This window comes from Anas platyrhynchos, chromosome 1 (genome assembly GCF_047663525.1).
Source record: "Anas platyrhynchos isolate ZD024472 breed Pekin duck chromosome 1, IASCAAS_PekinDuck_T2T, whole genome shotgun sequence".
NCBI lineage: Eukaryota > Metazoa > Chordata > Aves > Anseriformes > Anatidae > Anas > Anas platyrhynchos.
The window spans coordinates 178790186-178934364 of NC_092587.1; the positions used below are offsets into that span (position 1 = coordinate 178790186).

The 144179-nt window shown below is 43.5% G+C and overlaps 4 long non-coding RNA genes across 22 annotated transcripts; 1 reads left to right on the forward strand and 3 right to left on the reverse strand.

Annotated features, from left to right (window-relative positions):
* Nucleotides 1-5384: 5384 nt before the first annotated feature.
* On the reverse strand, nucleotides 5385-20891 carry LOC106015625 (uncharacterized). The gene is made up of 3 exons (XR_011806440.1): nucleotides 20617-20891; nucleotides 14912-15004; nucleotides 5385-8224 (listed from the first exon to the last, which is right to left on the reverse strand). It is a non-coding gene; the product is annotated as an uncharacterized lncRNA (long non-coding RNA).
* Nucleotides 20892-21107: 216 nt separating this feature from the next.
* Nucleotides 21108-101647, forward strand: LOC101802544 (uncharacterized). Of its 19 annotated transcripts, none has more exons than XR_005263070.2 (14): nucleotides 21108-21257; nucleotides 22048-22627; nucleotides 25905-25979; nucleotides 28572-28642; nucleotides 31058-31482; nucleotides 53687-53804; nucleotides 64680-64751; nucleotides 74940-75015; nucleotides 81587-81644; nucleotides 85335-85505; nucleotides 93832-93991; nucleotides 95150-95300; nucleotides 98760-98919; nucleotides 99515-101647. It is a non-coding gene; the product is annotated as an uncharacterized lncRNA (long non-coding RNA). The 19 variants fall into 19 exon arrangements; XR_005263071.2 differs by lacking the exon at nucleotides 93832-93991 and adding an exon at nucleotides 98046-98162; XR_005263073.2 differs by lacking the exon at nucleotides 93832-93991 and adding an exon at nucleotides 98046-98162 and having other exon boundaries at nucleotides 98760-98849.
* On the reverse strand, nucleotides 22881-69593 carry LOC140001320 (uncharacterized). Its single transcript, XR_011806441.1, has 3 exons — nucleotides 69370-69593; nucleotides 42796-42845; nucleotides 22881-23732 (listed from the first exon to the last, which is right to left on the reverse strand). It is a non-coding gene; the product is annotated as an uncharacterized lncRNA (long non-coding RNA).
* LOC140001321 (uncharacterized) lies at nucleotides 82107-88730 on the reverse strand. The gene is made up of 3 exons (XR_011806442.1): nucleotides 87087-88730; nucleotides 85367-85484; nucleotides 82107-82175 (listed from the first exon to the last, which is right to left on the reverse strand). It is a non-coding gene; the product is annotated as an uncharacterized lncRNA (long non-coding RNA).
* Nucleotides 101648-144179: the final 42532 nt, after the last annotated feature.

The window sequence follows — 144179 nt, forward strand, 5'->3', positions numbered from 1 at the left end:
TAAAGAAGTGTCAACTAAAACAAGATTTAAAACAAGATTTGCCAGTGTAAATATACAGGAACCTGCAGCAACACAAGTTTTTATACAGCTATCTAGCTACTGATATTTTAGAGACCACATAAGAGTCACTTCCAGTATATTTTATATGTATACAACTATATTCACACTTATTTTCTCCTCTTAATACTTAACTTTTTGGTTTTGTTTTTAAATTAGACAGCTATAACAGGCAAACTAGATTATATAGGCCCAATTTACCCAGTAGCTTGTTGAAGTGAAATCTGAATATAAAGGCAAAACAAACTTAAGTGCAAAGGTATGCCGTGACAGTCTCCCCTCTAAAGAAACTATGCTGGACATAATCCAAGAGAAGGGGTGAAGAAAAACATCCCAAGTTTGTCTGTGTACACACACACGGTATGGAAGATGAAGATAAGGAAAGCATGGATGCAAGCGAAGATGCTAGTCAGCAATAAGATTTGTTTACAGTTCTCTGGAAAAAGATTATGAAAGATGTTCAACAAGAGCGAGTGCTGCCTCTTACTTGTAGATTTACCTGAAAATATCAAAGAGAAATGATTTAAATAAAACAGCTGCAACATTTAATACCTTTGGAAGAATTCTCACTTACATGTCCAGGCCAAGTTCTTAATTTGTGAACTACGTGTGCTTAACTAGATACTGTTGTTTCAATTGCCTAGTTGTTTTTAGTTTTCTAGCTTAAGCATAGAGGTGTTTTTTTTTGTTTTTTGTTTTTCCCCCTGCTCTATAAGCAAATCCCTCTAAAATTAAACTATACACACCATGAAACAAAGACTTGGCAGAGCTATTAATGCTATCTTCACCGTAAGTGCATTAGTAGGAGAACTTGCAGGTAATTTCCCTTCCTCCCCAGACATGAATACAAAAACTCACATGCATTACAGGACTGTATTTTTTTTTTAAACTTATACGAGCAAAAGTACCTCCAAACAAGAAGTAAATTTAAAAACAAACAAAAAATTGGGAGTATTTTCTACTTTCCTATTAAAAATATGCTTCTGCTCTCCTTACAGAGAAAATAAATTAAAGTTGAAGACCTCATATGTGAGAGAAAGGGTTGAGGAACAGGAAAAGGATAAAAGGAGGAAAACTAAGATAAAACACATACAGATAACTAAGCCAGATAGCTAGTGAAATACGGGAGTGTCTGCACAAAGCTTTGAACCTCTGTGCTTTTGGTCATAAAGCTTACACAGCCATGCCATCAAGTGCTTCTCCTACCTCTGTCTTTACATCCTAAATTGTTGTTGGGGGTGGCAGGAAAATTACTGGGGAGACCCCAATAAAAGCTGGGAAACTTGAATACAGCCAGCTCCATTCGATCCCAAGTCCATCAACGTAAGAGCTCTGCTGAAGAAGATGGAAGAGCTCTGAAGCAGCAGAAGTTCAGTTCCACAGAAGCAAGCTCTCTACACTGCATATACACAGAAGTCAGGAATGCTGATAGAAAAGCAATTAAACAGCTTCAAAATAAATAAAAAGGGGTGCGGGGGAAGGAGCTTTTCCTTGGTTTCACTGTTTCTTAGTTGATTTATTGAACAGCCTAATATAAAATACCATGTTCAGCTTCTATTAGTTTAACATTAGGAGTTTATGACAATACCAAGCCCAACTCATTTTCTTTCCGATCCCATGAAAAACAGTTACAGGTGAACCTCCAGCTACTGTAACTACTAATACGCCCCTTTAGTTCTATATAACATTATATTCACGGAGTTACTACTAACCAGCAATCTGACAGTTTGGTGATTTGGAATAAAACAAATCAAGGCCTTTCTATTAAATAGAAAGTATCATCTCACACGTCCAGGACTGTGACACAAGCTTAAACATTTACTTAGGGCATTGTGCTCGTATACCATCACCACTCTCCTGATGTTTCTTGGCCAACACACCTTCCACTTGGGCAGTGTTATACACCACTTACACCCAACCATTCTCCTTTGTTTGTGTTACTTGCTCATGAAAGCAAAGCAACACACATCCACTCTGAAAGCGCAGCTATTGCCTCACTGTGACCCTTTCCCAACCCCATTTCAGTTTAAATCTGGAAATCTGACGCTGAAAGACACTGAAAGGCTCTTAAGAGTTCCTCAGCCTAAAGCATGACAGTTTTTCCACCAGTGCTACCCCCTCTGCACAGTGATCACAACGTACACCTCCGTATCTGAGTTTTCTCCAGTTTAACCTCTTTAGCTGAAACTGCAGTAAGGCAGGGTTTGCACTGGGAGGCAGGGACGGCACAGTGTGAAGTGGGGCAGTGCTGACGAGCATCCTGTGCAACTTACTCTTAAGGACAGACAAGGCATTTTGCAGTCATAACCTTTTTTCTCCTGCAAACCGCAGGTAAATTTGCAAATTTCTCCTTTCAGGGCTCACAATTCAGTGTCACGAATACAGCATTCTGTACAAACACTGACAGTTACTGTTTGCTGCAAATACAGATTTTTACTGAACTAAATCTGGGCTACCAGTGCTCCTACCTCTTTCACCACCTCTGTGAAAAAGACAAAATTCAGGAGATACTCTGACCACCCTATTAAGAAACCTAAATATATTTATTCTTAAGCATCAAAACTGTAAAGACCTTAAAGTGTACGTAGCTGAGCCTTGATAATACACTGTTTACTTTTCTCCCCACCAGCTTAAACAATAGTAGTTTCACTTTTTGTCATATGCTTACTCAATGCTGTAATGTTTGTGCTGCAAACACACAGCATTTTCTAACTTTTGCTCATTCTTCAAACTTGCATTTTAAAGGAAATGCGTGTTAAGTATTCTATTATCCTTTTGGTTGCTATTGCTAACGAGCCCTCTTTACCTCTAATTATTAATGTCAGCATCCCTTAAGTGACATACATACTATAAAAAGGAAAGATTCAATAGAAATACAGCTTCGAAGTTGTAGCTTAAAGATAAGTGTACTTTTGGCTATTACTGTGTTATTATTTGGTTCAGGTACAACATGATGTCACATCAGTACACTCAGCTTAATTGAGGCTACTTCGTGCTCACATTAAAAAAAGAATGAAGAGAATGAGCTCTACAAGCTCTATACCTTTTCTCCTGAAATAACAGTAAGGTTTTGAACTCAAATTTAAGCACTGACCTAGCATTTTTCGTAAGGATTATTATTAAATGACTGTAATCAAGCAATAAATTAGCACCACTTCACCCCACAGAGGGGCAAGTCAGTCAGGATCAAGCTTACACACTCTCCGTGTATAAATCTTCCCCTACCTTCTACCAAGCAGCTGAATATTTAAGACTACAATAAATTTGTATTGAAGAGTCACAACGCTTTGAGTAATCCTCTGAACAAAAGGCTGAATACTTGAACAGAGATAACAAGCACTGCTCCACAGTTTTGTTTGTAAATTACGGGTAAAGCCAAGCACACAAACTTTGACAAAAAAAGGGGATTATCTGTTAACTGTTTCATGGCCATGTCAACAATTTTCCTCCACAAAATCACAGTAAAAAACAAACAACACAGAAACCTTTGCAGTGTAAAATATTACTAGTGCAATTTAAGCAGATAACTGCTGATTACAGAAATTTACTGCTACTAAATTTGGAGAATCTACATCATGTGTCCAGCCATCTCTCCAAGGACCATGAACAAACATATTTAGACTATCTGGAGAACTACTGCATAAGATAAACATAAAATAACAAAGCCAGCTAAAAATAAAAACCAGTATCTACAGCATTAAGAAAGTCTGAAGTTTAAAAACACACGGAAATTTGGAAATGCAGTTATGGCCTGTCAGCATCAAATTCAGTTCTATATCCTTTCTCCTTTATCTCAGTACTCCAAGCACAGCTTATACTAGCCTGACTCACATGTCCTGTTGTATGAGGTGCACTCTTTCTTCATTGCAGTCATGAAAACAAAAGGAAATAAAAACAGTTATTTGGTAGTGCAATATTAAGGCTTCTGTAGAAACGATGGATAGCAACCAAAATGCTGTGGACTTACATGGAAGGCAAGAAACCAAAAGTTAGTTAAATAACCTGCTAGCAAAAAAAGGGAAGCTGACAGAAATATTATGAAAAACATGCATTGACAACATACAGAAATATATTTTAGTATTGAGTAGCTTAAAACCAAAATTGAGTAAGACTAACTCCTCACACTTCTTTTCCCAGCTTCTAAAAAGTGTTTTGTCAGATGTTGATGCATTAAATATACTACTATATGAAACATTTTAAAGCAAACTGGTAAAGTCTGACAAGCTTTGGGTCCAAGAGTTTGTAAGAGTTGTATTTCAGAAAAGCTTTCCAGATCCCTCTTTATTGCACTAGTATAGCTTGCACTCAACTTTTAAAAATCTGTCTTCCCTGCACCTTTGGCATGCACACAAGAAGAAAACTGTGAGAACACTTCCAATCTGTACCAGCACTCTTTCTGCTTCAAAGGACACATACAAAATTAAGACAATATTTTCTATGTTCTAGGAAGTGACTTTTATATTTTATTATAGCAGTTTTTAAAACAGCCCTTTCCCCCCCCCCCCCCAGTTTTAATCACAAAAATATCAATACTTAGTCTGGTGCATCTACCAAAAAAGAAAGGGGCTATCTTGAAATACAACTTCAATTCCTGTAGGTCTTTTAAAAAGGTTTCATAACATCTTTTCAGATGAAAAAATAAAATCAACATACTTATTTTTCTTCAAGTTCTCCAATAAACATGTACTGTTAAATTATTGCTTAGGTCTTTGTAGTGTTACCTCCAGAAAAGATTATCCTACTGTTACAGTTCAAGTTTATAAAACCTACTATTTGGAATTATTGCTGGTGGAGGAGAAAATGGGTGAATCCCTCCCTAAATAACAAAACCCACCCAGCATAAATGCACCGTTGTAGTGGAAAGTTATTAAAGACAGGGAAACAGATTCTCTTAAGTATATTACATTCCTCCTAGCTCTTCCTAAAAAAAAAAAAAAAAAAAAAAAAAAAAAAAAATAGGCTAAAAGGATAAAAATTCAGAACATCTAAGCAAGCTCTAAGGTTTCTGGTACTTTTCATTCATTTCTAGCCTTCTTAAAGAATTAAGAAAATTAACCTTTCCTTTCTTCCTCCCAAATTCACAGAAAACTTGCTCTTTTAGCCCAAGAAAGCAGTCACAGGCCTAGAGTAAAATTTTATGCTCTTCTAAGCTGGCACCGAGTCTTTTATGAAAGAAAGGCAGGCGAGTATTGCTGCTTAAGTATTCTAACTCCAGAATGTACATCAAAGCTCTTCTTGTCCTCAACAGAATGCTTAACGCTCAAGTAGCATTTTGCAGGAACCCTGGTGGTAAGTGCACAGGATCAGTTTCCAAAGTACTGCTGGGAAAGTGGAAAATGCATTAGTCAGTTTTAGCCAGGCTGCCCTCCTACTTGCTATCCTATCTGAAATTGGTAAATACTAATAAATCATGAGATGGCAATATAGCATTATGCACACAAATGAATATATTTTAAAAATGCCTTGATATGTAAGTTAATACTACTTGCAGTAGACAGAATTATACATATTTTTAATTCTGTTGCATCTTAGGATTGCATGGAACTATAATAATACAACTGAAGACCAAAAAGAGGCCTATAGCTCCGAATGCAGCCCCACTTGTAGAGGGCTAAATTTGCTGTACGTCTGCTTCAGAAGATTTAGGGTCAGAGTGACAATGCTGTAAAATAAGGGTCAAAGCACAAAAAAAACCCAAGGCCACAGAACAAAGAGCTTTTCGTGTCCTGAAAGAAGTTGCTTTTTGTGCGCCTGCCTTTTGGCTCCGACAGTAAATTTGTCTTTTCTTCTGAATCTTGACATCATCACTACATGACTTCTATGAAATGCCAGACAACTGTATGACTTATGAAAGGTAACACCAAACTGTTAGAAGAAATTGACTCAACAGTTAATGGAATCCTTGAGTTAACAGCAGAGGAACACCTCCTGCTAACTGCTGTAATTTTTCCAATCTTTAGCTCTACTTCTACAACTTCATTATTTAAGCAGTTAATTGATAACAAGTTTTAGGGGGTTCTTAATGCCTTTGGGGTGCAGACTCCTGATCATACTATCTACTTAGATTGTTTAGTCAATGGTAGCTGAAGAAACAGGCAGGAGCAGCAGCTCAGAGAGAAGGCTGTTTTATTCCCCGCTCCCTCAGCCCTCTTCATGCACAAGATATCCATCTACACACACACACGTGTACATACTCCCATCTAAAAAACATTTAGAGGTTACCCACTCCCCCACTAGGGAGACAACCCACAGAACTGAGCTAATGCACAGGAAGATGGTGCTTTCCTGAGGCTGACACAAATTGTTAAACATGAAATCAATTTTTCCAGGTAGGAAAATGAGATTCACTTAGGATATACCTTTTCAAAATGACAACGGTTTTTGCTAAATAAAAGGAACTTTATCCACTACAAAAAAAAAAAGAGGATGCTGGGTGCCTCTTAAGGCTTTATATTAAGCTAGATTTTCAATATTTCACTAACAAGCTTAAAGTAAAACCATGCTGAATTAACCAGAAGTTAATATATCAAGAAAAAAAATGTAAAATCCAATGCCTAAAAGCACAGTAGCAGTGATCAAGAAATCTTAATTGTATTATCAATCCTATCAAAATGCCCAATCAATTTTCCATAAAAAGACATGAATATCTTAATTAGTATTTGACCCCCCCCCCATTTTTTTAAATAAAAGGCTAGTTGATAGTATATTCTTTGAGGAAATACCAGTATTGAGAGAACTCTCCCTCATATCCCAAACCCTATATGAAACAATCTGAATTATCACAAAATTGTCTTGTTTTTTTTTAGCAGGTCTAAAGCACAACATTTTGAAAATCAGATCTTCCTTATTTCATGTTAAGTATTTTCCCCTTCAAAAGTGAAGCCTTTTGCTCTCAATTTCACTATACTTACATATTTTTTAGTCCTACTAGCTTACTTAAAAGCTGGAACTGGAGATTGAGATATATGGGATTGAATTAAAGAAAATCACACAGAAATAACTTACCTTTTGACTGTGGAAATCTATTATGGTTTCTGTTTGAAATCCAGCAAGAGAGAATATTTTGAGAAGGAAGCAGATTCCTTTGCTTTTATTCTGCATTAAGCTATAAGATACCTGATCCCTATTTTAAAAAGAGCATTTCAGAACATTATTTGTTTCCCTTTCTTCCTAGAAAATTAGGACAGTTGAAAAATACCTTATAGGAAAAGCCTAGTGTCACATACGAAAGGCCTACTCCAATCATCCTACACTTTCTGAAGGAAATGATTACTCTTCATCTCTCAAGAAGCACTGGTGCGAGTATACCAATTTTCCTTGTGGTGAATAGCAACCCACAAGTTGAGGAACTGATGCAAACTGGCAGATTTCCCCTTCTAATTCTGAGTCATATGCGTCATCTTTTTGTCAAAAGCTGGGAAGAAAAAGAATCTCTCCTCCAGCCTGCCACATGAAACCACCTGCTTAAAGACAGAACAGAACAATATTGCAATATTGGTCTGCACATTGCTTATACTTCCACATTTGTTCTTGCTTTGCTCAAATAAATAAAATTGCGAAGACAGCCTTAAACGTTCACTTATCAGCAGAACTTATCCCTTTGATTTAGGGCCAAAAAAAAAAAAAATCAAACTAGTAAAAGGAAAAAAAATATATAAAAACCAGCCATGTTGACACAGATTGGTAGTGTCTTACCTTCACAAGACTAAGAATTCAGTTCCTTAAAAGCTTACATGTATGCTTGGTTTAATCATTTGAATACTCTGCCAGATTTTGTATAAAAATTCATACTCTCAAAAATCAAGAGTTCATACGTAGGGTTGGGATATCTTCTATCACTGAACCTGATTATCACAACTAATTCCTTACTGCTCCCCCCCCACTAAAACAAAAGCCTCCTCTAAGACCCAGAGAAGCTAACCACAGAAGTGTTCAGCTGTCTTCCTTTTTTCTGTTTGTTGCATTTTGCAAGTTATAAAGCAGAAAAGCAAAACAAAGCGAAACCTGTTTTCTTCTGTCACAGTTTCATCAAGGTCAGTCACTGTGGGACTATACATCCTGCGATGACACAAGCTCTCTTCCAAAGGCTCCAGCTCTGATTAAGGTTGGGTACATCACTGCCAGCAGATTACATATTTTCAAATTGCACTGGAGTTGCTGACCAGACCTGCAGAGACAGGGGCAAATTACTGTAACAATGCACTGCAGTATTTCTATCCATTTGTGGCACTGCCAAAATGTTTTGTATATAATAATAAAAGCAGTAAAAGCAAGAATAAGTTTTAGATATCTACAGTAAACTGTAGAAAGAAAGCAAAGATGGTAATTTTTGAAAACTGGTGCAGAATGGAGGAGTAACCGTGCCATTTTAACCTCAGATCAGTGTTTTTATATGTAAGTGTATGTAAAATAAGAAGTGTAACTATATAGGAAGACAAACACACAAGCTGATAAAATACCCTTGGTGTAGAAATCTGTACCATGGCACTTGCAAGCATTCACATGGCTGGATGCATACATCTCAGTATAACGAGGGAGTCTGCATTGCTAAAATAAGAATTCTTGAGTGCATTTCAAGCCCCATGACATCACCCCTTGCACTACAGGTTACTATTTACAAGCGTTTGAGCCGTTCCGTGGATCTGTAACGAACGTCGCAAGCCGTGAAAACGAGAATTTATTATGTAATGCACTGTTATGTAAATTGTTTAAATCATGCACAATATACACAGATGATCACTCCTCCACAGTTAAATACTAAATACAGCACTTGATTGCTCATCTTACTTCAGCCGAGTTTCTGCATTTGATAGGTTTTGCTTGATAAAACTACACACACAAAGTACCTGTCTGATGCCTTATGTTGTTTTTAAAATGGAAATCAATTTATACTTTCGTTTTAATTCAAATAACTCAGCAGTATTTTATAAGGGCTCTCCTGGCTATTGGTATTATTGCACATTTGTTAATATTTGTTAAAAAGAACATGGTTTCTCAGCTACTAACATATTTCAGCAAATCCAGAATATTTTCTTTGATACTTGAAAATAAAAGGCATTTAAGTTTCAGTGCAATATTACTTTACCTCCCCAAACCCAGCATCTTTCACATAAGATCTAAAGGGTTTAGCGTAGCACATTTAAAAGAAACAAAAAAGACCACAAATTATGCCTTTTAACAGTGGCAAGAGCGAACGAGATGAGAAACTGTCAAACAGGCTTCTTAACTTTTAATTCAGCAAAGCAGTAGGAACTGGTTTAAGTTCCTTCTCATTCAGTGGAGCGCTCCAAGAGACCTAAGTTTTATTTAACCTGCTTTTCATATCCAGTAAAGAAGATTTGGGAGGGTAATCGCCAAGGCCAGCTTCTGCCTGGAGAGGGGACCCACAGAAAGTCCCCCCCAGGTTCCCTCTTTTTCAGTACGGGGCCACAAGCAGGCCTGAACTGCTCTGGGGTGGACTCTTGCTTTGAATTGCCCTCTAGTGTTAGCCTATATGAATTCCTACCTCAGTGACAAGTTCTGTTCAGGTTTTTACATAATGGAAAGTGGGTCACCAACTTAAGTTATATTAATCTAAAAATAAAACTTTAAGACAATTTGAACAGCATTTTGGAGGATCGTTTGCATGTCAGAAGACCGTGAGGTTGACAAACAGAGTATTACACACCAAAAATGCAAGAGGAAGTCTGTATTCCTAAACAGAAGAAAAAAAAAATCAAGGACAATAAGTTTAAGAGAACTTCAGAACATTCTTGTATTTTACATTTCCAATAATTTCTTATGCAGTTTCACAAAATATCGATTTCTGAAACAAACACGCTGTATTCACAGCCAGCTTCACTGTGATTACAGTGACATAGCTGGAATCAAAACTTTCATGAAAATTGAAGAGTTACTGGTGTAAAAACAGAACCCAGCCTACGAGCACTGATATTCAGGAGGAATTACTCTCACTGCCGATTCCAGGATCTCCTAGTTACACTCTAAACCTGGATGCAAAACAGGCGCTGTGCAAATGAAAATCCAGATTTTAAACCTTGTAATTCCAGAAAGAAAAGTCCAAGCATTTTCTTTGCTGTTTCAAACCATGTTTTATCTCCTCTTGTACTCAGATGCAATGAATTTAGGACAAAGTATAGAAAATGTATTCTTGGTAACCCTTGCATTATCAGCTAGAGAGAGAGAGAAATTAAGATCAACAGAAGATCCTTTGCTTAAAAAAAATAAATACTGTCATACAGAAGTACAGCCATGCTGCCTGAGAACTGAAACACAGTCAGGTTATAAAACAGATGAAGGAAAATACACCTTTCCCTGCTGCTTGTGTAACTGCTGTGCTTGTCACTGAAAGCATCATTCTCCCTTCTCCTGAGAACTCGAGGAAAATCTTCGAGATGTGGGGAGCCTGAGGGCAGCAGGGCAAGTACCTAAGCAGAAGCCCATTGTTTTTGAGAAGGGGTTTGTCTGCTTGTGCAAGATACTGGTGGTACTGTCAGACACGTCAGGGAACCCTGCTTTGCAACAGACTTTTCAGTGTATTTATAGACAGGCTTTCTCCTAAGAGCAGTTACAATGTTTCACAACAGAATCCTCCTTTTCAAATTCCTCATCCCAATTAAAATATGTTATAGCTTCTCGCAGGGGGAAGCAAAGTGTTTGCAGAATAACTCAAGTGATAACACCCTTAGGACCACAGGATCTGCACATTCTACCAAGGGAAAAAAAAAAAGTGCTCTGAAAGAACACAGAAATTCTAAATCCAAGGTTTTTATTTCTCAGATTCACTGAAATTCCTGTCTTCCCCTAAATTTTCAATAAATCTAAGTGACTTAGAGCTATTTTGATGTAGGGAATTATCAGTTGGAGTTGGGGAGATCATATATATTTTTTAAAAATATTATAATATGAAAGTAAACCTACTGATGTTGAAAATTAACACTTAAATCCATATTTTACTAGAAAAAAATACACCCCATGTCAACTTTTAAGTGGATAGATAAAATTATGAATTTTTTTTTGCTCAAAGGCATCAAAAAATACACAAAAAAAAGAGGACAAGGGAAATAAAAAGCAAACTCTTAGAATTTAGTGGATTAATGGGAAGGTGTAAATATTCTGGAGATATTTGCACACTACCAAGATTTTTAGATATTGCACAAATTAAAAAATAGAGGCACAATTATCTCCTGATTTAAACTCATCTTAGCAGCATATTTTACTAAAAGCAATAATTTTCCTCAAAATATTGCTGTAAAAATTGTGAATAATATTACCAAAAAAATCCCCCCCCAGCAAGAAAAAGAAAAAAAATCTCCCCCCAACAGGCTTGCAAATAAAAATCTACTGTGAATATCCATCTATTTAAAATAAATTCAAAATTGACAAAGCTAGAAGCAGTGGGTTATACAGAAACACTACTGAATTAGCAATCACCTCTTCATATATGCTCTTTTTTCATGTTAGTTCATGTTAGTTTGTGAGCAGCAGCCCAAAACAAGGTGGATTAACAACCATCTAGGCAGTAGCTGCACATTTCTGAAAACTGGGATTAGGTTTTTCTCTCTCCCCCCTACCCACAGCTTAAATGCGTGGGTTTACACAAACCTCTGCTTTGCTTCTGTTGAAATAAATAAATAAATAAGAAGGGGCAATACCCTACTTTTGTGCCTTTGGCTTGGAGGGAGAAGCACGAGCATTTAAATATGCCAGTTAGCACGTTTTAACTATTTTTCCTGACGAATTTGTATATCATTTGTTATTCTTTTTCAATTGCTTTGCAGGATCGCTTCACCAACAGACAAGGAAAAATGAGGTGTAAGTACACCACTCTTAAATCCTTGCTGTACAGCTGTTTCATTAAATGTCTAGTCTAATAATAAAAAATTAATGCTTATTTCAATCTAATAGTACACGAAACTCCACTTTAAAATAACGTTAGGACTGGATCTAGTTAAAACTAACAAAATCCAGAAAATTCAGTTCTTTCAGATTTCAAAATCTAAACCAGCCATGCCTAAGATAGCACAGGGTTTGCAAACAATGCCTGATTTTACATGTGCTGTAACAACTGGGCATGGGCTGCATTTATAGCTACATCTCTCTTTCAGGAATATTATTTAAGCTGCCTCTGAAAAGCACCAGAAGTCCTTAAGGCAAGCACAGATGAGCTGACAGCTATCTGCAACAAGTCTTTCAGAGGAGCAGTGAGTGTGCTTTGTGAGCTATCAAATCATGATTTAGGCAACGAGGTCTGCAGAGCCTCGAGTGTGCACCTACATTACGGACAGTAAAAGTGGCCATGAAAAAGTTACCCCTGAGAAGCACTCCAGCAGAGAAGCCTGTACATTTTTATCTTTTCAGCCTCATTACAATTAGATATTGCAAAACAGTTGACGAAGTCAAGCATACAATTTGCAATAGCCACACCAACAATTTTTTTTAAGGGGCCAGCACTGCAGCCCTTGTTTCAGGCTCAACTTCCAACAAAATCGCTAGTTTTGGTAAATAAAAACTGCAACAGCAGGAGCCAGGGGTAAGAAATTAAAACACACCCCACAAGCCTTCAAAGTTTCACCTCCTCTGTGGGGCATGAAACAGCCAGGCTGCCCAGTTCTAGAACAAACAGGCTGCCCAGCTCTAGAATAAAATTAATTAGGCCAAATTTCAGCCTAAAAGTGCTCTAGAGCCAATCAACACTTGAAAAGTGGCTTCTTATGGTAACTGACAACTGCAGCACTCTTGAGAGGGATTTCAGCCTGTAAATGAGGAAGATAATAATTGCATTACTGCAAAACTCTCCTCTTTGGTCTTTTTAAAAGTGATTTAACTTGTCTCAAAAGCTCTGAATAGTTTTATATATTTTATTAATTAAAAAAATAAAAAAAGTTTGGATCTAAGGACAAACATGGTTCTGCAAATCCTTATTTGTGGAAGTGAGGCACTAGGACTACTTGTGTATTTAAAAGTTTTCAGAATTAGGCCCTAAATTTAAAAATCCTTTGATATACAGTTGTGAACCAGGCATTATATTTTTTTTTTTTGCTGAATAAGAACCTATGAGAAATACTCTGAACTTGTGTCAGCCCAAGGAACACTCCATCAAACTTTCACCTTTTAAATATGTCACAAGGGAGCCTTAGATACCTTTGCCTTGCAATATAATCCTGATTTTCATTAACAAGAATGTAATTGCTTTTGTACAGGAAAAAAAAAAAGGAACAAAAAGAATGAACAAATTCAAAGAGGTGTTTTGTGAAATCCTTATATTCTTAAGAGAACCAGAAAAAAAACAACCAGACCCACATGCAGTACATTCAGAGCAGAGTTTCTGGACAGACTGTAAAATATTTATTTATTTGGGAGCATATTAGACATGTTACCCAAACACTAACAGCATTAATAAAAATAGTTTTATTGCGACTGTTAAGCACAGAAAAGGAAAAAAATTTTAAAAAATACCTATTCACTAATCACGAATTGCAAAGTTTACATAAACTTCTGTTTCACTTGTTTTCCTCTAGATCCCTACACTTTCTGTATTCAAAGTTTTGTTTCTAAACTGATAATTTTCTGTAGGTGGTCTGAACTACCCATAAAATCATACTATATTTTTCATATAGTGAAAACTAGACTCAGAACATGTCTGCCTCGATTACTTCTATGACAGGAGGTGTATAAATGGTAAAAGCCAGCAGTTCCTAGGTTATATTAGACATTAGTTACAACACTGAGGAAAGATGAAATTTACACTTCACTCGATCTGCTTGGTAAAAATTAGCAGTTACTAGGATAATCTCAAATTTTGCTTTTTAAAACTTCTCCTATTTTATGGCACAATTACTTCCTGAAAAAAAAAGTGTTCTTAAAGACAGACAGATTTGATTAAGGATAAAAACTGGATTCCAGCTGAAAGCTGGAATTGCTAAAGTCACGACATGTTCATAAAATTTGTTGTACTGTAATATATTTTGCTGAAGATAAAGTTTTACAGTTTTTACTGCTCCATTTAATATTTAAACAAATTTACTCAATCCAAGAACAGTTACTATTTTAATTTCAATTGTTTATATAAATGGTTAGTTAAGATTATTCATATACAAATAGATAGGTTATGATTACTCTGAATGGATTTCTCAGTTTCAGCCAAATTAGTACCTTTAGTGCAAAGCAGGACTTGCAGTATGAGTGTCGCCAGTCTGTATTTATTATTCTTAAATATTCAGTGTTTTACTACATAAAAATCCATTTACTGACAAATACATACATTAAATTAATTTTCTGACTATGCTGACACAGGTAGAGGCCTCTGAAGACCACTTTTTCTTGTTCCCTACTTTTTAGCTTGTCAAGTAGCTAGGTTTTTTAATATATGTAAAAATAAATTTTGTACACCACATTTGAAATGCAGTCAGCTAGCTCTCTGTTATTTTCTACAGCACACCCTCTCAACAAAAAAAATTAAGTTACTTAAAAACAAACACTTATATGCCCTATACTTTGTTTTCAGATTAACAACATTTTAGTTGGAGTAATTCCCAATACAAGAATTTGAGGGCAATATTATATAGGGAATTTATATAACTTCTATGATCAAGGCTGTTGTGAACTCAGCTTTTTGTACATATTTTGGCCACTTCATTTCCTCCCGAGGACAGCTTGTGTGAATACTTTTCCTTAGTCTCTTAAAATTTTACAGAAGGAGTGTAACTAAGAATTATTTTACCAAACAAAAAAAATCTTGAATAAACCCAGAAGAACTGGCCTATTTTGAATAATCCAAAAAAGTTACATTTACTATATGCATTTTTTAAATAAAGAACACATGTAATAAGAGAAATGTTAATATAATATATACCATGCTCATGCTCCATCAACCTTCCAGAAAGAGTTTTTCAATCACAGGACTAAGCCGTTCTCCAAAATCAGCTCTCTATTGAAAGGTCGAAACCTGCAATAAAAATGTCATGTATTATAACATATTTCCAACACCCACAGTTTCATGGTTGATCCCCAAACATAGATGTAGGTCATCAGGTTGACCCTCGCATTGTCTATGTTACAGGAAATCCTAATTTTAAAAATACTCTTTTTTTTTTTCTAAAACCAAACTGACTTGATTAGGAACACCTGTGATATGCCTCTTTATTATCAGAAGCCTCTTGAAACAAATCAGATTAGCATGCTCTGCTTTCATTCTTCCTGCAGCATTTTAAGATGAAAGTAAGAGGAAGAAAAAAAAAAAGGGGGGGGGGGTGGAGGGGGAGAACCCCTCCTAATCTCTCCCTCCACCCTCAAACGAGCAAACAGGTAAGTACAAACTACTTAAAGGATGTGTGATTACTGCTGTCACGCTTCCCAAAATATTCTACAGACTATTAAGTATTTAACTTAGAGTGTTTTCTTTAAGGAGCTTTAATTTCTGCTCTTCAAGGCAACCCCCATTACTACCTTTATTAAAATGTAGCTGAACAAATATTGGTTTCTTTATAACACATGGTGGAAATAGTGGAGACATAAAATACACTCAGAGTAAAAATTAAAAATAAAATTACAGTTTACACCACCCCCCTTCAAAAAAAAAAAAAAATCCTGAGAGTAATCAGGTAAGAACAAAGTAAAATTTGATATAGGCAGCAACTATATCCAAATATCTACTGGAGAAAACTGCACACTCACACAGCCAATTTCTTAAATTTATTTGGACTTTTTTTCACTGTAGATACCATGACAAGACACATCCAGTGCCTAATAAATGAGCAGCAGATGCCTAGATCAGGTCACCTGCTTCCAAATATTTCGATAATTTTGCTCTTTGCTGCTTAATCATATTCTAAAAAATAGTAAAAAAAATCTCCACTGCTGTGGAGCTCAAACAAGCACCCTACTTTAATAAGAAAAAGGAATTTTCTTTATTTTCATGTATATCACACCTCATCTGCTGCACCTCTTGTTTTTTTTAGAAAAATAAGTTTGTGCCTTTAAGCCAGAAAGACAAAAATGCTTCTCAAAAGTTCCCCCCACGCTTATATTGAGATTTAACAATCTGAAAGATAATATTGAAACCAAACTTAGAGAAAATCGTCTAATATGAAAATATAAGGTTCAGCTCTAATCCTTGTGTAATTCTCTTTTTCTCAGTCGAGACTTCAAAGTGAGTTTTAGCTCACTCGAAATAAAATAATTAATTGCAACTAGATTTGATGTTGAAAAGTTTATTAATAATCTATTTACTGTTGATACACTCATTGCAGTTTCTGAAAACAAACTAAATAGGGGAAAAAAAACCCCGTGCCTATTTCTAACAGTGGTTTCCTTTAGACATTAATAACGATCACTGAAAGTCACTGCTATTTTTCAGTTTTGAGCAATATAACAGCATCATCTTCAGTTTTAGGAGACATCCCGGGAAGCTTTTAACAAAATAAAAGCTAAATGTACACGCTTTACATTTTCTCCTGTTCTGTATGTGGCAATAAACGTGTGTCTGCGTGTGTGCGAGGTCATCCCTACACACTGGCAACTGCTCCCTGCCGAGATATGAAGAAGTGTTCAGAATTATACAAAGTAATGAAACTTTGGGCTCTCTGGAAAGATAACCTTTTCCTCTCTTTTTAAATGATATGCTAAAATATTGTTAGATGTTAATATTCAAGGAGAAAACTGTCAAACTGAGAATTAGCTGCATTAGAGCTCAAGTTCTGCTCTCCCCTCGAATGTTCAGGCAAGCCTGCTGGAAGTTCTCACCCAGCAGCAAGCACACGAACCTAAGATCAAACCTATTGCACTGTTAGGGTGCCACCGACAGATACATCCCAGAGGTTCTCACACCACAATTCAAGTGCTTTGAAAGCTCACAGCGAAGGGTTAAAAAAAATTCAGCACAGACGTTGCCTGACACCCTATTAAACATGGGCAGAGGTTTTTCTACCTAGCTCCATCTAACCATTTCTGAAATCGCCCAACCTCCAAAATTCAGATGTTTTTCACCATCTAGATCCCTTTTTAAGCCTATCTAGCTTGCTGTGTATTAACGCATCAGTTACCTAAAAATTCTACAGGGCTCCTGCCAATAATTCACAAAATAAATAAATAAAATCGCAAAGCAACAATTTCACTGAGTTAAAAAGTTATTGGAAATCCCTGCCTACACATCTCCACCCTGTGTGATGCCCCCTTCATATTTATGGGGCACATCATAATTATCCCTGCCTTAAAAGTACATTACTAGTTCTATTAAAAAATCAGATGTCTGTGTGAGAAGAGTCACAGAAGACTATGTACAAAAGTAATTTGGGCAGCCTGTTCAAACAGCATTTCCCCAAGTATTCCTGATAACAGAAATAGCATAATTTTTGCTATCAGGTCCCAGTGTTGGATGTTGAGTGGCCAGAATCTGTAATAATACACACACACACACAGCATCTGTGGAAAAGTCGGGTGTGTGTACACCAAGTTATTTTTCTTGGTAAAAAATATCAAGAAAATATATTTCTGCTTCCACACAGAAGCCTCCAATTTCGTTCCCCATTTCTTTCGGGGACAGAAAAAGCAAGCCCAAGATGCATTTTACTTGTGACAATTTGTACTAAATGAGGATTACTGGAATGCCTAGCACCGGGCCTTAGGTATGGGTGGATGAGTAAACCTCCGACCCAGAGGATCTGCAGCATACTTGGAGAACAGAGTGCTAACCTCCCCTGTTGTCCTTCACACATTCAGTGGTTCACTGCTTCCCAATGCAAATAAAAATCCCTAAGTTCCTGCAACAGAAATGCTGTTATGGGACAACTTTTGGGGAAGGAAAAGGTAGCCTGCTTGTAGGTAGATAAAAGTGCCACAGGAAAGCGGTGATACACCTGTTAGGGTGGCTTCTGACACTGGGGATGGATGAGATGTGCACCTTCCCTGCAGTGCTCAACAGGCAGGGGGTATGGGGACAGGTAGTGTGCTTGCAGCTCCACTTGTACTTTGCTGCAGAATTGGACTCATTACTGCGAGGATAATTAAGGAAATAAAGGCTACAATTGAGGAGCAAATCCCCTCCCATGGCATTACATTTTGGATGGAGGAGTAAGAAGTCCAGAATTCCAGAAGCTAAAATGGAAAAAAAATCCAAAAAAAATAGAAAAAAATCCCCCGTACACCTTGTAAGCGCATAGTGTGCCTTTAAAATGTTACTACAATAGGATTCCTACGAAATTCTACCCCCAAGACACACCACAGTCAGATACAACTCATACTTTCAAATTACCAACATATCTGAAAACTAAAAATCTCAGAGTTATTCCAAGCTTCGGGAGATCTGTACCTATAAACACAAAGGGTAGCTCTTGGAAACTTTCAGTACAACTTGGTGTGTTTTTTTTTTTTTGTTCCGGGGCGATTTTTTTCCTTTAAAAAATATTGAAAAAATTAGAAAAAAATATAAAAAAATAAGAGAACAAATGGGGCTTATTTGGAGGTTTTTTTCTTGAGAATCCAGATAAAGGGTCCCACAAAAAAAAATAAAAAAAAATTTAAAAAAATAATGTATAGGTAGTACATGGTATACACCGAAGAAATATTCTATTAGGCACAGACCTCTAACTTTCACTTAGCGATATAATGCAAATACATACGTTGAGATCTTTAAGTTAATTTGATATTTCCTCCGAATGTAACTTTTGCAGGGCCAAGTAATCCCTGTTAATGTTTGACATTTTAACTAAGGTGAAAAATGCAAGCAGCTCTACAAGGGTCTATTCAGCCTACGTGATTTTTCCCCCCAAATATCTCAAAAGAAGGAGTACATCAAATATAAGAAAGGAAAAGCTACTCCACATACCCTATAGATTGATACTAGATTGCTTGCTGCTTTCATTTTAGCCACACCCACCTTTATGTAATTATAAAATGTGGGAATGGTGCAGCTGAGAAATAAAAAAGCTAAAAAGAGCAATTGTTTGATCCGGCCAAGTACGTATCAAGCAGAGATTTTAATTAAAATGAAAATAGGTACAAACTGCACGCTAGCGAACACGGCTGTCAGACGGCGGGGGGAAAAAAGCATACGCACCTGTACGACACCGAATTAGAGCTTTTTCTCTAAATAAGCCATGAGGCAAGACAGTTATTTCCTTGAAAGTGAAAGTCAGTGCTTGGGAGTGTGCTTGCACCGCTGAATAGTGCAAATCTCCTCCAGCCCTGCTCCTTTCCAAGTGTCCAGAGGCAGAATGAAACAGCTCTGCGCACATTCCCATGCTAACTGCTCGAACCGTTTCTCGAAGCACTCTGAAAGTAGCGCCGCGAGCCTCCCGAAATAAGTGCTAAATTTCCAGGGGCTCTTACTAGTATCGCGATTTCGGAGGTTACGCCGCGTTTCCCTAGCTATCGGCGCACGGAGCTACAAATTGTAGGGAGCGAGCGGCGCAGCTATTCCTAGGGAAATTAAAGAAGGAAAAAAAAAAAAAAAAGAAAAAAAAAAGGGGCTGGAAAAGCGCAATTTGTGTACTGGATTCAAAAAAAACCCAAGGCACGGCAACTCGGCGGAGCCTCCTCCTCCGACTATTGTATTTCTGCGTGACACGGAGGGAAGGGGAGGTGTGGGGGGGGGGGGGGGGAGGGAAAAATAATAAAAAAAATACCTTGAATCGCGATCCAGTTGCCGTGTTGGAAAGGCTAAAAAAAAAAAGGGGGAAAAAAACATACAAAAAAAACTTCTGCATTTCGCTTTAAGGCTCCGGGCGAGCACACACAGCGGGCTTTTGTACGGCCCCGCTGCACCCCGGCTCCCCTCCTACGCCCCGCCGTTAACTCGTTGCTCCCGGCTGAGGGGGGGGGGGAAGGAGCCGAAAGGCGGGGGGGGGGGGAACACGCACAGGGAGCCGAGCATCCTGCGCTGGAGGATGAGGAGAAAAAAATAAAATAAAGAAAATAAAGGGGGAAGGTATCGCCCAGGGGTGGCCCCAAAACGGAGGGGGAAAGGGGGAAGGGAGGGGGGGGGAGAGGTGGTCCTGAGGGGGTTAAGCGGCTCCCGAGGGATGGGGACAGGCAGGGTGACAAGGCCGGGGGTGGCTGTGCTGTGTCGCCCCCCCTCAGCCTCCCAGGGAGGGTTGGGAAGGCGGCGCGACAGGCGCTCATGTCGCGACACGGGGTTCAAGGAGGTGGGGGGGGTGGAGGGGGGGCGGAGGGGTTAAGCCGCTGGCACGGAAACGGGCGGAGGGAAGGCGAAGCACGGCGAAGGTTGTCCCTTTTTTTTTTTTTTAATATATATTATATATTTTAAGAGAGAGAGAGCGCGGAGGGGCATTAATCCGGGTTACGAAAACACAAGGGGGGGGGGGGGAGAAAGGCGAGGCGGGGATGCCCCGAAATAATTTCCACAGAGGGAAAGGAAGGCGGGTGGAGGGGGGGGGGGTAAAAGAGAGAGCCTGTCACCTCCTGTCACGACACGGCGGGGCCGGCCCCGCAGCCCTCACCTCACAGCCCCGTCCCCCAGGGCTGAGGGAGCCGACCCGTGAGGGGGCTGAGGGGGGGCTCCCTCAGCCCCCAAACCGCGCCCGCTCCCCCCGCGGCTCTTACCGCCCGCAGCCGAGGCTCCGAATCCCCGAATCGGCGGCGAAGGAGGAGAAGGTGAAGGAGGAGAAGGGGACGTTGGAAGAGGAAGAAGGAGAAGAAGGAGGAGGGAGGGGATGGGAGAGAGAGGGAGGCGGCGGCAGCGAGCGGCCCCGCGGCAGCGCCGCGCTGGGGCACCACTCGAAAATGGCGCCGAAAGAGCTGAGCTCTTCATTCAAATTCGTTAGGGCCAGCCCCGCCGCCCCGGGGCATGCCGGGAACGGGGGGGGGTGCTCGGGGGCGGGCGGAGTGTGGTGGTGCTGATGGTGGGGGGGGGGGGGGCTGAGGCAGCGCCGCGGACACGGCGCTCGCTGTCAGTGCCGCCCTTCCCCCCCCCCCCCTTTTCCTCCTCCTTCTTCTTCTTCTTTTTTTTCTTTTTTTTTTTTTTTGCTCCCCCCCCGCCCCGCTCGCAGCCCGCCCTCTCTCCCTCCCTCCCCGCCCGCGCGCGCTCCCGACCCAACCGCCGCTGATATGGTGGTTGGTTATGGGGGGGGGGGGGGGGGAAAGAGAGGGGGGAGGAGGGAAATGTCACCCGAGGTGGGTGAGGGACGGGACGGACAGACAGGCGGACAGCACGGAGAGACGGAGCGGCCCGCCGGCTTGTCAAGGTACAAGGGGTGTGGGGGGGGCAGCGCTTTTTGGGGGGAGATAAGGGGAGGGAATAGGGAGCCCCCCCCCCGCCCTGCCCCGGCTCCTCAGGGGGAGCCCCCCCCCCCTCAGGGCTCCCCTCAGGGCTCCGAGCGCCCGCGCGGCGCGGGTTCGATCCCGCGTCCCACCCCCACGGGGGGAAAAAAATCACTAAAACCCAACAAACCACCCCAAAATAAAACCCCAAACCTCCCCTCAGCTCCCCTCAACCACCTCAGCTCCTCATCACCCCATTACCCCCTCATCACCCCCTCAGCCCCCTCAGCCCATCCCGGCTGAGGGCGGGTGGGCTCCCCGCAGCCGCAGCGCGCCGGGCGCCCCAAAAACCGAGGGGAAACACCCCAAAAACGCGCATTTACACCGGGGAAACACAACGGAGCGGCACTTCTCCCCCCCCCTTCCCCCCCCCCCCCTCCCTCCCTCCACACCACCTCCCAGCCGCCGGCCGTTTCGCAGCGCCGGGAGGACGAGCGGCAAACTTTCATTTTCGGGGCGGCGGGAGGTACCTGCTGCTCGGCAGCCGCCTCAGCCCCCTGCCCCTCACGGCGACAGCGGCCCCGGGGAGAGCTCAGCCCCCTTCTTGCACTTGACTTGGGGCTGAGGAGCTGAGGAAGGAGCCTCCCCCCCCCCCCCTTATAGCTCCCCTCAGGCCGCAGTGAGCCCGAGCGCATCGCGGCGAGCGGCTTCTCGCTGCTCCTAACGCCGTTTGGGGTTGTGTTTTGGTTTATTTTTTTTTTTCTTCCCTCGCAGGCTCGCTGGAAAAGGATGGAAAAATAATAAAAAAGCAGAGCTTCCCCCCTATAAGACGCACACACAGCCCGGACCCGCACGCTGTTGTTGTTGCCGCTGCCGCCGCGGCTCGGGGAGGATTTTCGAAAGTGCCTGACGCGAGCTGAGGAGCTGAGGAGCTGCTGCCTTCCCTCCCCACCGGCTCTGCAAAGCTTCCCCTCACGGATCCTGGTCCTGCACAGCCCAGCTGGACTCCTCGCAGCCGAGTGTCAGCAGGCCCGAGCTTCCCCGGGAGCCCACCGCCCGCTTCCAGAGCTGCATCCACCAAAATAATCCACGAAAATATCAGCAGATTCCGTAGGGAGAGCCAATCTCTCTCTCTCTCTCTCTCGCTCTCTCTCTCTCTCTCTCTTCCCCCTCTTTTTTTTTTTTTTTTTTTAACCAACTGACACAGTTGGAGAGAACAGCAAGCTTTTGGGCTCACAGAGCTTAGACCATCATGGCTACGAAAACTGTGCTGCTAGTCAGAAAAAAAAAAAAACAAAACACAAAAACACGTAATTCTGGAGCTCCTTAGTGAAAAAGCAGTGCAAAACAACGTGTAAGTAATCACACAGCGAGTATTATGCATTTATGTCGGATATTTTCCTTGCTTTTCAAGCCCGGGATCATTCAAGAAACTAATTCCTATTTTTTTTTAAGCGAGTTCTCAGGGAAAATGAGCCAGATGCAAAACTCGAAATTCATAAAACCTTTTTCTTTGAAAGGGAGAAAATATAAGCGGTTTGCAGTATTTTTCAATTTCACTCTTATTTTATTAAAATTCTCGTGAGTGAAATTTTCAGAAAGTGTGCTTTTGGATGGAAGACAATGATAGCAAATGTCTCATATTTTTTTCAAATTTTTTTCTTTTTTTTTCTGGAGGGTATGTGCCTGTGAAATTAGAATTTTGTAGTAGAAATAGCAATGAAAGCAATAAAGAAAAATATAAAATTATGATGTTGCTTACAACCACTCCTCTGTACTTAGATTATGTATAGTTTTGCCCTAAAGTAATTCTGGCTATTATTTTTCACCCATTTTTTTTCCAACCATAATATAGAAATAAGATACAGCAGATAGTGTGTCATTCTGTTTAACGGGACAGGGTATTCTCTTAAATGAATCACACTATTGTCCTTTCGGATGGCTTTTCTGAGGTCTCCTTCCGATTTTTAATGAAAGTGAGATTTTTACATCCCCTAATATCTAATCCTCGCTCTCGGATTCCACACGTAACGCGCACAGGCCCCGATCCTGTACAGGCTGAGAAGCATTTCGTTCTGTGTAAGCACACCGAGTGGCTCTGTTCCTTCTTGTGCTCTTGTGTTTCAGACTTAAGCTGATAGTTGTATTACACAATCCTTATTCTCAGTATTACTTAGGACTGCACAAAACATAAACCGAATGCAACGGGCTCGATTTACATCTTCCATTTTTATCTCTGGGACGTGAGTTAAATCCTGCACAATTATAATAATTTGAGGGTCGGGACAGTGAAGTATTTAACTGAGTATCAGGAGGAGTAAGAAAGGCAGTCGCTCTAGTCTAATAATCCATGCAGTACGAGGTGGGTATTGCATTCTCTGGCTGTAGCATCTGGGAGAGGATCAGCAGTGTGTTTCCTCAGTGACTAGCGAAGCCAAAAAGTCACAGCAGGAACACAGCTGAGGACAGAAGGGAGAGGAAAGGGATTTTGAGCCTCACCAAAATGATGTCAATTCTTTAGGTCAGATTTCCATTCCAGATAACTTGGGCTCATCAGAAGGGTGGAAGTCTGATCGGCTGTGGTAGGGGATACGAGGTAAAGCTGCAGCCTCTCTCTTGGACTCCTTTCCTTATACAGTTCTCGTCACAGCACTACCTGCACACCTTGTAGTGGTGCCAGGCCCCTGTGAGAGATGCCTGTCCTCAGAGAGCGTCATTATATTCTCGGAGAATCTCCCACTACTGTAACATGTGACGTTAGCAGCGTTTGTCATATTATCTGGGCTCTTGTTGCCAGGGGAAGGAGCATGTGCAGCTGAATGTTTTGAGTTTATTTCATCTGTCTTTTTTTTCCGTATACGTGTTGTGCATTTATGTTAGTGAGGCAAGGTCAGAGTAATGTGTTTTGTTCTTCAAGCCAAAATGTGGTGGGGGTTCTGATGGCCCTTAGCTCCCAGGCGTATTCATTCCCTACACTTGCACCAGCCCCTGAGAATGTTCTGTCTCTAAAAATGTTAGCTTTTCTCCCCTAGTAGTGCAAGTTGTCTTGTGTCAGGAGAGGAACTGTTGACAACTGGATGCGGTCTAGAGGCCTTGGCATTCATTTGGGAGCCCTGGATTTAGGCCCTGGAGGATCTGGGGACCCTGAATCTGTAATTTAAAATTCTAAAGCAAATGAGTATTGAGTGGAAGAGAAGGACTTGTAATAACCTCCACTGCTGAGATGACATCCCCTCCGGCTTCCTGAGTTTCCTCTCTGCAGCCGACTTGGTGTTTGGGTAAACCCAATTGCCTAGGTCCAGTTGGGAGGTGGCAAAACCCAAGCGAGATACACATCTCCCCAAATGGCACAGAAGCTCCCAGCTAGCCGGGGGTGATTAGAAAGCTGGAGGCTGTCTTCTGACTCAGGCACGCATTACTTTACAAATTACCTCGCTGTGTGTTTTTAAGATTTATTTTACAACCGCGAGGATTAGAGGAATTTGTTGTAATGAAAACTGGCGTTGGGTCATTACCGGGCAACTTTTTAGCTAGGTGCTTTGGTCTGCCTGGGTGCTCGCCTGTTACTGCCCCTGGTCCAGTTCCTACGTGAGCAGGACCGAAAGGAGGGCGCCAAGATACACCCACACGTAGCAATTATAACAATGTTCTCAAGAATTGCACATCTACGGCTTATTTTGGGCTTGGGATGGCATATGTGCATGCAGCCAGTGGGAATTCCAACATTTTTTTATATTTGTTTCTCTAATTTAAGCCCTGCCTTGCTCTTGGTGCTTATCCAGGCTTCTTTGCTAGATCCCTGGTAGGGATTCAGCTAGGCCTCCCTTCAGACCTCTTCTGAAAATTTGACAGCAGTTGAAGTTTAAGGTTTCGGTTTAATAATCTAGTGACTGTAGTTGAACATCCTCTTTCATTTATGAGTTTTTTGCTTCCTTCTGTAGTCATTCGGCCTCTGATTTGCCCTGACAAACACTGGATTTGGAATTCATTACTTTTGCCATTGCAGTCTGCGAGCAATGATGGAGGTTGTAATTTAGCAAGGACCAAAGTGTGCACCATTTATGATCGCATGGGCGCTAGGCTGCAGTGGCAGTGAAAAAAATTCTAAACTCACCAATTCAGGCCTGATCTAGGGATACTTTTCTTGGCAATATGGACTGCAAAAAGTATGTACTGGATTAGGACATGCATCTGCTTTATTGATTTTCCTATAAATAGATAGATGAGAAAGGAAACCCTATTATTTTTTTAAATTACTATTATTTTTTACTGTAGATTACCTGATTTTTCAATAGCCAACTTTCAATCTATTTTTTTTTTCAGTGTCTGAAATGCTCAGCATAACATAAGACTAACGGTACAGCCAAAAAGTTGGATTGACCATATTTTCATTCAGACCTGATACTGACTCTGACACAGCTGTAGGCCTAACTCATGATGATGAACACGCCCCGAGGATTTAAGAGAGATTTGTTATTAAACTTGGGTTCAGTGGCGAAGTTTTGCTAAAATGTTTTGCCTAACTAACTTCTAAATATTGTACATTTGCAATGGATTTGCATGGTTGGGAAGAGTGCTGGGTTGTAACCTGTGAAAAAAACTGAAGCCCATTCTTTATGGATTAATTACAGCGGAGCAGTTGCAAAGTGATCTTCTCTGCAGCACCCACAAACTTCAGCCTTGAACTGAAGAGGACTCATCAAATGGTGAGAAAATAGTGTGGTTATCGTGACTATGAAGTTATTGAGGGGATGCTCTATTGTTTTCTTCTCCCTAGCATCTATTCTGTTATTTAACTGGCATTAAAGTTAGATATTTTTGTAGAGTAATTGCTGGGACCATAATTTAATTTCTCATCTTCCCCCCAGTACATCAGTTGTTGCTTTCTCAAGCTTTATTATCTTCTTGCCTGTCCTTGCCTTTTCAAAATTTAAGAATTTATTAGCTAATTTCTTTATTACTTGCTTTAGCCTTAGTCCTGTGCATGTGCTGAACTCTGTCCACATGAGTATTTTTATCAGCAGCACTAGACGGTCGGGTAAAACTCAGATAAAGAGGAATTGTTGGAAAGATTGAAGCTTAAACTTTATGGATATGTATGCCTGCATTTAAACAAAGTGCTATTGAAATTAATACAGGAGTGAGGGATCTGGAAATGCTTTAGCTAGCACTAATTTGTTTGCTTTTATGCTGTTCGATTCACTTCTTTTAAGATGGCTTGATGTAAGTTGTTCATTTGCTTCCCTAGCTTCCTAATTTCTGGGAAATTTTGAAATCTGAGCTTCAAAACATTTATTAAATTTTAGTAATGCTCGCGATTCTCATAAAAAGAGCAGCACATTATTTAACCATTTTATGAAATGGGTGATGAATCTGTCGAGGAACTAATTCTATCTCCAACTCGCTGCCTTAGTCAGGTCTGTAATCTTACTCTAGCTCCCTACCTACATTAAGTCGTGATTCTTAGATGTATGGATTTATTAAACATGCATCTTACAAACAGGGAGTTCCCTTTTTTACAGCTGTAGGTGGAAGATGGAGTATTAGTGGCAGGAGCGTATGGGAGAGTATAATTGCTGAGTGTTGGTGCTGGCTTCATGGTCAGAGAGATGACAGCTTAAAGTAACGCTGTACAGATCGATCCGTAGCTTAGCAGATGGATCACAATGACCAGAAGTTCACAGGATGCTGAGAGATGTCCCAGAACTTTGTTGGCTCACTGTGTTGAACCGAGTGGCTCGGTTTCTGTTTTCCTTTAGTAACTGTGTTGTAGAGGAAGGAGTAAAAGAGACAGAACCCTAGTAGCGGCTTATGATTTCCACATTTCCTCCTACATTTATGGGCGTTACCATAGAGATTGGAGTACTGGGTCTTAATCCTCTCCCAGTTATTTACCAAAGTGGGTTTGGAAGTGCAAGTGTGTTTAGTAGGCAGAAGAGATAGATGGTGAGCCTTGTGTGCCTATAGCTGAATGACACCCTGCGTTAAGGATTACTTTAGTACTGTCATCAACCGCTGACCGAATTTAACCTTTGCCAGAGTTATTTACCATCTCATGTATTAAAAATAAGATTTAATACTTCAGCCAAAAAGAAGCAGTAGTTTTCAGGCAGAGTGCATTGAGATATAACCCAGAGGTCATTTATTTTTAATACAGATTCAACAGTCTGCTGCTTTTTTCTTCCTCAGCTACTTTCCCTTTAGTTTTCTTTTTGAGGCCTGCTTCTCAAATTAACCTTAAGCACTTAATTATTTACACTCTGCCTCATGAAACAATTAATCTCGTACTTCAGTCACGATACTCGCATGAGTGTAGCTGGTGAGAGAATCCACATTAGTCCCTTGCGTCTTGTACTTGAGTTTTGCCTATCTGATAACCAATAGGCTGGAGCCAGGCGAGCGCCAAAGTGTGAGTCAGCATGCAAGCAGGGTAAGGAGTTGGGGCTCAGATCTGAATGCATGCTTGATACTACAGACGTAGGGAATGATTACAAGATGATTTATTCATATATATCTTTTTTAATTTAAGCACTTCTTTAGTTGTTTAGCTGAGCAGAGTTTAGATCCTCCATATGCTTAAAGTTAAACGGTTAAAGTTAAGTCTATTGAAGATTTTCTTAAAGCATATTTGGAGTTGATGTAATTCTCTGCCTTCAATAGAAGTCACATGGTTTTGAAAACCCCATTCTCATTGCTCTGCTAAGATGATAATTTTGTTTCTTTTATTCCACCCTTTTTTGTTAAAGTACTTTCATTTCCCTGGCTATTCCTATTCACCTTGTCTCCTTCTAACCTTTCCTCCAATGTCCAGTTTTCTGTTAACTTTTCTGCACTGATTATTCTTTGTCTCTCTTCCTTTTATTGGAGTTTTGGAGAGGTCATTACACTCTTTCAGTTTCTTTCCTTCTTTCATCAGTTCCTGGAATCCATCAGCAAATAAAACCCTCTGATTTCAACTATGTCTTTTTGCTGAGAAACACACGAGTCAAAATTCAATGCTAGGGCAATAGAAAGGCTACGAGGAGCACAGTGGATGCCATTTTTAGAGAAGGAAACTGGGACCCGCTTATTATTAAAAATAATTCTCTAAATTCGGATAATTATGATCTAAATCCAGGTGGTGGCATCGGGATGTTAGGGTGATTCTTTAAATAACCTTTATGCTTATTCTATATATATATTAAAAATAAAAAAAGTAGGTACATTGTACACAAGGTACACTGAATAGATCCATTGATTCTTTAAACTTAATGTCACCATTCAGTTACTGAGCTATGTATCCCTGAACTTTTCTTAAGCCTTGGGAGATACAGAAAGAAACTGGAAGAGAAGCAGGGGTCTACATGAAGGGCAGTCCACTGGAGTCTTGGTGAGTTCAAAAAATATGTATAAAGTTTTATTCCTGTTAAATTTTCACCTTTATGAAGTGACATATACTTAGGGTCCTGTGTACAGTGGCAAAACAAAGCCGGTTTTATTGAAACAGTCTCTACATTCTCTGGATTCGTTTATACTATCATCGTGTAAAAATCTGGGTTCAGTTATAGCTGAGTTTGTGGTGTGACTCCTGAATGAAAACAGTAAAGACATAAAATTCATTAGTTATTTTCACAATGATTATGCTACAGTGTTTACATGCCCAGTTTCTGAACAAAACAAGCTATATAGGATTGTGTTTTCTCCTCATAATTTTTGAATCCAGCGCTTAATTTCAGCTGCATTTGATCCAGGGATAGAGGTTACAAAGTCAAGTTTCTGCAGTTTAAGTTACAGTTCTTAGCAGATGGGATTAGAGAAAGGACTCAAATTTGTGCCCCCAGGACAGAAAAAGCTGCAGCTTGGACTTAGAAATTTTCTGTTCTGTTCAACTCGTTAACTTTGTAGAATCACAGAACGGTTTGGCTTGGAAGGGACCTTAAAGATCACCTCATTCCAGCCCCCCTGCCATAGGCAGGGACACCTCCCACTCGACCAGGTTGTCCAAAGCCCCATCCAGCCTGGCCTGGAACTTGCCACTTATTGCCACTTATTACTTCCTTCATTATTTGGTCTGACAGTCAGGGTGTGTGTTTCTTAAACCCAGCCACAACGTGGGTTGCTCTCAGTAATGAGAACTTGGTGTTTTGCGAAGGAATTTAGGGCAACTATTTAGAAGGGAGAGGGAAACCAACCAGGGTAGCGTCAGCTTGGGATTGCTGCACAAGTGTGCTGGGGACATGTGCAGGCCTGTCTAAGTGACTAGACTTCATTACTTTTCCAAGCTTCATGGTCATGGCACCTACAGAACTGATTGTCCTGAGAGATTTGGTCTGTGCCCTCTTCTCAGTCAGTGAGAAATTGGCAGGTGACACCTGCCAGAGGTGCTGCTTCACTCACTTTGCAGGCTTAGGTGGGCGGCACTAACTTGACTGCTGTGTGATACTTCTAAATCTTCTGTGCAACATTAGATCAGGGCCAAGATACAATACTTTTTAAACAGGGCTGGAGCACCCATCTTTAGACACAGTTGAATTTCTCAAATGATAATATGTACATTTTAAAAGCAGTAACATGGGGAAAAAAGGCACACTTCAAATTCACTAATTTGTAAGACAACTGCCTTGAAATGTGTTGTAACATCTGAAATGTACAGCTCAATTGTCCTCCTGCCCAGTTGAAAACCATCAGCCTGGCAGCAATACTCCTCACCATTTTCTGTTTATTTACAAGTTAGTTGTTTGACAAAATCACAGCCAGTAAGAGAACAACTGGTTGTTCAAAGACAAAAAAGGAAGGAAAGAAAAAATGACTGCATTCCAGCTGTATGGAACTTCTGGTTCCTCTGTTAGATTCTCAAACCCTTTCATTTGGTCCTAGTTTTGTGTTTTTATTTATTTATTTTTGAAAAGTATTGTTGTTTCCCTAACTGTATCTATATTAAAGGCACAAAGAAATGTCTGCTCCTTGATTCTAAGATCTAGTGGTTGTTCTTTGGTCCTTTATCATCAGTACTCTTACGAAGTGTCACCAGTTAAATATTATTTCATAGAACCCATAGCTGACCTGTTTGTAAATGGTTTATAATACAGAAAAGCGTTGTAACTTCCTTTGAAAGATCAACATAGATGTGTGTTTAATGAGAACAGCAAGGTCAAATAATAAATGTTAAGTTTTGTGTGAACAGTGAAGATGTGGTATATATTTAACATTACATTTGTTCTTCCTGTGTTTTAAATGATGTTCAGTAAGAGCTTAAATTTAGGAAATAATTATTGTTGATTTTCAAAAGGATTTTTTGTTTGAAAAAGCTCATGTTTAGTCTAAAAGTAACTGCTATTTCTCATGTATTTTCAAAGACCTTGGTCTCGTGTGCTGCTATATGTGGCCAGATATGTTCATGATCATGAAGACCTCAATAAATTCACAGGCCTATGCTGTCTCCCCAACATGTATGTTGTGAGACAGATTTTATGCAGGCTTAAGCGCTATCAAACAACTGTCACTGTAGACCAAAGGAACTAGGATAACACGGTCTTGCAGAGTAATTATTAAAAATATATCTACATTTATATTTCAAATGTATATCATTTGAAGTTCCCATGATGTGCTATCACTGCATGTAAAACCCATAAGCAATTTTAAGTAAACATTCTGTAAAAAGGGAACTAAAGATTCCTATAAATAACATGCAACTTAAATATGTATGGAACTCCTTTATTACGTGCTAAATGCTGTAGTAAAACAGGCTATCAGAAGCTTTGCTGCATGTTACTAATTTATTTTTTTTCTCCCAATATTTTTGCAGGTGTGTGGAGGAACGGGTCCCGTTCTGGCTGTTGTTACTCCCACATAGGTGGACTCTGTAACTGATTATGTGTGGGTAGGGCCCTAATTGAAATTAAGGAGATTCTGCAGTAGTGCAGGGTTCTGTTTGTGAAAGTTGAGTTGCAAGATCAGGACCCTACTGTGACTTCTTACTGTGAATTCTGTCACTGTATCATTGCTTGTGCTGGAACCTGCCTTTTGGGATAATGTAAGTCCTGCTTTTCCCCCAAATGTACTTTAGACATGAAATAATCATAAAAACGTTCCTAATTAGAAAATAAATATCATTTACATGCGTTCTTTTAATTATGTTTTTTTGGCAGTACCAAATAATATATTCCTCAAAACTTCTTAATGGCACTGAGGCTTTGTGGATAGTTGGTCACATGATGAGAAAATTCAGCTGTAAGTACACTGAAATGATTGAATTTTTCAATAGCTAGTTTTTACTGATGTTGACAAACTAATAATGATAGAAAGGTTAACCGAGAGGTTTGACTTATGCGTGACTTCAGTTCTTTTTGGAAAATACATGGAATATATCCATTAGGGATTTCATTATTCTTGTGTAATTCACCGTGTGAACCTGGAGTCCTTCTGTATTGCTGCTAGGTAGGGAGTTTTAATTTGTTTGTTTTCGTTGTTTTCAGAATAGCGTGTTGCTGACTTGCTCTGTATTTTCACCCATAAACTTCTTGAAATTTATAGATCTATAAAAACTGTTTATACCACCAGTATTTGTGTAGATATTACAAACAGATTTACTAACATAATTGTCTTGCTGAGTTGAACGTTGAAATGTTAATAAATACACACTTATACTCGTGTCAATGGAACTTGGTTAAATTAAACTAAACTGATCTGGCATTTTGAAGGGCAATGCGATCGTGCATGCTGATTAACTATAGTCTTCTTAGGCAGGAGCTACATATTTTATTGTAACTAAGTACATTGTGCTTAATCAATAATAATTACCCATATCGTATGTCAGTGGATTCACCCAAAATAACTATAAATATGCTTGGATTGAGGAGGAAGTTCTTTTCCTGTAGCTATGGGTACAGTCATTGCTACAACTTCTATTTTTATATCCTAATGAGCAAAAACTACATGTAGGTGGTTTGCCTGTGGAACACAAGTGGCATAAACTCCATGCCCTTTTTTGGTGTGTTTCCCTTCTGGTGTTCAAATACAATTTATTTCTTTTTTTGAATGGGGGGCTTAATATTTAAAAATAGAATTTGTGAAGTGTAGCTGAGGTGTAAAGATCTAGAGGAGTTGTATGTAAGGACAATTAGAGGATCTTCACTATGGAGCAAAGATCCAATGATAGGTGAGTAAACATTAAGGAGGGCAGGATTTCTTATTTTTTGCTTGGCACAAGAGCAGCATGAAATGAATGGAATTTGAAGAGAGAGCAAGACCAAAGAAGAAATCGTAAACTCAGATCAGAAGCAGACTAGAGAGCCCATAAGCTCGATTAGCAAAAACAAAACAAAAACAACCAACCAAATAGAAAAATGCATGGCAAAAATATGCCTGAAAGGAGAACTTAAACACATAGCTCCTGGTAATTCTCGTTGCACTGAATATATGATAAGTTTAGGTTACATGTCTATTTAGTTTAAAACTTCCAGTAAATGTTTTTCTCTGCTATTTTTTTCCTATTAAAGGGGATTATACGGGCTTTAAAGAAGAGTTAGTGACTAGTTGTGAATTACCTGTATAAATGGATGTGTATATATAATATTTGAGATGACAGTAACAACTAGGAACAGAGGAGGATGGGTTATATGTGCTAAAACATGGCTGGTGCTAAGCAGAAGACAATTTCTTGTTCAAACTCATAACTTACACCATCCTGAAGCAAACTCAAAACACAATTCCACTGTTTTCTTTACAGGATGGCAAATTTTAAATTTCCAGTTTAAAAGCTTAATGGCGCTTGAGATTTCTGAATATAAAATGAAATGGAGATGTTTTTCAATATGAAACTAAATCGTGATTTGAACGTTTCTCATAACAACAAGAATGTTGAATGTTTCATTTTACATCAAAACTCTTGATCAGAATACATTGTGTTCACAGTGATTTACTGTTTCCAGCTTTTAATCCTCTATGCCATACTTATTCTTACTTGCACTCAGTTGGGTAGAAGAAAGAAAAGGAGAGGGAGATGAGGTGATTGCGAAATAACTCAACCCAGCCTCCTATGTTCCCTTACCACACTAGATTAAAAAAGTGCCTCAGAATAGATCTAGTTTCAGAAAAGAAAAAGAAGCAAGGCTACATGCTAGTGAGTGGGATATGAAAAATCCCCTGGATCTTTCATATGCCTCCATTTTTTTTTACTCATCGCCACGGAGGGCAGCTCGCGTACATCCGACTGCATCTCCTTTTTGAGACAGCAACTTCCCTGGGCTTTGAGGGAGATAATGTAGGGGCACAGCTCTGTTCTGCCTGTGGTAATGCTGCTACAAAATGTTATTTGGAAGAAAAGGAACTCTGAATTGTCTCCTGCTGTAACCAGCTCTCCACTACTCACTGCTGCTAAACCCCGTGGTTGAGCACCTGATCTGCTCGTTTCTTTGGTTCGACCCATGCGGTGACGTCCTAAACGAGTAAAACTAGGAAAAGAGCAAGAAAACAGACACCAAGAGAAGCTGTTGATGTTGGTGGAATGTAGAGAGTCAGCTTTTGCTACATGGCCACACACTGTGCAGGTTTGGGAATACTTCAAGAGCTGGAAATACCAAACCAGAGTAAGCTTCCTTTAGTGGCAAAATGAGATGATAGCCCTGGTTCTGTACAATAAAAAAGGAAAGAGGAAAGGAATGTGCCTGAACGTTCAGCATGTTAGCTGTTGTAAGTGTAAGTTGTAAGATCCGTTTCTCTGCTGCTGTTTGCCTGGCTTGTATCACCACTGTCCTGTCTTTGAGCTGGATGTAGCATGTTTTTTTTTGTTGAATGAGACACCCATCATCTTGCAACATCATGAACATTGTTTTTCTTCAACTCTTGAAAGTCAAAACACAGTAGCATAAGTAGTTGTAATAACTTAGCAATAAATGCGACCTGAAAGAATTTTCTCATTGCACAGTATAGGAAAAACAATGTTTAATGTGTCACTTCATATACCTCCTCTCATCTTCTTTCCCACTCTTAAGCAGATCTAATGCATGAAAATTTTCTTCAGTAGTGTTCTTGGTTCTTTATATTCAGTTGCAACTATTGGTCTTTTGTTAGTAATTTTTTCATATTTAAGTTGAGGTCCTCAGTGAATGACACCATCATGCTGTCGTTTGTTTTAAGTCATCAAATTTAGGCTAAATCTCAGTTTTGGAAACCCTTTTCCAACACTTTAAGGGTGCTCTTTCTTCTCTGTCGGACGATTGCGTTTTCCATTCAGGTTTTCCATGGATCATATCTTTATTGGAAAAAATCTTTTTCTTTTGCCTTGACAAATGCAGTCTTGGAATGCTCATTATCTATTCAAAGTGCTACTGTAAATACCAGTTTCCAAACTTACACCTTTTAAACTTCCTCCTTCGATTTAAAACAATAAAGATAAGCTATCTGTCTTTGTTTTCAAGGCCCATCAAGACTACTTCTACCTGATACCTCTCCTTCAGTATCAAGAGGTTGACTCTGATTTTGATCAACATATGATACCAGCTTCCATCAGTCGCTTGTTAAATTTTCACACCACACTGGATACTTTCTCCTCAGCTGCCTCTCATGTGTTGGTTGACTCCTTCATAAACAGAACCGTTCGCTCTCTTCCTTTAAATATCTTCTTACAAGTTTTATGCACTGTGAAGCTTAAAGCAATCCAACTAGAAAATAGTGATATTATTCAGGTACACTAATGCCAACGCTTATCACAGTAATGCTTTGTCATTGCCTTTGTATTTTGCAATAATCTCTGTTGTCTCTTTATGTAGAACTCGAGCACACTCTTTTTGTTGTATGCTTATTCATGGCCCAGCATAACGAGAAGTGGATCCAGGGTGAGGCCTCCTAAGATTTGTGGTAATGCAAATAAATAATAATGAAAGCTCATTGGATACCGCAGTGTAGCTGTTGGATCCTGCTGTGCCTTGTGTCACATCACATTTAATGCAGAAAAAAGGTGCTCCAAAGAGAAGCCTCACAAAAGGGAAAGAAGGGAGTCGCAGTGAACAGATGAAATGCTAGCCCCCAGGGGCCTTCTCAGCTGTCAGACCCAAGTCAATAGCTACTGGCACTGCGTCCAGAAAGCATCCCTTATTCCTCTCCGTCTTCTCCCTCCTCACAGAAGGAAGTTAATGTGAATGTTACAAAGTTCTCTAGTGTGTACAAAAGCTTTAAGGACTTCCCATACTTTGTAGCGTCCTTCTGCTGCTTAGTGCATTCCCTTCCTGACACAGCATCTCTTGGTACAGAAATCTTGAATAAGTACAAACAGTTGTTCAGGCCATCCTGTTGGTCAGTCCTTGTTCAAACGCCACCTGATTCTCTGTTGAGAAGGAACCTATGCTAGTTTTGATTTACTATCTAGGTACATTGCTACCTCATACTGCTCTGTTTCCCTGGTACCTTGAAGATCATGCTTCTTCAGAAGAGTGGTAAGCATGAATTGCATCAGGAATTCCTCAGGTATGTCACCCTCTTTCTGGAAGTGGGTCTGCATGCGTCCCTTTCCTTTCTTTCCAGGGGACACTGAAATATCAGTGCCTAGATGGCACAGAAATGATGGAACGTTAGTGCCTCCCTGATGCAGAGACAACAGATTGGTCTGTGCGATCAATAGAAGAAACCACAAAACATAATTATGAGTGTTTCCATATCTGAATAGGAGAAGCCTGGTAAGAGCTCTAAACTAGCTGACGGGATGGAGACAGTGACTGTGAAATACTGTGGGAAACCAGAGAAGTCATGCAGCCTAAAAGCTTGGTCATAATGAGAGATCTTGGTTATCAATGTATGGACTAGATAAGCTTAACATTAGGCTATCATGCATAAGCTGTTCTTTTTTTAGGTACCATCGAGAACTACTTTTTTGAGCAAAGCAGCTAGAGGATGCAGAAGAGTGAGGGCAGCCCTTGGTTTAGTCTAGAATTAATACATAGGACTTGGTTGATGAAGTAACTCTAGAAGAACCATTCAGCAGCGATAGGTCATATCAAACTGAAGTTTGTCGTATTTGTAGGAGAGAAAAAGATACCGAAAAAAATCCAGTAGTGTTTAAAAAAGAGGAATTGCATACGAATAATGAAATAATTCAAGTAAAAATTAAAAGAGACTAAGACAGGCACAGAGACTTAGTTTTCTGATTCTAACCAAACTGAACAAGAATTCTCCATCACAGCAGAACAGTAGAGGAGGTCACTAGAACTAAACAGATGTTTTTCCAAAAGTGAAATCTGAACATCAAAGAAGAAAAGAGCGCGGTTCTGGCAAGTTAATTGTAGAACTATTGTAAGGCAGGACAAAAAGATTTTGAAGAGCAACAGGCTAAATTCATAAAAGCAAAAAAAAAAAAAAAAGTTAAGTGTAAATTCTACAGATAAAGGAATTCTGCTAGCAGGGTGGCAAGTTCAATAGATAATCAAGGGACAAAGAGAATATTTAAAGGCAAAGCCATTGAGAAAGAAGCCAGTGAACTCTTTGCATTGGCAGGGTTTACTCCAGGGAGATTATGGGCACCCCCACATAAAAGTAATTCATTATAAAGAATATTTCAGATATGAAATATCCATAAAAGATGTTTGAACCCAATTGAATAAGCATTAACAGATTGCCAGATAGCATATCATTCATTTGGTTGTCCTCGAGAAATTGAGGAATGAAATTGGTCATCCGTGCATTGTGTTGTATAATCTATCACTTAAATTGGCGTTGATAACGGAGGGATGGAACGTAGCTAACATGACACCAGGTTTAAAAGGGCTCTAGGGATGATCGCAGACTAATGTACTAATAAGTCTGACTTCCCTGACAGGCAAAATGCCAGTGAATGTGATAAAGAATGTAATTAATAGGGACGTGGATGGGTATAATGGGCAACCATCATCTTGGCTTTCGTACGAGGTAGTTTTCTCTTACAGCTTTGCTAGTTATTTGAGGGAGTCAACAGAAATACGGAAAAGAGTCACCCAAGAAGCTTTAAAAAAAGTCTGACACCAAATACTTTGATGCAGTGATTCTTTGTGGGTTACTAAATGGCTACAGGATAAGGCAGACTGTAGCAATTAATCAGCAGTTTTAACAGTGCTGCCTCCTGAAGTTTGGTACTGGCACCTTTGCTGGTCCCCCTGTTGATAAATGGCCTGAAAAAGTGCAGTGATAAAGCTTAGAGATGATAAAAGGGAACTCTTCAGCTGGAGCCAGACCTGATGTTGACCCTTGAAGAGTCGGAGAAGGAGCTCACAGCAGGAGCTGAGGAGAGGCCAGGTACCCGTCAGCAGGGAGGGGCAGCACCCCATGAGCCGGGAGCTCAGCAGGCTGTGAGCAGCGCTGCCATTCAGCAAGGCAGGGACTTGCAGCTGCTCCTTCTAACCACAACAGGGCCTGCAAGAGGTGAGATGCTTCCCTATTTCTCAAGGTTTCACAGCCCCAGCTGAGCTTAAAATGCAGACTTTGATCCTACAGCTCCTGCCTGTCACAGTGGTGGAGCAGCATTGTTAAGCTGATAGGTAGTATCTCGCTGCTGTGAAAAGCTGCGGTTCTCAAGCCATTTTATTGGTATTTGCAAGGATTTTTAGCAGCTTCTCTTAACTTTTTGAAATCTTTCTGGGCTAGCAAAAACTGGCAAAATGGTATTTGAAACAAAGTCATGCTGGCACACTGGGCAATTCTGAGCATTGGTGGGAACTGTACACAACATAGAAATGAATGAGGAAGGTATGGCTTAGCTCTTGTGCAGGGCCAGTAAATGAATCAATTCTTCCATATGGCAAAATGTTGACCGAGGAGTAAGTAACATGAGAAGGGTTTCTAATATGTGGAAATGTTTAGTAGGAGACTCTAACTCCTTGATTCTTAGAGTGGAATAGTGATTAGCCTTTGGTCACCGTTTTATGTAACTTAAGGGACCTTTCAGGTGGCAGAAGGCTGCTTATCACCAGTGTCATCTGCCTTAGTTTTGTGAATGCGTCTTTTTACGTGCACAAATCCCAGCTGTTACTGGTCTTGAAAACTCCACTTTTCTTGAACCAGCTGGGGCCAAGATCCAACCTGTGCAAAATTACAGCTTTTCTGTAAAGAAGAGCCTGTTGGTGATGAGTTTTTAAACATGGATCAAATGCAAACTTGTCCCATTTTCCAAAATCTGCAGATTTAATTATTTATTTATTAACCCTCTGCTTCTCTTCCTTCCTTCATCTGGCAGCAGTAACGTTATGGATGGCCAGATCGGTTTTACTTGTTTTGTTTGCAAACCTGTGGGCAAGGGAAAATGCCGGTTTGCTGCTACTTCAGAAAGCTAAAAGCAATAGTAGGCCCTAAATTCAATCTGGAAATCAGACCAAGTAGCAGGAATGTCTCACGCAGCAAGCTGAAGGTTTGGACGGAGGGAGGAAGTAGAGGACAGCATTGTCCCTTTGAAATGGCTGGAACGGTTTCCAAGCTGTGGGCCACACACCCCTGCTGGGCTACAAGGCTATGGCAGGTTGACCAGCTCTGGCTAAACCACATTTAATGGTATTTAAAACAGTGTTTTCAGTTAAAAGTTTGATCAGGTGGATGTGTGCTGGTTTGTACAAAATATTAGGGGCTGGCAGCAATCTGTTGTTCCAGACATTTGGGATCCACTGCTCAGGAGCGTACAAAAAGGTAGCGAGCTCTCCCTCCCTACTCCTCCAGCCTCAGATAGGCTGTCAGCAACAGCAAGAGGTTCCCAGAAGGGAGCCAGGAAGAGCAGTCTGGCAGCATTAACCCCTCTGTCCCGACCACATCCTCCCCAGGAACTCGTAACAGAATTGTTTTGTTAGTCACTGCATTGTCCTTGAGTATCCCTAATTGTCTTTGCTGCCTCTCCTTTTCATACATGCTCACAAGCAGTAGATGCAGTTTCCTGACAAGTGAGTATTGGGTCCCCGTCAGACAAAGATCAGACTGCTCAGCTTCAGCAGATGAAAATATATCTGTCTTTGAATGCACATCTGATTTCTCAGTGTCAGAAATTCTTACATTTTCTATCACTATTAACAGACATAAACTTTCCTTACGAGCATTAACATGCCTCAGCACAGTATCTGCTCAATACTCTAAAAAAATCCCACTTCTGTTTGCCCAACCTCTTTTAATTTACCTAAGCTCCCTGAATGGTGATTTTACACTGCAAAAATCTTCCCTGTCCTCACATCAGGCCTCTTATTACTTTTATTTTTTTTTCTATTGAAAGTTTTCCAGAATTGTAAGTAAGGTATTAGCAGTGCTTTTAGTTGCCCTTGACACAGGTTACTCCCTGTTGTCCTGAGTACCAGGCCAGCGCATCCGTAAATAATTTGCAGAGATCGTGGCTTTTCCAATGCTTTGTTCATCTTTGTTAGCAGCTACGGTGGTGTTGAATTGAGAAATGCCAAATTATAAAGCTTATTCAAATGATATAAACGTGTTTCTCTGAAGAAATTAGTTGTCTAATGTAAAATTAGACTGTAGCACGTGTATTTTACAAAATTTAAACAAAATATTGGAAACAAGTTATTGACAGTCATGTTCTAAAGGGAATTAGTTTGGCAGGCTAGCATGATCTTTGTAACCTTTCTTGTTCCATATTTCTTATTTGTGTTTTTTTGCTACTTACATGGGAAATGAGGGGCTTTGTGTATGCTTTATCTTGTTGCTATTCTATTACTGTTGCTAAATATCTATTGCTGATATGACTGAAGCTGTCTTTCAGTGTTCTGAGTCCTGCAGTATGTATGGTTGATTTGTCTTGTTCAGATGCTCAGGGTGAAGGGGGATATGAAAGAAATCTCTCCCTTGTATCAGAAAGGAATACATAGGGGAGAGAGTGTTTTTCTTCTGCCGTAGCATGGAAAAAGTTATTTCCTGGTGTCATCTGGGGGTTGCTGTGCCTATAAGCAAGGCGCATTGCACAAAACATGGTGAGGGGGACATCTGGGTAGGACTGGGGATCAGTGTATGGGAGTAAGGAGCTGGGGACAGCGGTCAGGATGGGGTTTCTGTGGGGGTTGAAGTGCTCACAGTTGGGTAGATGTGTTGGGGTCGGCTGGAAGTCACTTTACCCAGAACATGGCAACATCTCTCTCCTTGCCTATGGCTCGCTCCATGTGGGACATAGCCCAACATTTGAAATCTGTTAATCAGAGATGAATTCTTCAATTTCTTTTCCACCTTTTCATGAAGTAATCATTAAAAGGTGACATTTATTTTTCCTCCATATGTTGAAATATGTTTTTTTACAGTCTTACTAAGAAGCAGAAAAGTTTTGGATTTCTAGAGCCCAGTCCCTTCTGATTTGCAATTCTCTCTGATTTATGACCTTCTTAAAAAATCTAGTGGATGGTTGCACCTGCTGGTCATAAGCTGAAGCCTTCTGACAGGATGCTTCCTTATTTAATTACTATTTTGCAGACCACTTAAAAGATGTTTATGAAGCCTAAAGAGTCTGCGGAAAGATTGAGAGCCACTGTCTTAGGGGATCCCCTTAAATGCATTTTTTTAAATGCATTTTTAACACAGATAGTTCAGAAGTCTTAAGCTTTTACTTATGATTTTTATAAGTCCTAAGCTTTTCCTTCTTAATATATGATTACATACTTATGTCTGCAGCAAGCCAGAAGCTTGATTTCTGTAAAAGTTTCCAATTCAGTAATTAATTAATACGCCTTTCAGTACCTGACAATACAAATAGGTTATGTAGCAAGATCACCATAATAACAAAATAAAGAATACTTTTTTGTTGTTGTTAAAGGGTATGTCTCTGTGGAAAATTATTTTGGTATTTCTTTCTTGGATGGATTTTTATAGTGGTCACTCTGTGTTAGTTGGTATTAATTCCTAAAAATTGGCTCCACTCTTGTTGCTTGTCATATGTCGTTTTACCTTTAAAGACTGCAGGAGCTCCTGACTACTGGGAGGTAACACCTTGAAGTCTTGGCACTGTCCTCTGCAAAGTAGCTGTTACCCTGAGCTGACTTTCTGTTATCCTGTAGGTGAAACACCAAGTGTTGATGCTATCTGTGAAACCATATTTGATATAAGGGCTATTACGGTGCTTTAAAAAAGAAATCTTGGAAAGATGGATTTTGTGGTTAGAGGAGCTGGCCCCTGAAAATGTGTGTCATGGATACAGGTAATAAATGTTGCTCGTGAATTGTTACAGGAGAAAAAAGGATCTACATTTGGGTTCAACACACTAGTCTTTTCCAGCTGTTCTTATCTCAAATGTCTTACCGCTTACTGGTTATGAAGTATTTAAGGACATGAATCATTGCATTTGTTGAAGTATTCAGTGCATCATTTAAAATGACTACTAAAGCAGAGAGGTGGAGATTGAATCCTCCTAACAGCTAAGCATAAAAATAACGTATCAGAGGTAATAATACGGTTCCAGATCAGTAAAAATCATTGTTAGGTTTTGCTGTATGAGCAGAGCTCTCCACAGAATGCTAATCTCCCTCTATTTTATCAGATTACAGTCACCTAAATAGATGTTTATTTCTAAACTTTATCCTGGTGATTTTGTGACTTTGTTCACAAGTGGGAGAGTACAAACACTAGGATTTTAAGTCGTTACTCCTCAGCCATGCTAAACACTTGCAGGGCTTGGTATCCTACCCCAGGACTGGATCCAAATAGTCCTTTTAAGTTTTGGAATTTCAGGAAATGTGCAGGTGAGTAGGGAAAAGCAAATATGGAAGGAAAAACAAGTGGAGAGAAGGAAATTTTCCTTCCTTTACAGAAGGGAGGGAAAGATGAATATCAATGTAATGAGCCTAAGAGAAATAACAGGATGAAAAGGGAGGTCAGGTAAGTGTTTACACTATTTTCTGTTTAGTGCTCAGGCTTGTTGGGCTTTATGCTTGCACAGAAAATGGATTGAGGCTTCTGCGTTCTGACTAACTGCTGCGCTGTGCTGAACTTTACTCTCTGCATTTTTGTTTTAGCGTGGTTGCTTCTGAGGAAGGCTTTAAATTGGCTTTGTGGGGCAACCTGAATCACAAAGTGCATTATCCTGGTAGAAATAACGACTCCCTCCAAGCTCCATCTTCCTCAGCTAGCTCTCCCAAGCAATGTGAGAAGTAACAACAATAAAAAAATAGCCATTTGGGGGATGTATTTTTCTGTTGTTAATTCCAGTCACCAGCGTTGGGGCAGGGGACAGGCAGGCTGTAACACTGAACAGTGGCAAAATCCTGTGCAAAACCTAGTTGCAGTAATGCTGAAAATGACAATTGGCCTCAGTTTTCAAGTGTTTTTGTCAAGTTCTTGTCCATATCATGTTTGGAACCCTTCATTGTAGATAGAACGTGCAGAGCTAGTACTTTTTATCCCGTCCTCAAAGAACAACATGAAGTATAAAGGATTTTCTACATCAAGAGCTTTATCCATCTCTACATCAGTTTGTCAGAACTTAAATGGAAAATGAGACTGAACGAGAAACTGTATTAAAATATAAATTCTTAACTGCTAATTAGTCATTATTCAGCAGGGCTAAGCAACGTCAATTCATAAGCAAATGTAGGTGTAGAACAACAGACTACTTACGTTGGCTTTCGTTACAGGTTAGACAGCAGCAGACGGATTTCATCCATAATCTGTAATGAAATAAAAGAAATTAGGAGGATGGCAAAAAAGGTTGAACTCAGTAATTTGTTCATTTGTGTCTGTGGTTGCTGCATGTTTCCCTTGAGTAGATACAGTATCAGAGCGGAGTAACTGTTTAGGGAAAGGTTGTAGGTTTTTGACAGTGAGCAATTGACTAATAATTTATATCACGAGTATAAATGGTCTTCGTGAGTTACCATGCTAAAAATGTGTTTAAATACAGAGATAAGGACCTCCTAATTTCTTAGATTTGGTTGGTGGTACACATGGAACACCTTAAGCGTCCACCTGAGCAACACCTGAGTGTAGCTGAGCCCTGAGCTGCCGTACAGCAGAGCAGCATCCCTGCAAAACTGCCCGGCAGAAAGGGTGACAACGGGTGGAGCCTTTACGGCGCCAATCACAATTACTGATTGGAGCTGTAACATCTGCTTCTTGGAAGGCAGAACAGCTCTGTATTAATTTCTGCTAATGGAGAGAGAACTACAGGTCTGCACAGGAGCTACGCTGTAAATTGCTGCGTGATAGGATTCCCTTTCCTGCGCAGTGTCTGTGTTGTTGTACAAGACAATCGGATGTAGCAGTCTTTAAAGGCACCCAGTGAAGATAAGAAGACTGAAAAACTGACGTAGCTGTGCTCTATGCTCATTCAAAAAGGAAATTGAAATGAAAAGCAGGCGCAACTTTTAGAAGTGCTAAATATGAGACTTCAGGCTGTATATTTAGCCCTTACCGTTACGTTGTTTTGCATTAGTACTCTACTATTTTCTGTTTAAAAAGGCAGTGATTCTTTATCTGAGGTAAACTCTTCAGTGCAAAATCACATTCTGAGTGGGTTAATAATGAGATTGTAAAGATGTCTTTTTAATTTCATTAATGAAATTCCATTTCATTCATCTTCATACAGCAGGCAGGGCAACTGTATCCTGATATAATCATTAAAAAACATTGTGTGTGCGAGACCATTAGGTGCATAGGTCTCCAGTGAGGTATGAATCACACAGTCCCAGGATTATTTCTCAGACTTTCTGTACTAAAAAATAAAAGTCCACACGGTGAGCTGTCCCATTGGAGCACACTGCTTGCCAACTCCCCAGCTCAGTGCCCAGGAGGAAGCTACCTTTCCCATCCTCTTCTCTGATTATTTATGCTTTGCTGCAGCAGCCTGTAAGATCAGTCTTGTTTTTTCATCTGGGTTGGCAGTCAGGTGAAGGTGCTATAAAGAAGTTATCCCTGCAGACTTGCTCCATGCGGAAGCTCCTGCACGCAGATAGGACTATATCCCAATATTAAAACCAGCCTGTTGCCCATGACTCCTGTATTTAATTACAGTTCTTTTAAAGTAACCATTATAATGTAAGTATTCTATGTGTAAACATAGGTTTTCTACATTTTTTGTCAGAACAGTATTTAGTGTATTTAGTGACAAATTACTGAAATACCAGCAGTGTCAATTTAATTATCAGATAAATGTGATATTTCCTGAATCAGATCTTAATGTTGGGAATGTAGAGTCCCAGTCCTGCTGAGCTTTGATTTTTACTTAGAGCAGATGAACCCAGAGCCCCAGTAGTACATGCTTGGGCCTAATAGAAAAACAAACTTTCTTTTGACTGGGTCAGATTATTTTTTGCGTGCTTTATATAGTAAACATGAATAACGCTCAGTAATAAAAATACTAATGTGGCACAAACCTACCACATGTTCTATGCAGATGAAAGTCATTAGTAAATTTTCTTTGTTCAGAGCAAACGAACTTGAAAATGTGTTGTCTCTCATGTTATTTTAATCCAGATGTTATTTGTAAGTGTTCAGTGCTGCTAGGTTCAGAAACACCTAGTGAAACTTGGAGAAATTCATTTCAAATGCGTGGTTTAGAGTCTGAGAGATAAACCTTAGGATGGGATGAATCGCCCTCTGGAGGTGCCCGTTTCAGTCTCCTGACTTCACAGGAATCCTGCTCTGAACCGACTAGCTCAAACTGAAAGTGAAGTGAGTGGACTGTCACCTTAGGAGAGGGACAGCAGCATTTCCTACCATACCAGGTCTTTTCTGTAGACATCTCTTTTTGCTAAGAATAGCTGCTTATTCCTCACCTTTATTTCTCAGTGTTCTTGTACCATTCATAAAATGAGTGAATACAATTGCTAGGTGTTATTTCTTGTGCTTTCTCTGTTTTTTTCCCCCGTCCTTTTTCATCTTATTATCTTCTCTTTCCCTTTCCCCCCTTTTTTCTTCTCTTACTTTTTAGCTACCATCTCTTCTGAAGCTTTTCATTTGCTACCTCTCTGACCATCCTGCCTCCCATGTAGACAGCATTGTCCTAACTTCTGACCCGGAAGATTGCTGACCATTTCCTTTGATGCTGGTATCAGTGTTTTCTGTGAGAGACACAGAAGAAGAAGAACATGGCACTCCTGTGATTTGATTTTATTCATGGTTTTCAATAGTCAAGAAGTATTGTGCTTCTGCTTGCAGATGAAATGTGCTGGGTTCCTAACGAACTTGTCATTTAAAGATGTTTGTAGAAATGTAAGATCAAATGTGAAGAATATAAAATCCACATTAAAGTCATTTAAATGTAACAAAATACAGCATTAGTCTTTATTTTTAAAAATGGAGACCTACATGGCTCACTTGCAAAAAAAATGGGATATATTTTGAAAATTACGGACTGGTAAATTTTGACTTATTAAAAGGTAAAATTATTTTCCTCCTCCCTATGGTAATAGTGTCTTGATTCATATCTATTGTTAACAATCTCTCCTTCTACTGTTTGTTTCCTTCTCTGTCTTCTCTTTTTTTTTGGTTCCTTTTATTAGCTTAAGTTTCCTGTTCCTTTTTGCACTGGACCTTCCTAACTCTCTTGGTTCAATACCAATACATTTTTCTCTCAGGTTCACATCCGTTTGCCTAAAATATTGCCTTAGCATGATCATGTATATTCAAGGATGTTTGCTTATAAACACCAAACAGATCTGCTGGTTTAGGACTTCAGTAAATCAGATAAAAAACAACAACTCAGTGACAGCATTTTACGTTTTTTATGCCACACGTGCCTTTATAGGATCAGAGCACCTTCCCTTCTACATCAATGCAATAATAATTATGGATAATCAAAAACATTCCTGTACAAATGCAGACTTAAGGTACTTCTTCAGGATAGGATTGCTAACTTGAAAAGATCATTTGAATGACAGCAAACATACTGCATTCAAAAATGGTATGGCAGATGTTTTTCGATTTTGTTTGCAGGTAGATTAAACAGAAATGCTAGTGAAAAAAGTCCTTTACTGTCAGTAATGTAAGCAGTTAAAGTAAAAATGAAAAAGACAACTAGAAGGTGTACATTCATAAAATCAGGGTTTTTTGTTTGTTTTTTCAAATCATGCTTTGTTATAGCAGGAATCTTTATTAAAAATTAATGTTTTCTGAGGGGTAGATACCTGCATATTTTGTTATCTTTACTAAATGTTCTTTGCCTAATCTGAATTCCTTGGATTTGAGATAGTACAGTAAAAGGAATGCTAAGTACATGACAAAACATAAATAGTGATGTTTGGAACTTTTTTGTTTAGATATGTACAATATGGTTTGAAACCTCTTCTGATACTTATAGTAGCTTACAGGAATAATAGTAACTTACTACAAAATTATTGCAGGTGTGGCTGAGATTGTGATGCCCTGAAGTTTTTAACAAATGTAGTTTTAAGCAGGATATTTCATAATGCTGAGTCCATTAAAAAGGAACCATTTTTGCCAGATTTTTCTGAGCATGAGATTGACAATATATACCAGTAGAAAGCAGAGGAAAAATGGACTCTTCAAAGCAGTTACATGGATGGTGAGTCTTTGTGTCGTACAGTAAGTTTTTGTTAGAATAAGTCAACTGCAATTAGTTTTATAAAAAAAGAACCATGTGAAAATTATTCATGCAGTGAGGAAAAAAGATTGTTAAAAAACATGTAAACTCTACTAGGATTTTCTGGGGTAGAGCCTCACACGGTATAAATTGGCATGCACACAGTTAAATCATCACTGCCTACTGAAATTTTGTCCTTACTGAAGTTTTGTCCTTTTTATTAACTTCTTAATACAATAACAGAGCCTGAAATAGTTTGTTACTTAATACTTGTATCAATTTTACAGCAGAGTAGTTATGGAATAAGGTCTTACCATGAGAAATTATAATAGAGTTTTAATGTATTTTCTTAATTACATAGTATAATATTTATTATTTTTAGATGGAAACACATCAAAGTGACCTGAATTAGCACAGGAGAATCAACTTTGGTTATGAAGAGTACTGTATTGGTATCACTCATTCAGTTACAAAACTATTCCTTGTTTAATAGTACTATTATCCTAAAATTTAGGGTTGTAAATTGAAGATAAAATTATTTTTACATTCAAGCTTATGCATTTTTGCTTTGCAGTTTTTGGGTGATGATGTCTCAGTAAAAATCACCAGTTAAAATGTCTCTCTCTTTAATATATGAAGAATAGCGAGGAAAGCATAGCTGGAAATGCTAACAAAGTAGGAATAGTTTGTCAGCAAATGAATGAATGTAGCCATAGGGAGACACTTGCAAGAGAAGAATAAAGTTGAGTGAATATTGCTACGTTGAGATGTGAAAACATACATCATCGAGAAAGTCCTGCAGGAAATAATCATGTGAAATTAGATATTTCTGTTCGTAAACACAGCTTAGGTGCATGTGGTCGTGAGAGGTGCAGTGCCGCAACCAATTCCATGAAATGCTTTGTGACTGCACTGCAAACAAGTCTGGCTAAGACGTAAATAGAATATAACTATCTGTTGCTATATAAGGAAGCTAAGGTGAGGGAAGCATAATTTATAAAAACAACCACCCAGCATCCGGATCCTGCAATTCACATGGCTGGCAGATGCAGAAATAATTTCACAAATGAAAATGGAAGATGCAATATCCGTGAAGATGGTGAGGAAGGTTTCTTCTGTGTGGCATTCTCTGGGATTATGAGGAAGGATGCTGCTATGTATGTGAAAATAAGTGTGTGAAAAGCTTCAATACTTCGATTTACATTTGAATTACATGCAAGAAATGTTTCAAAATAGGCTACAGGAGGATATTTCTGTATAGTACTTAAAATAACCAGAAGAACTAAGGACAATTTAGTTCTGGTTCTGATCGTGATCAGGGAAAAAAATCTAAGATGAAGATCTTATGAATGTAGAATACTTTTTCTGTAATAGAGATAACAGAAAAACAGTAATCACTGTGAAAATCACTGACAGAAAGCTGAACAGTTTGAATGGTCAAAGCAGAAACTGGTTCAGCAATAATGTTGCAATAAAATAAGATACCCCTGAAAATAAGTGTTTAGTGAAGTCAAATACAAAATAATAAAGTAAGAGCTCAGAAGAAGGAACTGGGAATGGGAGCTTTAAGCTTGCCATCAGGCAAAGATAAAAGAAAAACTTGGACTATGTGATGCTATTTGAGAAAGCCTAATTACCTGCTTAATGAGGATAGTTTAGGTAATGTACTCTTAAAATATGTATAATAAAAGAAGAAACACTAGAAATCAGATTTTTTTTCAACCTGTAATTTCTCTCTGTTTCCAATAGAGTAACACTGAATAAAAGAAAATCTGAGACCCCTGTTTTCGGATCAGATCATATCCTTGAAAAGGCAGTTGAAGAGACAGCAAAAAAAAAAAAAAAAGCAATTGAAAATCCAGAAAAGTGTCTGAAAATATGGAGGGCCCAGATTCTGTGCTCCTGTTCTGCCCGTGGCGGCAGCACGAAGTTGCCAGGCTGAGAGTTCCCCCGCTGCGGGGAAGGCGCAGCCAGCCTGAAGCTGATCCACGCCTCTCCCATGCCAGCAGCTCTCGTCCTCGGCACACGTTGGGGAACAGGAGCACCAGAAAGTACGCCAAGTCTCTACCGATTTTCAGCTGCCTGTATTTCCTTCGGTGGCATCTGTGCTAGAAAAGAAAAGGGGCCGCAGCCCAGTCACGAGTCGGTAGCACGTTACAGCTCATATTCACGTGGCTAACCCTTCTGCCCTCCCAAAGGTAGGGGGGAGATTGTTCTTATCGCCGACTAAAACCAGCCCCTATCCCGTATCTGACCCCTGGTCCCACGTCTTGCTGTGCCTTAACCTGAGTGCTCCATGGCCTGGGCCCTCTTTAGCAGGGAGCGTAGTGACAAGGAACAAGGGGTAATGGCTTTAAGCTAAAAGAAGGAAGATTTAGATCTGTTAGGAAGAAATTCTTCCCTCAGAGGGCGGTGAGGCCCTGGCACAGGCTGCCCAGAGAAGCTGTGGCTGCCCCATCCCTGGAGGTGCTCAAGGCCAGGCTGGATGGGGCTTTGGGCAACCTGGGCTGGTGGGAGGTGTCCCTGCCCATGGCAGGGGGGTGGAACTGGGTGGGCTTTAAGGTCCCTTCCAACCCCAACCATTCTGTGATTCACTCCGTGATTCATACCAAAGAGCGTGCTAACTGGTAAATGCCGTGGATTATCACATGGTAGAGCTCAAGCATGTCCCTGGGCCCTGTTTAGCCCAGTAATACAGATGTAACCTTATGAACCACATCCAGTTGGCAATACTTACAACTGGACTAGCTTGCTCCAAATTAAAATTGTAATGGCCTGAAAACGAATAATCTACAGTTATCCGTCAGGCTACCGTTGCTTCTACTTGAACAGAAATGTCAATGAACGTAAATTCTGATGTAATCTGTGATTTAAGGAAAGAAAGCATGGAAAATCAGAAAAGAAATCAGTAAGTTGAGAATCTTAGAGGAGGACAGCAAAAGGTAAAGCAGTACTTAACTAACATGGAAGTGTTTTTAAATGGAAAGCTGGGTAAATACGTGAATATTCTTTTCACATAAGCACATAAGTGAATATTCATTTTTCAAGCATTCACGTTACTGATTATTGTTTTCACATATTCTTTTACAATAAAGAAGTTAGTGTGTGACCATTTGGGTAAAGAGTTTTGTTTCATTACGAAAAAGCACTTTGGGTCCTACCTCCATGGACCTCCTTGTAGGATAAAAGCCCTGCACATAATGCATTTGGTTAGGGTGTTTAATTCTGAGACTTTCGAGAAGGGCCTGATGCTGAAGTGGGCACACTTGAGAATAGTGACCTCATCCTGCACATGATGCAATAAGTTCTTTCCTGAATATTTATACAGATTTCAGAAAGGGATACGCAATAATATCTTGGGATTAATATAATCTCTGTATTACTTGGACAGTTTTCCAGTATGTGATGTAATTACTATTAGGTTCCAGGTCATATTTTGACCCAGTGAGGTCACCAGTTGTTTTCGTTATCGTTTCTGATTTTACAGGTTGTGGAGAGCTATGTGCAGGATACACAGAAAGGGGAAATAAAATTACATTCACAGACTACTTTAAGACCTGGGATTAACTGCTTAACTTTGAAGACAGAAAAAAAAAAAAAAAGGAAAGGAAAACGTGGCAAATCAGACAATGTCAGAACATGAGCTGTTAGCATTCGGTTGAGTATTGTCATTGAAGTTGCTCGGACGTAGAAAGAGGAAATAAACTGTGTAAATATGAGCCGTAGACAGATTTTGAAAGGGCGTCAGCTCCTCTGGTGAGTGCTGAGGATCTCCACTTTCTAATTTAGTCTTCAAAGTCAATTCTTGAAATACCTGTCACAAGTGTAGTAAACTCAAGTGAGGTATCAGAGTGCCATTAGGTTTATGAGAAGAAAGCTGTCCCTTTTTCTTTGTATGTTACATTTGAAAATAAGTAAAATTAAAGCACTAATGAGTTCTAGAGCTGTGTTATGTTGTGCTGTTATAACCACGCCTATAAAGCTCGAGGCATTTCGGTGCGGAGTGTCACAGGCAGTTCAAAACAGAACAGCTAAATGCAAAACAAGGTAACCACTCGTGGAAACTTGCTGAATTGACTAAATGTGTGTAATCCACAAACAAAGTGATTTTGGTTGGTTAAAGGTTCTGTATATGCAATACTGACTAAATTCAGTCACTATATGAGGGACATAAGGAAATAAAGCACAAGTTTAGGATGCTGTAGATCAAAGGAAAATGGTCAGAAGTTGTAAAGGAAAGTAAGGAGTAGGTGTTTGGAAACAATTTAGTAGGAAACAATTCTTAATGTAACACCCAGAAGCAAACAGCCCATGATAACAGCTATTCAGCAATAAATTTGTCTATAGAATAAGTAAAATTATTTGTTTGGAGAAGCAGTCCTGAAGAAATGCAGGACTTGCCTGCAGCTTTCTGGAGGAACTCACTGGCCTTTCTGGCTTTACTGTATTGCCATCACCTGGATGTGCAATTTGATGGGAACTATGTTGGGAAAAAGCACCTCTACAATGTGAATGCATAGCTCTGTATCCTTGACTTGCTCTGGCTTCAGTAGAGTTCTGTTCTTGCAAACAGTAGAAATTACACGTTTGAAAAGGCAAGAGAATATCAATGTAAATCATAAGAAAGTAGAATTGCATACACATGGATGGAGAAAAAAAGCAAAGCAAACGTCACATTTATTACCTATCTGGCTAAAAAAAATAATCTTTCTTACACTGACCTTGTAATTTTGAAATGCAAATGCTTTATATAAAATTCTAATACTGCGATCCCCTCAAGTGCAGCTTTAGAAAATAGCATGAAACAGACACAAAATATTTGAAGTCGTCCACTTCTCTCTGAATGCGTTACATACTCTGAAGCTAATGCCTCAGCTGCTGGAACTAACAGTTCCTGTTTTGAGGAAAAAAAAGTCATTTTATGACTTCTCTGAAAAGAGATAGGGGAAAATATGACAGCAGGTAGCACAGGTAAGACCGTCTGCTGGAGAAGTGTTCATACACTCACTCCTGCTTAAATCATCCCTTGCTGGGGGGTGCCTCTCTCTTTTTCCCAGAGAAGTGGGGGACATTGTTTTGGGGAGCTGCTACACTGGGGTACGGCTAGGAGGAGGCGACTACATCAGAAATTGATTGGAGAGCAGAGGAATTGCAAGCAGGCTTTTCCTGAGCTGAGGAAGGGGTGGGTCTAAGCTGGGAGCTCTTGAGCTCTTCGTCATCGAGAGCACACCTGGGTGTCATGGGATGGGGATCTTGGGCAAATGGGTAGGTTAATTGGGTTACAAAGAACTGCTAAATTTCAGGAATTCATTATGAAACTACCCTATGAATAGACTGTATGAATATTAAAAAGCAAAACCAAACCGTAGAAACCACTTCTTAGAAGAACTTTCATATGTGACTGTGGTGTAGCTGCACAGGCTGTGCAAGTGAAGTAGAGCAAAGAAGCAGAAAATCTGGGCTGGATGTCATAAACCGCCGCCCAGTTTTCCACTTTTTTCTTTCTTTCCAAGGAAATAATTTGGAGGTTCCTGGGATAAACCAGCTTGGGTTAAAAAAAAATAAAGAGGCTGGATTCTCTAAAGGCAGGCAGCTGGAAATAAACGTGAAGAAAGACAGCCACGGCAGCATTTAAAGCACTTTGATCTGTTATCTTACATCCTTTTGTTTTACTTTACTTGGTCCAGAATATTTCGGCTTTATTCAGACAAAACTCATATTGAAAACGGTGCGGAGTGTGACGTGTTTCCCATGAACTAATAATCGTGTCATCAGCAAAAGGGACTCCACTGCACATTTTAGCTAGCAGCGTTTTTCTACCTCCAATTCAGAAGGCGTTAGTGTCTGTTTGGAGACAGCAGAGAGAGAGAGACGGGCTTTGAGTCAAACCTTCCTTCTGTTTATGCCTGATTCGCAAAGAAAGCGATATTTATGCCTGCCTGTCCAGAATATTATAATTCTTGTTTTAGCTGTTAAAACCTAAAAATACAAGTTGTGTTGCTAAACAGAAAGCACAGAAAATTCTATTTTATCCAGTACTTGGAAGGGAATGAGGAAAAAAAAGAGAACAAGTCAACTACTCTACATTCAAAGAAAATTAAGAGCCATTACTGACTTTCAAAATAGTTACTGAAGAAATGGATGGATTCGTTTTGTTTCAGTGGTCCACAAGACCTGCACTACAAAATCCCAAATGACATGGATAGTATCTAGTTTTACAGATGGAGCAAAACTGAAAAATGCTCAGACAAAATGGCCAGAAAAAAAAAGCACCAGTGAATAAAACTGCTGTATCTCTGTGCTAAAATAAAACGTAGAAAAGGAGAATGATTTTGATGCCCAGGTAAAAGTCTGTAGGAGATCATATGAGTGAAAAGGATTTTGGAAAGCGAGATTTATAAGGCAGGTTTTGAAAGAGCTGTGTTTGTTTAGTCTACAGAAGGGAGGGCTGAGGGGAAAATAAAATAATCTGACATCTAAAGATTATTGTGAAGAAGACAGTCATCAATTGTCCTTTGTACCCAGTTGTGGACGGACAAGAAAAGATTATCTTAATTTACAGAGAAGAAGAACAGGCTACATATTTGTTAAATTCTTTTAAGTCCAAGGACCGTTAAAGGCTGGAGTTGGGCTATCTAGAGATGCTGGAGCATCTTCCTCACTGGCAATTTAGCAGACATTAAACAACAAGTTCCTGCCATCACAGTGCTCTTACATACATCTATCTTTCCTAATTCTGTTGGCTGCACTCAACACAATAAATAATCGGGAATTCAAAGAAGTAATTTGAAAAATAAATTCTGGAATGTGGAGATGAAATTGGATAGCCTGAACACATGATAAATCATCAAAAATGCAGGTATCTTTTTTTGTCAATAGATGTGTTTTTGTATTTTATATGCCTTTTTATACTTTAATGTTCACCGATTTCAACTTTGAAGTTCATGTGCATGTGATTTCTATTTACAGATCATGGGCAAGGAGAAAACCCTTTACCTATCCACGCGAGCAATGCTATTACCCTGCTTACACTCCTTAATTGTCTGGACGGGAAGCTTGGCTTCTGGTTCAACCACATGCTCTTCAGGTATGTATTGCTTTGTTGATATTACGGGGAAATACTCTGCATTCAAAACATATGTAGTTTCTTTTAAGTCATATATAGATAACTAGAGTGTATTATTTGACAGAAAATCTGAGAAAGTCCTAAGCAAAACCAGAACTTTGATGATCAATTTTACTTTCTGTGGTTAACAGCCTATTTTTACTGTGATAAGTAAAGCCTGTTAGTAATAAAAATGAAACCTAGTATCTGTGCTGTCATAATGGAACCCTAAAGTGAAATTAGTTAGTGATATTAGAAAGTATCACTTGTATTTGTGCTCCAAACCTCAAGTTATTTTATTTTCCTGTACTCAAAAACAACATTAAAGAGTATGTATGGTTCATGTTACCAGCATTCATGGCCTTGATTATAACGGGAATCATTCATATACATGCTGTCGGTAGAGCATAAAATATGTGACATAAAAGAGCAAGGATCTTGAAGGAATGAAGCTCATTTGCCTATTCAGAGTGCTGACAGAATTCAGGCTGCTCAGAATACTGACTAGCATGTCTGTTCTTCCTAAGAAATTCAATTTGAAGGAAAACGAGGAAAACATTTAATTATATTTATTACTGTGATAAATACTAAAAATGCAGATCTGGTAGCTGCTTAAGGGCTTATGTGTTCATCCCAAGCAATAGTTAAACTCTTCAGATTAAAATGTTTATTTTCCAGTGATAGTTCTTGTATTTGGTCTGTGAGAGAAGAGGCTATGAACGTTTGAAAATGGGGATTTTTTTTGTACCTTCTTCCTTCAAACTGTGTTAGAAATGTTTCAGTTATTAGAAGCAGCTGTATTAAAAACATGAATAGCACACAGAGCCTCAAGTGCCTTCTGCTCAGTTAAGATTTAAGTAAGAAAGTTAGAAAGAGAGGAAGATTTAAGTCAGAAAGTAAGAGAAGTAGCCCCCCTTCACTTTTGTAGATCTGTCTTGATATAGAACCAAGGGGCTTCAGTATAACTTTCCTGTTTTGTACGGCACATGAATCATCTAGATTGACCTGCCTTTGGTTTAATTTAGTTTAATTTTTTTAAGTAAGACACATTTACTTTTGTTATTTGAGAATTAACTTAGAAGGAGGACACCAACGTCTTGAAACCTTCATAACACAAGCCAATCCAGAAAAAGATTGGTATCAATTCAGTGTAGTTAATTTTGGGAGTCTTATTTACCAACAGTAATTGATGGCATTTTAAGGCTGTTTGCTACAGGCAAAGTAACCGTATGTTAAAATTCCCACCGAACTGTGGAACAAGCATATGAATCACAAACCTTTGCCATCTTTAGATTAATATAGTTCAGAAGAAAAACAGTTTTCCTCAGAGAAGCTGTTGGAGGAACATGTCTAGCAAATAACCTCAGAATGTTTAACTCACACTTTTTACAAGGAAAGGAAAATAAAATTTCTGGATAGAACTAAAATACTGCTTTATAAACGGCTCTGAAAGTTGAGTGACTTGACTTCTCATTAAAATCCAAGAAGTCGCTTGTTCTCCAAGATGTTTAATGAAGAGAGAATAGTGGTTCTAAATTGTGAGATGCTGTAATGAATAAAACAAATTGAGAAAAATGCAGAACTGCTAAGTCTCCTTTTATTTACAGTTGAAATCTAAGCTAGCCTGCTTTTACTTGTCAGAACTTGCTCTTCAACATGGGTATTAATTCAATAGAATTAGTAAGTGAACATTCACATTTATAGTTTGAAGTTATAAAATATGAACTCTATTTTCTGCATTCCCATTTAATATTTTATTGATCAGTTAATCCTTTTTTTTTTTTTTTTTTCTGACTTAGGAAGTATTTACATAACCAGAGTGGATTTATTAGGGAGAAAAAATCAGTTTCCCTGCATGTCTTCAGAGGCCCAATGCAGCTATTATGGAAATCGACTCCCAGCAAGGGTCTATTATCTAGTTTGGATAGTATGATACTGAGAAAAATATATGGCTAAGAGTATAGAAGGCTCTAACCTCCTTTTTCAAAGGTGCCAATTAATTTGTCATTTCATAATTTCGAAAATTTTTCTTCAGGCTTTCTTAAGATTAAATAAGGACGTTCAGAAACAGTAAGAATAATTAAGGGGCAGTTAGGGAGAGGAAGAATATATGCAGTTTGATTGAGTTGAGGTAAACAACCACAGACAATTAAACTGGAATGATGTAATATCATTTAAGTTAGCAGCAGAACGTATAATTGGAAGGCGTGTGATAGAACTGGGAAAACATGATGTGCAGTCGTTCTGAGTTAAGCTATCTTACCCAATTTAATAACGTTTTAAAGAGATGCTAATCCCCTATTTAGCATGATTGAAATTGGACTGGACAAAGTGCTAGAAACTTCAGAAAGACAATCCTGTGGTTGGGTATAGGTTGGGAACTAATCATTGGCATTGAAAAGTTCAGGAGTTCTGGCCAATTTTGAGGACTACAAGAGGGTCAGAATCAAGAAAAAAGTTTCTCTGGAGTATTAGAGATTGCTCCCCATAGAAATATTGTGATATACCAGGACCAGTATAAAGAGGATGCTCTCTTAATGCAGTTTGTGTGTTGATTTGTACAGCCCAGCTTTCCATCTAAGTTTGCCCAAGCACAGAAACTTATTTTAATTGCCCAGTTTCTATAAAGTGCACGAATAACTCATCGGGGATGCTTCTGGCCCCTTCTTTCAGTGCTCGAGTAGACAGATTTCATTGCTGGTGTGTATGCGCCCTGTGAGCACAAGGCCAAATGATTTGGACAAGCAGAGTCTCGTAGATGCTATCAGTGGACTACTACTTGAAGCACCCTCGTTTCTCTATCCTCGGGGCATTAAATAGTGGTGTGAGTACAAACATTCAGGATTTCATTGTTTCCATCCTACCACGACGATGGAAATGGTGCAGTACCGGTGCTGTGTGATTCCTTTAACTTTACAAGCAATACTACAATTAATTTCATGCAGTAAATTAGGTCTACCTAAGAAATACGGTTTCAATTAACATACTAGATATATCTCTTTCTGTAGGGATAGGAGAGCCATAAGTTACTGGGGGTTAAGATATTCCCTAGCATGATTCTTCAGGACCTGTTTATGACACTGCTGTTACTGCAGAGGTACGTGTCCCACCGTAACATTTCCTCTTTCCAAGAGGAAACGTACAGTGGAGGAAGGATAAAAAAACACCCGAGTTTGTTTCTAAATTCCATGAGCAAAGCCCCAGTTGTGCTTTAAGGCAGCGTCTCTTGCTAAGTGTCCTACAAGCTGTGATTCGGGGCTCCTGGGACACATCTGTTGCCACGGTCAGCTCGCACTGACAGGGAAGTCTGACGGAAGCAGGAGAGGCGTGATTCCAAGCACGAGCTGCTGCCCCTGCACGTAGCACGGGATAAAAGATTCAGCAGCAATACGGTGCGTTTTTGATTCATGTGCTTCAAGTCCAAGGCCTGAAAAGACCAGTTTTAGTGCTTGGATGCTCCCCGCAGGGACCTCAATAGACACTGGCTTTGTGCTGAGCGCCGTACGTATTTAGAGCCCTGGTGGTGGTGATCACCTTTGTAACTCCAGTGCCGTCTCACACATAGTGCTGAGTGACTCCTGCCTTTTCTCTTACTCTCTACCAAGCTATCCAGCCTTCAGAAACAATAAACACCAGAAATAGATTCCCTTTTATGACTGACTTCAGAAGCAAACGTACCACCACAGATCAGCGACAGAACCTGCTGTACCTCCAGCTTTCTGTACAGGAAGGGTGAAGGGGCTGGCCGTCCAGCATGAGCCAGCAGTGCCTCGGCACTTTCATTTGCTGTTTCAAATTCGGGCTGGAGTAGTATCCGTAATCTCCTAACCAACCGCTAATCCTCAGGGATTTTGAACTGTCAGCCTGCAGGATGTCTGGTTTTTCACATAGGGGTCCGTGCAGCAGATTCCTAGCAGGAACACTGGTCTGCTCTGCAGAGTGCAACCCTTCCGAGTCTTTCTGGTGAACCAAGGGGCATTTTTCTGGCCTTCCCCAAAAGCAGTTGTCATGGCAGCCTGCCTCAGAAGATAGAGAGCTGAAGCACAGTGCCACCACAGATGATTGATTCAGTTCACACAGGTCTGAAACTGTAGGATCAAAAGTTCTCAGACTTAAAAAAAAAAAAAAACAAACAACAGCACCACTGATTTGTAACACTTGGTTATGGAGTTGCTGTCACACACCATGTTATCGAGAGCTTTCTGCTTCCCAGAGGGGAGATCCTAGATGGCAACAGGTCAATTAAATCCACTTCTAAGTCATCTGTTAAGATCAAGTGAAAACATCTCGGCGTTTATAGTCTCTCACCAAACATTCGGCACTTTGTCTACGTTCTGACTGAAACCACAGCCCTGCCTGACACATGCCACATCAGATGGCTATGGTACACAAAGAGGTCTTCTTCTCATGAAACTCTGGACAAACCAGTCACAGATACTCGGTAGGGTGTTGTCTTCACGTGTCACATCTTGGCTGTGCCAAGGATCAGGGTGACAAATCTATTCAGAGATGCTCATATTCAAAACCTCTGTGATGCTAAAGGGATGCTTGGACTCTCTGTAAACATCTCTGAGTCAGGACCCTCTGCCTTGAACAAAAAGTATGCTTGGTTTTGTTTGCCAAGGAAGTGCTGATAATCAAAGTGATAATTATATTTTGTCAACAAGCCAGCAAGGGGCGAGAGTATCTTCAGGAGCTTCCCTATGATGTACGGCTCTGAATTAAACCAAGCAGAACCAGGCAGTGGTTAGGGTAAGAGCTGGTAATGTTAGAGGCTCTGAACCTTTCTAACCTTCAGCACATCACAGCAGGGAGCCAACAGCAGTGACCGATCTTCCCGAGTTACCTTTATCAAGTGGGGACTCCTAAATGAGGGCTTGTCCATGCCAGACACGAGTAGGTGCCCCGTTGTAGCAAGAGGGGAACTGACAGTTCCTAGAACAATGTTCCTTTTACCTGCCTAGGAGCACGAGTTGTGGATGCCTTTTTTTTTTAACCCGTCTTTGGGTCATGTGAAACTTACAGCACCATGTCTTTACCCACTTAGCCAAACATATTCGGAAATAAAATCAGATCCTGAGGCCAAACCCAGTCTGATTGTAGCCAAGACTGGGTGAAACCTAAGTGAAATCTTGTATTGGACAGTGTAGGAGCTTTGACATTGACTGGAGTCTACATAATTTCTCTCAGAATTTACCTAAGAGTTCATTTTTCAGCTGTAGCTGCCTATCTTCCTCTCTACCAGGACACCATATACCTCGCCTTGCAGTAAAATGCTCTGTTTGTATTTTTACCTAAGAATGGAAACGGGTCTCACCTGTCCATCTCACGATTTTTTACTAATAGAACCTGGGCTTTCCCGTCTGCTGGAGAAATATTCCTGCTCCTTGGAAAATGGGAGCGTACTCTATGGGCTATGAATCTCCTCCTGAAATACTGGGAAACTCTCTCAAGCTTCTGCTGTTTTAATTGTTATGTCAGCTGTGCCTGTTTAAGGTCTACTGCCAAACTCGAGAAACAATGCCCCGCTCCTTTAGAGGAAGCTTGAACTACTTCATCTTCTTTTTTTATTTTTTTTTACTTCAGTTTTCAGCTAAAGTTTACGTCGGTTCCCTGAGCTTTAATTCTTTGCGAGCGATTTTCGGAGCACGGGGCTGGTTCCTGTCGATTGGCAATTTTTCTTCTCTTCATTTCCCCTCCCTACTCTCCTCTCGGAGCCTGCTCGCAGAAAGACCAGCGGGGTTTTAAGAGCACAATATGCATGACTGCGTCTTTTCCTCTAATGCCTCTTCCCTAACAGTGGGAAAGAGTGGCTCTCTCTCCGAATGTGCTCAGCTGAGCTTCCAGTTCCCTGGGATCTTGGAAGGAGTTCTGTGCAATAGCAGCTTCAGCATCTGCCACGGAGAGCGGGTAGGCTGGTGCCTGATCAGTAGAGCTAAGAAGAAATAAGATTTCCAGCACAGAGGCAATGGCTTCTACTTCACAGGCTTTAATTACGGCACCCCTCAAACGTTTCTTCAGAATAACGATGATTTTTTTTTAAGGTGATGCATTAAAAAGGATGGACTGGGATCAGCTTTTTGCATTCTCAGTACAAAAAAGAGGATGCATGAGATGAAGCTGGCTGTAGGCGGGTTCACAGAAAATACACTCGTGGCATCCTTTGCCTAAAGATGTCTGGATGAAAGAAGTCCACACGGATCAGTGGAGACAGTGCAGAAAACCTTGGTAGGGGGACCTAGTGAAGCCAAACGGCGTCAGGCTCAGGAACCCACCCGAGCTAAGAGAAGTTGGGTACCAGGACCCGTGGACAATATGCGATGTGCTTGTCCTGGTCCTGCTATTTGCTGGGACAGCACCTGGGTGAGAACCGGCCTACATCTGCTGCTGGGAATAGGATAACGGGCCCGGCCTCAACCAGCCCAACCTCTCATATTCTCCAGTAAGGTCGGTTTATGAATCACTGCCCACCAGCCCAGTCGGTGCAGTAGTGAAACAAACACTTCCAGGGCTTCTCCTTCTTCACATCCAACCAGCCAGAGCCAACCTGAGGCAGTCCTCATCCTCCCTGTTCCTGCAGTGCCAGCTGTGCTAACTGCACGCTGTGGTTCAAAGGTTTTATATGTTAATAAAAGGCCTCTTCCTCATCTCTTTCTCCTTGCTTAATCGTGCCCTTACCTAAACCAAACTTTCTTCCTCTTTATCTCTGTAGAAACTCGTTGCTACCGCTGTAATTTTGACCAGTGGTTTCTCTTGTTCCCTATGCTTGCCTTCAGATCCTCTCTACTACAGAGAGGAAGCCTGGGAGCCCACCATAGAAAAGAGTGAGAAAATCACTAGAAAAACCATGGGATAGTGTTACTCCCATCACAGTAACTCGGGAAGTGGAATTTCATTCTGCTTTTTATTAAGCGAATAAACTGAAGCCACAGCTCTGTGCTGCCAAACCTGCACGTTACGTTTCAGAACTGAGCAGGCCAGGGTCACAGTCTTTGGACGTTATCAGAAATAATTTTCTTCCTTTCCACTTGGGAAGTTGTCCTGATGCTAGGTTTATCCTCCAGAGACACGTAGGAAGGACAAGGAGATTTGATGGGAAGTCTCTATATTTAGCAGGGAGGAAGGTCGGCATTGCTTACGTTCAGTTCCCTGGTTACTTGAGGCTCCTTCCAATTTTCAGTCGGCAGGCATGGGTGAATGCAGCTAGAGCTTAAAGGGTAGGGGAGCAGGAAGGGATGGAGGAACAGGCGAGGATCTGGAGCCCTTCACAGCATCCTTTCACCCTCTGCCTCCTGGCGCTGGTAATTCCGCACTCGAACAGCCAGTGCTTTACTGAAAAAAAAATAATAAAAAGCCTCTCCTGTTTGGCTTTACTTTTAACACCTCAGGTGTTGAGCAAATTAAGGCGAACCTCTGTGCCAGGGCTCTGTCTCTTTAACTTTATGTGTACACCAGCAGGCACAGTAGGAACCCATTCTGTTTTGAAGAGCCGATCGCATAAATGGCTGATAATTCGGAAAGGAAGGAATCCACGTTTTCTATTACTTCCCTGGCCTCCCGGAATTATTAATTTAAGTTTAATGAGTTCTATAGGTCTACTTTATTTTGTTTAAATTAAATGCTTCTCTTTTAACAAGACCACTTAAAATTAAATACGAAAGCAGGGCAGCCTGTATTAATGTTAAATTTATTAGAGAATTTTAAAATAACACAATAAAAATCCCATGCAACACGTTTTCTGATGCCAAAGTCTGAGAGAAAGTCAAACCACCGAAAGGGTGGGAGTCGCTGGCAGAGCACACGGACCTATAACCTATGCTGAAGTTGCTTCTGATAGCTTTTTTTCCCCCCTTTTAATGTACTCATTTACTTTATATGAATGACTAATAGGTTCGAAATAGAAAAATCCACGGAGGGACGAAAAAGCAGGCAATTTCCTTTTTTTTTTTTTTTTTTTTTTTAATTCCTCCTGGAGTCCATGAATGAAAGCGGCCGGAGGATGCGATGTACTAGTTCCAGCGTCCTGCAGGTCGTGCTGACCAGAAACAATCCCTTCAGCTCAGCAGCTAGCAGCGATTAGGCCTTGTTGAATAAATCAGTTTTCAGTGCACCGTGTTCTGAGAAATCTATTCTTTCCCTTGCATGTTATGAGCATCTGAGGTTATTTCATTGAACTGATAAAAAAATGAAGCGCTCTTCTGCTGCGTTTTAATTGAATTCCGCTTTCCGTCTACACGGAGTTTATGAATTGTAATTGGAAGACTGAATCATGCAGTAAAGAAAATCCATTAAAACTTCTGTCATAAAATGCAAAAATTAAGGAGCAGAGGTTGCCTATGGAGGTGATTAAGTAAAAATTGTAAAACTACGGAATAACAGCTTGGATGGCAAGAAGACCCCTGTTTTGCGAAGTGGCTATGTTGAGTTGGAGGAGGGCCTTTAAAATGAAAATAAAACAATGCAGACCTAAAGCTGTATCAAAACAGACTGAGCGAGGCAGGGTCTTTCTGCTTTAAGAGCTAGTTAAAGGTGGCGATTTCACTCCCAGACACAACCCAGCACCCTGAGAGCTGCCGCCGGGCCCTCCGAGCCCTGACCGGACCCAGCCCGTGGCGGAAAGCCCTGGTTCAGCATCGGCTGGCCCTGAGCTCCCTCTGACCATCACAGGCCCTCGCTCGTCTTGGAACAAAACCCAAGCAGCTGCTGCTTATATAAACCGTGGCGGTGCAGCAGCAGCACCCATCGCCTCTGCCTCTGCCTCCCGGGGGGCTCTTCGGTGCCGGCAGCAGGAGAAACCAGCGCCGGCAGCTCGCAAAGAAGCAGCGGAGCCACCGGGACCAGCTGGGGAGAAGGTGGAAGATGGCCTGAGGTTAGACGACCCCGGGTGTCAGGCGTGTGGCCTTGACGAATCGCAATTGCTCGACAATTGCTCCAGGCTTGGAAAACATCGCCTTATCGTGTCGGTGCTGTATGCACTGATAGAGATTGTTTTCCTTCTGCGCACTGGGTATTTCTAACTCCGCTAGCGATGTGTGAAAACATAGATAAGTGCAGGCTGGAGGTCTCCAACTTGAAAGTCTGAGACTTGAAAGCGTCTCCTTCTTGAATTCCTCCTTTTGGCTAGCAGATGTCTGACTTTAACTCCAGAATCAGTCGATGTCCAGCATCTACAGCGCTCTTTGAAATGCCTTTTTTTTTTTTTTTTTTGAATGGTGTCTTTGTTAGAGCTGGAGAAGTTTCACTGGACAAATATCACAGTTTTCTGCTCGATGGATGCTTTTGTCTGAATTATCTCCTTGCATAGGTTCCAGCATTACGGCTGGTGGATACATTAAAGACGAGCAGCGGAGCAGTCCACGCTCCCAGCTCGGTATTTAAGGCAAGCGCAGAAGCTCAGCGTTGATTACATATTTTATACACTGTAAGAACTTAATTTTTTTGGTCTGGACTGTAACAGAACTTCCTTTTGAACCGCTGTCTGCAGTCGCTGTTTCTTCCCCTTTCAGCAAAAGTTTTAGTGATAATATAAACATCAGTCTCTTTCGGTTGAAGGTTTTGTTTTCCACGAAATAAAATGCTCCTTTTTCTGCAAAGCAGCCGAGGCTCTCCCTGAAATAACCTTCTCTTCCTACAACTTTCCTTGTATCTTAACACGTCTGCTCAAGTATAAGAAACTTCTCGGTACAGGAAGGGATGTAGAAAGACGTAAAAAATAATGGGATTTTTTAATATATTAATTAAAAAAAAAAAAGGAAGGGGGAGGCAGCATAGCACTGATATGGGCTTGTACAACCTCAGGGGCACAGAGGGGTAGGATCCCTGCGATTTGCAAGAGAACCTGGGGGCTTTGATTCCTTCATCTCCACAGCATTAGGAAGTAAACAGGGTAACAGTCTTGATGAAGACTTTGGTCATCAACTCAGCATCTTCCATGAGCCTTCTTATCTTTGCCTCTGTTTTCAGGTGCTTATTTCCAGCAGCCTCTCCCTCTAGAACGACTTCCATGCATGAGAAAAGGACAGGTTGGCTACTAGGAAATTTGACAACCTGTCAGTATTTCAGTTCTTGCTTTCAAACGAGATACCTGCCAGTCTGTTTGTTAAGGTTGCGTATTACTCACAGCTCTTTCCCTAGGTGAGATACAAGGGGCTTAGTGCCCTTTCCTAGTCAGGTCTTCAGATCTGCCATGAAGGATCCCAGGACGTCTGCCATGAAGGATCCCAGTCGTCCTGGTTTTCAGTTCCTTGTTGTGGAGATGTGTCACAGCCTGAGAACTCCTTTCAGGGAGATCTTCCTGGCTGGGGGAGCTCTGTAGGCACTGTTAACTACGCACCCTGCCTCTGGAACAATGACTTCTGTATTTTGAAAAAAACAGTAAACACAGTCTTGCGAAATACTTGTTTCAGGTCTTAGGTTATTTTAGATTTTTCCTTGTGGGTCCCTTCCGACTCAGATATTCTATGATTCTTCCTAACCTTAATATATGTAACTTTGGAGCATCCTTTAAGCATTATTTTGTCTCTTAGGATCAGTCCTAGCACAGTTTTAATCGTCTTTATCTCAGAATCAAAAAGCCACTGGTGAAATTTGGAGACAGGTACAGCGACAGGATTACAACCCTAGCCTGAGCTCCCATTCCAGACACAATCCATCCTCTATCTTGCTACAGATTTAACATCGGCTGCATGGTGTGACTTGAAATGTCTGCAGGAACAGTAACAAGCAATCCGCACTCAGGTGGCAGGGTGAAAGAGACAGCAGTGATATTTTTCAATGTGTTAACCAATCTAGAGTCTTTAAGCATGCTCAGGAAGTTATGCTAAGTCACTTGATTTTTTTTTCTCCATATATTTACAGGTTTTGCAGCTCTGATAGTATGGTTTTTATGACTAGTGTCAAACGTGAAGCTTTCAAAGCCACGTGCCAAAGGTAAGTTAGTTTAATAATCTTCTTTGTATACATTGCTAAAAATATTGTACGCTTGCAGGGGAATTTACAGGGGAATTGAGGGCTCAGCTCTGTTGATAAGGGTGTTGTGAAGCAGCGTGCGTCCCTACAGCGAGCTCTCCCATATACCGAGGAAGCGTGCATACTGCACCGGCTTCTAAAATAGTGCAACCTGATCCCTTCTGTACAGCTCAAGGGGTGGGGGTGAGGAGCAAAATTGAAGGAATAGTAGCCCAGATCCTCCTTCCCTCCAGATTTGGGGTCTGGTTTGTTCCATTGAGTTAAAAGAGCATTAACTGCATACGGCTGTTATCAGGAAGGACCCTTTGCTCTCCCCCTTCACAGTTCTTGTGGCACAGGCCAGGTTTAATCTAGTCTGTGTTAGGAGAAACTGAGTACACGTACAGGGTTATAATGAGCTTCCTCCTCGTTTTCATTTTCCCTCGCTGGTATGTAAATCATTGCTCTAATGCTTGTAAGGGATAAAAATCTGTAGGAGTTACGAAACTGAAGTGATTGCAGTAATGTGGAGGTCCTGAAGACTGTTAGTCTTCAGTGTTTATCTCACCGTTCAGCATTATAAAGCTAAAATTAGCTAAGCTCCAAATCAAAAGAGACTATCTCATATTTCCCTAACCAACAAATGCACACAAAAAAAAAAAGTCAAGTGAAAGTAAGTTACTAAACTACCCTTTACAAACAAGGACAGACAATAAGCAAGTCAGAAAAGTGGCTTACTGGAGTTTCACTTGTGGGTAGCGATTTAGAAGTTATCCAGGTATAGTAGTTCATAGATTTAACTTGGAAAGACTACCAAAATTAATATTTAGTCAGTAGTTGTGACAGCCAGTCAGTACACTGTCATACAGTAGGATCTTTGTGAAATTTATTATTTTATAAGAAAGGATGTTCAGGCACATACCACATTCAGCCAGAAACAAGGTTATTAAGAGCCCTGAAAAAGTACAGTTGTTTCGCTATTCTGCCTTGCCAGCTGGTGTCACCCAGTTTTCAGCATATTTATTTTTTAGTCCTTTGTGCAGTCTAAAGTGTGTATTTCTCATCTGATGATCTACTACTGATTTCTTAATTTGCATTAATCTTATTTGAGATATATTTGTAGCTCTCATATATGCTGAGAGTACATTTTCGGTCTGTGCTAGGTGTCTCTTTTGTACACATTCAGCACACATTTTAAAGTAATGCCCTGCCTGGCTAATACCAGTTATGCATATTAAGAACATTAACTGTACGTAGAGAAAATATTCATCAAAACCACTAAAATACTTCTAATTTTTTTTCTGAAAAAAAAAAAAAAAACAACTACTTTTTATGAAGCATTAATGCCAAACTTGAAAACTGCCCTGTTAGACATCCCTCGGTATAACTAGAAGGTAAGAGCAGAACCCAGCAGCAGCGACAGGAGAAGGAACTGGTGAAAACGATACTTCTCATTTCCAGCTACTAGAAATGAAAGCTACATAAAGATTTCTCCAAGAGTGCTATCAGTCTGCAGCTAGGAGGGTCATGCCACCCCTGCCTAGCTGCTGGAAGGAAGGGAGAGTTTTCTTTTCTTTCCCCCTTTCCAGAAAACAACAGTGACTATAAAAGGATAGCTAGATCTGTGCTGCTTGCTTTCTGCGCCTCAGGCTCCATGTTTTAAAACTTTTCCTCTCCCACCGTGTCTCGCCCACCGAGAATAACCACTGCACTTCCCCGCTGCTCACACTACTGTCATATGGCAGCAACAACACACAGCGGACGAGCAGTTTCTGCTCGTTTAGGACCGGGTTCCAGGCTTCTGAAAAGCAGTAAGTGGACTTGCAGCCTTGTTAGTTATGCATGGCTGCTGCTTGTTAAAGTGCTACTGTGCAAAAAGGCAGCGACACTGGAAGTGCCTGCTCGCCGAAACCAGGAAGACCGCGCTGGCCGTATCAGTCCCGTTTCCCAGTGTGAGCTCAGGACACCCTTTATGGCTGAGAAATGTGCTTTACGTTTTAAACGAAAGCTTTGGCAATTCCTAGCCGAGGCCTTTAGGGTCAGCAGGGAGAACTGCTCGTTATCACTGGGAATCACGAGACTGCGTTTTTTTGACAGAGCAGGGGGACGGAGGACAGAATTATGTTTTTTAAAGAAAAAACTATCAGACACCACCACGTGGTGTAGCCAGAGCGGTCCCAGATGTAATGCTGGAGCAGAAGGTGACCAAGAATCTTTCTCAAGTGTGAGAAGGGAAAGGAGTGATCGTTCAGACAATCATATGCTAAAGTGCTCATGTCTGTAATTCAGGCAATCTGAAGCAAAACAGACTTAGATCCATTAGTAATACACTAGCTATATTTTCTGTAAGACCTGCAAAACATTATCTTGATCTTGCACACCTGAAAAGCACTTGTATTGGATGTAAAAGTACACACTGGGTGTACTTAAGCACTGCTTTCGACCTCCCGGTGAATTAAGGTAGTTTCACTTTTCTCTGTACCCTACTGATCCGGCTCTCGTTTCCGATGCTTTTTGATAGTTAAAACAGCAGGGGCTGGTAACGCGAGGAGATGGGGCTAGGTGTGTGTGCTCACACACGGACCTCCTTCCACCCACGGCTTCACTTAGGGCAGACGTATCACACAGGGAAAACATGCTCCTGATTGCTGAGCGCTAATCCCTTTACACGTGGGATGCCGAATTGAGATTTGTTCGTCTCTGGGAGCGCGACAGGTCTGCAGAGCCTGACACACAGGCCTGCGTTGCAGAGCAGAGAGGATTTGGGGTACACACAGGCTCAGATCGCGGTGGCCGAGCTTGGCCATGCTCCCCACACCCCTACCCCTAAGCCACGTCCCTTCCCAACCACTTTTCCAAAATCCCGAGAGCTCGTGGCGCAGCCAGGGAGCCCTCAGCCCCCGGCCAGCTCCCGCTGGCTTATGCAGACACCGAGCCCCTCGGGGAGCAGCCAGCGGATTCCTCACATCCCGGTGTCAGGACCTGCAACCCCGCTGTGGCAGCTCCTCACCCTCGGGACGAGAGGGGGCTCATCGCCATCTCCGTCCCGTCCCCCCTCCCCGGCCCCGCTCTTTTCCATGGGTTGTTTTCCTCTTGCGTGAACGCGAGGGCCGGCGGGGCGCTTCTAGAGCGCGCATTTGTTCCCTTGCGGGGTTTGGCGACAACAAAACGAGCGCGTTTTGCCCCATTAATTATGGATAATGGAAAAAAGTGTAAGGATCTACACGGTTAAAGCAGCGAGCGCAGCGTCGCTGACAGTGCCGCCAGGGCTGTGCCCGGGGAAGGCGGATGCACCCGGGTGGGATTGAGTATCCCACTGGGAGAGCTCGAAATGTGTGTGTCCTATAAAGTGGGAAACCTATAAATGTGGGTATCCTACAAAGAGAGAGCTGTGGATGTCTATATCCTAGAAAGGGGGAGAGCTGTAGAGATGTATATATCCTATAGAGGGGGAGAGACCAGTAGAGATGGATATTCTGCAAAGGGGAAGACCTGTTAGCATACATATCCTACAAGGGGGGAGAACATTAAGGATGAATATTCTCCACAGGGGGAGACCTCTAAGCGTATATATCCTATAAAGGGGGGGTAGGTGTAAGGATGTGTATTCTACAAAGGGGGAGACCTGTAAGCGCATATATCCTGTGAAGGGGGAGACCCGTAAAATTGCGTATCCTACAAAGGGGCAGACTTGTGAGTGTACACATCCTACAAGGGGGTCGAAGTGTGAAGGTGCAGATCCTACAACGGGGCAGACCTGTAAGCGCAGGCACCCTACAAAGGGGTTCAGACAAACACCCTCCCAAACGGGGGACAGCGGTGACTGCCGCCTCAGCAGCCCGCCTCAGCCCCTCGCTAACTTTCCGAGCAGCGGAGCCCGGGGCTCGGCTCGGGACCGGGACCAGGGAATGGGAATGGGAAGGGGCCGGGAGCCGGGGGCCGCCCTCACAGGGCCGCCCTCAGGGACCCCCCCCCGGGCCCCCTCCTCTGAGGGGGGCTGCGGGAGGTGGGCGGGGCGCCAACGGAAGGGCCGGCGGGGCCTTGGCGGGCAGCCCCGGGCGGCGGGGCCGCGCGCGATTGGCCAGGCGGGCTGTCACTCAGTGACGTCACAATGCCGGTGGCGTGAACACTGTAAACACTCGGCGGCGCGCTCGCGGCTGCCGCGGGAGCGCGCATCCCCCCCCCCTCCCTCCCCCGACCCGGCTCTGTGGGGGGGGGCGCGGGGAAATTTGGGGTGGGAGGCGCGCCCCCGCGCTTTGTCCCCCCCCTCCCCACGCGTGCACGCGGAGGCAGCATCCCCCATAGGGATGATGTAATTCCCCCTGCCCCTGCCCGCACCGATCCTGGCACCGCTCGGGACACGCGCGCCCCCCCCGTGTTCCCCCATTATTATTTTTTTGGGGGTCGGGGGCACAGACACACACACGCGCACGACACGACCCCCTTCCACCCCCCCTGGGCGCGCACACGCCGCCCCCAAATTCCCTCCCCGCTCCGCACCGCGCTGCCCCCTCCCCAAACGCGTCCCCCCCGCAGCCCCAAAATCACCCCGATCCGCCCCAAAACCCACCCCACGGCCACGCGTGGCCCCGGCACTTACTGTCACGGACCGGGGGTGGTGTGCCTGTAGGGTTGGCGGGGGGGGGGTCGGCGACAAGGACGGGACCCCCCCCCCCCCCCGCTGCCGGCTCTTCGCAGCGAGGAAAAAAAAAAAAGGAGAATCGTATAATATCAAAAAAAAATCCTATAAGGAGAATGAGAACCCCGCAGCTCTCCGCTCCCAGTAGCGGGGGGGGGAGGGAGGCTCCGGCTTTTAACCGGAGGGAAAAAAAAAAAAATCGAAAAAAAAAAATCAAAATATCCACCCACCCGCCCGCCCCCCCCCCCCTTCCTCCACCTCCTCCTCCTCCTCCTCCTTCGTCTTCTTCCTCCTCCTCCTCCTCCTCCTCCTCACCCCCCCCCTCCGGTCGCCTTTTTTTTTTTTTTTCTCTTTTTTTTCTTTTTTTTTTTTTGTGCCGTTTCAGCAAAGCTGCGAGGAAGTTGCTCCTTTTGTTCCACTATTTATAGATTGCGTCAACGTTGCGAAAAGGGGAAGGCGGAGCGGTGGCACTTGGGGCTGGCCGGGGGGGGGGGGGGGGCACACACACACACACACCCCATACACACCACACGCACACCACACACACCCCACAGGCGTGACCCCGGGCTCCCCCCTCTCCTCCTCCTCCTCCTCCAAGCGCAGCCCCGCCCCGCTGGCCCCCCCTTTTTTCTTTTTTTTTGCCTATTTTTTAGTGTTTTTTAGGATTTTTTCCTCCCCCCCCCCCCCTCCCCGCCTCAAGGCTGGGGGAGGGACGAACCTGTTGCGGAGGGAGCGGCCCTCGCAGGTGCAGCCGGCTCCGGGCTTTAAGGGGAAGGGATTTGGGGGTTTTGGGGGTTTGGGGTGTGGGGGGGGGACACCCAGAAGAAGCTGGGCGCCCCTCTGAAGGGCCTCGGGGAGCCCGAGGTGGCGGCGAGGAGGAACAAAAGGGGAAAAACGGGAATTAAAAAGTGCCAGCGCCAGGCCTCGCACCCCAGGCCCTCCCCCCACAAAACGCCCCCGGCCCACGCACGGCGGCTGTGGAAATCCCAAAGGGGGAGAGTTTTGGGGGCACCCTTTTTTGGGGCAGCCGCTTTTTGGGGGAGCCCCTTTTTGGGGTCTCCTTTTCACCCCCCGCCTCCCGACCCCCTTTCTCTCCCCGCCTCCTCCGTCCCACTCGCGGCGGGCACGGCTCCCCCGCGGAGCCCCGGGGGTGGTTTTATGATGATTTTTATGATTTTTTATTTTTATTTTTTTTCTTTTTTTCCCCTCCTGCTCCGGTTAAAAAGGAAAGAAAGAAAAAAAAAAAAAACCCAAAACGTGTAAGAACGAAAATCGCCTAGGTGGGAGGCGGCCGGGGCGCTCGGCGCCGCTCGTCGGACGGCTCCGCTTGGTTTTTAGGGGGGGGAAAATAATAAAAAAAAAGGGGCGAAAGGGAGGAAATAAGGCAAGGCAGCGGCCCGGGGAGTGGGGCTGAGTGAGTAAAACCCCATGGGGAGCGCCCGGAGCCCGGCAGGGGGGGCGCAAAGGGGCTGGGGGGCTGCGGGGAAGGGGGCTCCGTGCGGCTCGGGGAACCTCGGCAGGGGCTTTTCTGGGGAGGCGGCCCCATCCCCGACCCCATACAGTCCCCATCCCCTATCCCCATCCCAATCCTTTATCCCCATCCCAATCCCTTATCCCCATCCCAATCCCCTATCCCAATCCCTTATCCCCATCCCAATCCCTTATCCCCATCCCCTATCCCTATCCCCATCCCAATCCCCATCCCAATCCCCATCCCATATCCCCATCCCATATCCCCTATCCCCATCCCTCCCCCGGTTTCTCCTCTCCCCGGCAGCCGCCTCGTCCCGGCCGTTTCGTTTCTGCCTTCGGGGGAGCGCCGCCGGCTCCTTTTCTTTCCTATTTCTCCCTTTTTTCCCCTTTTTTTCCCTTTTTTTTCCCCTTTTCCAGGACGGGCACAGCGGCTCGCCTGCCCTCCCGAGGAAAGCAAGCGGGAGGCTTTCCCACATGGCTTTTTTATTATTTTTTCCCCATTTTTTTTCTCTCTTTTCCCCCAAGTTTTTAAAGAGCAGCCGAAAGGGATCGCCTGCCTCCCGCCCCAGGCAGTGGGGTGCTTTATAGGGCTGCGCTCCTTGCAGGCTGCCTTCCTCGCACGGCTCCGAGCTCCCAGCAACCTGCCGAGGGGCTGAGCGGCTCAAAGCGGGGACAAAAAGGGGCGAAGTGACCCCAAATTGCGCCTTTGGGGGGCACAGGCGCTCTCTGCTGCGAGAAGGGGATTTTTTGGGAAAAGCCTCCCATCCAACTTGTAGGGTTTTAGCGGCGGAGCGCAGCCGCTCAGCGCCTTTCCAAGCGGGATGGAGAGATCGGATGCAATCCCCCCCAAAAAACGCTATTTTTTAAGAAAGAAATGATATGAAATCCTGCTTCCTAACAACTTTCCCGAAACGGCCAGGGCTCAGCCTGCCTTCGGAGGGAAGCGGGGAGGATTTGGGGCTGCGGGTTTTTTGGGGTCGGGGCGGCAATTCCTGGGTCCCGAGCGGCGTTTCCCAATGCACGCTTTGCTTTACAGAGCTGCCGGCAGCCGGAGCCGGGGGGGATCCCCGCTGGGTCACCACGTGGAGGAAAAAAAAAAAAAAAAAAAAAAAAAGCTCGATTTTGTAAAAAAAAAACTAAAAATAATAAATAAAAAATCCCCCATCCCTCCCCGGGGTGGCACGGAGAGCCGGCGGTGCGAGCCCAGCTCCCAAGCTGCGGGGAGAAGGCAACGCGGGGACGGCTTTTGGGGGTGGGAAATAGGGGAAAGAAGGAAAAAGAATCAAAACTAATAAAAATAAAATTTTAAAAAAGGTATCTGAGCAGGAGAAGGGGGTGAGGGAGGGGTGAGGGAAGGGCTCTGGTGCCGGGCTCGCCGTGCCCGCACCTCCAGCGGCCGGGGGCGGCTGGGGACACGGTTTTTCTTTTGGGGTTTTTGCTTGCCCGGTGTCGGGGGGGTCCCGGAGCACCCCCGGTCGCCACCGGCCTCCCAAATCCCAGCCGGGGCCCCGGAGCCCCGGGCTGAGAGCGCTCCCGAAATGGGCTCAGAAAGCCGGATTTCGGGAAAAACCGCGCAGGGAGCAAACCTGTTCCGCGCGTCCAAGCGGAGCCGGACCCGCAGCAAACCCGAGTGACCTCCAGGCAGATTTTAGGGCTTTTCCTTATTCCTCTTTTTTATTATTATTATTTTTTTTAACCCATTTCGCTCTGGAAACTCTCCGCGCCGTGATTCCAGCATCGTTATTCCGGGCTCCGCTGCCTGCCCCAGGAGTGCGCGGCCAGGTCGCAAAAAAACTTTTGCAAAAGTTTTTTATTATTATTATTAATTTTTCTCGTTCCGACGGATCCCTGCGAGGTTTTAGGATCCCCCCTTTGGCTCCCCCCTCCCCAAATCGCCTCGCTTTTGGCCAGCTCGGCGGCTCGCTGCGGGGCTGCGCAAACGGAGCGCGGTTTTTCGGGGTGTTGCGGAGGCTGAGCGAAAATCCCGGGACGGTAAGAGCCAAAAAACTGGGTGCCGGCTAAGGGCAAAATCGTTGTTTTGAATTGAGGTGGTTTATTGATTTATTTATTTATTTTTTTTAATCTATCCATTTATTTATTTATTTTCTCCTTGCCCGCTGTAGCTGGAAAGTGTCAGCCGCAGCCTCGGTGCTGCTGCGTAAAATTAGGGGAGGCTTTAAAACGTGGGAGGATGTGTGCGGCAAACAGCGACAAACCCTACAGAAATGCAAGAACCTGGGCTTGGAGGGAGGTTTCCCAGCCACGACTTGCTATTTTTTCCCTGATTTTTTTTCCTTTCCCTTTCTTTCATTTTCTTTCTTTTCCCTTTTATTTCTTTCCCCCTTTCTTTCATTTTCTCTTTCTTTCCTTTTCTCTTTTTTCTTTTTCTTTCTTTTTCTTTTTCTTTCTTTTTCTTTCCTTCTTTTTCATTCTTTTTCTTCCTTTCCTTTTCTTTCTTTCCTTTCTTTCTTGTTTCTCCTCATTATTTTCCCCGCGACTATTTTTCCTCTAAACCCTCCGTTCCTTCCGAGCAGCCGCAGGGGCAGGGGGCTCCGCTTTTGGGGTGCCCCCGGCGACCCCAAGCCGGGCACGGCCGCGGGGAGCGGAGCGGGGCAGTGGGGTCGCGGCCACCCCGCTCCTCCCCGTTTACCTCCGGGAACCCGCTCTCCCCATTTCGTTCCCCAACCCCAAAACCTTCCCGACGACGAGAACCAAATCTGCCCGTCCCGACGGGCTCGAGGTCCGGGGCACCCCCTCGGTGGCAGCTTTCCCAGCGCCCCGTTTTAGGACGTTTTGTCCCACCGAGATGGCCCCGACCCTATAATTTCGGGCGTCCCCACTGCCGCCCCCGGGGGCACCGGGGCTGCCCGGTTCGCGTCTCGCCCAACTCGGCGCAGATTTGGGTGCGAGCTGAGGTGGGCTGAGCGCTGCAGATGGCCGCGTTTAAGCCTCATTTTAGGGCACAACCTAAACTCGGCGGGTTTCAATCCCGTCATTAAAAACCAAAACCCAGCAAACCACCAAATGCAAATCCTCGGCGTCCCGGGCGTCTGCCGGGACTTTTCTTTCTGCCGGCACACGGGGAGTTGTTTAACGCACGGGAAGGAGCGACGGGTTCCCTCCTTGGAGCAGGAGGTCAAACGATGCAATTAGGAAACAAAATAAAAAACACCCTATAAAAGAAAACCAACAAAAAAACCAACGACCGAACCAGAAACAAACAAACAAACAAACAAACCCCAAACGCAGCCAACTCCGGAGAGTCACGAGAGGCTGGAATATCTCCGGGAAAACAAAAAAAGGGGGAAAAAGGGGAAAAAAAAAGACAACGAACAATTGCTTTTCCAAGGGTTTGGGGTTTGACCCGGTTGCGTCCTTGTGCGGGGAGGGGAGGGGGGACCCGGGGGGTCTCATCCTGCTCCCGGTGCTGTGAGCGGGGCTCGGGGCCGGGAGCTGGGGGCTGCCACCGGGGCCGTTTGGGGATTTGGGGGTCGGGAGGGCGAGGAGGTGCCGCGGCGCTTTGGGGTTTCCCCAAAGGAAACTTTGTGGTGCCTAGGGAGGACGTGGGCAGCCGGGGACAGCGAGCGTAACTCCTGGAAAGCGAGAAAAAGAATGAAAAACCAACCAATCAACCCCCCAAAAAAGCCCTAAAAACAAAACTTTCAGGGGCTGCCACTCGCTTCGGGTCATTTTCGCCCCTCTCCATCCCAAAGCGCCAGGCGCGGCGTTTGGGGCCGTTTCGGCAGCCCTTGGTGCCGGCTGCCCGGCTCCCGGGGGGGCCGCGCTCAGCCCCCAGCCCTGCCGTGCCCGATGTCCCCGTGTCCCCCGTGTCCCCCCCGGGGCATCCCTCCCCTCCCCTCGGTGTCCCCGGGGTCCCCTTTTGGTCCCCCCCGGGTCCCCATCGCGCCCCCCGACGGCGCTCCCCTGCGCCGGGCGGGACGAGCGGCTTGGCGAAGTCGCAGCGGCTTTCAAGTGAATTAGGGCTTCTCGGTAATTTATTATTATTATTATTTTTTTTAATTGTTCCTCTGCACCAGCCTCTTATCTTTCCCTCGCAGGCGGCCGGAGCGGTGAAAGCTGTCCCCCCCCTCTCCAGGCTGCAGCCACCGGGTGCCTCTCCAGCTGCTGCTGCGGGTCAGTATTTTGGTCACCTGTGTCCCCTCCCCGGTTTTTCTCGCTCCTGTCCCCTCAGCGGTGGCCCTGGGATGTCCCCGGGCACGGCGACACCCACAGCGAGGGTGGCACTCGCCGGGTATGGGGCCGCGGGGGGACACCGAGGGGGGAGGTGGCACCCGCAGGGGGGCTGCGGAGGGGCAGGGACAGAGCTGGGACGCTTTAGGGTTGTGCTGGGATGATTTAGGGTTGTGCTGGGAATTGAAGGGACAATTTAGGGTTGTGCTGGGGCAGTTAGGACAGGGTTTGGAAGGTGCTGGGACAATCTTGGCACGGTTTAGGACAGCGCAGGGACAGGCTGGGAGCCCAGGGGGGATTGAGCCCCCATCCCTGGTCCTGGTGCTCAGCGTCTTGGGGGGAAGGGGAAAAGAAAGGGAAAAAGAAAGAGAAAGGGAAAGGGGAAGGAAAAAGAGGAAGAGAAAGGGAAGGGGAAGAGAAACGGGGAGGGAAGGGGAAGAAGAAAAGGAAGAGAAAGGGGAAGGAAAAAGGGAAGGGGAAGGGAAAGGGGAAGGGACCCCTCCGAGGGCTGGCTGCAGGCAGCCACCGCCTCCCACTTGTGCTGTCTGCCCGTGGGATGTCCGCCTCTCCCCGTCTCCTGGATGTAAAAATCAATATTTTGCCCCAAGTTTGAAGATATGACTGATAGTATCAGCCCCTCCTGGTTTCTCTGCAAGTGCACCGAGTGCACCTTGTGGTTTCCTCCCTTTTTATGTTGTTTTTAAGCCTTTCCCCTGCTCTGGGTCAGCCGCCGGCAGGCAGCGCAGCGCAGCAGCCCCTTCCTCCGCCCCACACCTTGGCCTGGGAGCTGGAAACATGAAGGCAAAGGGCAAAAATTAAAACTGCCCCACACTTTTTTTTTTTTTTCTTTTGGAAAAACCAGCCATCAGAAAACCAAACCCCAATGCTCACATGCCAGCAGCGGCCCTTCAGAGCTCCAGAGCTTTGGGAGTGTGAGTGGGGGACAACGGCTCCTGGAGAATAATTCAGATTTATCACACAAATCGTATCAAAGACATCACTATTCAGCTTGAAAATCACACTCAGAAAGGCTCTGGGGAGTTGTTTTCATCATTACTTTTGCTCAGAGGTATTAAATGCAGTTTGTCCTTGGCCATATGCTTGTGGACCAAATTCATTAAAGATGCGTACGCTGTACAATCCCGCAGAGCAACTCTAATCACCAGTGGGTTTTATTTGACTTGGCAACGTAACGGTGGCGATTTGACTCATCAGGATGTAAATTAAGAGTAAATAGAGAAGAAGCGTTGCTCTGCATACATCTGAATTTACATTTCCTCATTTTAATAGATTAATTACTGTTTCTTCTCCGCCTCAATAAGTGCTCCAGGGGGAATTTGGAGAGGAGTAACCACTTAGTGTACTAAAGGGCTAGTGCACAGGGAAACTTGGTTCAGTATCTCCAATATACATCTGCGTAAGAGAAATGAAAGTGGTTTGAGTAATGAGGTGTGTGCGTTTGCGGGGAGCCTTGTGATGTGTAGACGTGGTGGTGCTGCTCCTGCTCCAGCGCCAGCTCCTGCCAGCAATGTCCAGTGCTTAAGCATGGTGTGAGGTACCACTTTTTAACACTTTTTATCAGCTTTTACACCCTGCTCTTGTTCGTATGTTGCCTGCTTGGCTTGTAAGATCATTTTCTGGGAGCCCAGAAGCCGTCTGATTCCCTACAGTGATTCTGGCTATTAAGCTATGGTGATCATGGGGAGCTGTAGTGTGCTTACAATATGTGGTCCTCATGGTATAGCCCAATGGCCTAAGGATACAAGCAAGACAGATAAAAATTATCAAATGTTATACGAAGAGGAAGTCTCGTTTGTTATTAAAAGCATGCCCGTGTAAAACGATATTCGGAAGGGATTTGCTCATCGCAGAGTAGCTACCTTGTCTCAGTAATGCAGCGTGCCTTTTATTGCAGCTCGTGTGAGTGGCTGGCCTACATGTGATGCTACAAAAGCCGTAACTCAGTTAACACAATCTACACATCTTTGTCTGGTTTTATCCTGCTTTCCATATGTACTACACAACTGTTGCTGGTAGGCATCAGCTGTCTCTGATACAGATTTCAGGAAACAGACCCGCAACACCTAATTCAGAAAGTTCAGCAACGTTCCCTAAGTTACCACATCAGACTCTCGCCCTTCTGAGAGCATCTTGAATTATTTGCTGCTTGAGTAGCTCATTTGGGATTGTAGGCCCAGATCCCCTAATGTTATCTGGGATCGTTGGGCATCAGAATCCTGTTTAGCTGTTACTCTTAGAGGTAAGTATCTGAGTACCTTTAGATGTTGGGCCTATTTTTTTTCCCTTTAGGTATTATATCAGAGATGTCTCATCGCAAATAGCAACATATGTTTACTGGAAAGTAAATGGACAAGAATATCCTGCTTCATTGCAGTCATAATTAAAATAGTTATTTCCCTTACATCTATTCCTTCTAAATTTGGATGGCTACTGCAGGAGCAGGTACAGCATCTAACATCCCAGCATCCCAGGAAAATTGTCCCCTTGCCCAGCTCAGACCAAGTTTGGGTGAGGAAAGGGGCCTTGAGTTGTCTCCCAGAGCTCAACAGGTCAATTGAGAGCCTCGTATAAGGCAGGAAGCAATCTGCACAGGAGCCTTCCCGTAACGATGGATGTGTTCCCAGGAGCTCCAGCTGAGGAATTATTATTCATCATGCTCTGTTGAAACTTGTTTTATCATGCAGAAGGCAATTACATGAGTATAGCTGAAAATAGATAGATCATTGCTATCCTGTGGCTATGTGCACTAACTGTGTCTGCTGACTGAAGGCTAATGTGCAGAATTATGGTTTTTAACTTTCTATCTACGTTCTCTTGCCAGAACTGGTTTCTAGAATACATTTGTGCACTTGCCACGTTACTACGGAGGTTGTCCTCTGTGAAAGTTTTGTGGGCTTGTGCAGCTGGTGATTGTCTCCGCTCCTGCTTTTTGGAGCCCTGGATCTCCGAGGAAGGAAAATAGGCACGTCACGTGAAACCCCCCTAAAGTTTGTACTCGATATTTTAACTTCCCTTTGCAAGGCAGCTGCTGCATTCGCACGTGTGGGAATCTGGTGAGCCATACAATTTTAGGCTGGGGATTTCTATTCACTAGGGATTAGCTGAACTGTTTTCCTAAATCAGTCACCAGATCTGGATTCCAAATTAACAAAGTGGTACTGAGCATTAATGTAGGCTCTAGGTAGCAGCTTTGCAAATTTATTCAATGAAAGCATTATAAAGGCAGGCTGTCTAACTGCCTTAGCTTTAGTGCAGTGAACTCTGAGAACCAGCGGACTTACTGAATTTATAACAGCTAAAAAGCTCAGGTTCATTCAACTCCAAGGATGCTGAATGAGCACTGCTGGTCTTTGTACAATTCCTCTAAACGCAACTACTCCCAACAAAAAAGTTTAGGAGATGCAGAAGGACTGCATCCTGGAAAATAGTCTTAGAAGGGAGCTCGGAGATCGTTGACCCCCCTATCCCTTTGTCTTACTGGGCAGGCATTTACCTAGCCTGTTCCTAAAGATGTCCAGGGATGGAGATTTCACATCGCATCCCTGCGCAATCGATGCCAATGGAGCCAATTCTTGCCTAGCCTGTGTTTGTACACAAACACAAGGCAGAACTTTGCAGAACTTTGTCTATCTCCCTACTAATTTGCCACCTATTTTTAAGATTGCTTCTCCAATTTGTCAAAATAATCTGAGTTTCGGTCCTATCTTCCAGAGAGCTGGCAAGTTCTGTTAGCTCAGACTTATCTGCTCTAACAAATAAATGTATTTTATCTTCCACCATCTAGGTTGTTAATGGAAATATTGAGAAGCTCCGAACTTACTCTGTACACCCTTCTACTTAAGTAATTCATTGTTGATAAATGATTTTAGTGATTGACTTCCCAGCCAGTCTGTACTCATCGTGTACGAGTTTCCTCTAAACTGTGTTCTCTGTCTTGGGTAGAAGAATAATACATGTCAATGTTGATAACAGTCAAGAGATGACACCTTCTGCTTCTCCCATCTGTTATCCTGTTGCAGAAGGAAACTAGATTAGTATGTCACCACCTAGTCTCATCCAAAATAGGCTATCTACACATCATTCAGGACTTTATAAGGCCTGCAGCAGCAATTGCTGAACTATGGCCTCGGGTGAAGGCACTGCCTATGAGTGGAGGCATCAGCCTGGCTGAAATCATGCTGGAGAAGCAGGGCTCACGAGGTGAAGAGCATCTGGAAAAGCTTTTGTGGTATCACAGCATGGGCAGTGGTACCTCCAGAAATGTGAAACCTACGGTCATTAACTGGATCATCCGTGGCAGGGCATGCCAAGATGCAACAACGATTAGACTGATGGAAAAGTTGGTGGGCTTTATTTCTCCTGGTGGGCTATAGTTTCTCTTCAGAGGTGTACAGTGTGACTCCTCATCTCACATTGCACTTCCTTATAGTCAGAGGAGAGAAACACATACTTTGAGTATGTAACTTGTAATCTGATTTAGAGAGGAATTGCATCCAGAAATATTCTTTTGTATACAGTGTGATCTGTCAGGTCATCTGCAGACATCTCTGGTTTAGATGTCCAAAGTTATGTTACGCAATTTTTGCTTTTTGTGTCAGGTGCACAAACTCTGCATGTCACACAAGTCACTTCTAGTCTCTGTCAATTATTCTGAAAAGAGGGGAAAAACCTCCACATTGGGATTACCCTATCAGTTGGAATTTTAGGAAAGTCTGATGTACCCAGACATCTCCTATTATAACCTCATATACAAGGATGAGCTTCTTGTCTGCTGGATATATCACTTCTCTCAGAACTGCCATCATTTCTCTTGTCGCCTAGTTAAGAATTGTGGGTTTACATAGAGCCCTAGCCCTAAAAAAATCTTAAGGAAAAAAAAAAGAAAGCTTTATGGCTCGCGGTAGGGAGCTCCTATTAGGAAACTACCACTGTTGGAGTTCTTGGCATCAAAAACTCATCTCCGTGAGATAGGGAAGTTAATCTCAATAGATTTCTAATGCAGATACACTGAATAGCATTAAACACTTGTACAGACAATACTTATACAGAATTTAAATCCAATTATATAATAGTTATATCTAGTATAGCATATAGCATATAGTACATAGTATATACTATACTATATATATACTATACACTATACTATATACTATATAATGTAATAGTTTATAACAGTTTACTTCACTTAATTGATCTGGATTATTTTTTTTTGGAGTGCCTTATGTAGACAAATCCTGAGCATGTTTCTGACAGAGCTAGAAGACAGAGCTAACCTGGCTGTGCTGTGGACGTGGATGATGTCCCCAATGAAGCTCCAGCTCTTGGTGCTTGCCCTGTGTCTGCTGCCTTCTGTGTTGCTGCTTGAGGGGTTATAGAAGCCAAAAACCAGTGCTGGAATTCTGTTGTAATCTGATAGATCTGATGACCTTGTTAATTTCTAAGGTCACAGATATTAAATCCTGGTGGCATGTGTGACTTCTCTTTTAGGCTTGTTATATAAAAAGCCAATGTGCTAACCAATAATTTTGAAGAGGATTTTCCCAAGGCTCATAGAAGAGGTATTGTATATATACTGTATACAAGTATAGCAGTCTGCATGTCATGAGTGACACCATTTACACTGGATTTTTCCCCAAGGTGCTACAATACAGATAAGAATGTCTGATGTGAAATCGAACTGGAAAATTAACTGAATTCTAAAATTTGGTAAAAACTCTTAAGAAATAGATAACAGTGAGATGATAATTTATTGCAGCAAGGCAGGTGAAGCCCACACAAATGCAAAAGAACACTTGGCTTTAAAATGTGAATTGCCATGTTTATACTTCTCCTCCTCCTGAACATTGCTTCACTGGAAGGCTCCGTAAGGTTGCCATAGGACACCACAGAAATAGTAGGGGTATGCTTGGGCCTTCTAGAACAAGTTACAAGGTATTTTTTTTCTAACCCCGAGCCGGAGTCATTGAAATTTAATGCCAGAAAATTGCCTTAATTCAGTGCAAATGATTGGCATGGTTTCTGAGAAGGTACACGGTCTTAACAGTTATGTTAGAAGATTAAGAAGCTGCAGTTTTCATGGTGATCTCCCAGCCCATCTGTTTTGAAAAGATCAAAGAATGAAGTCATACTTCTGGGTCTGTGTTAACATCATGCTACAGGGAAGGCATTGCAGAAAAGGAAAGTGATCTTTACATATGGCAGAGATGCTGCTGCTTCATTTGTTCATGTTGGGAAGTTTCCTTTGTTATCTTTGTTTCAGAGAGCTTGAAGACAGCTTAAAAAGATGCAAAACCACCGCATGAAATCACATGCACTGCTCTGTATCACTGCTTGCTATGTAGTATTCATGCAGTTACTGTGCTGGGTGATTGGTATGGCTGCAAATACAAGTCTGAATTTTATACAGTAAATGACAAAATTGCTCAGTTTGCATGTACACATTCAACAATAATGTTGATGTGTGTTTACATACGTCTTTTTTTTTTATTTTCAGGCTGTCATCTATTTTTAAAATGTGGCCACTTAAAAGAATGTTTTTGTCTTAAGAGCAGGTAAGTATTACTAGATGGTGTTATTTAGAAGAATGAAATAAGTCAGGGTGTTTTAAGTCTGTATATGCCACTCTTCTAGCCAAAGGCAAGCGATATTTTTGTGTCTGTGTCTCTAAGATGTGCCATATTCACATATTGAAACCAGTGCTAGAGCAGATCTGAGCTCATCTAATCCTTCCCTCTGAACAAGGCAGAAGGAAATATACCTGTGTTCTCCTTAACAGATATTTGACTCATATGCTGTCTAATACTTACAGTAAGGGAGATCTGAGAACCTCTCGAGGTGGTTTACTCCAGTGCTAAGTCATTTTAGAAAACTCTTGTTTAACATGTAGAATTTAGGTGAACAAGCCTGCACTGTAACCCGAATCTCTTTTGATGCAGATTAAGCCCGTTGCTGTCTCTTCTCTTTCTTGACTTGAAATGGCTCGAGAATAATTTATTTTTTCTTGACTCCCAGCCTTTCTTACAACTTTACTTTTATTCCACATCTTTCCTGATGCGTGGTGCCCAAACTGTATACAATACAACCTGTGCCAAACAGAAGGGAAACATTCCTTAATATGCCTTGTAAGGCGTAATTCCCATTGTGCATCCTAGTAGTATGATTGCTTTTTTCATGGCAACATGACATTGGTGGTTAATCTTCAGACTATTCTGCTATAATCCTACTATTTTTCATAACTGCTGCTTCGCCTATCATCCCTCAACCTCCGTGTGTTGCCTAAGTGTAGATCATTATTCTCATCTCAGTAGAGTTTCCCCCCTTTGTTTTCAGGCCATTTCTCTGTTTTGTTAAGATCATTTAGATCATTACTGAGCTGTCCTGGCATATTCTCCTAAGTGCTAGTGAAAGCTGTGAAGCCTGGGGGAGATTTTCAGTGTTTGCCTTTGGGGTAGCTGTAGGTGTCCACGTGTGAGTTAGGTGTCTAAGTGCCCTCTGCAGTCAAAATGAACAGATCATTCGTTGTACCCTTCATCATTAATTAATGTTAATTCAGTGTAAACGTATCAAGTGAGAGCTGTAGGCCTGCTCTAGCTTGGAAGGCCAATTGAAATAACATAATAAATGTGTCTGAGAAAGACAACAATTTTCTAGCTTGTGCAGTAGGAACTGGAAGTAGGAGCCTCAATTACGCCTTCCTTTCTCATCTCTTTGTTCACATGGAACAGCTCTGCCTCTCACCTGCCTACTCCTTGTTTTTCCTTATGAAAATATTATGGAGGAATCTTGTTACAAAGCAAGATAAAAAGCTTATTTTTCTCTGAGCCTGTTAAAACACAGAGCATATACCTGCTCTGCATAGGATTCAGCCACGGCTGGAAAGCAGCCCCCACTTCTGCAGATCTCTGCCTTTTAGTTCCTTGGCAAAGAAGTAGATCAGCCCTGGTGTATGCTTGGATGGATTAGTCAGGGATAGTTTGTTACTACTGTGCTTCATACTTGCTGTATTTTCTGTTATGCTGAGTGTGTCTCTGTGTTTGTTACCGAATAAATAAAATAGAAGTTAATATGTATGCAATTTCTTTTAATGGTCATATTTATGAATTTCCCAGGCTTTAAGCTATAGGTTGATGAAGCATGACATGGTGGCCACAATCGATGTTTTACTCTTGAGAAATAGGCCAGTAGCCTCCCAAACGTGCAGCTTGCCATTCATTATATCCAAAGAAGACTTGGAAGTCAAAATCTTAAGTGTTTGTAATGTAATTGTAAGTCTTTGACTGTGATGACAGTATCACCTCATAGGAGGGTCTGTGTCTTAAGGCACCGCTGTTTTGTGCTTCCAAAATGAAGATATCTCAGGTGGGATTCTTCTCATCTAGATGTAGATGTCTGCAATATGGATATCTGCACCAAAGTGTGTCACCTTAGGTAATGTCTACAGTCAATGGAGAGGAGTGGATAATTCTGGGGAATTATTAATCTGACCTGGTTTTGACTTTTCCTTTATGACAAGAACCACTTGCTACAAGTCCCTACAGTGACTAAGTGAATTTCACCCTAGTGTCCTGTTAATGGGAGGGCTGAAGCTGGGGGCCAAAAGAGGCCACCCACTGCCCTCAGCTGCCCCCAAGAGCAGTGTTTCCGGGAGACCAGTACAGCAGCAGCAGTCAGCTGTCACCAAAGCCCAGAGAGGAAGAGAGGCCAGCTCTTAGCTAGCCTTTTTGGTCACCCTCACTGACACCAACTGAACAAGGAAAGGCCACAGAGCGCTGAGGCAGACTGAGCCAGTGCATGGCAGCTGGCACTGCAACAGGCAACGGAGGCTGAGCTCTCAGGAGCAAAATCCCAACTAATTTTTGTTTTTACATCTTCAGTATCTTTCCAGTCACTGGTAAAAGTGTCTTTTTCAAGGAAAATAATGTCTCAATATTTTAGTCTGATTCTATATTGGCATTTATTTTTTTCTGCCTCTGGTGACGCTGGTGTTCTCAGATGATATTTCTGGACTAGATTCTCTCTAAAAGTGCAAAGAAATGTGTATATTTCTAGGGAGAAAGTCCTCATCTTGACTTTCTGCTTGGCTACAGGAAGTGTTTTTCATCATAGGTTGCAGTGAGGAGCTACAGTCCAGACAATCCTTCTGGTGTCTTTGTTGTCAGGAGAAAAATGATCTATCAAAGCCCATTTAGTGGGAACTTCACTCAGACACTTACGAGTGCTGATTCTTCATTATTTTCTCATTATGTGGTTCTTAGGTTTCTAAAGGTCTTGACATACATTCTCTACCAATAAGAAAAAATCCCTCCTCATGAGATTTAAGCATGTTACTTTTATCTTTAATGGAGCCATGTTTGAGCTGCTGTCATCACGTTCACTAAATCATCTGTCAATGAAATCCACATTTTTAGTAGCCATTACCTCAGCTCGCGGATAAATAAAGTCCTAGCTTTTATGTCTAATCCTCCATATTATTTTCAGGTGGATAGGGTGACTCTGAGGCAACATCTTAAATGTATTGTAGAGGTGGTTTCAGATTTCTTATTAATCAGTATATCCACTTACCAATATTTTTTTCCCAAGACCCAGTTCACCGGTAGGAAGATCAAAATGTTGATCGTCCTTGAATGTTAGGAGGCCATTAATGTATTACTTGAGCTAGACAAAGCTCCTCTGCAAATCTGTGATGCTCTTTGGTCTCAAGCAGCCTTTGTTGTACAGGAATGAGTCGGAAAAGACCTAGCAGCGGCTTCAAATGCATTCAGAATGAGTTAGCAGACTGCATCAGAGCCACCTTTGATGTTACGAGATTAGATCCACCAGCCCTTATCAAGGCATATGCAACTAAAGCACAAGGTGCTGCCACAGCACGTGCTGGCTGAATTCCAGGAGCTGAGGGCTGTGGGGACACCACACGACCACTGATACTCACACTTCAGAAGCAGTACTGCTGGTGGTAGCACAAAGGCTTCACGCTGCTGAAGGACTCTGGTTCTTCAGTCTTTGTTGCAATGAATAGCAAGCATTTACTGCTGTGACTGCACTCCTAATGAAACGCCTGGAAAGGGTTTTGGAACAGGCTGCCCAGGGAGGTTGTGGGGTCTCCTTCTCTGGAGATATTCAAGATCTGTCTGGACGCCTACCTGGGCAGCCTGCTCTAGGGAACCTGCTTTGGCGGGGGGGTGGACCCAATGATCTCTTGAGGTCCCTTCCAACCCCTAAAATTCTGTGATTCTGTTTCACAGGTAGCAGAACTTGAAGAAAGAAGAGTAGTTACCTTCATTGCTGCAATTCTTCGACGTGCTCTTTGTACACCTCCCACTGCTGGCCCCTCGGTTCCCCAGGTGATGTGGACTGCGGGCTGCTGAAGAGCTGGGCGGTGATCTGTTTGCACGCTGGAGGGAGGAAAAGCAGAGGTGAGCAGGTTATGCACACACCTTGTGGTGGACACATAGCAACATTAGAAACACTCAAATTGTTGCGTAAAAGAGACCTATCAATTTACAGTGGGTTGTACCTGCATAGAGCACCCTGAAGTGTTACAGCTATGAGTTTAGTAAACCTCGTCATTGTTCTTCCTGCAACACCTCACTTGAAAGACGTTGCTATACCTTTGCCAGGTATTCCTCATTATTATGATTAGCAGCAAAGAACATATGGTTGCTGGTACTATTAGTGGGAGTTGTGAGTTTTTGCATAGGAATTAGACCTCATTAGAAATCAGAAGCAGGATTTGTTTTGTGCACTGCTAAATTTTCTTTATTAAACCCATCGGTCTGTTGCACGATTACATGCCAACCCACAGAAGTCCTTCAGAGTTGTTATTTTAAAGTTATGTCAATGAACAGTTTATTCTGAAGCCTCTCAAATGTATATGCATGTGTATTATATACATCTATACTATGTACATATGTATGTAGATGTAGTGACAAAGCAAGTAGTTTAATACGTTTTATGGGTCCAGCCTGGAGTTCTGCATACATGAACTTGTGTGTGGTCAAGGAGGCTTGCATATTTTTGAACTCTAAGTTGGCCTAATAAAAGATATCAGACTACAGTGCTTGCTTTGTCAGCCCTGTTTTCCTGGTTCAAAATGACTTGCAAGATTAATTTTCAATTTCTAACATAAAAAAATGAGAAAAAGAAGTGTTTACTTACCGCAAGGAGTTGATTCCGTGTTAATGACCCCGAAGGAGGCTTGTACACAAGGTAAGGATTGTTGCCAATTTGATGTATATTCATGTTACAGAATATGAAAATGTGAAGTTACACCATCTTGAGGATTTTGTTTTTATAAGTAGGATTGGTTAAAAAAAAAAACTTTAAGTAATCATACCATGCGTTTGATGGTGGAAATTAGTATGAATGTTTCTGGCAGAGGAACGATGTGATGTGGTTATGCATTTCTGTTTTCACTGCCTGCTCAATATTGGCCTTTTACAAATACAGATTACCATGTCGATGGAAGGAATTTACAGCTTTGGCCCCCTTGTCTCACTCGGCGTTACAGCACCTTTTTTGTACTTTATGTTATACATCCCCCCAACTGTATTTTTCTGACAGAAAAAGGAAATGTCTGCGGACTGAGACCCTGACAACTCGTGAGCTTTACTGTTTAATTGGATGAAATGAGTATTATTTCCCACTTACCTTGATTTCCTGCGGGGTAAAAATCTCGCTCGTTTGAAATCAGCAGCAAACTTTCTGCTGAGTGCAACAGGACGGAGAGTTCACCGGCAATTCCTAACCAGCCAGAAACGTCCCATATTGGAAGCCCAGAAAGAAATAGCTTAATAATAACTACAGTACAGCGAATACTCCTAAAAAAGTATTTTAGAGCTGTCAAATAAAATCCACAATTAAAACCGGAGCTGAACACAAAAGCTACGCATATGATATGCTTAATATTATTCGTTTTGGGGCCTCGTGGCCCAAATAGTTCAAGCTGCAAGATCCGTTTGTGTTCTGTGGGCTGTTACACTGCATCCCTTACTTACCTCATCTTGTGGGCAAGGAGCTGCTTGCTCTGACTTCATGGAATCGCAGCTGTATTTGTGGAGTGCTCTCGTCCTTTGGCACTCCTTCCCCTGTACATTAACAGGCTTTGAATGCACCAGCATTTTCCCTGGAAGCAAACTTCAAAATTTGTCTTTAATCCTGATGCAATGCATATTCAGAATTTTTTCTTTTCCTGAAGTTTAGTTCCAAGGGAAAGCGGACTTGCCTGGTGCTCCCACCAGCCAGCTGCGCTTCATAGCAATAATTAACAGTAAGATCCTGCAGCAGAAAGAGGGAGCAGGGAAATGCAGCCCAGCAGCTTCAGTTATGTGGTTCTGTTCGTGTCGACGGATTCCAAAGTGCTTAACAAACAATACTGCAGGCAGGACGGGCAGCTCTGCCCACAAGGAAGTTTTCCTAATGCTTCCTGCTATAAGATTCTGCTCTCAGTTGTTCAGAGCTTTGCTGAACTCATATTTGGGTCAAATATATTTACCTCGGATGTCATTCTGTAGGATTTTTTTTTTTAATTTTTTGAGTATCAGCCAAAGCAATTGAACTGTTTATAAGAAGGTGTCCGGGAAAAAAAATCATTTTTTTTTCCTGCTTATATAAAAAAAAAGTGTCTGGCCCCTGTGTTTTAAAAGGTTTTAGAGCAAAGATAGACCTTTCTCAGCTTTTGAATCAGGCATGTGCCTTTTGCCATCCTCACAAAGCTTTTCAAATTTGGTCAACTGTTTCAAGACGTGGAAAAAACACAGTTACCAAATATTCCATAGAGATTTACTAAAGCCTAACAGCAAATATTTCCAGAGATTTCATCTTCTCCGCCTCGCATAGCTCCTTCCCGTGTTCAGACTTTCCATACACTGTCCTCACAGAACGACTGGGCAGTCGCTAGCTGGGTGCACCGGAGGCCAGACCAGAGGTGACCCCTGTGGCATTGTCCCTGGTCATTACGTGGAGCTATAGTGAGGCTTCACTTAGCTCCTTGGACCTGGAAGGAAACTCAGGGCTCCCAGATTTTATCGTTTGTGTGCTCTTGGCATAGTTTCTCTTTGCTGCTAGCCTGAATGCATGTAGAGAGTAGACAACCTTAATAAGGCCCTGAGAGACCAAACCTAATGTTGAAATTAGCCCTGCCGTGTGTGGTGGGTCAGACTATGTGGCCTCCTGAGGTCCTTCCAACCTCCTTTAGTGCATGGTTCTGTGATTCTTTGCCATCAGTTTCTGTGTCAGTCAGCGTGGGCCTGAGAGCACCATCCAGCTGGCCCTCAACAAGACCCAGCTGGTGGATCTCTGTGGGTATGATGCCACATAGTGGAAATAGTCTTTATTAGTTTGTTTTTAACACCAAGTATACGCAAGACACCACATGAAGATAATATTAAAGTTACAAGGACAAGTATCCTAAAATTAAGCAGAAGAGAATGATATCTGCAGCCTCAGTATGCTCCCAACATGTCTTTGCATTGTAACACTGACTTTAGTTTTGTGATTGCACTGTGTCTTTTCTCGTGTGGCTTTGGCCATGTATCCAGCATGGATCCACTCTGGAGATGAACCAGCACTGAGCAGAGCTGGTGGATGGCAACTGCAGAACTCTAGCTCACTTGTTGAGAAGCTGCAACGCTTTTCCTATCATGGCATGGTAGAAAAAGAAAGCAAGGTCTCCTGATTAAGGTGGTTGAATTCTGCCCTGGGGAGCTGGACAGTATCCTTGCCTCTTCTACCATGCTCCTGCGCACTAATGGGCAAACATTTCCCATGTGGTTATTAATTGCCAAAAGAGCCTTTCTCCTTGTGCCAGTAGTGTCTGGAACGAGATGATTGTGCAAATGTCATCCATCAATCACTGCTCTTTGTTTGATAATGTCATTTGTGATGTTCCATTTCAGAGAGCCTTCATCAAGTCAGTTCAGGTAATTACTAGCTCCTTATATCTATTTATCATCTAATGTTCACCTTCTATTTATATTTACACATTATCCTTATAAATATTTATAAACGCTTATTTGGCAATGAACTAGACAAAATATCTTGAAAATCTCTGAAATTCGTGGAAATATTCAGGCAGCATATGAGATTGTTTTTCAAACCTCAGCAGGCTTAATTAGATCCTGCAGTTCATTCATTTTCACTGAAGTCAATTGGACTTTTACATGTGGAAAGTCTGCGAGATCAAAAATTATGCCCAATGGGCACATAGTTCTATAGAAGAAAACGTCAGCTCCGGATGGTAGTGTTTCTGACTTCTCATCGGTTAGACTCTCTTTCTCAATTAGCTTTTCTTGTAATTCTATGTGAGTGGTTTTGAAAGGGTTCCTGGAAAAAAAATTGCTGCGTATACTGTACATGTTTTCATTTACAGATCACTGAAATGGATAGACAGATAAATAAATAGATAGGGTTTTCTGAGCTCGTGAAACATGTCACATAGCATAAAACCCTCTTCTCAGTCTGTTTTGTCAAATATGTCAAATGATATTTTTGGAATTATATTTTTGGAATGTATTTTCAGCATTTCTTATTGCTGTTCTTGATCTATGCCCCCTTGTTTGACAGTCCCTTAATCTGTTCGATATAAACTGAATGAATAGCAGCATTTAAAAATATGGCTTCAGGGACTCCTTAGGAGGTTTCTTTGTAAGTGTACATTTACTAGTTCATCTGTAAATTTATTTTATGAGGTGTTTAAACCTCAAGAAAACTGAAAAGCATAATATTAATGCCTGGTTTACATCTACTGAAGTCAATGGGAACTTTGCAATTGACTTTAATGGTAGCCTATGTCCTCTAATTATGAAAGTGGCAAGGATGATATACAAAAAACCACAAGGAGAGTTTTCTGTTTCATCATACCCTATTTTGTTTGCAGATGCATAAGCAAAGTACGATGTGGTTTGTTCTTGGATTAAACAATTCAGAGTTTTGGACCTAATCCTGAACCACGTTGCTACTTTAGGTAGTGTTTTGCTTCTCAGAAGATCGCGGACTACTCATTCTCTGTATGGCTCACAGAGGTGACAGGGTAGGAAATCCAGCCAACTTTTCAAAAGGCTTTTGCAAATGATGCTTTTGGTTTTGATCATGCATCTACCCCATGGTATGAGCAATGGAAGAAGTTGATGAAGCAGTTTTCTTTCTAATTGTCTTGTGTTTTTTTTTTCATGTGATCAGTTTTGACAGGGTTCCTGGAAATGCACATAATATCTGTAGTGTGTATGTACATGTTTTCCCTTAAGGTTCACTGAAGTGTAGTAAAAAGTTTCCATCACGCTATTGTAATCCCAAGGCATCATTTTCGTACCGTGTTAGTGAAAGTGAGCGAGAGTACACCGCAAGAAAAAAAGACGTGCAGACAAAAAGACTTGCAGAATTAAAGCCTTTCTTTTTTTCTGTTGGTGTAACAAGCACAGCGGTCTGAACAGGCTTGATCTGGTAAGCAATTTGTAGCAGTAAATAATGCTAGACAAAAATTCCCACAAACTTCTTGTTGAGTCTGCTTCAGAGGTATTACTCATTTGGTGGCTGAAATGCTGGTCTTGCTTCACATTTTTAATGCTTGTGAAAGATTTACATATTTTGGTGGTAACTGGAGATGCCAGCGCACTGCAGAGAAGAGCTCGTCCAAACTTTTCCGATGGGGCTGTGCTCAGCTGGAAGGCACCACTTTGGTGGGGCAGAGATGCTGTCCTCGGGTGCAGCAGCTCCACTGAAACCCTGAGGGAGCCAAGCAGGGTATCTGAGTCTCCACTGGGCAAGTCTCCGGGATGCTCTCGCCATGGGTGTAGTGATTGATAGCAGAGTGGGCAAACTTTTCTCTTAAGGTGGATAAAATCTACACCACCAGCTTTAGAAAGGAATAAATGCTGTTTCTCATCCTGCCTCAGCATAGCCATCTCCCTCTTTTGTCTATGCAGTAGGCTAGCAGCTCTACAGCCTCCTCCTCTTAGCCTGGTGGAGCCTCAGACCTTCCAGGTTCTCCTCCCCAAGGCTCCCAATTCCTGAGACTTGCTGCTCCTTCAGGGTACCCATCTTGGAGGCTTCCCCATTCCCAGGCAGCTGCTTTTTTGAGGTACCCTATGGCAGCCAGGTGTCCAGCTGCTCTGGGGCTTGTGCTGTCAAGTGATGCATGTGCTTTGGGGATGAGCTGGAAATTTCATATACTGGCTTTCTGATAAAAACAAAGTTTGTCACAAATTGTCCCTCAGAAACAAACAAACAAAACCAAAAATGAAAGATTTGTTGCTGGCCTAACACTGAACTTGTCTATGTCAAAATGCCTTGGGGAAAAGATAGTTAAAAGAGAACATATAGGAATCATTCCAGATGGATGCTGTAGCCTTCACTACATCCTTATCATCTACGCACAAACAGAGATCTGTTTAGTATAATTTGAGAAATAAATACAACTAAAAATCGTATCTTTTGGGGAGACTTAAACTTCCTAGATGTATCCTGCAGGAAGATGTGCAGAAGTCGGGCCCTATTTCTCAAGGTAGGGCCCATGTGCCTATAAGCACGGTAGGTGAAATACATCTTCACCAAATGACTTCTCAATAGATACTATTTAGACTTAGTTTTGATGAGTACCATGGCTATTACAGAAAACTAAACATAAAAGCAACTTTTGAACAAATAGAAGAATAAAGAGAAGCAGGACTGTAGTTAGGGTTCCTAATTTTGAAGAGGAAAATTTTGATAAACTACATGAATTTGCAGATGATGCTAAATTAGGAGGAACAGTTGATTCTGTCAAGGGAAAAGAGGCCTTGCAGGGACACCTTGACAAATCAGAGGGCTGGGCAATATGAAGTTTAAGAAGAACAAGTGCTGGATTCTGTGCCTGGGATGGGGCAACCCTGGCTGTGTGTACAGACTGGGGGATGAGAGGCTGGAGAGCAGCCCCACGGAAAGGGCTCTGGGTGTTATGGTCCCGGCAAGCTGAACAGGAGCCAGCAGCATGCCCTGGCAGCCAGCAGGGCCAAATGTACCCTGGGGTGCACCAGGCCCAGCACTGCCAGCTGGGTGAGGGAAGGGATTGTCCTCCAGCACTGTGTGCAGCTCTGGTGCCACGGTGTAAGGAGGGCACAAAGTTGTCAGTGCCCAAAGGAGGGGCTGAGGTCCCTGGGTTTGTTCAGCCCCGAGCAGAGCAGGCTGAGGGGAGGCCTCATGGCGGCCTGCAGCTCCCTCACGAGGGGAGCGGAGGGGCAGGCGCTGAGCTGTGCTCTCTGGGGACAGCGACAGGACCCGAGGGAACGGCATGGAGCTGGGACAGGGGAGGGTCAGGCTGGGGGTTAGGGAAAGGGTCTGCACCCAGAGGGTGCTCGGGCACTGGGACAGGAGTTCCAGAAGTTTTTGTACAATGCTCTCAGACACATGGTCTGATTTTTGGGTGGTCCTGTGTGGAGCCAGGAGCTGGACTCAATGATCCTTGTGGGTCGCTTCCAACTCAGGATATTCTATGGTTCTATGATTCTACGTTAATTAGTTGTTGAAGTCATCCGGATTGAGGAGCCAAGGAGTTGAAGTGTGGAGGAGGTGTTGATTTTTTTTTGTCTCAGGTGTAAAAACTATCTAGAACTTGTATCCCAAATAAAGCAGCAAAATAGTAAGGAATGGCACCCTGTTTAATTTGATGGGCAATCATCACTGAAAGGATGTCTGTAGATAGTGCAAGGACAGAACGAAAAGAAGGGTCAGCAAAGAAAGTTGTGAGTCAGAAGGCAGAATATATAGGAATAAAGTAAGAGTCAAATGAAGGAGCCTGAAAGAAATAGAAAGAAGTTCTCTGTCTAAAAGAAAAAATGAGGGAAAGAGCAAGGCTCCTCTGCAGTGGAGGCAGAGGCAAGATGAAATATAATCTGTGCTGGGTCTCTGAGCTAAAATTATAAGGAACTAGCAACAGGACAAAGTCAGAAGAGTAAAGTCCAGGGAGTGGGATAGCTGTTACTCTGGAATTCAGACAGAATAGGTGTATGAAAACATATGTTTGAATATCTCGTAAGGAGAAAAGGGACCATGTGAGAAGAACACTGCTTCTCTGTATAAGAAACGAAGAAAGTCACAAGGACAAGAGCAGGTCTGTTAACCTGGAACAAAGCTCAAGGGTACAAAGCTTTGAAACAGGTCTTGAAGGAAAAAAAAAAGTACATACAGTAAACAGAAAAAAAAAGAAGAATGTATTAAAGTAATTAATTTTGAAAACAAAACAAACAAAACAGCATGAACATGGTATGCAAGTGGAGAATTTGCTGTGGTACAGCAAAATATCTGATTCTTTTTTTCTCTGAGAAGAAGGAAGAGAAGTAGGGAAGTAGAAAGGGGGGAAGTGGGGAGGAAAGACGTGTGAGGTTACAATTCTCTAATAAAGTTTACCTGCAGCTAGTTTGGGTGAAGTACTTATATATATATATTATTTTTATTTTTTTTTCTTCACAGACTGCCATTATGTCCTGTGCTGTCTGCAGTGTTTAGTGGTCCTGTGCAGACTCAGAAAGCACACATAGTGTGGATTATTTTGTGTTTTGCTATTAACGGAATTTGAAGTATATGATGTTTCTGCTGAAAGTGTACATTTTTAGATAGAGAATCAATAGCTGTCATTGTGGTGTTCAGGGTAGGATTGTAAAATGACAACTCAGATGAACAAAAATGGAGTAGTAGGGGAAAAATTGCAGTAAAAAATGAGAAATTAAAAAATACGCAATGGTCTGGAGCCTTCTTACTTCTTCCATGCAGGGGAATTTTTGTGGTTCTGGATCTGCACTGTGTTTGGGGTCAAACTCCAGCCTAGCACTACCCATTCCTAAGGAGTATCAGAAGGAAAGAGTGCTACAGAGCAGGGAGGTTGCCCCAGTTTCAAACCCGTGCCTTTCAGACCTCTTCGGGTCAGTATTATGTAAGTGACATTCAGAAAACTTAATTTACCTAACATTCACCCTCCTGGGACAAGTATTGGTCACTGAGAAATGATGAGAGTGCTTGAAAACCTCATAGCTGCATTTTTGAGATCCATGCACAGTTTCTGCCCAGCGAGGTGGGCCAGGTCAGTGGCAATCACGCATATCTCACAACTTGGTGAGCAAGGCATTGATGGTAGAAGTTAAGAATGTCCTAGGTGGAAGAAAAAGAATGGGATGTGAAAGTAATCCCAACGCTAAGGTTATTCCAAACAATGTGACTTCAATAAGCAGAGCTGAGAGAGCGGAAAAAATTGGCCAAATTCAGAGCTCTTGTCCTTGTGCAGAGGCTTATTTGAATTCCAGGCTGTTTCTATAACATGCACACATTTCATTCACCATGTGTGGCATTAAAAAACTGGAAAGCCTCGTGTTTTGGGGTCAGCAGTAACCTGAGCTTAAAAGTAAAGCTGACCTCTCATCTAACAAGAAAAGCGGTGCCATCACTTTGGGACAGGGAGTGTCTTTTTGCTGGATTGTGGCTCAAAACTGAGACAGTCACAGTCAATTGTCGATGATGCGCTCCAGGAGTGTCTCCTTGAGCTAAGTAGAAGCAGCCAGCAAACCTGCTACAGTAAAGCTCCTTGGGCTCCAGCAGTAATAAGCAGGAACATATTTGCACAAGCATCTTTTCTGCAATTTCCTCGCTACTTTCCAGCTCGCTCAGACCTTGCGGGGGTGGCCAGGCTATCGCAGGTTTAGGGACTGTATCAGTCTTTCTGCTTCCAGCCTGCTCCTGTGCTCAGCAAAGTGCTTAACCTGGGCTAGAGTCTCACTCTGAAGGGAGGGGATGTAATGGGGCTCTTCCTGATGGTGTTGCTCTGCTAAGAAGGCACAGAACAACAAACTGAAGATATTATAGTCACTTTTGATAGTCACAATTATATGCATGACAAGCAAGGACTCTGTCGACAGAAGTATGTGCAACCATATGTTGGACATAATGAATTTGCAGGGAATATATCTAAAGAAACTCTCCAGTTCTAAACTATCCGTTGAAGCAAACAGCCTTGTGTCTTATGTTAATCAGTGAATTTACAGCAACGCACCCCCTTTTTCATGTGTTTGCATTTACCAATGTTATCTTCTTCTCACAGATGGGAGAACTGGAGGAACCAGGATGTGAAGTTGTCTGCTCAGAGCTATATCAGAGGCCAGCGACAAATCCAGGAATAGAAGCCAAGCCTCCTAAGTTGCAGCCTAATACACTAATCAGTGAGGAATCTTGCCTTCTTATACTGCAATGAGGTATACCTTAACATTATCTATATATTAATAATTTATCCAAGAGGAACACACTTGAATGTGTATGCTGCCTATACTCTTGTAAATAAATCAGAAGAATTATTTGAATTCTAATTCTGAATTGAATTTCTAACACTTTCCTTTTTACTAGACTTTTTTTCACAAAAAAACCTGTACAAAACATACAGTTCTCAAAATCTGTGTTAGTGTAATGGCCAAAAGCTACTGTCCTAAAATATCCTCTTGTAGCTTTAATAATTCAGATTTCTAGATTTTTCAGAGTCCAACTTTAGCATTTTCTTCAGCGTCTTGAGCATCTATGCTTTATCTTGCCATTACAGAAGACTTTGGGTAGTTAGCATCTCAGAAAAAGGAAATACAGTTGTGTATTCCCAGCGAGGATGTTCATAGCATTGGAAATCACTTTGGGAAATATTGCAGTAAATATGCTGGAAGCATCAAAAGCTCAAGTCTGGATCCAGTTTAGCTGGAGGCTTCTCCTGTAGGCTGAGACAATAGAAGTGCTGAGGGTATGGAAGCCCATTACAGATCCTAATGCTGCCTGGTGTATTTGGGGTATTTGTCACAGTTTTGGCAAAGGCACAGCTTGCTTTCTGTCCCTCCTAGCTATGTCCTCCCATACCGGGTGAGGGACATGCACACAATGCTTCTCTTTGAGATGCTAATCTTTTGGGGTGTTAAGCACCAATAATAGAGCCAGCAGCTGTTTTTGCTTGCTCTGGAGGGTTTGAAGCAGCACAGCAGCTTTTTGCATAGGATAGGAAAGGTTTTCTTCTGGCTTTCATATCAATTTGACATATCCATGCTGTGGGCTTCCCAAAATAGTTGTAGACTCTAGCACTGAAACGCCATTCTCAGAGTCTGTCAGAGGTAGCTGGTAACTTGGTAATTTAATAAGAGCAAATATTAAATCAGAATGGAAAATTATATTGCTCCTACAACATGCTTCTTATAGTATCTTTGCATTTCCAAATCTTTATTATCAACAGTTTGGCTGTCACAGGTGATGAGCTTGCTCAAAGACTATGGTCAGGTTAGCTGCTATTGAACCTACAAAGTATCTGTAATTCATCCATGCTTCTCCCACCAGCAGGTGTCATTCTGGAAAAAGGAAAATATTGTAAATCCCAGAACTGGAGAATTTGGCTGTGACAAAGAAGAAAAAAACACTGTTCACTTAAGATGTAGCTTTTGAAGGATACTTTAAATAAAAACCAAGACAAGGTTGGCTGGTCTGCATGAAGCACAGCCTATCAGAATATTTTCTCAGAGTCTTTGCACTGCGTAACCCTGCCATGTAACAAACAAAGGTCAGACGATGAGTAAGGCAAACCAGTGCCCAGTTAAAGCTGTCTTCTGCTGTTTGCTCTTCTCTCTGGCATCGTCACCACTGGGTACTCACCCCCCATGACTATAAAAACAGTGATAATCATCAATTTTTATGATGGGCTTTGGGCTTTAGATCCCCCCAAAAACATGCACAATTAAGGCAATAAATTCAGATTTCATTTACTTCAAGGAAAGCTTGAAGTAAACTCATTGAAGCAACTGAAATCAGCAGACTTACTTGGGATTTAGTCTGAAGTAACCGCAAGTAGTATTTCACTTTCTACTTTGTAAATAAATCTTGAGCAGAAAAGATTCACGTAATCATTTTAATGTCTATTGTAATACTTATGTCATCCCTTAAGTGTTCATCTGGCTATTAGCTGCAGCCTCCTTTAATATGAAGAGATTATTTTTGATTTCTAATAATCATGCTGAGAAAGCTGTGCCTGAGTTATGAAGAACCAAGATCCTTCTGGTTTGTTGGGGACTCGTGACCTCCTGAGTCTGATCTTCTGTCTGTTAAAACCAAACCTGCCATGAAATCCATGCAGTAGGTTTCTTGCCCACCCTATATCCCAATGGAGGTTTGTTCCAACCCATCACAGCTCTGATGATTATAAATAGTTTTCTGTCTTTCAGCCTAAATTTCATAGAATCACAGAATGGCTCAGGTTGGAAGGGACCTTAAAGACCATCCAGTTCCAACCCCCTGCCATGGGCAGGGACACCTCCCACCAGCCCAGGTTGTCCAAAGCCCCATCCAGCCTGGCCTTGAGCACCTCCAGGGATGGGGCATCCACAGCTTCTCTGAGCAGCCTGTGCCAGGGCCTCACCATCCTCTGAGTGAAGAATTTCTTCCTAATATCTAATCTAAACCTATCCTCTTTAGGTTTATAGCTGTTACCCCTTGTCCTATCCCTACATTCCCTGACACGGAGTCCCTCCCCAGCTTTCCTGTAGGTCTCTTTAGGTTCTGGGAGCAATTTATTCAGGAGGAAGAGAATAAGCTCTAAGGCTTGGCTGTGAGGAACACATTAAGATGGGAATTATTTTTATGTTTTCAGAATTTGTAATTACAATGAAGTGATATGAAATAATTGTGGTATAGGCAGCCATTTCTTTTTCACTAAGTTATTTAAATACAAATGTCACAATGCTTTTCTTGTGAACAGTATCAAACACGGTTGCTGAATGAGAAAAAAATAGTATATAAACTTAAAAGCTTCACTCTAGAATAGTTAAAAGTAGTAGACTTGGGTTTACACAGAGCCTGTATTTGAGTTTTCTGACTTATTGGGTATATAACTTAAATGTAGCAGTCTTCTGGAATTTGAAGTAAAAAACTATAATTTTTTTGTGAATTTGACTAGTTCATTATGCACTTTTTTTTTATCCTAGGTGCTGAGCAGTGATTATATACAGCTTTTTTTACATAGTAAAGTGCAGGGTTTAGTCTTTGTATCAAAGCAAAGTTATATCTTTGGAATCCTTACAATGTATTTTTACTGTTTTTAGGTAAGTGATCTTATCAAATTTTGTATAGTTTTTTAATTTATACTTTATTTTATTAACTTGGGAAGAAATGCATGTGCCCTCCTGTGTCATTTTGGAGCCCTTGGGGAATCTGAGCTGGCCTCTTGCTGATGGTTCAAAAGTGAGGGTCTCCTGTAGGCCCTACATCATCTCTGCCATCCCAGTGCAGATGCCCTGGATACTCCAGGTTGTTCCAGAGAGCATTGGGTATGTTCTTGTAGGCATCTGAATTTCTCCTTTAGATACTGATGTAGAAAACCACCATAAAAAAATAATATGTCCCTACAAAGCCTTAACAAAATTAAAGATGGCACATCTGTGAAAGTAATTCCATCCAAGGTGTTTGATTCAAGTTTAACAAGGCATAGAGGCAGGAAAGTAATTCCGTATCTAGCAAGTAGAAGGTTATTGTGTTTAACAGGATGCCATCAAGAGTCTGCTTTGAATTATGGTGATTGAGCTGAACCTGTGCATGAGCAGGGAGCCACTGATACTTTGTGTGTGCACCACAGTGGGCAAGAAGACAGGCTGCAAGAATTGTGTGCTTGGGGCAATGAATGCTTAATCTTTCCCTTCCAGATAATGCCTCCAGGCCCTAGCCAAGAAAATGGGGTTTTCCATCAGGAACGTTGTGGTCTGATGTTCAAAACCGTCGTGTGTCTGGTAAACGTGAGCATAATTCTCCAGTTTTGTGCATGATGCAGCAAGCTAATTTCACTGAAGAAAGTGGTAACTTCAGGTACCGGGGCACTCAGCTACAGGGAATTAGAGAAATACATGCAGTAATTACAAACCTATGTTAATCAGGTCCATTTTTGATGGTCTACTGAATAGGAGGGAAGTTAAAAACCTTGAATATATTAGTTAGTGTAGTTACATAGGAATTGTACAATGCTGGGTTGAGTGTTACTGAAGTGTTCTTTTAGAACAAGAACAATTTGGTTTTTGTATAACCTATAAAAAGTATATATTGCATGAGTATAAAATATATAACTGATCTTATAATAAAACTAAAGCTATTGGAAGGTAGCAAATTCTGGATAGAATTCACCACAGACACTAATTACTGTTGTATAGACAAAGATTTTCCAATGAGCTGTTTTTTATGAGACATTACCATGACAGTCAACAGGATTTTGGACTATTTTTTCAGAAGTTTAAAACACTGAATTATTATAGAAGAAGGCATGGTGCAGGGTGACTTAGAAAGCAATCAGAAAATCTGATTTAATAATGTACAACGTTAATTTTGTTGTTTGTGAATGAAGCACAAGAATTTTTCTTGTTTAGTATGTTCATTTATTTATTTTTAAATCTGTATCAACCTTTTTCAGGATGAACCCCCAAGGCATGGCTGCAGTGGCTGCGTGAAACAAGAAACAGATACCCTTTTTGTGTCACTCCTTTCACTGATCACCAGGACTCTGAGCCAGGGTGAAGGTGGAGGAAGACTCCTACAGAGAGAGAACCAGGAACGGTTTGTCCCTGTAGAAGGGAGTAATGACATTTTTAAAGTTTTTACCAAATACCAGGACATGTGATAAAATTTTATGGTTGGGAATTAATCAAAAGACCATGAAATGGGACAGAATGCACATTACAGAAAGCCTTGGAGAGCTGCAACCTAAGCACCCTGAAATCTGTGACCAAGCCCACAGGACACCTCTTGAGTTATTGCAGCCACCTCCAATGACTGCTATTTTTTTATATAATTTACCAGCCCCAGTAAACTTCCCCAGACAGACTGGGAAAAGATGTTCTTTCTGTTAATTTTAGGCCAGAGAAAGACTCCAAATGTATTCTGGGTAGTGAAATATTTGGCTCATGGAATTAGCTGCAGAAAAAAAAAACACCAAACAGTGTAAATTTGCACCTTGGAGTGGGTACATGTTTTGAAAAGGATGGTTCCAAAGATAATGTGCTTGTATCTAAACTCTGTTATCTGCAACATACAGATTTACAGTTTTATCTGTATTAAATAGCACATCTGTATGCTGAAACATGACATGTATGATTAAAATAATGACTGTAACTATAGACCTATGTAAATATTATCTAGATCATATGTGTAAATATTAAAGAAATTGTTTAATTTCTAGAGATTACAGACAACACTTAAAAATGTTACACAGTCTCCCCCTCACAAGTTTTTTGTATAATTACCAGTTAAGAGCTAATTAATCTACTCGCTTTTTAAAATATTTGCAGTTGTGTTAAATTTTACTGAGGAGCAATTTAGTTGTCTTGTTGTTTGAACAGGAAGTCCTCGGGTATTTGTCCCAAATACCAATATTTTCACTCTGCTGACAGCTGTATGTTTGTGGTCACCCTTCGGCAATGTATGTGAAGAATGTATACAGTGGCAGTGCCTCCTCGAGAGAGTACCAGGAGGAAAATTGTATGTGGTCAACCCACATGTAATTTGTTCTCCTTAGTGGAGGTCTCACATGTACAGCACTTAAATGACACTTTTTGTTTCTGGATAAGATGAAGGTAACTGATAGAAACCATTCAAAAGTCTCTTGGGCTGTTGCTTACGTTCCCTGAAATGGGCTAAAGAGAACAGCTCTTTGGAGACACAGCTTTACATTGAACATATGCAGGGCTGTGTCATTATTAATTCTGCAAATGTGTTTACAATGGTTAGGTAAAATATTTAGTTACTATTTAAATATTTTGATGTATTATAGCTCGTACCCGAATTTCAGATGTCTACTGCACTTAACATTTCCAATTTAAATAACCGGTTTCATTAAGGTTTTTAGTGATACAAATTAATAACAAAAGGCAGTTAATGCAGAGTACGGTTATGAGACCAACATACATGTGGTTTAAATTTAAAGAATTAAATGTTAGCATTTCCCTATAGAGAAAGGTTATTTGGGCAGTGGTGTACTGACATTATCACCACCCACGGAGAAGGGGACCTGTTGATCCTATTGGTTAAGCAGAAATTCAAAAACGGAAGAAATGTCGGTCTAGAGGGTTTGCTCGGTGTGAGTGAATCACACAGGAAAAATGCTGATACCTAGAGTAGCTGCAGTGACCTTCTTTGATGGTTAGAAAGAGAAATAATCACACAGGATTTTTTGTCAAAGTTGGAGGGTTTAGGTTGCTTGCTGGCTAAAACCGGCCTGGGTTATTAATATAGTGGAAAGTTAAATGATGAGCATGGAAATATGATAATAAGTGCTGTTGTAAATGAGACAGAAATGATTTTCTGTGGCTGGTAAGAATGGTAATCCAATGTGTTAACCATTGGGCTGGAGGGCTGCTAAGAAAATAAATGTGCAAAGTGGGTAAAATAAAGGATAAAAGTATGTTTATGTAGGCGTTTCTTCAAAGCTTTCTTCAGTAAGGTGTTTCTGGACACTGCTGTACTGCTTTGGACAAGTCATGTCTGTTAAAATAAAAGTAAGCAAACAGCTTTTGTTTTAGCAATAAATACTGCTAACTGTACCTCTGGATTTCTGCCTTTGCGTTTTTATAATGATTTTAGTGGGCCTAGCTAGAAACAAATTTATTAGAGATAGATAGCAATTACTAATTTGGCACTATTTAATATTAGTTTAATCCGGCAATGATGTCTTCACCTATTATTCCTGGAAGAAACTGCATGAAGTTGTGTGGTTTTGGGTAGTTTTGTGTGGATGTGGGACTGCACAGAGAAGGCAGGTCTCAGCATCAGTGCATGTAAGGAAAGCTTGTCTCTGACCCTCAAGCTGACAGCTTGAAAATGGTCCAGGTTGAAACCCAGGCTGCCAGTACTCTGCACTTTGGCGTTTGAAAATTTCTGGGCGAGACTTAGTTTCAATCTGAAAAGTCAAAATAAAGTGGTTTACACTCAGTTTTGCTTTGTTTGAAGCCAAAACTCAAAGCAAAACTCCTGGTGTATAGATCTGTACGTGGCAAAACATAAGAAAGTGAACCCAAGAGCTCAGCAAACTGAGCAAGCTAGTTTCACTTAGCTCTCAAAATAATCCCCATTTTGCAAGTTCACTTTTCAATTGCACATGTGTGAGATGTCAAAAATGAGCTGGTTTCGCTACCCCAGGGGTAGTGCAGCTCCAAAGCATCACTCTGTCAGAGCAAGGTCTCGTGTGCTCGCTCTCTGTTTCAGCTGATACTTTGGATGTTTGTCAAGAGATAAAAGTTTCTCTGTCCCAGGCTGGTTACGTTTAGCTTTTGTTCATCTGCAAGACAAGGGATTTGGGGTAAGACCCAAATCCCAGCCCGTATTTTTTCATACCCAGCTCTAAATCTCTGGTAATGCTCTAAATGGCACCCAGTCCTCAGACGGCAGGAGTCACTTACTTCACCTCGGGGAGGTCATCCAAGGATTCACGTATGTTAAGTTCAAGGCCTGATGTTGCAGAGATGCTGAACATCTGCTGCTCTCTCTAGCTAGCATGGGAGCTGCGGGTACTCAGGCCTTTGTCAACATCAGATCCTCATTCCCCAGGCACTCTTATTCAAAAGAAAGCAAAGAGCAACCCGCTGGTCTGCTTTATCTTTTTTGTAAAAATGTGGTGCAACTGGCTAGAAGCAAACCTGTGAGCTGCACCCAGACAGTGACACTTTTATCAGAGCATAGCTGAGTGCTTGGGAGCTCGTTCTGTTCAGGGTTCCTCTGCTTACTCATCAGCTGATCCATTTCTTTCCTTGGTTTCCAAAAAAATACTGCGAGACTGCCCTCCTTAGCTGCTAAAATGACCGCTGATGGAAGGGCGAGGCCTCGGCAGTAGTGAGGCTGAGTCAGCTTCTAGATGCAGATCTCAGACTCTGGCAGCTCTGTTAAGAAGGAAGGACTAGAGCGATGTTCAAAAGAAATGTAGTATCAGATCATCAGTGATCTCGTGTGCATATATTTTGCTCATTCAGGAAGCAGAAGTCAAATTCTCATGGCAAGCCAGGACCTAGTAAAATTCAGAGTGCCGGGGAAATGGATGAACTCAAAGATTTAAGGATATCTGGAAATACAGCTCACAAGCTGGGTTACATGAGGATTATATTGTGAGTAGAATTTACAATACCATGGCTCACCCCTGCACAGGAGTGAGTTTTGTCATGTGTGAGCATACGTTAAAGGAAAAACCATGGGGCTGCTGGTGGAAAGCAAATATTACGTGACTCCGAATCTCACTTGGTATTTTAAACCATAAGAGTTTCGGATTTGAGTCATAGTAACTTGTGAGTAAGATATATATATATATGTATAGAGAACTTGCAAGCTGTAAGCAAGGCTTCAGCCTTGAGGTTATTTTCACCTCAAATTGCACATTTGGTCCTCTGTTCTTGTAAATCATTGTAGCCTCAATTTTAGAAGTCAGGTGAGATGCCTCCAAACTTTCGGAAGAAATTGGATCCAGAAACCTTTATATGCTTCTATTTTCTTCTCTGTTTGGCCACTCTGGTGTCCAGAAGCTCTGGTCCATCCAACATGTTACACCTTTCTCACTCCTCTGCTTCTCTGCATGGCTGACAACAGTCTCTGAACAGAGCTGACATCAAGATTCATCTAACATCTAATTTGCCCTTTCAGAGCTTTCAGCTCCTTCAGCATCAACTCCTTCAGCAGGAGCAGAAACTTTCTTAGCAGTGCTCAGAGAGCACCCTCAACCCAGGATCTTCACTGGAACACCCCTTTTGTCAGAGCAAGAGCTGGAGAAGATGGCACATGAGAGTCATCTCATGTGGGGAAAAGTCTCTTTTCTTTTTTTTTTTTTTTTTAATTCATCACTTTGACTTAAAACACCTAGAGGAGCTGTGCAAGGAGTTGCTTGTTGAACAGAAGACTGTAAGGTAGGATTAGAGGCTCTGCTTAAAAGAAAATCTGTCTCAGCCTAGAGAACAATCCCGCCACAAAATAAAATTAACTTTAAAAGTAATGAGATTTTCCACTGTTAACTTAATAGCAGCAAACCACATGTTCTAAACAATGTTTTAATTTTTTTTTGTATAAGGACTCGTTTTTAGTAACAAACCCCAGACTATTAGCCCTGCCATTTTTTCCACTGCTGGAGGAAAACGTGGACTCTTGCTGAGTTATACGGTGAGTATCAAAGATATTTGAATCTGCCACCAATAAAAAGGCCTCTAAGAACGCTAGCATGGAGGAACCAGTTCAAGGTAGAGGAAATGGAAAAATGGTAAAAAGAAGAAACATCTCTTTGGATCTTTAGCTCTGTTATTTTTTAGATTATATTTCTTCTGGGCTCCCAAAATCTTCAGTAACAAACAAGTTTTCTTTTAAAAAGTATTAAGTTATCAAAACATTTGCCAGGTCCTAATATTAAATCCTAGCAGTCAGCAATGTTTAAGTTCAGCCATATCATTTTGCTGAGTAAGTCATGCTAAAACTTAAAATTTTCCCCTCAAAATGATCTTTCCAAATGAGATTGATATTGTGAGAAAAAAAGAAAAAAGAGAAGGACGCCTTCATCATAAGGAATTATGGAATTAATTTTCTTTATACACTGTGTTTGCACAGGACATTTTTGTTAACTCTTAATAAAAATACCATTCAGCTGCTACTTTCATTGTTTTTATCCTGGGACCAATACAACATTGTCATTATTGGATATAAAGTGCTGTAAAAACAAATCTAATTTGTTAAGTTTATTTTGATAAGAAATAAATATAAAGGTAGTGCATAGTTTGTGTAGTGCTGCTATCATAGGACTCCTGGGTATAATTTATATAAAGAAAATAAAAAAGCATACATAACTTTCTAGTTGATTTCCTTTAACAGGGCTAATTGAAAACAGTTTCTGTTATTTAAAAGTAATTTATTTTAAATATACTTTTTAAAACAAAGTTCTTATTGATATCCATTTTAAGTATAATATTATCTCAGTGTGGGATACAAGTAAAAGGTCAAATCTTGTAGGAGTATTTTCTGTATGACTCAGTTCTGATCACAGATAAACTTATCAGGGAAACCAAATTAGTTAACCTTTTCGGTACCAAAAGCTTGTTTTAACAGGCCACAACTGTTTCTTTCACAAATGCAGCACTTCAAAGCTCATGCTTTTGTTCTGAAACATGAAAAAGAGTGTGCTAATTTCCCTTTCCTCTATCTGATAACAGGCAAAGGCTAGTGATTCTTAATATGAAATTGGACTTGTTGAGATTCAGTATGTGGGCACACAAAGTAATAAATTATTGATTTTTTGTCAAGGGTTGTTATGCAACAAAAATGCACCATTTTTTACTTCTAGGATGCCTTTAATTTATGGACATTGTTAAAGAATATGTTTTTTCTTGTCCAGTTGCCCGATCCTTCTGTACAAGTGTGATTACTGGAGAGCTGAAACATGCTTTACAAGCAAAATGGCTGCATGGGCACACCTAAAGGAACCTGCCTCTTTCCGTAATTCTTGGTAGGTGCTTCAATTCTTGCCCAGTCAACCCGTTTGTGACATTTCTCAACCCGTTTGTGACATTTCTCAGAAGTCTCTTCAGCTCTGCTTCTTTCCTATTTCCATTGTGGCAATGCCAACAGTTCGATGGCTTGGGTTGCTTCAATACATTCAGTCGACCTCGATGCCCAAACCTGCTCCTCTCTCTTAAAGCCAAATCCGGGGCGGTTGAAAGGTTTTTATGGACTTCAGATTTTGCACCACGCTCACGTCTGAGAGAAGCCCTCGCAGATGTTAATGAGCCCGTGGCATTCATGAGCTTCATGGCGTTTGTGCTGTCTCACCGCTACCAGCACGACTTAATGTGGTCTTTGGGGGACAGTTTGACTCACTGAGGGCTGTGCCTGCAGACTCACTTCTGCCACCTCTACTCATTTTGCATCGTATTTACTCTCGCTGACGTGCATGGAGAAGTTGTACTCCAGGGGATTAAAAACAGCAAAGCCCTTCCCCAGGCAGCGCCTTGAGAGCTACATCTCAGGCACTATCTGGTGGAGAACTCCTGAGATGCAGATATTAGGATTATTCCTCCTGTTCGGTGGTGTTGAAGCAAGAAGAAAATTCAAGGGTAAAGATATCTAGAAATCTGGTTTTGAAGGTCAAAGCACAGGCAGCACTAGCTGAGCTGGAGGAGCGTATTGGTTTTGCACAGCCAAAAGTCAAAACACAAGGCTGTGAGGCATGTCCCAGGCTGAACCAGAATGTGCTCGGGGTGGAAATTTTGTCAGCTGTAGTCATACGCAGTGAAACATTCGTCTCATGTTGGCAGTGGCAATGAACTATTTTTTTTTTTCTTCCATAATTTACAAAAGATGACCAAGTAGGTAGTTAAAACATTTCAATTCTTCCATGAATGGAATAATTTTACACAGTATTTTCTCAGCAGAAAAATAAGTGGCACTTGGGGAACTATTTTGTCATTCTCACAAAATGCAATTTCATACAAACAGGCAAAACAGTGCAATTATCTGGGCAGATAATGCAGCACACTCCACATCCATGGGCAGTGAAGATAGTGTTTTATTCCACGAACAGGAGATGGTTCATTTGGAAAACTTGCTGGGTCACTTTTAATTATTAAAAGAGCAAATTCACGGTTTCCTCACAGAGCAGTCACGCTGTACAGTATTTTCTTTTTTGTTCTATTTAAATTTAGACCGATTAATCAGACTTCCTGGCAGTGGTTATACGAGGAGGATGACTGAGAATTTAGTAGGTGAGTTAATTCTCATTTTTACTATGTCTCAAGAGCCACCCACTTTCCCTTCCCATGACTCGACACCAACAAGCCTTTACAAGTTTTGCAGAGTGACACCAACCTGGTGACCTCCTGCACCCCTCCGTCATTTACCCTGGTTTTGCTGCTCCCACTTTGACACATTTCTCACATTTTAGCTCCTCTCACCAGCCCCCACACTTGGGTTACCTCCACACATGCCTGGCTGGGTGGCCGCAGACTCAATGGGTTGAAGCCCTGAGGTCCCCAGAAAAAAACCCACCTCTAGCCTGGTACCATGGACATGGCCATGGTCTGCATGTCAATAAAGGATGGCTCAAACATTGCGTCTTCTGGAGCCCCATGGGCTTGTTTGATGGGTGAGCATTATGAGATGATGAGGAGGGAGAGTCCAGGTGTTTCAAGGCACCTTTTGACAGATATTTGTCTTTAACCTCCTATCTTCCAAGTTTTGATGTATGCTTTCTAACATTCCTACTTCTAAAAAAGCCTTCTAATTGATCTGGGCCTTCTAAATGAAGCACTGCCAAAATGTGGTGGTGCTGAAGTCATGTTTTAGCTCCTGGCTGAGGAGGAGGAGACCACATCTGTCCCCACCACTGCCCCAGGTCATGGGTGTTTGATGTGCCCAGTGCTGGGCTCTCATCCTGCTTGGGGAGACAGCTTCCAGGTTTCAGCAGTCAAAATGGAAGAACTTGAAAGCCTAGCAGAGCTATCAAGTGCTAAAATGATCAAATGCCTTCAAGGGCTGTAGGGAGAGGTGAAAGTTTGGAGCTGGAGAGAGGATTTCTTTTTATTTTTCTTAATTACGTGTAAGATACTACCTCTTTCCACAAATCTCACCACACTTACAGCCTTTGACTGTCTTGGTTGCAACAAGAGTGAACATACCTCCATTTCTTTTCCATTTCAAGCCCTCCAGACTGCAGATGAATGGAATGAGGTGCATCACAGAGTGGTTGGGGTTGGAAGGGACCTCTAAAGGAACCCAGTCCAACCCCCCTGCTGAGCAGGATCACCTACAGCACATTGCGCAGGATGGCATCCAGGTGGAGTTTGAGCGTCTCCAGAGAAGGAGACTCCACAACCTCTCTGGGCAACATGTCCCAGTGCTCTGTCACCCTCACAGTACAAAAGTGCCCCCTCATATTCAGCCAGAACCTTCTGGGCTTTAGTTTCTGCCCATTGCCTCTCATCCTCTTGCTGGGCACAACTGAAAAGAGCCCAGCTCCATCCTCCCCTCAGGTATTTATTTATACACATTGATGAGGTCGATGAATGAAGTCCTTACACCTGATAAACCGGTGACAATCTCTGTTCTGTCCTGTGTTCTCACCAGACTCTGCCCTTTTAGCGATACGCAGCCAGACGTTGCTTCTACCAAACACAGGCCTGCAAAAACCGGAGCATCTCTCACTGACAAAGAAACCCGCCTTTTTGACTGAAGTGATAAACAATTGCTGGAGGGTTTCTGCCTCCCTGGCTCCTGAGCACAGATGTCCATTATTAGCGATTATGGACCTTAAACCTTCCCACAATTACAGTTCTGCAAATAGGAAGTGATAGCGAGACACAATTGCTAAGCATGGTCCTGTCGTGTTTGTGGGTTATGTGGTCTTCTCTAAATGTTGAGTAAACACAGTGTCCCACCACAGTTGATTTTTCCCTGCAATATATTATCTTTAATAAAGCCAAAGCTGTACAGTTTGCCCATTGCCCTCCCACTGCATTTTTATGTTCTGAGAACAAAAATTCAACTTTTTTTTTCTTTTCTTTTTTTTTTTTTTTTTTTTTTGACTGGTGGAGACAATATATATGCTTTTAACATGCTCTCTGTCTTGCTATCCAGCTGCAGAAAGTCCTCCAGTGTGCAAGCCCAGAAGATGTGTTTATGTGTCTGGTCATCTCTGGAATGCGTGGCTGCAAAGCGAAAGGCTGGGAAACTCTTCTGGGGTGGGACGGCTGCGCCAGCGGTGACCTGCCAGCCCCGACAGACGCATTGCTGATGGTGGAGAAGGAAATCTGGTGCTGAGGGGCTTTGGCATGTCCAAGGGATGCTCCGTGCCACCCCACGAGTAAAAAAGCTCATCGGGCACTGCCATGCATCGGGAGGAGATGTCCACGGTGCAGCATCCAGACTGGAGGGACTCTCGTGTGCTTCTTCTGTGGGCTTCGAGGCTATGGGGTTTTGGGGTCGAGGTGGTCCTTGCATCTCCTGGAGGTTGCTCGAGCCCTTCAGTGCCTCGCAGCCGGCACCCAGTATTGTGCAGGACGGGGTTCCCGCCGGCTGAAGAGGAAAAAATCCCAATTGCGCAGGGCTTCTGCGTGTGCAAAAGGCCCGCTAGAGAACCGCCGGCGCTAAACTGATCACACATGTCCTTCAGCTTAGGAGAAGGGAGCTCTAAGTGAGAGCATGTGTGCTCCGAGTCCCGGGCTGAGAAAATGTCAGTCTCAGGCGCTTGGGAAGTTCATATTGATACAAACAGGGAGGCTCCCTGCTGCCCACAGATTTCCCACATAAAAGTCCTACTGGTAGCCGTGGGAACTTCGCAGCAGCCACGCTGTGGCTAAAGTCACCGCTCTGAAAATGCAGTGAAATTAGTGTTCATAAAAGTGAAAAACACGCCACAAGAATGAAGACGTTCTGATTCACAGCCATGGAAATTACATGAGCTCTGGCATAGGGAAAAGCTGCGTTTTGCTGTTATCCTGGCTTCAAAAAGGGATTGCTGCTGATTTTTTTAAAAACGCCTCTTTGAGCCTCTTTTTGCCTTTTTGCAAATGATTTTTTTTTCCACCAAGACACAAAAAAGCCAAGCTGTGCCCATTATGCCCCGTGGAAAGGGCAGATCCTGCGCTGCACAGTGGCCTCTAGTGAAGCTGAGCAGTTTGCTCCAGAACCTGTGAAATAATTTCCAGCAGCTGGTTTGTTGCTAATTTCAGTTCTGCCTTTCGGTCTGGCCGTCACCTCCCCCAGCCAATGCCACTCGCTTTGTATATTTTTAAGGAAAAACAAAAAAGAAAAACATGGCAGGCTATGGTGGGGCAGTGGGCTTGTTCTGGTGTGAATCGAACACGAAGCTGGGACCCAGAGAAAAAGGTAATGCTAGCAGTAATGCAGCTCTTATGGTTTAACAGTATTACTTAACATGATTTGAAGTTCCTTTTTTTTGACTTTTTCTGCTGTAAGCAGAGGGGATGGCGATGTTGGCTGTGGCTCTTGCTGGTAGACTTCGGATGTGCTGTCAGGGAGCTGTGGAAGCCCCATCCCCAAGCCCTGCTCCAGCACAGAGTGCCCAGGGCCCCGTGCAGGCGCCTTGTGCCGCTCTGCCAGGAGGAGCCCCCCCAGCCTCTCTGGGCAGCCTGGGCCAGTGCTCAGCCGCCCGCCCAGCACAGAAGTGCTGCCTGGTGCTCAGAGGGAGCCTCCTGCCTGCCCCTGGGTGCCCACTGCCCCTGGCCTGGCGCTGGGCACCCCTGAACAGAGCCTGGCTGTGGCCTCTTTGCCCTCCCAAGCTCTCCCAAAGATGCCACCACTGAGAGCACCTCCCCATGGGTTTCCTCTACCACCACCCCATCCTCGCTGAACCCCCTCTGCAGTGCTGGCCGGGCAGCCAGCACCTTCCCACCCCCACCCCCGCGCCCACAGCTCATGACAGCAGCAATCTTAAAAATACAACAGGAAATGATTTCAATAGGGGATGTGGTAGCTGACGGAGAAAAGTGGAGTAGGGCTGAACTGCTGCCGTGCTTTCATGCAAGCACGAGGCCTGTAAAAGAGCTGCAGGGGAGCGTTTGTGTGGCAGAAGGACCCACGCTAGGTTTGGTGGTGGCTTCTGCCAAGACCTGTTGCAGTGGCCACCCTTTCTGCTGGGGTCTGGACGCAACGTGGCAGCATTTGGCTGGGGGTGCCGGGCCCTGGCACGTTATCAGCACGGGACACCTTGATAACCCCTGCACACCAACCTCACAACTGCTTCCTGCATCAGCTGCCGCTGGACACCTCAACTTTGATGGGGAAATAATTCACTCACCCACCAGATGCCAGTGCTATAGATACAGCTGGGTCTGATGCCCAAACAAAACACCTACCAAAGCCACTAGTCCTTCTGTGAAGAACCTTTAACATCTGATTGAGTTACCAAACGGGGAGTCTTCGGCTGCCCTGCTCTTGCATGTCCCTGAGAGCTCCTCATCCTCTTCATCTTCTGCCGGGAGGAAGAAAGGGTCTGGCTTTACCCTCTCAGGGTAAAAGAAGCTCCTGGGCCTCAGAAAGCTGAGCGCTTTCTGTGAGCCACCGCTGTGGGCTTGGAAATGGGCTTTCAGCCTGCTTCCGCCAGCTCCGCATTTGCAGCGCGCGTTTATTTCTCTCACCAGCTGGTGAAGTGTTTTTTCCTGTAGCATGCAGATGCTCGGGACAGAGGTCCAAATCCTTCTCTGCCTTCAAACACAAGCACGCCATATCTGGGTCAGGAAGTCCCTGACCTGCAAATCATGGGAGGCTGACAGAGGATATCATGGCACTTTTATTACGGGCTTGCCCTCGTCTCGTACTCTTCCCTAGGCATCTGCAATTGCCAGCACTAGAGACAGGATATTGGGCTAGGGGGACCTCTGCTCTGACCTCCTATGGACGGTTTTATGGTCTTTGCTCTTTATCTGCAGCCTCCAGAGGCTAATAAAGATTTTGTGAACATAAAGGATTCGTTGTGATCCAAGCAGAAGCCAGGAGCATAGGAGGGCCCCGAAAGAGCCCGGCGCTGCCAGGGAGCAGAGGTCTGGTAAGAGAAGTGGGTGTCTGGCAAGTGCTGATGAAAACAACTTCCAAGGTCCATCACTGCTAGATAGATGGCCCTCTGCGAGCGATGAAAACGACTGTTCCTGGACTCTTCTTCCATGCAGTGTACGATTTAACAATTTCACCAGCGTTCGCCACTCGCCGTTATCTAAGCGGGGCACGAAATCACAAGGTTGTGCAGGGGCATCGGGCTGGCGGAGACACGTGGTGGTTGTGCTGCCACTGGAGATGAGCTCTGAGATACCTCCAGTGCACCAGGAAATGCCAAGGGGGGGTTGAGACGGCAGAAAAACGCCTGCTGAGACTCCTCTCAGGTCTGTTTTCTCTTCCACCTGCCTCCCTCTTCTCTGACGGAGCAAACGGGACGGAAATCCCTTGTATAACTTGTATGCCAGTGGGTTCAGCCAGCAATGGGGCTGGTGGATCCAGCCCATGTTCACCTGGTGGCACTGAGCTTGCCATGGATATGGCACTGGGCTAGGGATACTGAGCGGGGCCGCTAGACCCTCACCTCTCTGGTTTGGGGGGCCACCAGGTGATAAGGACACCTTGCCTGACCATCTCCAACCTGTGCCTGCCCATCTTTGGGGCTTCTGACAGGGGAAGATGGGCAAATTTGTTCCCATGGGTGATATGAAAAACCAATATAATCAGACAAGGATTTTCTGACTTATTTTGCTTAGTTTTCCACCTTCCTCTGCTTCCTTCTAGCCTACAAAAATTCCCTTTTCTAGCAAGAAGTCCCATTCTCTTTTTCATCAGCTGCTAGTGCATGTTTTCAGGCTATGGTTCCCATGGTCTATGCTGAAGCTGCTTCACCTTCACTAGCTTCACTGCAATCCCCGCACCTCGACCTGGAGCTGCAGTACTGATAGTAGCGATGAAGATGCTATTTTAAAAGCCAGGCTCTACATTCATGCTTTGCCTGTTCCCGAAATAGTCCCGAAGACTCAGATTTCTGGGTGCCACCTCCCATGCCTGGGAGGACGACAGCCCTGCCCCTGCAGCTGGAGCACATCGCTGGCATGGAAAATGCAGCAGAACTCATGCAGCCACACCACGAAGGAAAACGGGGCACGGCTGGCACAGTTGCTGTGTGCCTGGGTATTGCACGGCTTTAAAAAAAGAAAATCCAGCATTTAATCAGAATGAGCAAAGTGCACGGTCCTACTCAAAAACTAAAAGTGAGGCATTAAAGCTCAGGCCAGTCTGTTTGAAGTTATTCAAGTGTCAATGCAACACACAGCTGAAAAAAACCAAAACACATTGTGTGGAAAAATACTCCCTTCTCACAGGGGTGATTGAAATGGGGATGCTGCTAGGAAACTTCAAAACAGACGAGCAGCAAACCCACAACAATGCGTGGAGGGCATCAGCCTCTTGTAGAAAGGTAAAAATACCTAAACACAAGCAAGTACTCTTAAAAATGTTAGGGACATCCGTGCACACATCTCCCTTGCCTCATGGGTGGGTACCCTCGTTACTCATTCAGTGAGGGACGCAACATCACTGTGAGGCAATAGGAAAAGAGACTTCAGCTGGGTTTAGGTGTTCCTGACACCTGTGCTGGTGGAAGCTGGCTGCTTTCTGCAGAGGTGGACAAAAACCTGTCTCTGCTAGTGGGCTAGTGATGCTGGGGATGAAAACTTCTGAAATATTTGGGACTGCTCAGCCTGGAGAAGAGGAGGCTCAGGGGGATCTCCCCCAGGGCTGGGAATCCCCGCAGGGAGGGGGCAAAGAGGCCGCAGCCAGGCTCTGTTCAGGGGTGCCCAGCGCCAGGCCAGGGGCAGTGGGCACCAAGGGGCAGGCAGGAGGCTCCCTCTGAGCACCAGGCAGCACTTCTGTGCTGGGCGGGCGGCTGAGCACTGGCCCAGGCTGCCCAGAGAGGCTGGGGGGGCTCCTCCTGGGAGTCCTGGGCACCCTGCGCTGGGGGCCTGCTGGAGGTGACCCCCAGAGCTCCCTGCCAGCCTCAGCCATGGTGGGGACCAGGGGCACGGGCAGCAGCCCCTCTCTCAGGGGGTGCCCGGGGCTCTCTCCCAGCCGGCTGGCAGCACAGCGGGGCGCTTCCCGCGGTGTCCGGGACAGCTGTGGAGCACGCAGACAGCCTCCCCCCCACCCCCCCACCCACAATGTCTGCAATGCACACAGCTGCTGCCTGGCTGCCTCACAAAGGTGCCTGGGCGGCAGCACATGGGCCGTCTGCGCCGCAGGCTGCGGGCCGCGCTCGGGCGATATTTTTACAAGTCGGTGTTCGGCCCTGCCTGCAAGCACAGGCACGCTTTTCTGGCATCTAGAGCATTTCGCCGAATGATTCGGTAGCACGCTCCTGACCAGACAGTGCCTTTCCAGATTTAGATTAGCAGGGGAAAACAGCAAGTGGTAGGTTCAGGAGCGGGTCAGGGGATACGTTACACCCGGGCTCCTCCGCCGAGCACGGGAGCGCTTGGGCTCCCCTGGGACCAATACTGTGAGCCGTGCTCAATAGAGATGGCCTAAGGTGTTTGCTTTTATGATTACCAGTGCCATTCGCGCTGGGGAAACGCTGTTATCACGTTGTAAACATCGTTTTTAATATCGCCGAATCTTTGCAGTTGGTGCTCGGGCTTCAAAGGAGGGCGGACGGCGCTTGTTTTGCTCTCAAGCAGCGTTTCAGCAGGAGGATTTCGGGGAGGAAAAGTAGGGTACAGAGGTGGGAGGATATTCTGGATCCGGTGACAGACTTGCTCTTAAATAAGTATTAATTCCAATGCGGCCGGTTTGGAGGAGGGAGCCAAGGAAAGCTGTAACCCGGACGGTGAAAACCAAAATTGGTGGATATCCACACCGTGGATATGGGTGAAAACCCAAATGTTGCAACAAAACACTGCCACACAGCACAGACAGCAGCGTTTAAATACCCCATCTGCAACAAAACCTGAATTTAACAAACAGCAGGAGCCAGCTCGCTGCCCCAGCGCATAGGCACCACCCGAGAGCTGGTGGAAGCGTGTTTCCTGATGGTCTGAAAAATGAAAAAAAAAAAAAAGCAGATCCCGATAATAACCTTTAGTGACTGCAGCCTGGCTCTGAAGGCTGCAGGATTTTCAGATTAAGTTCCATTTGGTTAAACTTCAGGGTGCTTTTTGCAAGGAAACATTCCCCTTTCACGCAGACCAAGGCTGCACAAGCCCCCTCAGCCCTTCTCCCAGTGGAAATCGTGCTCACCGAGCTCTGAGATGAGGACAGAGAGCTGCTTGCCCTCGCCGTGCCATAAGAAACGAAGCGCTCTGTCTCACCCTTGCTGTGCTGAGCTGCTCGTGCAAGCGCTGCGTGTTTGCTGAGTAAGATCTGGCCCGCGTAGGAGTAAGTCATTAATAACGTGCCCACAGTCACACTTCAGCTCACGCCGGGCTCTCCCACATTGCTGTACGCAATGGTGCTTTTAATACCGCCATGCCCCTAAGGGTTGCTAAAAGTGTTTTTTTGGGAACGTGGTCCCTGTCCTTGGGCACATCTGGGGGTACCAGAGCCACCCCTGCCCAAGGGGTGTTGAAGGCAATGGATGGGGATCATGCCTGACCCAGTGGTGGGGACATCTCACGTGGCACCTGGGGTGCTCATCTGCTTCTAGTAGGTGGTAAATTAGATTTTACTTGAAATATATTTATTTATTTATCTATTTAGAGGCAGAGCAGTGCAGTGTCTAGGCCAGAAAGGGAAACAGCTGCAAAGGTGAGGTGTCAGCAGCTGTCAAGCTTGAGGCTCTAACACACCCTTTTGGGCAGGCTTGCTGTGCTGTGGCAATTAAAAACATGATAAAACACCCACACAGCAGCACTGTTAGAGTGCTCGTTTGTGGTGTCACCTCCTGGGAGAGCGGCACAAGGCTCCTGGACCTGGTCCTGGGCACCCTGCTCTTGAGCGGCCCTGCTGGAGCAGGGCTTGGGGCTGGGGACCTCCAGAGCTCCCTTCTGACCTCAACCACTCTGTGGTTCTGTGATATTTTCAGTGCTGGTATCTTTTTCCCTTCACAGCAGTCCAAATCCCAAATTCTTGCCATTGCTCTCACTCAGACAAACCTCCCATGGACCTCTCCCTGTCTAGGCCAGAACTGACCCAAACCTTTAGGTTTTGACCCAGAATGTACAAAACAACACCAAAAATAAAGGTTCACCAAGCTACACCCGTTTTATTTAACCTAGTTTCTGTATGACACAGGCACATCTGACCACGTGGAGCAAGTAGGACAGATGCTGCTCGATCAGAAGACACTTGCACCGTACCCATGCGCATCCCACCGTGCCAGTGCCTTGCTCTCAGGATCAGGCTGTGCCGAGACAGGAGGGAGAAAGGAAAAAGGAAATGTTTAGGTGTGCCCTTTCTGAAATGGATGAATGGATTCAGCAGGTCTCAGGACAGAAAACTGTACCTAACAAATTGCTAGCTGTAGAGCACGTTAAGGTGGGACAAAGGGGGACCATGGACATTGGGGTGCATCACTAGGGTGGTACCGCAGAAGGCCACCCCGAGGACAGAAGGCAAAGGGCTGGCACGGCGGGGGGCAGGTGTCACGGTGCCTGCAGCTGCAGCTGTGATTGCAAGCAGCCTTATTTTGAATATGAAAACTCTGAGCTGGGAGGCACACGGGCTGGCTGAAAGGGGGAAGGAAGAGGAGGAAGGCCCACGCTAAGTGTACTCACAGGAGCTGGGTTAGTATCTCACCATCCGAGCGTGGCCAGCAGACCAAAAGCCTCCCCGCCACCTTCCCTGCTGCAGCGCTCGGGATGCTGCTTTAAAAATCTGGGCAGCCCAAGAACAAGCCACACAAAAATGCCTGCCGGTATAAATGGATGCATTCAGACAAATGCCTCCTGTCCAAAATCAACAGGAGCAGACAGAGCCGGTTGTCTGTATTTCTGCATAGCATGGTCTTTCTGTGCCCCCTGTTTGCTGCTTGGGCGTCGGTGAGAATTTGAAGTGAAGATCTAGAAGATCCAGCCTTTAAACTTACCATATGGCAACACTTTTCCTATTCCCTAGTTTTTAAACATTTGCTCTAACATTTTGGTCTTCCCCATCATTTTAGGTTAATTCTTGGGTTATTAAATAAGGACTGAATCCGCGACTGACAAGAGTTCCCAAATCTCTGCAGCAGCAGTGGGCTAAAGAACGATAGAAAGTTGGCTTGAAGCAGCCAGGAACATAAACTTCTTTCAGTCAGGACTCTATGTCTTCGTAAACTATTCTTCATTTCTGTTTTTAGAAGATTTGCAGCCTGGTCCTCATAACATGCATACTTAAAGGAGGAGATCTGTTGCCTGTAAGAGGGTTACATCTCTGAAAGTGGCAAAACCTGCCATAAAATACACACCAGTGATAATTACTGATAAAAATATGCCAGTAACTTAAAACACACATTTTAACCTCATTAAATACTACAATTCATTCATTTTTGCTTAAATACCCCATTACATTGATACGTAAATATTAAATAGTAAATCTGATGTTTACTGCTACTACTTATGACTGTGAGTTTTATGTCTGGTTCTGTTATTAGTACAAGGTCTATTTTCGGTGAAAATTCTTCAAATGTGAAAACATGACTAAAACACAGTAAACTGCAAGTAAAGCAACCACATTTGAAAGAATGCAAAAAAGTGCTTTGGCAAATTGTTATCTTTACAGTGGTATCTTTGCTCTATATATTTACACAAATACACAGAAAGATATTGTATATTAATTACACAGGAAAATCTTACTCATCTCTGTAGAAAAACAGGATAGAGATTTCACATGTGGCTCAGCTCTAGGACGATGTGATATTTGTGTCTGTGCTGTTTTCAAGATGCAATTTATCTAACACTGGAAAAGGGTATGGTTTGGGTGACTAAACTCTGGAGTGATGCTGAATGATAAAAGTGCTAAGGGGAATTTTTGGGGCGTCTAAAAGACAACGTTTAAGACTCCGTAGGTGTACAAAAACCCAAAAGACATTTTTCTGGTGGTAGTACAAAAAGCTTACTGACATTTTATGACACAGACTAACCTCCCCCCGTACCTTCAACCCCCCTTGCAAAACGCAGCTGCCTGAAAAGTGAAGGCAAGCTCGCTCACACGCAGGCATTGCTTGGGTTTGTCTCGCCCCTCTTTGAGAGGTTTGCTGTACATTTAGTGTCCTCAGCTTGCCCAGGCTGTAGCACACACAGGCATGAGTGATGAGAAGGGCAGGCAGACGAACCCCAGAGATCATCTGGGATATGCACCACTAATTACTTGCAAAACACACACAGCCCTGCAGGCTGTGACCTTCAGGTCTGGCATCTGGGACAAACCCTGCACTGGTCGCAATAGCTGGGGAGGGGGGGAAGCTCTGCTGACCCCATCCCACCATGGGGACTGTCCTGGGTGAGGGATGGCTCCTCGGCTGCAGGAACCTGCTGAGCTGAGTGGCTTTTGGGAAAGAGGAAGGGCAGCTTGAGCTAAGGAAGCTCCTATTGAAGCACGATTGAAAAGGCACTATTGAAGTTTTTCTCTGCAAGAGCCTTTTGGTTTTGGCTCGAGAGAGCCTGGCATGAGCAGGGCTTGCTGCTTTTACCTCCCCAGTGTCATCTGGTTGAAATGTCAATTTTGACCCAAGCTGCCACTGCCTATAGGCATGTAGACTGACAGTCAGAGGCCGTGGGTCTTGGCAGAGGCAAGTACTCCCAGGTCTGCTCCTCCTCTTGCAGCATAGCCCCAGGTGTGGCATTATCCCTGTCCCATCTCTACCTACCACTGTTTCAGGGCTTTTCCTCATGGGAAGGGGGGAAATCCTGGTGCCCATTAGCTGAAGGAGCACAAAGATGTCTTGTTTTCTGTGGTACAAGGTCTGGCTTTCCTTCCCTCTGATGCTGGACCTTCATTTCAGGTCGCCAGAGCAGAAACAGGATTGCTGCTGCTCCTTCTGGAGTCCCAGGTCTGTGTTGACAACTTTCCTCCAAAAGCTTTACTGCCTTCTCTTGCAGTCCCAGCCCTGGACTACATGGCAATTCCAGCTGTGAATGTTTTTGGAAAAATAGCTTGGCTCCAGCACAGTAAATAAAGGCTTGAAAAGTCAATGGTCCTCTTTCCATCCCCCCTGGCTCTTTGAAAGCACCTCAGAAACAGCAACAACAACAAAGAACAATAATTATTGAATCTCAAGATTTATTGAACCAAAAGGTACAACTTAGGGGATCTGACCCATGAATTCTGAATGACTAGAGATGGCATTACTATAAATTCAGGGCAAATTGTCTGCATCACAAAGCCAGAGGAGGTCTTCAGAGAGAGGAAGAATTAAGGGCTATGACACAGAAGCAGAAAACCATGGAGAATTCCCGGGGCTGAATTTCAGTTTCCAATGGCTAATCTTGCTCAAAGTTTGTCCCCAAACCAGAATAAGAGCACTTTGGGAGTCTGACAGACACTATCCTGGCTGCAGTGGGCTTAGTGCTTTTTCTTCTTTACGTTAAAACCTCCCTGAGGTTGCCTGCCAGGTGTGGGTGGCAAAGCTCTCAGATACTGATTTTCAGTCTGCCCGTCTTTAAAGCAAAAACTCCTTTCATGTCACCAGGCACTGTATCAGAGCCCACAGTGGCTTGCAGGGTATTTCTGCGCATCATCGCAATGAAGACAATAGAACATCCTGTGAAGTAACAGCCTCAGCAAAACACCACAAGAGAAAATTGTGAAAAACACAGTTCTCTGTTCCTTTTTTACACAGGCTTCTGGTTAGAAGCAGAGACATACTGGATCTGAAATCGCTTTCTCTTGTGATTTGGCTTCTTTTTAAGCCTCAAACCATTTAAAGCTCCACTCCTCTCCCTCAAACCCTGTTGAAGCTTGATGTGGGAGAACGTAGGCTTTTTTTCCTACTGCTTTCAGTCACTGTCTGACATATTCTGAATGTGCCTTGATGTGTCCGCTGCTTTTAATATTTCTGGCTAACACAAAGCACTCGATTTGTTCCTTCATACTGACACACATAATTTGTATTTCCGTAGAGAAATATTGCTCTATTTTTCAGTGAGCTTACATGGGAGAGCAATGCAGCAAGCTCCATAGCTTCATTGTTTGGTGCTTAGTCATTCGGTTTTCCTAAGGCATTATATTCCTATAGACTTGGGCGTCTTGCATGCAAAAGATTATATTAATAGACCTTTATGCGTGCAAGCAGAAGGCTTGTTCTTACAGTCGCTGCTTTGAAGTTGATGGAAACTGTATTTATTCTCCTAAATTTGTTACTGCCTGTTTTCAGCGCACTCTGGGACACTGCGCTGTGGGAAGTTTAACCTCAGGAATGGGAGTTGGTATCGAGGTGCTGCAGCTCGCAGGAACAAGATGATGTTTTTTGCCATTTTTTTGGCGAGAGGCATCATGCCCACACCAGGCTAGGAACAGACTTTCTACCAATGTACAGCTCCCAAGCATTTTCAGGCATATGTAACATCTTTTGTTGCTCTCTGGCCTACCTCCACGTCCAGCCTTGCTGTATTTGTAGTTTATTGCATCTCCCTCAAAGCTGGCTGAACTCTGTTGGTGGGTGAAATGATTAACTTTAACATCTTCTGAGTTTATAGCTGCAGCACCTTCATATTAATATTTTTTGTGAATGTTAATGCTCTGTGAAGAGAATGATCTGCTAGCAGTTCAGGGTAGGAATTGACCAGCTACATTGCTCACTCATACAGACCTTTGGTGGGGTATCAGTATGAAAACAGGAAACAATGTGGGAAATGTTAATAAAACTTGACAACAACAGCTCAGAAAGGTGTTTGATCCACCGTTTAAGTGTACATAACTATTACAGGATGAGGAAACAGGAAATACGCTGAGGGGAGGAGATGAGAACAGAGAACTGTAAAAAGAATAAAACGACTGAACTGAAAAAATTCCAAGTCACCCATTCTGAAGTCAGCTGAGCACACAGCTCCTTACCTAGGTGTTATGCTGCGAACCACAAGGAGCTGGAATGGAGATCCTTCAGTAATAAATTTCATTGAAGCATTGAATATGAGACCAGGTTAATGCCAAAAAGAAGGAAAAAAAAAAGTTATTTCCAGGCAAGGGTTTTAAAATTTTCAAAAACAAATCAGCTTTCTGTGGTTCCAGTTTCTTCAGAATCTGTACTTGCCCACAGCCTCAAATAGATGAGATGCCATTGTGCTAATCCTATTCAGAAGGGATATTAACATCTCATGATCACTTTTTTCTATCCTCGGATCCCCCGCACACCGCCCCACGTTCTTTCATAAGTAACTGAGTCAGAAAAAAAAAATCCCCTCTTTTTTTTTTTTTCCTGATGTGTTTTATTGCAGTAGGTTCTCTGCCTTCTTCTCATTGAGGTTTGCATGATGAGTTCCCTGGTAACCCACTCTGGTGTTACTGAATGGAGCCTAGCAAATGTGTAAAATTCAAAGAACTGCTCAGGGAAAAAAAAAGTGTAATGATTTGGATATAAGAACAGCAAACCCCTTCCCTTCTGTCACCTTTCATTAACAGCATTCAAAACATTTTAAACACTTGAAGTCATGAGTCACAGTTCATAGACAAAGAAACCGGGCCTGAGAGTCGAGGATGTTTGATTTTTAGTAAAGTAATCGTGGAGTTCAGGTTTTGGCCTCATTCCCTCTTTGTTGGATGATACCATTTCCTGTGACAAATACACTGGAAAGAACCATTGTCTAATGTGCAGGACACCCACTATCTTCCTTACAATGTCCTTTGGACCTTTGCAAACAGGGAACAGTAGCTACAGCTACTTTTTGCCAGCCATAGGCCTACAAAAGACAAAGAGGCTTTGTGTCTTCACGATGGGGCAGAAAGGAGACCCCTCTGAGGCAGGAAAGCAAGGAAAGAGGGACCATCCCAGGAGCCATTAAAAATACCAAAAATCAAGAGCTGCACTGGCCTTCCTCCATGCCATAGAAGCAAGGGAGGTTGCTAGGATCTTCTGGTGTTCAGAGGCTTGTGTAGTAGCATTTATCTGCCCAGCTTTGGCGTTCTCACTGGTAAAGGCATGTCTAAGACAAGTCAGAGATACATCACCCTGTGGTGGTTTTACCCAGTTGGGCAGCTGAGAAACTCAAAACAAACTAAAACCACCTTCCCCCCATCCACCCTATTCTACCTCCTCCCCCCAAGCAGCGCAGGGGAACAATGGGCAATGGAGGTTGTAGTCAGTCCCTGACGCTTCATCTCCGCCGCTCCTTCACAGTCCCTCTGCCCCTGCTCCCCGTGGGGTCCCTCCCATGGTGTTCTGGCACCCCCAACCACCTGCTCCTGCGTGGGCTCCTCTCCGTAGGCTGCAGCGTGGAGATCTGCTCCATGTGGGACCCATGGGCTGCAGGGGGACAGCCTGCTCCTCCAGGGGCCTCTCCACAGGCCACAGGGGAACTGCTGCTGCCTGCCTGCAGCACCTCCTGCCCTCCTGCTGCACTGGCCTGGGGGCTGCTGGGCTGCTTCTCACTCCTTGCTCTCCCAGCTGCTGTTGCACAGCAGTTTTTTTCTCCCTTTGCTAAATCTGCTCTCACAGAGGTGTAAATAACATTGCTTATTGGCTCTGCCCTGGCCAGGCAGGTCCCTTTGTAGGTGGCTGAAACTAGCCCTTCCCCAACATGGGGCAGGTTTTGGGTTCTTAGAGGCCACGCCCGCAGGTCCCTGCTACCAGAACCTTGCCACATAAACCCCATACACACCCTGAGTGCTATCTCGGTTTCTGTGCACCCACGGCAAAGGGTATCAGGCTCTGGTTTCAGTGTTTGTCTTCTGATTTTCTATGGGAACACTCTTACCCTTTATCTCTCCCCTTGAGGAAGAGGATGGAGGTATGTGGGGGCTTCCCTGCATGCAGAGCTGCCCCATGATACAACAGCCTGATCCCCGCTGCTGTTGGTTTAAAGTAATGGCATTGCCTACTGCTAGTTTGGCAGACACAGGGGGGTCTGGCACAAGGTGGCTGCCTTTGCTCTCTAATATGCACTGCACTTCGCTAAGGAAGGTGACTAGATGGATGTGGTGACACTACTTGGCAGTGCAGACATGACATGTGGCCTCCACGGCTTGGACACTTTCATGTATGCATCTCCTTCCCTGTGATTTTCATCTTTTGGCTTTATGGGCAATGGACAGTCCTGGCTCTGTTTAAGAAGCTGACCCTACAAATTGCACGTGCTCTGCTGTGCTGTTTCATGCAGACAACCCCTTTTGGAGACAGCATCCTGCTTCTGGGTACAGCTGTAACAGCCAAATGTGAAAATTTAACTAAGCGATAAATAAAACTGCTCCTGCAAATCTTGCTAAATATCACAATGGATTTGGTTGTTGCTTTCTAAAATGATATGCACATATACACCATTATACCTGTCCTTCATCCAATGTTGAAGGTTTGCCCTGTTAAAAGTGCCAAAGCCTATTGTTTTTAGTCTTCAAAAAGTCCCTCCTCTAAGTCCATTCCATGGACTTCCTCCAAAATGCTTTCATGTCCTCCTGTGTCAGACAGTATTATGAATTGCCAAGTTTACTCATAAGCGGAGTGAAATATCACCTGCGTGTTGGCTTTTCGTGCTAGAGATGGTGTGGCTGGTGATGAGCTCCCTTTTCATCATACACGGTCAGCTATTATGAAACAAGCTTTTTATAGAGGATGATTTCTCAGTGCCACGGTATTGTGTGTGTTTGACTCTTCTTTGGGTAGAGATATTGAGAGCAAAGTAATCTTTAGATGTATAAAATGCTGTGGTGCCCTTCTTCAGGACTAGCTGTAAACATGAAAGCACTTCCCCTAAGCTTCCTTTTGAAAGGCTAAAAAAAAAAAAAAAAAGCAACATCCAGTTTGACTAGTGAGTCATTTTCTGCCTCCTTGGTCCAACTCATGGCCTACCTCACTGGTTTCTATGTTCCACCATAGGATCTTCTGCTGAGCCTTTCCCTCACTGTCGACCTGGGCTGGTGGCAGGTGGCATTTGAGGTAGCATTGGGGAGGCCGTAGGAGCTGAGAAAGATGCCTAACACTGTCTCCTCATGGGATTTCAGGGGGAAGCCTTGTTTGTTGGTGCAGGAAAAGAAAGAAAAGCCAAGTGCAAAGCGGGTTACATGTCAGCAGTGTGGTTGAGGTGGTCACTGGTGCAGGAGGATTAATCGTCATGGAGACTATAACAGGGAGTGAGGTGTGGAGAGGAAAGTGCAGAATATTTTAAAGCATTGGTCATCCTGTGGTGACCACTCAGGGGTTAGCTTTCTGAAGGCAGCAGGATGTGGCAGTGCATTTGATCTCAGTGTCTGATGCTTCTTGTGATGCCTCTTAGTGAGGCTTGGCTGGGGTCAGCTCCTGAGGAGTTCTGCACACTGTTGGCCTTTCTCCTCCTCTGTGGCCATGGGAGGGGACAGCACTTTCCAGTGGGCACAACCCTTCCCTGTACAGGGGCATAATGAGAGATATTTGGACTTCTGTGGTTATGTGGGGTGGGAAAGTGCCACAATGAACTAAAATTTTGATGCATGTGGGATGCAGAGTGAAGTGGTTCCTTCCATTTGGCCTTGGTCCTCCCTTTTTGCCATGGTGCTCTGAAACTCTTTGCCTACTGTCTTTGGATAGAAAACAGAGAGAATAGGATAGAAATAGAATTTATATATATAATAGGATAAAAATAGATTTTTTTTTTTTGATAGAAAATAAAGAGATTGACTACCTTGGATTAAAAAACAAACCCAAACCCCACCAAACAAAACCATGAAAAACACCTAATATAAATTGGATTTCTTTGAGTGGAAGCAATAAATGTTATGTTAGAGGTACTTTCTGTGAACACTTTCTTCTCTGTGTTCATCTATTCATTAAATTTGCAGTGCGCATAAATGAATCCAGTAAGAGCTGGTAAAGGTGGGAGTAGGTGACCGGTTGGCAGAAACAACATAAAAATCCTGGAGGATCTGACCAACCTGCAAAGCTTTCAGGGACACAGGCCGGGTTTGTGGAGGTACAGAAGGTAGCTCATGTCACAGCCTATTGCCAGCATCAGCTCAAGAGATGGTAGTGGAATATAGTCATATAGTTACTAACAGTGTGCAAGGCCTTACAGGAAAAAAAAAAGAGAGAAAAAAGGCAACCCCATGACACAACACAAAGTGCAAACTGCTGCCTAATGTAGGACTTGACCTTAACAGTCACCTTTCATACTGAAAACCTCATTGCAATGAAACATCAGCTGTCTTGGCCTGGTGGAACCCAGAGACAACGTATCGCTCTAGTGAGGTGACACGGGGAGCAGATTGGAGTCACATCCCAATTTTAAGGCAATCCTTCTCTGCACTGGATGCTGGTGTTCGAACACAAAGTGCAAGAAGGGATAAGGTTCAGGATAAGCCTAGGAGAACCCCAATTTAAGTGTGATATTCCTCAGGCTAGAGAACAGCCACTGAAGCAGCCTTCTTAGGGGCTTTTCTCTTGCAGGAGCAAACTGGCAGCACCTGGCAATGCCTCCTCAGGTCCCCATTGCCTTCCCTAGTGCATGGACAATATTTCACCTTCCTTTCAGAGCCACCGCTGCCTGAACTGCGCTGTCGGGGATGGCAGCATGTCACCTTGCCCCGGTGGCCTGCTGTGAGATGACGACTCTTGGTGCCTGTGAAGAAATGGGTCACCGTGGTTAACCACTCCTTTAGGTGCAGATGATTCTTCCTGAGCTTGTATGTATTGATCGACTCTTTCACATCAACAGGACGGCTCGTAGGAGGGCAGGACGTGCTGGCTTCAGTCATTGAAACTTCTGACAAAAATCTCTCACCAGGAAGATCTGTGGGTGTAGGGGTGAGAAGTTGCTAGGAGGTATCAACCTGTAGAAATACATGGCCTATTGACATCCCGGCAAAAGACGGGGCTCAAAAAGTGCCCTGTCCTGCATAGGGCACATCTTGGTGGTGGTGATGGTGGTGGGAAACAACTCTGGGAAAAATAAATAAATATTTTTGAGGTGAGGTTTCACTACCAAACCTTTTCAGGAGCTGCAGGAGACTCCTGTGCTGCCTCATGTCACTCTGAACCATGTGTTTTTACCAGAAAAAAACAAAACAGCCAGCACCCACAGGCTCTGTAAGCAAGCCCGAATGGTGTAAGGCATTTCTGGTAACCGAGCTTCAGCAACTCGTGCCCCCCTGAGACGACAGAAAATACTTGGCAAACAGGAAAATGGGAGGCCCTGGGAGGTGCAACCACCCTGACAAAGCTCCAGACAGTCAGGGGACAAGAGGGGAGGTGGCAATAAATCAGGGCATGGTCGCCATCATCAAGCCACTTTGAGAGGCTCTGTAGGTAATGCTGCCAACATGGAGATAGGAAAGAAAGCCCTGGTGACAGCAGCCTGAGGGCTTCCTATTACAGACCACCGAGGTGACTACCAGACCTCATTGCACTCAGCAGAAGATGCCAGCTGCTGACACTTCTGGAAAATGACAATTGGCTGTCACACACAATGCAGAATTTTTGGAATTACAGCAAAGGGGGGGTGTCATTGTAGGGACATAACAAAAACATTTCCGGGGTGTTTATTCAAGAGAAGTGTTAATGTTACTGCACAAGATTTGTGGTTGCCTTTTATGAAATCACCTTTGAGTATTCAGCACAAGCTGGGAGCGTTGCTTGTACAATGTAAAAACGGGGGAAGTAGCTTTGCTTTATGTAGGTCTTTCTCAGCCATTGTATTAATCTTGCAAAAACCCCATAGACGTAGATACTCCCACTATCTGCTACTAGAATAAGGGCATTTTAAAGTTTTGTTTTGATGCTTATGAACTGCAGTAATTGAATTGTGAAATACTCTAAAGATTTAGGAAGTCCTAATGGGAACAGGCACTGTACATTTTGTCCTTTTGTAAAAACAAAATATTTTTTCCTGTTTTTCCTGGAATTAAAGCACTATTTCAAACTGCTACAGGCATTCGGTTGTTTCTACGTGATGAGTAGCTTGCACCCCTGGATCAGGAGCTCAGGTCTCTGGGTCACATTGCTGAAATGTCATCAATATCTGTGCAAAAACCCGTGGATTGGTGAAACTGGCAATTGATTGATAAAATTCCTTATACTGGCATCATGCCTGAGGACTCTGCCAATATGTGGCATTTATGATGCTGAAGGGTCATAAATGAGATAGATAGAAAAACATCACAAGATAGCTGTATTTTTGAATGCTTGCTAGAGAGCATCCGTTCAGCTTGCCTGGCTGGGTTGCATCATGCTACTGCCAGACATTGCATCTTTCCCAAATTAAGGACAAGACCTGGTCATTACAGTTCAGAAATTTCCTACTGAGATAGGATGTCACCATCTAATGCATTCTGGTCTGCTCCTGAACATTTTCTTTTTTTTTTTTTTTTCCTGAATCTGTGTTTTTCTCATGCTATTTAGTAAACACAGTACTTCAAATTCCCATGCCAGTGCATCTCATAAACATGTACTCATGCAGTCAATGGCTTCGTGATGCACAAAAAAGGTGTCAGGATCACCTATTCAGTGTTTCACGCATTCAGCTTTACAAGGAAACCCTGGGGAGACCAGACCTCTAATTCTGATGTGCAAGTTAGGTTTATAAAGTGGGAACATTTTCCTCGCAGCAGGTTCAGGACAGGAGAGCTCAGCGCATCCGGACCCACCGCAGCCTCGCGCAGCCAGCCAGCAGTCAGCTCTAGGGCTTGCAGGTGTCTGTCGCAGGATATCTGTACAGTGTTAGCTTCACAGTTTATTAGCTTGGGAATAGGTAGTTTGTCCTGATATGTTCTGTATTATCTATAGTTTTATTGTTCGGGTTCCTATGTAACACCCTCCATAGCGATTCTGGAAGAAAAGCAGTGGTGAGATAGTAAATGAAAACGTGGGAAACTCACCTTTTTTGACGTGCACGGGAAATGGGTGAAGTCAGCATGCAGAAATGATGAGTGGGTGAACTATACTCACCTCCATCCATGCTCCACCACTGAGCAGGGTGTTGCTGTACAACTGGAAGCGATGAAGGGACGGGGGCTCCTCTGAGACTGAAGAAAAGAGGCTGCAGAAAACCTGTGGCCGGACCCCTGCCCTAGCACCAGAGCATCTTCCCACAGCTCAGGCAGCAGTGTGAAGAACATCTGCTGCAGACTTCATCTCACGCCCTCTCCCCGAGGGGAGAAGTGTGTGCAGTGGAGTGTGCTGTTTTGCTGGGGAGGAGGGTGGCTGCGGATGGTAGATGTGGTGCAAGTGCATTTGTCTTAGAGAAGGAAAGAGCCAAGACGTGAGCTTGCTGGTGCAGATGGAGGTGATGTGAGCGGTGATGGTGTCCAGACTCTGGGAAGGCCCTGCCACAGCTGTGGGAAAGTTCAGGATCCATCCCAGACAAACCTCAACCTCCTCCTACGGCACCCTCTGAAGATGCTGAGACCACTGCCTGCCTGGGACACTGTTGGATGCCATTCCCACCACCCAACTGTCCCTGTGGAGAAGCACAACTCTCTTAGGCCAAGATGTGTCTGCACAGTAGGTGTCCTTAAGTAGCCTGAGCCACGGACTACAGACATCCCAGTTCTGTATGGAAAGTGGTGAGTCCCACCAGAGCCTCCCTCTTCCCAAACACTCGGTGGTTTACCTTTTCTCCTTGCAAAAGGGTGAAATAAAGTCATTTTTGGAGCTCATATGACTTAAATTCCGGTTATTTTTCAAGTTTTCTGCTTGTAATCAAAAGAGAATTTTGCTGTGTAACCATTTCCTATGAAATAGTGGCTGGGCATTTGGTTGTCATATGGCTGTGCTGTATAATTATAGAACATGTTATGGTTTGATGGATGAAGTCATTAAGAGCATAGTAATTAGTACCAGCCTGCTACTTTGAACTGCTGTGTGGTGTCACATATTCCTTGCAGTGAATTACATCTGTGCACACACTGAATACAGCTTTCTAACCATCTGATGCCTCAGGCTTACATATTGTTACGCCGTATCCATCCAGAACATTTTTCATTCATTTTTAAAAATACACACACATCAAACCAGACAGCAGTCTGTAGCTTCCTACCTCCTAGAAAATACATTTTTTTTTTTTTTTTTTTTTTTTTGGAAAGGAAAACTCTTAAAGGAGAGTTGAGAGGCTTATTGTGATGTCTGACATGGATTTGGCACAGGAAATGAAATCTTGCAGCAGAAAGGTAAAACACTGCTGCCATGTGTAGGACCCCATGCCAGAAGTGATCCTGGTTTTCTGCTTTTTGGTCCAGCAGCCTCTGAAGGGCAGGCAGCAAGCTATGTGTAGCCTTTTACCTTTGAGATGAGATGAATGTTGGGATTTCAGTAGTGGTCTATATAGGAATCCTGGTCACAGAGTGACAGCAGGGCTGAGGCTGTCAGGGAGCTCTGGAGGCTCTGTCCTCAAGCCCTGCTCCAGCAGGGCCCCCAGCGCAGGGTGCGCAGGGCCCCGTGCAGGCGCCTTGTGCCGCTCTGCCAGGAGGAGCCCCCCCAGCCTCTCTGGGCAGCCTGGGCCAGTGCTCAGCCGCCCGCCCAGCACAGAAGTGCTGCCTGGTGCTCAGAGGGAGCCTCCTGCCTGCCCCTTGGTGCCCACTGCCCCTGGCCTGGCGCTGGGCACCCCTGAACAGAGCCTGGCTGCGGCCTCTTTGCCCCCTCCCTGCGGGGATTCCCAGCCCTGGGGGAGATCCCCCTGAGCCTCCTCTTCTCCAGGCTGAGCAGTCCCAACTCTCCCGGCCTCTGCTCACAGGAGAGGTGCCCCAGGCCCTTCATCACCTGGGTGGCCTTTTGCAGGCCCCACTTACTACCCCTCTCCCACCCCTGGAGGCGACTTGGAATGATCTCCTCTGTAAGCCGATGTGTTTCTCTCCCCCAGCACAATTAATCTAAGGCAAGTCAGTGCTACTGGGAACCCTGGCAGGACAAATGTAAGTGCTGCACTGCATTAAATGGGGCAGATATGTCCTTGACGTAGCAGGTAAAGGGATGATTTTTTTTTTTTTCCACCTCTACCTGCACCATACTCCTCTCTGGAAAATCTCTGTCAGTATGAAAAATCAAAATGTGATGATCTTCAGCTGCAAATGACAGCTCTGGTTTCCAGCATAGGTTATTGATGCTTCCTGGCAATTAAGATGCTATTAAAGATACAGTGCTGGGGCTACGGTGTCTTACTTTTCTCTTAGGGGTTGGGCACCTCAGCTATGCCTCAACTTGCAGGGTGTGTCAGCGTCTCATTTCTTACAAAGTCACCCTATGCTGGGGAAGAGGTAGTTTAAAATTGGGAAGGCCAGCTCAGAGAGGATAATATTCAAACTACGCTGAGTTTCAACTGGATTTGGACCAAAAACACTAAAACACTTTGGGTTTAAGGATTTTTTTTTTCTTTTTAATGAAAAGTTGAAATTTTGTCTGGGAAACAATCGCTTTTAGAGGAAAAATAGAACTGAACAACCACAACTAAAAATTCCATTTCCTGCTGAAAAACTATCCAGCAAGAATTGCACTTAATCCTGCAAATAAGAAGCCTTTGCTGGCAGAAAGAGGACATATGAAAGAAAAAAAAATGGCTTGCAAAAAGTACACTGGGGAGTATTGGTTTGACGGTCATATATAATGGTTGCATCAGGCCCAGGCTTCCATCCTCTGATCCATCTTTGCAAGGGGCAAAGCTGCTCGCTTCAGAAATCGCTGCTGTGGCTTGCATCCGTTTGTAAAGCTCGCTTGTGGGGGTGGCAGGAGGAGAAATGACCTTTGCGTTGTGGCAGTCGTTTTGTCTGTCACCCCTTTTCTCAGTTTGGTGAGTTATTTCTTCTGCTTCTTCATTCCTTTCCAGTGCAGCATCGCCCCGCAGGCAGCACCGAGCTGTGCTGTACATAGAGCAGTGCCCTTGAGGCCTATCTGCCCCGTGCGTGCTTTGTTATCATCTGCCAAACTATCTGGCTGCTGGTTGCCACAGGAAGCTTTTGGAGGATAAACCACTTGCTTATACACGCTGTTCCCACGGGTGCAAACAGGCACAAACAGAATGTCTCCTGTTCATCCCCTTCGTGCTACCTCACGCAACATGTTGGGGTGTGTGGTGGTATCTGCCAAAGCTCCTGTCCGAGGTGACGGACAGAGCCTTCCCGGTACAGCGAGGTGGATTTTTGGAGGGACTTCTTCAATCCTGAGTTCTGTGGGATGAAGGACGAGGTGACGTTATGGGTCTGTTCTGTAAGAAAGCGTGAGGTGATGGAGGGATGTCTCGTGTGAGGGATAGGCCTGTGCCACCAGGACTTCTCCACACCACAGGGTGAGCGCTTTGGAGCAGTGCTGCTCCGTGAAGACATGGGATTTGCCTTGAATCCACATCTGAGCTCCCTTTGCAGTCAGTGAAGGGGGACTGGTGCTTCTGGGTCAGTGCCTCCCATCCTGCTGTAGCTCAGGTGGGATTTTCACAGCATCCCAGCTCCTTGTCTTGTGTAAAAAAAAAAATGCTTTCTCCTTTCAAGCAGATGACCCCTCCATGCCAAAACTAGTTGTTATCCCCAGAGTCCCTCTCACCACCAGGCTGGAGGATTGGCATGCCAGAACTAATTAATTAATTAAGTCATTGGATTTAAAGGTAAGCTAATCCACCCTGGTTTCCTCTGGGTGCAGGTTAAGACTTTCTCCAAAGTGACTGACGGTACCATCTGTGTTAGATGTGCCTGCTATGGACTGCCTCATTCCCATACTGGTTTCTGTGGGTGTTTTTCACCCCCTGAAAGGCACTATGGTGTCAAAAACCAGGTACCCACAAGCTGGAACACCTCCTACACTAGGGTAGCAGGCTGCTTTGAAGCCCTTGCACTAAAGATCGAAAGGAAGAGCAAAGATCTTCGTTTGCTTTCTGAACTGCAGTTGTTGCCTGTTAAAGTCTGTCCCAGCCTATGGGTTACGTGATACCTCGGCCTGCTCAGCACCAGCTCAAAGCAGAGCAGTGTACAGGCCTGAGTGCCATTTGTTTGCTTTTTCCTCACTGCAGCCAGTGAACTGATGCCATGGCAGATGCTGGCTGCAGGATGTTGTCTGCGGATGGGCAAAGCAGCCCTGGGGATGGCTGGGGGATAGGCAACCCCTTTTTGTGCTCAGTGGAGGGCTCTGAGCTCACACCTGACCCCCCACCGGGACCTTCTCGGCCGAGCTTCTGGCCCTACGCACCTCCTCTGCTGGATCTGTTATCAGGCCCAGCTTTATAGCTGTGACTTATATAGCTTGTGGCTTAAACCATATGGTCATTCTTTTATGTAGTATTTCTGCTTGCTTATTTTTCATTTTCCCACACCCACTGCATTTATTGTTGGCTGCTTTCCCAGCACCTTTCCTCCAGAGAGGGAGTTACATAAATAGATCTCTGTAGGCTTTAGGAGGCAGATGCTGATGGATAGATCTTCCCAGATAGACTGCAGAGCAGCGCGAAAAGCACATCACCTACGTACCTGCACACGCAGCCCAGCGGCTCGATCGAGACGACAGTGCCACCGTGTTGACAGTGCCAACAAGGGGCCAGCAACAAACCCCGCGATTCAGCTGCTGTGTCTTATTAAATGGTGTCCTGCTTTGAGTGATTAGTCTGTCTGCAATCACTGAGAATGAATGTAGGGCTCAGGGGGAATTAGGAATAATTGAGGAAATTAAAATCTGCATAATGTTTGCATTTTCCTCTTCATATGCCTTTTATAATGATTTAATATTTATGTACCCAGTATCTGAAAACATGTGGTTGATTTGTTTTCTTCACTTAATTTGCTACTGAAACATTTAATTACATTTAAGACTAAATGCACTAATATATTTGCTTTGTATGGTTCAGTAAAATTCACTAGTTGCTCTACAGGAGTCCTGTCCTGCTTCCTTGCACATCCAGGACTCCTCTATGTTTTGGGCCAGTCTGTAGTAGGAACAGTGACAGTAGCACTGTCTCTGCAGGGTTAGCAGCTTGGTTTCAGCGAGGCTTCTTTGTCGTTAAATGTGTTTTAATCAGAGTTAATAAAACTAAAATCAAGGTAAGGGTCCCTCTAGAGGAAAACTGGGAAAAAATTGTCTGTGCAGCTGAACTCCTGAGGAAACAGGCATATCTTCTGGAAACGGGGAAGGCACTGGTAGTTTGAGCTAGGGTCTGGAGGTCATTTTGCAGGGCTTGCTGGGGCAGGTACCAGGAGGAAGAACCTCCAAAATGTGCCTTTGCTTCAGTATCTAGGGTCTCTACCCAGGCAGTGCCAGGCTCCCCAGGGATCACGATGCTGGGACTGGCCAACAGCACCCAGCTCTGTGTCAGGAAGGGGGGATGGCTGGTCTTGTGCAGAGTGGTGTAAAAGGAGAGCGTGTGCCCCAGGTTTTGGGTTTGGGGCACGTGGAAATAGGCAAGAGAAGCTAACACAGCTCGTAGCTGGTGGCTTTGGCTCCAGTGCTCTGAAGGTCCCTGGTGGTGCAGCTGATGGCCCTGGCTATTCCGCCTGGTCCTTGGTGGGACAGCCCTGTGGCAGTGGCCCCATGGGCTGCGCAGGAACCACTGCTGGGCCACTCTGCTGCCCTGTGAGCTGTGCCCATAGTCCCGGGGCAGCCAGCTCATCTCCCAGCATGTATCAGTATGGCCACAGGCAGCTAATAGCAAGAAATGGCCCTTAATCAAATCCCAGACGTGGATGTTTCCAAATTGGAAAAGGTCTGTGTCTGATCTGAACTTCCCAGCTTATGCTGCTTCCTACAAAAGGGTGCTGGTTTCCCCGGTGGGGCTGCAAAGACCATCTTCAGCATGAGGGAAAGAGCCACAAGCAACTGGAATCCAAACTCCACCCTTGAGCCCCCAAAGGCATGGGGAGCCTGTGGAAAGGGCTGACACCTCCAAGGAATGGAGCAAAGCACCCCGAGTTTTTACAACCTCTCTGCTTCCCCTCCCTGGAGACTGGGGAGCTCATCACTGATGCTTCTAATACAGCTGCCAGGGGGTCATTAACACCACCCACAACAGGAACAGAGCTGAGGGTCTGGTGGTAACGGGCTGCTGCTGCTGGGAGAGAGACACAGAGCCTTGGACTTCATCTATGAAATGCCCCAGTTCACCTTTGAGACACCGAATATCAAAGGGAAAAAAGCCAATCCGTCTGTGTAATGTCCTCGCTGGGGGACTGGAGTATTTCCCCCAGCTGGGAGGGGAGCTGCACCAGTGGCGAAGCTTCTCCCTGGGCTTCAAAGCAGCTTTCTGAGTGTGCGAGAAGCCCGCCTGGGTGTGCATCCTGCCTGCCTGCCTTTCTGGTGCAGCTTGGAGACGTGCCATCTTCATTAGCTTTTGGCCAAGGGAACCGCTCCATGTGCAAAGAGGAAAATTCCCCAGGGAATCCACCGCGTAAACCACTGTCTGGGAGATAAGACTGGACCTCAAAGAAGAAATTGATCTTCTCAGACCGTATTATGTCTACATGTCTGACAGCAGACGGGCGCTGAGACCAGGAAGAGCCGCGCGCAGGAGGTTTTCATCAGGCGGAGAATTCCGTGGGCAGATAGAGCAAGTTGGCTAACGAGATAAAGGCGCGAGAGTGCAAGGAGCTGGAGAAGCACAGCGACAGGGGATGGGAGGCATGAGGCTGGACGAGGGTGCTGAGACAGAGGGGATTTCTGCTACATGCTGGGTCTGCGGTGCTAGGCTTCCAGAGATTATACTCCCATATAACACCAACTTTGTGGAAAAAATATTGTGGGTTGGGTGCTGGCGTGCCACACACAAGGAACATATTATGCTCCAGAAAAATGTGCTCTCCAAGGGACTGATTAGAGCTTTAATGGGACCTGTCACATGCCCAGTTCTTCCCCAAAATGCTAGAATCAGTCTGACTGCTTGTGGATGTCTCCTCTGAAGTCTGCTCCTGTTGGATGTTGAAGTGGTGCACGTTTCGTGCAGCAAGGAGAAAACTTGTGTGCCACCAGCCTTTAAGCAGTTAATCTGGGAGAGGGTGTTAGTGTAGCTTACTAAATCCTCCCTCTTTATGGTTCATCCTTCCAACACTTTCTGTGTGTAAAAATTGCTCTGCTTAATCCTCTGTGGGATCACATCTTCTGTTTCTCAAAATCCCCCTCTGTTGCGCTCAGCTATAAAAACACTCATCCCTCTCCATACCTCACTTCCCACAAACACACACACTTTTCAAAACAAGTGGCCCATGAAACTCATCCTGAAATTGTAAAAATAGGCTGCAGGGGTTTAAATTTTATTTTTTTATGCTTTCTTTTTCCGCCAACTGCTGTATCAAGCTGGATTGGCTTTACCCCGGCAGAACGGAGCTGATTACAGACGGTGACCCCGACGGCACTGGTATAACGCACGACTCTGCGTGTGATAGCGCAAAGTTTTGTCAACGCATTGCATCTGCTTCAATCTCTTATTTGCTTTGCCTCTGTAGGACTGGGGTTTTAAAAAGCAAGCCACCTTCCTATAGCAACCTAGAGAGGCTCCAAGGACAGTCATGAGGGTCTGCGGGCTGGGAAGGTGCTACAATGCTGAGAAGAAACTTACTGTAATCTATCGCCTCTTGACCTGCTTTGTCTTCTTGCTGCAGAAAATGGCTCTTCCAAGCCCCGTTAAGTGGCACAACCTTTCCAGTTACATGGGAAACCTGGACCTAGGCTAGAGAAAGGGGAAGGCGTGGGTGGAAAGAAAAATCTTTGGATCATATTCAGACCGATAGTCTGCTTTCTGACTCTTTCACTTTTTCTTTTGGGGTTTTGTCACCATAAGTCATCAGGAAGCTGCCTGCCGGATTTGGATTTTGCCACTGTTTTTTGGGCAGTGAGATGAAGGGGATAGGAAATGTCTTTTTTTTAAATTTTATTTATTTTTCCCTTTATGCCCCTCTATAACTCACCTGATGCTCAGAGAGGAGCAAATCAAGGAACAAGCTCAGTTTTCACGGGGCTGGACATAACTCCACGTCAGTGGAAAGAACTGCGCTATCTTATAGCAGGAGAAGAGCCCTTGGGAGCCCTCACGGTAACGGGGGCCTGGAAGGAAAGCTTGAGTCACTCAGCCCCGTCTCCTCCCGCTGCCGTCACCACATCACGCAGACCTTTCACACGCCGATCGCCTTCCATCGTAAAAGTAGATAGCGCTCGCGCCCCTGGTTCTCGTATTATGTGGCTCCTTGAGAGCCTCGGATCTGAAGGTAGGGAGAGTACACGTTCCACTGCGTTCATGCCAGAGAGGTTTTTGTAAAGGAAAATTCCCCTATGGCAAGGCTCTCCGAACTGGATGGCAACACTCCGAGGTTTTATGCTCCATCGGACAACACCCTGCGTGTAAGCGGGGTAGGCGATGTGTGCGCACCTCAGCATCCAAGGAGATCAGGAGAACAGGTTTAAATTACGTCTTCCAGATGGCATGGATAGAACTGTGCCCTTCAGACCCCTTGCAGGCTTGGAGACGTGGAATCTGAGTTAAGTTACTGAGGCATGACTAAGTTTTGGTCACGCTAGAAATATTCCACTCTTTGGTAACCACATCAGAAAAAATATGGAGCTCTGAAGTCCCCGGTGGATGGGATCCCAAAAGTGAACACAACCACCTAGCAGGGCTTGAATGCAGTCAGTTAAGCTATTTTTTCATGCTATCCCAAACGTTAGTGTGAATGAGACCTTAATTGCAACACTTCGATTCCAGGCATATTTTGTTGTTCCTGAAGGCTCTATTTTTATACAAATATGTAAGTGAAAATTTGAAAGCAAACCGCTCTGCTTTGCTCTGCTGATGTGTTTGCAACTTGATGGGTATGACATGTGTGATGTGGATGCTGTTTCTGTCTTTGTTCCAGGGCTAAAAAAGAGCAATTAAATCTATTTAAATGATCATATTTAAGGCAGGTTTGCTTGATGAGAATTGCTGCAGGAAATTTTGCAAAGCAGCAGAGAGCTGAAGCTGAGAAACAAGGTGATGCCCCAGAAGAGTCTGGGAAGGCAACGCGCTGGGATGGTTCCCTCCGATGCAAATGCTGTGCTGACACCGTTCAGGGGAGTCGGTGCAGTGCATTTTGCACTGTGCTTGCATGGCTTTCTTAGGCTTAGGTTTGCGTTTAAATCAATATTAAAACTCGGTGCTCGAGAGGGCTAAGATAGATTGAGATAACAGTAGTAACGTGATTTCTTGTACTGGCAGCGAGTCAACCACAAACTCGAGATTTGTTCTGAGTAACAGTTGCTATTACCTTACCCCAGAAATAATGTGAGAATTCTTCCATAACCAGAGAATAGGCACAGTGCATCGTTAACCACGATGTCAGCCAAAAACCCGAGCACAGTTTTACGGCCTGATATTTAAAGCAAATGGGTAACAGACTGAAACTCCCAGTATGCCTGTCAAAAAGAGCAAATTATTTACTCCTTAGGTAGTTTTAAAATGTAAACAGATATGCTATAATGCAAGATGGATTTGCAAAGAAAATAGAGAGCGCTGTATTTAGATCAGAGGCCACACTAACTGCTGGTGTAAACACTGGTGTTGCACCCACTTACGAGCGAGCATGCGTCAGAACAGCGACTTGGAAACAAATACTCTGTCTGAGGCTCTTCACTCTGCTTGGTCTTTCTTGGTTTCTCTTTTCCCTGCCCATTTAGCTTTTGTTACCCTTCTTCTAGCTGGGGCAGCTCCCTCGGTGGTGATGGTGAGGCAAGGTGGATGCCATGCTTCGTGTAGGAGTCGGTACCCCGTGTGTAAACTGAGCTGGAGTGTGGGTTTATTTTCCACTGAATGGGGATATTTGGGGATATCCCGTGCTCTAGGACAGGGCTGCCCATGACCTGAGTTGTTTGGGAGAGGTGGGAAGGTGCTGGCTGTTTATGTCCTTAGTGAGGGAGGAATGCTTTGGGATAAGGACGAGCCCCTTCTGCTCCGTGCCCGTGCACGCATAATATTTTGCTGAGGTCCTCATGGTCTCTTTGTCTTTCCTACTGTTGTACAGGCTGCATTTTCCTGGTGCAATGGGTTGCTTCCAAAGGGTTGCCTGATGGCTCCTGCTGTAGCAGGGCACCCAGAGCAGCAGTTCCTCCTCTTTCCAGGAGAGGGTAGAGGCATGCACACACACACAAACACACACACACAGCTCATTAAACAGCAAAATGTGCATATTTTTCTTTCTCTATATTTTTTTTTCCCATGTCTATCTTCAATTGCTGTAGCATTAAGAAAAAAAAAAAGTCTTAAAAAAGAAATAAGGATGATTTACTGGAGGGAGGTAACACGAGTGGGTGAACTCTCTTGGTGTTGAAAAATACATAGACAAAAGACTTTCAAATGAGATGGTTTGGTGATTTAAGGGCTTATCCACACCTGAGAGTGTCGTGATGCACTTTCTGAACAAAAGGCAATTTTCAACCTTTCTGAAAGTCAGGCCTGTTGAGATGTTTCACATTTGGACATGCAAATTGAGTCATTTAGAAACAGTAGTTGCAGAAGCCTGTGCTGGTTCACCTCCCCCCCCGCCCTCCAGTTCTGCAGAATTTCTATTTTGGAAAATTGTTTCTATACATATGTATTTGTTATTTGCGCATTGGCAAGAAATTGCTACAGTTTTCCCCATGGCAAATTTGTTGATATAATTTCTGGAGAGGAACTGACACCCCCTTTTGTAGCTGAACTGATCCCTGGTTCTGGGTCCAGAGCTGTTTGTGTAAGTTAATGAAAAGCAAAGAAGAGCGTCTCCTCTCTCCCTAAAGCTTCAGACTGATTATGGACTTGACCCCTGCAGTTTCCTCCTTTAAACCTTTCCCATGTACCTATTGTGTTTTGCAGGATCACCCGAAATGAGACCATTGATATCGTGACACCAACTTGCCTCAGACACTCTTCTTCATTACCCTTACTTACCCCCGAGTGTGACTTGTCACCTGGTACCAGCAGTTGGCATCGTGTCCTCAGTGAATGAAACAGCCTGAATCAACTGCAGCTCTTGCATACGACCCTGAAGAAGCCTATCAAGCACTTGCAAGAGCGAATGTTTGCAAGAACAAAGCGATCTTCCCCCCTCCCCAAACCAAGAAGCGAATGCCAGATGCAGCGGTGCGCCTAGCGTCCTGCTTGATAGAGCAGGTGCACATCTGTTTCTTGGCTTGGTTTGCACAGGTCAAAAATCTTTTCTGACAGTAGTTGACCTGCTCAAATGCCTCCGCAGTTTAAAAAGAGATTTTATTTTACTCTGAGAAGTTTCAATTATTTAATGTTTTCAATCTCCTCTAAGAGTTCAGTTTTTTATTTTTTTTGGTCGTTTCATTAATCTGCCATAACTGTTGCTAAAAGCCATACATTATCCTTCTTCGTATACCTAAGTACTTTTGGCTATATGTGAAGAGCCCAGTCACTTTGAAGTGGGTTTGGTGGGAGAAGATTATGCCTTTTATTGTGGTTTCCTTTAATGTAGTCCCATTGTGCATTATAATGGTGCGGAACAAGCAGCATGACCTTTCCAGCAGTTGCTGCAGAACAGAGCAACCGAGAGGCATTATACACAGATGTCCATTGCCCAGACAGCAAGGAGTGACTTAATTTCTTCATGTAATGGACCCGATGATTACATTTAACAAAAATATAGAATCAAAGAGTGACAAGAGATAAAATAAGAACCTTGTGTCGCTTTCTTTGAAATAGCTCGATGTCTCCAGGCGCTGGGCTGGAAGCAGAGCTGAGTCAAGGGAGTTGAGCCAGTGTAGGAGGGAGTGCTGACTCTGCTTTCAAAAGGTGGAGGAGTTGCTGTTTTTAGCATGTGTGGAGGCCTGAGACATTTTTGCTTTTTTGGCTTAGTTAGCCAGAATTGTTCCATGCTCACTCCCCCCACCTCAGCAAGTGCAGATGCTTCTGCACAGGGCCCGTGAGGGGGATGTGCTTTCAAAGCCTAGGTCAGGTCCCTGGCCTGCCTCTCGTGTATTTTTGGAGACAGAAGAGATTTGTTGACAAGGCTCACCTAACGCCAGGGAGTTTTTTGCTGCCACCATTTTAGTGTCACCGAAAAAAGGGCTCCTGGCTGAGGAGCTGCACCTCCTGCAGAGCATCGCGTGAGCATGCCCTGAGGTATGCTTCAGCCAAACTTCAAACCCTGGAAAAACACGGGGGAAGGAGAGATGAGGACGTGAATGCAGCCTCCTTTGGAGATGATAAGAAATTTTTATTTGGTGTGTGGGGTCACCAGCAGAGTGGATGTGGTGATCTTCTGGTCCTTCCCCACCACGGAGACTCACACCGTTTGTCACGGCTGCCGATGGCTGCTAGCAGAGGTCTGAGAGTTAAACTGCAAAGGTATCGCACGTCAGGTCAGAGACGTGCCGACAGAAGTGTAAAAGCTTGCAAAACAATTACCTGAAATCCGACTGGCTTTCTCCCATGCTCAAAAGTCTCCAAGTTTCAGGAGTAGTAAAACTGATCAACAAAGCAAAAAAAAAAAAAGCTAGAAGAGTTTTTAATGGAAAGACTGGCAAAGCCAGGGCTAAACTATTTTCACTGGGAGACCATTTGAGCATTTCAATCTTCTCTGCCAAAGTTTGTTAAACTATTTTGCTTATTAACTCTTTTGCAATCCCTGCCTTAACTATGCCTGAAATTTTAATGTTAAACCACTAAATCCACTTTACAACCAGAGATTATAATGTCAAAGAGGATGGATTTGTGAGTTTAAGCACTGACCCTTGAAAGATGAGACGTGAAACATATTTGCTTCCTTTGAGACCGTTCCCTTGTCCTGCGGGAATTGGTGGGGGCAGGACTGAGCCTCTGCTGGAAAGTGCAAAGCCCACCAGAGCGTGGAGGTGCCACCAGTGCGCTGGCTGCAGCGATTTGCTGACCCCAAAGCCCAGGCTCTGCTGCAGCAGCTGTGAGCATTTCACCACCGTGCTCCTGAACTTCCATCCCGAGCAGTGAAATGAGGGTTCTTGCAAGGAATAAAGGGCACTGCATGCGGTTGCTGTGTATTTGAGGTGCTTGTGTAGAGGTCTACAGCAAGACTGAGAGCACAAACCGAAAGAAGAGTAGCAGACTTGCACGCCAAATCAGAGCTGAGAGAGGAGGGTACTGAGCTGGATTCAGAAAAGACTTGGAGAAAGCTATCAACTTGTGGCTGGAGATGAAGAATGAACTAGTTAGAGCAAGCACGGGCTACAGAGAAAATTAAAGCAATCACCATTAGTCATTTATTAGTATAGGAGAGGCGTCTTGTGGGAAGCGAGCTACGGCTGCTACATAGGCTAGGTGGTTTGATTCACTTAAAATCTTTCAGTTTCTACTCAAAATGAGTAATACCAGTAATTGACAAGCATTATGCCACGGCATTCGCATGACTTTTGAATAGCAATCAAGTTAATTTTAATCTTAACTGCTTACTTCTCCTTCGTGCGTTACTAAATGCAGCAGCCACTGGCACCACCTCTTCCTCGCTCCCTCGAACAGGGAAAGTGAGAGAAATGGAGGAAGATTTAAGCATTGCAGGCAGTGATTCATTCTCGGGCTGCACAACCTGCCAAATGATCTCTAGAGTGGCACTGCTGTTTGGACTGGAAGCAGTTTCCCTCCCTCCCTGCCCCCCAAGCTAGAGGGAAGGAAACCGATACTCATGGCAGGCAACCAGGATGGCTCGGACGAGTACTGGAGAAGTGAAGGAAACTAAATATGGGACCCAGGGTCTGGAAAACAGGCCAGGACAAAAAAAGGATAAAAATACAGTAATAACAAAGGGGGAGGAAATAAAAAATAACCAAAAGAGATTCCGTTACCAAAAATCAATCCCTGGGATGAAGTGCTCATTAAAGGCCTAATCTCACCTTCCCGATGCAGAGGCTGGGCTTGTAAGGGACTGCTGGAGGCTGAGCAGCCATTCTTCTGAGGGATATCAAAGGAATGGGTTTGGAGTGGATTTTTTTTTTTTTTTGTTCTGAATAAAGGTTTCCAAATCTCAGAGAACTGCAGGAAAAAGATTAAGTGCTGGATTAAGCCAACCTGGCCATGGAAATTAATGGTTAAAATACCTCCTCATTTGCAGGAGTCAGGGGAGCATGTCATCCTAACCCCACTTCAGAGTCAGCAAGAATCCATTTCAACCCGTCCTCGGATCATATTAGCAATTACACCCTGCTAATTTATGCAATTCGTTAGAGTTCTAGGGCCAAATGGTGCAGCTGACAGTTCTCAGTGGGATGTCAAGTCCTGGCTGCTTCGCCAAGGTGCTGCCAAGGAGCTACACCCTTTGGACATTCTCCTGGAAGCATGAGTAGATATCAGGACAATCATTTTTAGTGTCTTCCCAAATGCCAGTACCAGCTCCCGCTTTGTCTCTAACACAGAAATTTTGCTGGAAAAGTCTGGGCAACTCTACTTTTGTACATTCTGGTTTTATTTATCACTTGACTCATCAGAAAAATGAAAGCTTTGCATTTCCTTTGTCTTCTGTACTGAATATCCTTGTAGGATTTCAATGATGACATTGCTTTGAGGGACCCAGTCCCCACAGACTCCACAGGGAGATCCAACCCTCACCAATGTGTGACTTGAACAGGCTGCCCCTTTTGGCTATCCAAAATTGTATTTTTCATGTCTGTGTTAATATTCTTCTTAAACCTGAGCTTGTATGTACTGCTTCCTGGTTCTGGTTATGGCAGAAAAGTTTCGGCATCACTGTTGCATGCCCAAGGAAACCAGATTTGCCTCAGCGTGTCATGGAGACGTTGTTTGGTTTTAATCAATTGGTGGCTTTGTTGATTAAGATAAAGGCCTTGATTAGGCACTGGCAAAGATCTGAGGGCTGTAGAGGCCCTGAAGCTTCAGCTCAAACTGCTCTCAAAGCCTGAATCACTTGGGAATCTGACTATTTTTTTCCATGGTAGCATGAGCTTGTACAGCTGGTAGACAACTGTTGCCATATTGGTTAAATGCCGGGCCTTTATGAATAATAGCCCCTCCTACACGAGTAGGACGTGAATGCCCCTCACAGCTTGGAGTTAATTCTTTGATGGTTGAGTAAATGATAAGAAGAATGGAGGTAGTGAAATAAAGAGAACCCGATTTCAGTCTTTTGGAAGGGGATTTTCAGTTTCACGTAGGTAATGTTTGGAACAAATGCAAGAGTCATCTAGGAGACTGGATTTTCCTTGCAAACCTGGGCACGACTTCTACAGCTGTCAATTTCTACAGTCTCTGCAGTTCTTCTTGCTGAAGAGAGGGAAACATTCATCAGACGGACTCGAAGAGATAGAGGTCACAGCGTATTAAAAGTGCATTAAGAGGTCTTTGCAGCTCTTGCAAAATCAATCGCTCCCATTAGGCAGTGCTGGAGCTCAGATCACCATGCGTGCTGACCCTCCTTGGTTCAGATGATGTGCTCTTCCCTTCGACCACCTTCCCTGAGGATCAGATGCTCTTGTGCTGGTAGTTGTCATCTTCTCTAGTCAAGGTGTGACCCAGTGTCTTCTGCACTGTATGATCTATCTAAAGGCACACTTTTTCCTGTACTTTTCTATGGGACCTGTGCCTCGAAAATATTACAGAACTAATCTTTGCATGGGAGAAATCAAAACCTTCCTGAAACTGACTATTTTACGTACAGAGAACTGGCCCAAGACAAATTTAAGGTCAAAACCATCCAATAATTGAGTATCCTACCCTTGAAATGTGTAGGGAAGGGTGCAGCCCAGCAGCAGAGACATACCCACCAGTATGGCTGTCTGCACTTGAACTCCTTGCCTTGTAATTCTGCACTGCCACTCCTGTCTGTAGGTGTCTGTCTCATGCCAAAGGATTGTGCATGGTAAGACAGACACAAAACTGCTCTTATTCCTCCACTGATTATAGGCGGAGTGTAGATACAGGTCTTAGCATTATGTAGCATGAGTATATTCAGGCATGTTTCTGCTGGCTTCATTAGCATTTTTGTGTGCTTAACATTTCAGACCTCTGATTACTAAGCTGAACATGCAGGAAAAAAAAAAAAGGCACAAGTGATTAATGAACTGGAGTGACAAGTTTGGTTTCATTAATTTGACATTGCACGGAAAGCCTGCTGCAGCAGCAGGGGTAGATTCAGGTCTTTAAAGTAGCACTCAACAGCCTGAGCTGTGAGACCAGCTATTCTCTCCCTGCCTCCTGAAGTTGAAAAGGGTTTAACCCAAATTTCATAGAAAGATGGGGCCAGCCTCTGAAGCTACACACCAGCCACTAGGCTGTTTCTGGTTTACCATTTCTGATCACTATTAATAAAATACAGAAATAAATGCACAAAGGAGGGGTGCATCTTCAGGTGCTAACTGAGGTCCCTGCAGAGGTGGGATGTGCAGCTCTGGGTGGGGTGTACGTGACTCAGAGCATGAACTTGGGTTTAGAGAAACCAGAATTTGCCTCAGTAAGAACTCAGTAAAAATTAAGCAAGGTCTTAGAGATTTGGTTAGCAAAGACGAGTTCTGGAAATGCTCCACGCCTGTAGCTGTCTAAATGTAAAATAGTGGTTGGTGTGGTTCTTGTATTTTCCATTGATCATTGGGTGCTTTAGGATGGTCCCTAATGCAAGAAGGGCCCAGGAAGCTCCAGGTG